We start from the raw sequence: 142,103 nt of genomic DNA on the forward strand, positions 1-142,103 counted from the left end.
CTCGGTCCCCCAAGGTGTTGGCATTACAGGCGTGAGCCACCGCGCCCGGCCTCATAATGAATTATTTAAGACAATATATCAGGATTTCATGATGGTCTGTACCTTTCAGAAGCTCGGCCATTGGAGATCTGGTTCCATCAGATGGAAATAGGGAATATTCCTGAGGAAAACTCCCCTCTCCCCCCCAACATCATATCAAGAAAAAAAAAATTCGGTTCAGCAAACCGAGTTTGTTGAAAAAATTTAGGTAATGAAACGAGTAAATGGGGTGGGAGAAAGCAGGATACATTCAACATGAATGAAGTGCCAAGTAAGTGTGCAGAAGCCGGGGCGGTTCAACCAAGGTGAATAGAATGCGGCACCTATCCCGCGGGAGCTCGGGACAAGTAAACCGTGGTAACAACTCTGGTGGAGGGGCAGGGCTCGGGGCAGGTGCCCGAGCACGAAACTTCAAATTCTAAGAGCCAGTACACCTTCCGTCTTGAAAGTCGCGAAGTATTTTCCCTTATCCCCAAATCATTCGCGCCCAATTCCTAAGAACGGCAACAAAAACAAAAACACAAGAATGTGTCGCCGATCGTGCTCCTTCTCAAACACGGGGATATTTCTAAACTTTCCGCGAAAGATCATAACGAGTACCTTCCTATAGCCAGACACCGCCCCCAGAAACCGCAAGTCCCACTAGGATGCACACGAAGCACACTGGGTGCAGCACTCTCCCCTTTTCAGAACGCCGCTTTATGTCCCAATCCCGATCCGAGCCTGCGAGCTGTGGCCGCACGCCCTGCTGGGACTTGTAGTCCACTCCCGAGTCCCATTCCCGATCCGCGCAGACTCACACGGCCTCTATCTGCCCTTCGGTCTTGCTGAAGCCCAGCCCAGTATTCAATGCTCCCCACCCCCATCTCGCTCCGTCCCCTCGGGGGCCAACCTCCTCCGGTCACGTGGGAAGTCTCACATGCGGCGACTGGTCGTGGGGGCTCGGGGGCGGGGCGAAAGGCCCTGCGAGATTCTGTGCCCCTTGTCGGGCCGCTTGTTTGGCTGCTGCCGTCACCTCATGGCGACGCGGGTAGAGGAGGCAGCGCGGGGAAGAAGCGGCGGCGCCGAAGAGGCGACTGAGGCCGGACGGGGCGGACGGCGACGCAGCCCGCGGCAGAAGGTCAGTCAGGGGGACGCCCTCGTTGTTGTCGGGCCCGGGGGATGTTTGGGCTCCCTTTTTCAGGGTCCACCTCTTCTCTCTCCCTGGTTACCTATAGCCACGGGACGAACATCCGGTCTTCTTCCCTCCCGGGGGTGACGACAGTGGGAGCAGGTGGGGGGGGGGTGGGACCGCGATGGATGGGGTGGGAAGGGACGACGGTTGGGGTTTGGCGGCGCGCGGCGGGGAAGCCGGGAGGGAGGGCAGGGGGCGCACGCGGTTCTAAGGGAGAAGGGGTGCGAGGCGGGGGTGCGCCAGGTGTGACAGCCACGTGCGGCCAGCACCGCGGGGATCCGGGCGCCAGGCGTTCCTTCTCCCAGTCACCGCCGTCACCGTGCTCCCGGCGCTGAGCGCCGCCGTCCGGGGGCTCGCTGGGGTCGTGGGCTCGCCCTCCTGGCGTCGGGCAGGTGCGCAGGGCGCGCTGCGGGGTGCCCCCGGGCTGCTCAGGCTAGGCTGTTGCGCAGTAAGATAACCGCGCGGGAGCCGGGGTGTGCTTGGCCCCCCTTCCCCCGCCCCCCTGCGCTCCCCGCCACTGCGCGGGCGGGCAGGCGAGCGGGTGAGTGTCGCAGGGCCGGTGCGAGCGGGACGCTCGGCCCCCGGGACCTAGACCCCGGGGCTCCGAGGGCTTGGCTGCACGTGGGGCCGGGGATGGATGGGGAGGCGATGCTGGAGGACCTCGGTCCTGCAGAATTGGGATATCGCATGATAGCTGGTCCTCCCAGTCCTATTTACCACCCTCCTCTTTTTTCCCCTCTTTTTTTTCTTTCATTTATTATTTTTTTAATTTGATGAGTGGAAACTTGAATGCCTTCCCGACCCTGGCCTTGGGTCTTTCTTAATCTGGGAAACAGGCCGGACTGTTCCCCTTGCCTTACTTGACTCACGTCAAGGAGTTTCAGTCCCTCCCTAGATACAGGAAAATTGAGACCTCTTTCAGAACGGGACAATTCCACTTGTTCTGGAGCTCAGTGGGTGGAGTTTGAAAAAGATTGCACAACGAACGGGGTACAGGGTTTTCGGGGCCCTGGAATGGATAATTGCGGGGACTGAGACTGGGAAGGTGGGAACCCCATCTCTTTTTTTCCTTGCAGGTGAACGTACTGAAACGTTCGACTTGTTGGATATCTTGCTTGATCACCGAGGGCTATTTAATATTACTTAATTATGTATTTGAACACTCTTAACTCCTGTATGAAATTACGAAATAATATTTTTCTAATGCAATTCACAAACTTCAAATGGGAGAACAAAGGTCCAGTTTACGTCTGAGCAGAGTGTTAAGAATTAGCTTTTTGGGGCCTGTTTCTAAGGTCAGGTATTTTCATGTTTCTGCATGACAGTGTTACTACTTCTCAATTACCTCTCTTGCTTTCTCTCCCTCTCTTTGTATTCTAAAAGAAAGATCCAGTGCTTGCAGGACTGAAAAAGAAGCTGTGGACCAATGTCCTGTAAGGGATTCAACACCATCACTTTGGACACTTCACTTATTCCCTAAGGGTGGAGTGCCAATCTCAGTGTTTGATTTCGTAGGTTCCCCAGGGGAGGAGGACTCTAATAAAAAGCCACTGCAATTGAGGATATAAGTTCCCTTTTATGACACTGGGATAAGGACAAAAAGTCGTTGAATTAGGAACTGAGGTTTAATCAACTAGCTTTTAAAATAACCAAGATAGGAGGTAATGACCCTTTGAGGTGCAGAGCTCTGGTTAACAGCTGGATAGGAATAGTCATGTGTGTGTCTACTCATTTTTGTTTATGTACCTCATACTCCATTCTTCTTTGCTTATGCTCTTCTGAGCATCTTTTTCTTTTTGATTTCTAACTGACAGTGACGGCATTCAAATACATGGTAAAACATTAATCTTTGAATTTTCATTTAACAAATTGGGTGAATTATCTTGTGTTTGCAAAAATCGTTTTTAAGCCAGCTATGGTGGCATGCACCTGTAGTACCACCTAGTCGGGAGACTGAAGCAGGAGGCTAGCCTGGGCCGCAGAGTGACACCCTGTCTCTTAAAAAAACAAACAAACTTGTTGTGTTTTTTTTTTTTTTTTTGAGTCAGAGTCTTGCTCTGTTACCCAGGCTGCAGTGCAGTGATGCGATCTTGGCTCACTGCATCTTCCACCTCCTGGGTTCCAGCGATTCTCGTGCCTCAGCCTCCTGAGTAGCTGGGATTACAGATGTGTGCTACCACGCCCAGCTAATTTTTACATTTTTAGTAGAAACAGGGTTTCGCCATGTTGGCCAGGCTGGTCTTGAACTCCTGGCCTCAGGTAAGCCACCCACCTTGGCCTTCCAAAGTGGCGGGATTACAGGCATGAGCCACTGCAACTGGCCAAAAATTTTTTTAAAAATCATTTTTACATTACTTCATTGTGTCCCTTAATTTTAAAATTTCTTTTGGGTCACTGACTTGAAAAAATATTTCTTAATTCCAGCTTAACTTCTATCCTTTTTTTCAGGAAGCAGAAATGTTTAATGAATTGAGTTTTTTGAAAATATTGAAAGAATTAAAAGAAAAGTGAGTGTTTTGTCATTATCTAGTTACATTATGGGACCTGAAGTGAGGAACAATTGGAGATGGGCTTTTTTGGTTCCTGGTTGCTTTAACCATCTGCCTAGTCACTCGCGACCTGCTCAGTTAATTGTGGCATTGTTTCATAACTACATCCATTTGAATGGTCTCTTGAGGTAACCTTTTGCTTCTAAAGGTAATGTTACAGTACATTACTAGGGGTCTCTTCAGGAATTTTCTAAAACTGTGCTGATAGTAGCCACTAGTGACATGTAGCTAAATTTGTTAACTAAAATTAAAATTAAAAATTTTTTTCTTCAGTTATACTAACCAAGTTTCAGGTATTCAGTAGCCAGTGTGGCTAGTGGCTACTGTATTAGAGCAGATCTAGAATATTTTCATCATTGCATAAAAATTTTATCAGCATTGGTCTAAAAAGATGAGTACACAATATCTAGTATGTCAGGCATTTTTTAGAACATCAGGTTCATTCGTTTTACTTCCTAAATCCCTATGTAGAATTTGCTTTATAAGGTTGATTTAAAAAAAAATTAATAGACTTTTTTTGGGAATGGTTTTTAGTTTTACAGAAAAATTGAGTAGAAAGTACAGTTTCCATATACCCCCTCACACACACCCTTTCCCCCTATTATTATTATTATTTTTGAGATGGGGTTTCGCTCTTGTTGCCCAGGCTAGAGTGCAATGGCATGATCTTGGCTCACCACAACCTCCGCCTCCCGGGTTCAAGCAATTCTCCTGCCTCAGCCTCCCAAGTAGCTGGGATTACAGGCATGTGCCACCACGCCCGGCTAATTTTTTTTGTATTTTTAGTAGAGACGGGGTTTCTCCATGTTGGTCAGGCTAGTCTCAAACTCCTGACCTCAGGTGATCCGCCCGCCTTGGCCTCCCAAAGTGCTGAGGTTACAGGCGTGAGCCACTGCGCCCGACCCTTATCCCCTATTATTTACATCTTGCATTAGTGTGATACTTGTGTTAAAATTCATGAGCCAATATTGCTATATTATTATTGACTAAGTCCATAGTTTACGTTAGGGTTCACTCTGGTGCTATATATTCTATGCATTTTGACAAATGTGTAGTGACATGGATCCACGATTATAGTATCACACAGAAGAGTTTCACAGTCCTATAAATCCCTTGTGCTCTACCTATTCATCCCTCTCTCCCTTCCCCTAGACTACTGACAGCCACTGATTTTATTTTTTTTTAATTTTATTGAGTTGGGGGTCCTGCTATGTTGCCCAGGCTGGTCTTGAACTCCTAGGCTCAGGCGATCGTTCTGCCTTGGCCTCCCAAAGTGCTGGAATTATAAGTATGAGCCACCACACCTGGCCTGATCTTTTTACTGTCTCCATAGTTTTGCCTTTTCCAGTTGTCTAAGGTTGGTATTTTTTTTCTTTACTAGATTTTTGCTTGGGAATGTTAAAAATTATTTAACTACTATTAAACTAATTTTTAGTTCCATAAACCATGTGGAAGGATAATACAAGGTACCTAGGCCCAAATTAACAAAATCTTGCATTTACATAATGCCCTGTAGTTTTTATGGCACATTTGCACATACATTAACTCTTTCAACACCAGTCAGATGCTGTGGAGAAGGCTGGGCAGCTTTCACTGCCCTCATTTGCTGATGACAAGCTGCTCAACGATGTTAACTCACTTGCCTAAGGGGTGAAGCTGAGTCTGGAACCCAATACTCTTTCATCTATACTACAGTAATGAGTAGTGTAGTACTGGGTAAATCTATGGATTTTGGAGTTGGGACTCCTGGCTTTCTGCCGCCCATAGCTCTGCAACCTTGGGCAAGTTTCTCAATCTTTCTAAGCTTCAGTTGCATCATCTGTAAAGAGGGGATAATGCTCATACCTACCACAGGGGATTACTGTGAAGAAGGAGTTGATGGGACACATTTGGCACAGTGTGGGATATGTAGAATTTTACATGGTTTGGAGGGGAGGACATATGGAAGAGATTAATTTCTCTTGCATTTAGGGTGCTAATTTTGTAAATCCATCTTCCAACCTTTATATTCTCTCCTCTTCCCAGAATCTCTCCGTGATAGACATAATGAGGAGAAATCAGGTCAGGGTTGGGCAAGAGTATGGGGGCAGGAAGAAGCCATTTCATTAATCTTGTTTTTCTCCCCATTTGCCAACTTGATGAACTTCCACTCTTCTGGTACAGAGATTAAGTAATGAGAAGTAAAGTGATCTTCTGCTTACACCATTGTTTTCTAATTGTATCACCAAGCTTTGGTAAATTTATTTTTTTCTTTTACTGGGATCAAATAGGACAAGCAGTAATGAGAACAAACCAGATACAGCATATTCTGCTATTCATGCCACATTTTCATATCATATTATGCCATATTTATTATGTTATTGGAATGTGTTTTATTTATTTATTTTTAATTTATTTTGTGTTTTTGAGATGGAGTCTTGTTCTGTAGCCCAGGCAGGAGTGCAATGGCGCAATCTCAGCTCACTGCAACCTCCACTTCCCGGGTTCAAGTGATTCTCCTGCATCAGCCTCCCGAGTAGCTGAGATTACAGGCATGCGCCACCAGGCCTGGCTAATTTTTGTATTTTTAGTAGAGATGGGGTTTCACCATGTTGGCCAGGCTGGTCTTGAACTCCTGACCTCAAGTGATCCACCTGCCTTGGCCTCCCAAAGTGCTGGAATTACAGGCATGAGCCGCCGCGCCCTGCCTGGAAGGTGTTTTATGTTATTTTGTGTGTTATTTATATTGGTCTTGCCTAGAGAAGTTTTGTTTAGGAAGGTATATATCAAATCCAAATGACATAAAACTGCTTTTGTGGGATTCTTCACAAGATTCACTATAATGGGCTTCTATTAAATAGATATGCTGTCACAGTTTTACACTTCTCAGAGTTATGTTTCAAAGGAAAGAAATTTTGAGACCTCAAATTTCATTTGTGTTTCATGCACTGTGTTAGTCACTTAAGGTGTGCATGCATTCTAATATCTCCTTAACTCTGCAAGGTAGGTGGTATCCCCAGGTATATAGATAAGGCATCTGAGTCTTAGTCAGAAACAAACTTGCTTGAATAATAGAGCCCACAGTTGGTGACGTTTGCTAGGGTTAGTGTATAGTTGTGTAATTGATAGTATGACAGATGTCTTCTAATGCCCAGGAAGTTTCTGCTTACCTCGTTAAGTTTTAACTTAATACCTCAAGAAATCTGTTTGCCTGTTCCTCCTCTTCCTGCTGCCCTCCCCCTAATTCCTCTTGTTTGGTTCTAATGTGATTATGAATAACTTTTAGTTAATATAACGGATGTGTCAGTATTTATAAAGTATGGGCCAGGCATGGTGGCTCATGCTTGTAATCCCAGTGCTTTGGGAGGCCGAGACGGGAGGACTGCTTGAGGCCAGGATTTTGAGACCAGCTTGGGCAACACAGGGAGACCCCGTCTCTACGAAGAATAAAAAACTTAGCTAGGCACATTGGTATGTGCCTGTAGTTCCAGCTACTTGGGAGGCTGAGGTGGAAGGATCACTTGAGTCCAGGAGGTCAAGGTTGCAGTGAGCCACGATTGGGCCACTGCTCTAGCCTGGGCAAGAGAGTGAGATCCTGTCTCTAAAAAATAATAATAATAATAAAAATAAAAAGTATAGGCCAGGCACAGTGGCTCATGCCTGTAATCCCAGCACTTTGGAAGGCCGAGGCAGGTGGATCACTTGAGGTCAGGAGTTCAAGACCAGCCTGGTCAACATGGTAAAACCCCATCTCTACTAAAAATACAAAAATTAGCTGGGCATGGTGATGCATGCCTGTAATCCCAGCTACTCGGGAGGCTGAGGCAGGAGAATCACTTGAACTTGGGAGGCGGATGTTGCTGTGAGCCAAGATCGTGCCATTATACTCCAGCCTGGGTGACATAGAGGGAGACTCCGTGTCAAAAAAAAAAAAAAGTATACAATAATATACAAATTTAATATCATATTCATCAACATTGAGATGGGACATTTCTAGAAGAGGGTAGAAATAGGTAAGGTGACCTTTAAGATCCATTAAGACCCTGGGAGTACATTTTTATGTTTGAATCTACCTCCTAGTTGAAATTCTGTTGGCACTTATAAATACTTACATTTTATTACTTGAAGGAAAAGATACATAAAATAACTGGTGTTTTCCTCCTATGCTATCAAAATAATTGTATTAGCATTTATTGCTTAGGGTGTTGATTTGCATTCTGTGTTGCATTTCCAAAACGTCCCTAGAATGACCTCTGTTATCTCCTACTTCCCACCTTATAGTCTGTCCTGAGTAATATTTACTGGCTACTTTTTTTTTTTTTTCATGTTTCTTCTTTCCCTACTCTCAAGGTAGTAGAATGGTTTGGCAAGAAAGATGTGCCAGTAGCTTAGAAACTCATTTCTTTATGGGTCTTTTGGATTGCAAAATGGGCCATATTAAAAGTGAGAATGAATGCGTTTTGTAAAATATCTTTTTTTTTTTTTTTTTTTTTTTTTGAGACAGGATCTCCCTGTGTTGCCCAGGCTGGAGTGTAGTTAACGCTTATTGCAGCCTTGAACTCCTGGTCTCAAGTGATCTTCCTGCCTCAGCCTTCCTAGTAGCTAGGACTATAGGTGTGTGTGCCACCTTGTCTGGCTGTTTTTTTTCTTTTTTTTGAGAGACAGGGTCTTCCTATGTTACGCAGGCTGGTCTTAAACTCTTAGGCTCAAGCATGATTCTCCTGCCTTGGCCTCCCAAACTGCTGGGATTACAGGCGTGAGCCACTGCACGCAGCCTGTAAAATGTCTTCATTCAAATATTATAACAGTTCTGCTATGTGTCAGCAGTTTATATCTATCAGCAATTTATACCTATTATATCTACTTATGGCACTAAGAAGGTAAGTACTGTACATCTCAGTTTACAGATAAGGAAACTGACAGGTTGGCCTCCCTATGGCCACACAGGAGATGCTAAGTGGTATATCCAGAGTTTCGGCTCTTTGGGCTCCAAAGCCATTGTCCATATTTCGTATCTCTCATGTTAACATTTCCTCAGATAGTAAAGGTCACATAAGTGCCCCTAGTTGAAAGTGAGCAAAACATGCTGGTAGATAAAATAGTAATAGTAATAGTTTTTGCTAAACGAAGACAAATTATGAGGGATGGAGTTGGATGATTAGGGGATATCGAAAATTGATTGTAATTTGGGGACCAGAGGAGTTTTGAGCCTCTTAATATCTTTTGCTTCATTCACCTAGGCCCTAGGTTAACCTTGAGATTTATGATTTAGGAGGTATGCCATGCTACAACTTCCTGCAACAGTACCTCCAAGTGTAATTTGAATAAATTGAAAGGTAGAGAGTTTAGAGAGACTCTCTTTAACTTCTTGTAAATAAAGTTCATATAACCTGGTGTTAGCAAAGAGTTGAAGTGGTCTGGGGAAGTAAGACAAATAAAAAGAAGGCTTGATGTTTCAGAGGTGTATCAGGATTGGTCCATATGGAGCTAGGGAAGGATGACTTCATAAAATTGGGACAGGGATGTTCACTTAGGTAACCCATAAAAGTAAAGGACCATTTTACATCTAAGAGTCTGTGGCTTAAAGATGCTAGTTGTGTGACCCAGCCCCTGTCCTGTAAATAGATCAGGTCCAAGTATATTTCAGTGGCTTTGGGCATTAAAATCTTTGAATGTCCTGCTCTTTTGCTGCTGAAATAGGTACTTACACTAATACAAGTATCTTTCAGATTGCAGATATTCACTGAGTTACAGTTTTAGAACTAGAAGTGATTTTGCAAATCATGGAATACAGCATCCTTTATTTTTATAAAAGAATAATTTAGCTGGGCGCGGTGGCTCACACCTGTAATCCCAGCACTTTGGGAGGCAGAGGCAGGCGGATCACGAGGTCAGGAGATCGAGACCATCCTGGCTAAGATGGTGAAACCCCATCTCTACTAAAAATACAAAAAATTAGCCAGGCGTGGTGGCGGGCGCCTGTAGTCCCAGCTACTCGGGAGGCTGAGGCAGGAGAATGATGTGAACCCGGGAGGCGGAGGTTGCAGTGAGCCGAGATTGCGCCACTGCACTCCAGCCTGGGCGACAGAGCGAGACAGTGTCTCAAAAAAAAATAAAAATAATAATTTATTTTTATAAAAGAAATAGCCACAGAAGTTAAATGCAAAATTTAATGCAGTCATTAACATTCACTTATTAAAAGGCAAATGATGTACACAGTCTAATATAGATGTTACCAGTAAATGTACAATATTAGCACTTATACTGCTAGGTTATGAGACTAAAGAAGCTGTGTCCAAAGTAGACCTTTCCCGGATCCTTTTACTCATTCTTGGTTTCTTCCCCAGTGGGGGAGATCAGGTTCCCTCATCCCTTAGTTTAGCACTAGTCTGCCTCTCTTTTCTTGTCATTTACCTACTAATGGTTCTGTGTGTTCTTTGTGCTCTTACATGCTGTGACAGTTACTCTGGATCCTTTAGCTGCCCGCTCCCAGGTAGTAGTTAGGACAACTCCTAGAACTTACCATGCCTCCAATTTATGATCCCTCCTCAGAACTCCATCATTTCTCTGGCTTCATTTATTTAGTAATTTGTTTGGGTAACATGCCATACAGTTTGCCCATTTATAGTGTATAATTCAATTTTTTTTTTTTTTTTGAGTCGGAGTTTCACTCTTGTTGCCCAAGCTGGAGTGCAGTGGTGCGATCTCGGCTCACTGCAACCTCTGCCTGCCGGGTTCAAACAGTTCTCCAGCCTCAGTCTCCCGAGTAGCTGGAATTACAGGCATGCGCCACTGTGCCCGGCTAATTTTTTGTATTTTTAGTAGAAACGGGGTTTCATCATGTTAGCCAAGATGGTCTTGAACTCCTGACCTCAGGTGATCCACCCACCTCAGCCTCCCAAAGTGCTGGCATTACAGGCGTGAGCCACCGTGCCCGGCCTCACTTTTTTTTAGTATGTATTCAGAGTTGTGTGACCGTCACTACACTTGTTCATTTTTATTATTTTTTATTAGAGACCGAGTTTTGCCATGTTGTCCAGGCTGGTCTCAAACTCCTGGGCTCGAGGGATCCTCCAGCCTTGGCTTCTCAAGGTTCTGGGATTACAGGCGTGAGCCACTGTGCCTGGCCGCACTTGTTTATTTTTAACATAACCTGGGAAGAGCATGCTCTTTAGAGAGTATGCTCTTTACAGAGAAAGACAAGGATTCAGTCTCTGCTTTCCTTTCCTAGGTTCCTGACCGTGGACATCGTACTTAAATTACCTTATCACTGAGGCTGCTTGTTTATCATACCTGCCTATAAGATAGTTCTGAGAATTAAATGAGGAAGTAGTCTATTAAATACTGTTACAGAGGCTTCTGAATGAGCCAGAGCAATGAAGGTCAAGGGAAAGTGTTTATACCAGTTGTCCCTCACCACCCATTTGGATTCCACTGATTGGCACATCTGTCACTTAACAAAAAGGGGGAAAGATGCCTATTTGTTAGGTGTAGTTGAATAAGAAGGAAGTGGCACTCTTCTCCCTGTTCTCCTCCCTGGTCCCAGGGCATATTCCCCAGAGGTGGATCTACCTGCTTATTGCTGCCAAGATGTGGACCCCTTTCTGGTCATGGTTTGACAGAGCTGGCCTTCTAGTCTCTCTATTCCTGCTCCCACCACAACCAGGACAGCAGTTCTCAAACTTCGGTTTGAGGATCTTTTTGTACACTTACACATTATTGACAGTCCCAAGGAGCTTTTGTTCTTGTGGGCTTCTTTACCTAATTTACCATATTAGAAATTCAATAAAAATTTTAACATTATTAATTCACTTAAAAAATGAAATGAGGCTGGGCGCGGTGGCTCATGTCTGTAATCCCAGCACTTTGGGAGACCGAGGTGGGTGGATCACCTGAGGTCAGGAGTTTGAGACCAGTGTGGCCAACACAGGGAAACCGTATCTCTACTAAAAATACAAAAATTAGCCAGATGTGGTGGCGCATGCCTGTAATCCCAGCTACTTGGGAGGCTGAGGCAGGAAAATCACTTGAACCCAGGAGTTGGAGGTTGCAGTGAGCCGAGATCATACCATTACACTCCAGCCTGGTCGACAGAGCAAGACTGTCTCAAAAAAAAAAAAAAAGAAGAAGAAATGTTGTACTCTGGTTATCTATTGCTGTGTAACAAATCACCCCAAAACTTACTGACTTGGAACATTTGTGATCTCACAGTTTCGGGGTTTAGGAATCTGAGTGTGGCTTAGCCAGGTCCTTTGCTTTAGGGTTTATCGAGGGCTGTAGTCACCTGAAGGCTTGACTGGGAAAGATCCACTTCCGAGCTCACTCTTGTGGCTGTTGGCAGGATTCAGTTCCTCGTGGGCTGTTGGACTGAGGCCTCAGTTCCTCATGAGCAGTTGGCCGGAGGCCTTCCTTGGTTTCTTGCCACATGGGTCTTTCTGTAAGCATCTCACAACATGGCAGCTGCTTCATCAGAGTGAGTAAGAGAGAGTGCCAGCATGAAAGAGAAGGAAGTTGCAGTCTTTTGTATCGTAATCATAGAAATGACATCTTCTCACTTTTGATAAATTCTCTCTTCATTAGAAGCCAGTCACTAGTTTCAGCCCACACTCAAGGGGAGGGGACCATTGGGAGCCATGGCAGAAGCTGCCATACATGTTAACATAAGTAACATTTAAAAAAAATTAAAAATAGCTGATTTTCCAAAATGTTACTGGAAAGAGTGGCATTCTTTCACATTTTTGCAGATCTCTATAATGAATGGCTTAATAGAAGACATCTGCTTCTGCATTCAATCTGTTGTAATATGCCCTTTCAGCCTAAGTATATGAAGAGAATGTGGCCTCACACATGTATGTAGTTGGAACAGGGAGGAGTATTGTAATAGTCTTTGTGGATAATTGTGGAAATCCTTTGATTCTGTTGGTCTGTCTTACGTGTCAAATGGGTCTCTTTTCCCCATGTATCATTTTGTAATACCATCCATTAGTCATTTCGAAAATATTGGTTAACTGAATTGTTCATCTTCCAAACGTTGGTACGTTTTGGTATACTATATAAAAATTACATTTGTTAATTAATCACCACTGATCTCATCAGAAAAGTCTTTTTAAGTATTGGGAAGCTGTTTAGCTCATGGTGGCAGATAATTTTCAAAAATTCTATTTTTTGCTTGAAAGCTCAAATTTTATCATTGGCAACAAGTACTGTTGTTTGCTTGCCTTGAAGTGGCAGGCTTTCTTCGTATATTTTGGAGAAAATGTCTGCCAAATACCCAGGTCTGAACAAACAACCATAGTTTGTCTATTTAAAACATGTTTCATAGAAAGAGCAGCAAGTTGGGTTCATAATTCAAACAGCTGCACTCGTGCTTTTTTCGAAGACCACCAGCATACTGTGGTGGACAGCAAAAGTTTTTTTTTTTTTTTTCCTTAGAGACAGGGTCTTGCTCTGTCGCCCAGGCTGGAATACAGTGGCATGATCATAGCTCACTGCAGCCTTGAACTCCTAGGCTCAAGCAAGCCTCCTGCTTCAGCCTCCCAAGTAGCTGGGACTACAGGAATGTGCCACCATACAAGGCTAATATTTTTATTTTTTGTGGAGACAGGTTCTCACTATGGCTGGTCTCCAACACCTGGGCTCAAGTGATCCTACTGCCTTGGCCTCCCAGAGTGCTAGGATTACAGGTATGAGCCACTGCGCCCAGCCAGCATTTCCTTTTTTTTTTTTTGAGACGGAGTTTCGCTCGTTTCCCAGGCTGGAGTGCAATGGCGCAATCTCAGCTCACCGCAACCGCTGCCTCCTGGGTTCAAGCGATTCTCCTGCCTCAGCCTCCCGAGTAGCTGGGATTACAGGCATGCGCCACCACGCCCGGCTAATTTTGTATTTTTAGTAGAGATGGGGTTTCTCCATGTTGGTCAGGGTGGTCTTGAACTCCCGACCTCAGGTGATCTGCGCACCTCGGCCTCCCAAAGTGCTGGGATTATAGGCATGAGCCACCACACCCGGCCGCATTTCCTTTTTAAGGTGGAATAATATTCTACCTTATATATTAACCACATTTTGTATATCCATTCATCTGGCGATGGATATTTGGGTATTCATCATGATTCTTAGCTTTAGATGTGGTTCTTTAGGACGTCCCCTTATAGAAGCATCGACCTCCATGCCAGGCTTAATAAATGTAGGTCTGAAATAATGGCTTCCTCCCCTCACTTCCTACTCTGCTCCCTAGTTTCTTTAGCTATACAATGGGGTAATGTTCCTACTGTCTTAGAATTGTAACACTGAACTAAATAATGTATTTAAAATGTCAGGCATTAGGCCGGGCATGGTGGCTCATGCCTGTAATCCCAGCACTTTGGGAGGCCAAGGCGGGCGGATCACGAGGTCAGGAGTTCGAGACCAGCCTGGCCAACATGGTGAAACCCCATCTCCACTAAAAATACAAAAATTAGCCGGGCATGGTGGCGGGCACCTGTAGTCCCAGCTACTCGGGAGGCTGAGGCAGGAGAATTGTTTGAACCCAGGAGGCGGAGGTTGCAGTGAACCGAGATCGCGCCACTGAACTCCAGCCTGGGTGACAGAGCGAGACTCTGTCTCAAAAAAATAAATAAGATGTCAGGCGTTTAGTAATGTTTTATTCCTTTTTTTCACTCAGAACTTAGCCTTGAAGGTATTCTGTTAGCCATCTTGTGTGTTCCATTTATCTCACATAGTAAACTTAGATATTGACCATGTAATTCCACTTGGGAATAATTATCCATCATCAAATCTTTTTTTTTGAGATGGAGTCTCACTCTGTAGCCCAGGCTGGAGTGCAGTGGTATGATCTCGGCTCACTGCAACCACCGCCTCTGGAGTTCAAGCGATTCTCTTGCCTCAGCCTCCCGAGTAGCTGGGATCACAGGCATCCACCACCACGCCCGGCTAATTTGTGTATTTTTAGTAGAGACAGGGTTTTACCATGTTGGCTAGGCTGGTCTGAAACTCCTGACCTCAGGCGATCCACCCACCTTGGTCTCCCAAAGTCCTGGGATTACAGGCGTGAGCCACTATGCCCAGCCACTTTATTATTATTTTTAATTTTTTATTTTTTTGAGACAGGGTCTCACTCTGTCACCCAGGCTGGAGTGCAGTGGCACAGTCTCAGCTCGCTGCAGCCTCCACCTCCCAGGCTCAGGTGATCGTCCTGCCTCTGCCTCCCGATTAGTTGGGACTATACGTGTTCACCACCACACCTGGCAAATTTTTGTTTAGAGGCGGAGTGTTGCTGTATTGCCCAGGCTGGTTTGGAACTGCTGGACTCAAACAATCTGCCCACCTCAGCCTCCCAAAGTGCTGGAATTACAGGCGTAAGCCACCGAGCCAGGCCTGGAGAGGAGGAAACTTTTTTTTTTTTTTTTTGAGATGGAGTCTCACTCTGTCGCCCAGGCTGGAGTGCAATTGCGTTATCTCAGCTCCCTGCAACCTCTGCCTCCCGGGTTTAAGCGATTCTCCTGTCTCAGCCTCCTGGGTAGCTGGGATTACAGGCGTGTGCTAACACATCTGGCCAAGAGGAGATACTTCTGAAAAATGCTTATTTGTTAGTGTATTTCCTGTGGAGCAGTTCTTGGCTTCAGCAACCTCAGACCTCATACGGTTTGGATCTTGTTCCCTCCAAATCTCATGTTATATTGTAATCCCAGTGATGGAGGTGGGGCCTGGTGGGAGGTGGGGCCTGGTGGGAGGTGATTGGATCATAGGGGCCCTCATGGCTTGGTGCCAACCATCCCCCTGATAGTGAGTTCTAGCGAGATCTGGTTTTTAAAAATGTGTGGTGCCCCTGACCCCTTAGCTCTCTTGCGTCTGCTCTCGCTGTGTGGCACGCCTGCTCCTGTTTTGCCTTCCGTCATGAATAAGAGCTCCCTGGGCCTCACCAGAAGCGATGCCAGCGCCATGCTTCCTGTACAGCCAACAGAACCGTGAGCCAGTTAAGCCTCTTTTCTTATAAATTACCCAGTCTCGGGCATTCTTTTTTTGTTTGTTTTTTGAGACGGAGTCTCACTCTGTCTCCCAGGCTGGAGTGCAGTGGTGCGATCTCAGCTGACTGCAACCTCCACCTCCCGGGTTCATGCAGTTCTCCTGCCTCAGCCTCCTGAGTAGCTGAGATTACAGGGACATGCCACCACACCTGGCTAATTTTTGTATTTTTAGTAGAGATGGGGTTTTACCATGTTGGCCAGGCTGGTCTCGAACTTCTGGCCTCAGGTGATCCGCCCGCCTCGGCCTCCCAAAGTGCTGGGATTACAGGCGTGGGTCACCGAGCTCGGCCTCAGGCATTCTTTTATAGCAGTATGAGAATGGCCTAACACACCTCCCTTTCCATTACGCTTACCTGAAGTCTAGTCCCCAAAACATCCAGATAGTCAAGGACTTTCCCCTTTTACTCAGTGGTCAACTGATTTATTTAAAGGCAACCTACCTTTCTCCTAAAGATAGTGATTTCTTTAGCGTTATGATAGATTAATTCTCCAGCTAGTGGGGTTGGAGGGAAAGAGATTGGCTATTTTCTCTGCTTATAAATGAGTCTACAGTCGTTGGTGAGTTCTCCTGAAGCCCATGTCTTGCATGTATTTTATTCTTAATGTTAGTGTTGCCTGTGAACCGTGTGACAGTAATAAAAAGCCCGGGCTTTGAACAAAGCCAGACTCCCTGTGTTCAGATCTTGGCCTAACCGTTGCATAATCTTGGGCAAATAAGGGATACTTTTTATTAGTGATTTTTTTTTTCTTTCTTTCTTTTTTTTTTTTTTTTTTTGAGACGGAGTCTTGTCTGTCACCCAGACTGGAGTGCAGTGGTGCAATCTCGGTTCACCGCAACCTCTGCCTCCTGGGTTCACACGATTCTCCTGCCTCAGCCTCCCAAGTAGCTGGGATTACAGGCGTACACCACCACGCCTGGCTAATTTTTTGTGTGTTTTTAGTAGAGACAGGGTTTCACTCTGTTGGTCAGACTGGTCTCGAACTCCTGACCTCGTGATCTGCCCGCCTTGGCCTCCCAAAGTGCTGGGATTACAGGGGCGAGCCACCGCACCTGGCCTTTTTTTTTTTTTAGACACAGTCTTACTCTGTCACCCAGGCTGGAATGCAGTGGCACAATCTTGGCTCACTGCAGCCTCTGCCGCCCAGGTTCAAGCAATTCTCCTGACTGAGCCTCCCGAGTAGCTGGGATTACAAGCACACACCACCACGCCCAGCTAATTTTTGTATTTTTAGTAGAGGCAGGGTTTCGCCATGTTGGCCAGGCTGGTCTTGAACTCCTGACCTCAGGTGATCCGTCCACCTCAGCCTCCCAAAGTGCACCCGGCCCCTTTTATTAGTGATTCTGACCGCTACTTATGTTAAATTGGCTTGGTCGCATTTCCCACTGGCATAGAGCAAGGCAAAGGGAAAAGATGACATGAAATAAGGTATGACCTCCTGCTGTGTTCAGATTCTGAGCTTGCGTTAGTAATGGAAAAGTGAGTAAGTATGATACTGTGATATCCAACCAAAATCTCAACTTAAAAGGTCTTTTTTAAAAAATAAAAGTAATACATTCATACAATAAAAAACAGTGCTTTCAGTTTTCTGCTCGGAGAAGGCCAAGATGCTTTCTTTTTTTTCTTTTTTTTTTTTTTTTTGAGACAGAGTTTTGCTCTTTTGCCCAGGTTGGAGTGCAGTGGCGCGATCGTGGCTCACTGCAGCCTCCGTCTCCCAGGTTCAAGCAATTCCCTGCCTCAGCCTCCCGAGTAGATGGGATTACAGGTACCTGCCACCATGCCTGGCTGATTTTTGTATTTTTAGTAGAGACGGGGTTTCACCATCTTGGCCAGGCTGGTCTTGAACTCCTGACCTCGTGATCCACCCTCCTCGGCCTCCCAAAGTACCAGGATTACAGGTATGAGCCATGGCGCCCGGCCTGCTACTTTCTTTGGTTGTCCCAAATTGGGGTTTGTTGGACACCCACTGCCTCCACCATGCAGCCTAAGTTTGACCTAACAAACTTTGCCTTACAGATGTGTCACGGATCTTTAAGAACTCTCCGTAACCATTAGAGATCCTGGGGACTGCCCAGTCTGTGGATTGCAATGTTGATGGCTGTCACTCTCATGACATCATAGATGACATCAACAGTGATGCAGTGCAATACCCAGCTATTTTTTTTTTTTTTTTTTTTGAGATGGAGTCTCGCTCTGTCACCCAGGCTGGAGTGCAGTGGCGCAGTCTTGGCTCACTGCAAGCTCCGCCTCCTGGGTTCACGCCATTCTCCTGCCTCAGCCTCCGGAGTAGCTGGGACTACAGGCGCCTGCCACCACGCCCGGCTAATTTTTTTGTATTTTTAGTAGAGTCGGGGTTTCACCGTGGTCTTGATCTCCTGACCTCGTGATCCACCCGCCTCGGCCTCCCAAAGTGCTGGGATTACAGGTGTGAACCACTGCGCCTGGCCAATACCCAGCTATTTAAGAAGCACAAAGGGGCCAGGCGCGGTGGCTCACGCCTGTAATCCCAGCATTTTGGGAGGCCGAGGCGGGCAGATCACGAGGTCAGGAGTTCGAGATCAGCCTGGCCAACATAGTGAACCTCCGTCTTTACTAAAAATACAAAAATTAGCCGGGCATGGTGGCGCACGCCTGTAATCTCAGCTACTCGAAGGTCTGAGGCAGGAGAATCACTTGAACCCGGGAGGCGGAGGTTGTGATGAGCTGAGATCGTGCCACTGCACTCCAGCCTGGGCAACAGAGTGAGACTCTGTCTCAAAAAAAAAAGAAGCACAAAGGAAAATATTCCAATAAAGGATCATTTGACAGCCAAAAAGTAAAATAAATTAAGGCAGAGCCAAGAATTATAAAAAGAAAAAATAATTCTTCATTTCCAACTTCTAGGTCCACAATCCAAACAAAGGTAATTATGGTGAACAATTTTGGGGATATTCTTGTAGGAAAATTGTATCCATATATTGGCTTATACAGTATATGGATATTTTAAATTTATACTGATGTATTCATCCTGTACTGGCCATTTGCCTTTTTTCCTACCTAATTATACTATGTCGGCATACGATCTGTTTTATTCCTTTGAATGGCTGCATGGTTTTACCTTGTATGGTTGGCCGTTATTTAACCAGTTCCCTATTGGTGGACATTTAGGTTGTTTTCTGGTTTGGTGAGTAACCGTTTACACTTGAGTGAGAATATCTGGAATAAACTCAAAGCGGTAGAATTGTTGGGTGAAAATGCATGTGAGTTCAGACGTTGATAGAGCTTGCTAATACCTCTACAAACCCACTCTACCAATTTAGAGCCCCCCACCCCCCGCCAAAAGTATGCTGAGTGACCTGTTTGCCCACACCAAGGTTGTTTTTTTACTCCTTTAAAATGTGGTAAGTTAAAGATGGTACCTTGGTTTGCTTTGCATTTTTATTTGTATATTGGGCATTTTTAGTTCTTTAATTGTGATCTGCCTGTTCACAAACCCTTGAAAACGGTGTCTCTGGCTCATCTGTAAGGGCTTCCTGCAGTCTTTTGGCTAGTCTGAAAGTTTTTAGTTTTTAAAAATTTGTTGTAGATTTAAGGGGTACAAGTTTCGTTACATGGATACATTATGTAGCGGTGAAGTCTGAAGTCTGGGATTTTAGTATAACCATCACTACTAGGAATAGTATAAATTGGGCCCAATAGGTAATTTCTCATACCTCACTGTCCGTTGTCCCTCCACCCCAGGAATTTCAAAGATTTTAATTATTTAGCAAACTAATCTCCAATCACCACCACTGCCCCCCCCCCCCTTTTTTTTTTTTTGAGTGACAGAGCCTGGCTGTGTTGCCCAGGCTAGAGTGCAGTGGTGCAGTCATAGCTTGCTGATCTTCCAAGCTCAAGTGATCCTCCTACCTTAGCCTCCTGAGTAGCTGGGACCGCAGATGTGTGCCGTCACACACGGCTAATTTTTTTATTTTTAGTAGAGACAGGTCTTGCTGTGTTGCACAGGCTAGTCTTGAACTCATGAGCTCAAGCAATCCTCCTACCTTGGCCTTGCATAGTGTTGGGATTACAGGCGTGAGCCACCGCACCCGCCCTCCACCCCCTTTTTAAAAATAGCTTCTGGGCTTTTTGCTTTCCTTTGAAAGGCCTTCTTGGCTACTCTGTGCTACTGAGATAGCCCTGCTCTGTCTATGGAGCAGTCATTCTGCTGTATATAATTTCATAAAAATAAAAAAACCAAAACAACAACAACAAAAGAAAGCCCTTCTTCATGCCAAGGTTATGGAAAAAAATTTGTTGAGGACTTCTTCAAGCTCTTTGTGGTTTTCATTTTTCATGTTTCAATCTTGGTATATCTGGAGGGGGTAAGACAGGATACCCCTTTGTTCCCCCATATGGTTTGGGAGATATCATAAATCATTTATTTCCTTTACCAATTTGAAATGACACCATTTTTAATGTAGTAAATTCCCATGTATGGGTCTGTGTGGTCTGTTTTTAAAGACAGTGCTATATAACTTAGGAAGTCTCAGACAAGTATTTCATACCTAAAATTTACATAAGATCTAACCTTTGGGAGTTTATATTTGGAAACATTGAGAATTTATTATCTTAAAGAATATAGGCATATTGTAGAGACATGTATACCAGAATCTAATTATATAATAGTGCACAGTAATATTTTATCTGTTAAAAATAAATATCCTTTCATTTCATTTCTTTGTTCTAACACAGTAAAACAGACTACTATTTAAGGAGGCATTGAGTTATGTAATACATATTTTAAAGGCTTTGATCCAAAATGGTTAAAACAGGAATTTGAGATAAATGATTGATAAAGCATTAGCTGTGAGGAAAACTGTGCTATCCACAATAGTTCTTTGGAAGATTAAAATAGCCTTAGTGTATACACTGTTTTAAATGACTTATACAAAGCTGAAGTCATTTTTGTAATTTAGCCACATGACAATGTAATTTTTATAATAGGCTTGTTTGTAAAACTTTGTATTTGGAAATGTGAAAGCCCCTCAAAATACTGGAAGGGTTTAGGAGGAAGGTTTATGTTTTATAAAACCAAATAAGACCAATAGCTGATGCCCCGAGAGTATGGGGTATCTTTGATATCTTTCACTATTTCCTCATCCATTTCTGCCTCCACTGCCCCTCCCAGGGCAGAGCGAGCATGGTTGCACATACACTGTTGTCCGTACACTCCTGGTTGAAGTTAACAACTCTTAGGGTAAATTATTAGAAACAAAGGGTTGGAAAGATTTTTAGAGATAATTTGGTTTATCCTAAAACACAAAATTAAGGCCAAGCATGGTGGCTCACGCCTGTAATTCCAGCACTTTGGGAGGCTGAGGCGGGCAGATCATCTGAGGCCAGGAGTTCAAGACCAGCTTGGCCAACATGGCGAAACCCCATCTCTACTAAAAAATACAAAAATTGGCCAGGCGCGGTGGCTCATGCCTGTAATCCCAGCACTTTGGGAGGCCGAGGCCAGTGGATCATGAGGTCAGGAGATCAAGACAATCCTGGTTAACACGGTGAAACCCCATCTCTACTAAAAATACAAAAAAATTAGCTGGATGTGGTGGTGCGCGCCTGTAGTCCCAGCTACTCGGGAGGCTGAGGCAGGAGAATTGCTTGAACTCGGGAGGCGGAGGTTGCAGTGAGCCGAGGTCGTGCCACTGCACTCCATCCTGGGGGACAGAGCGAGACTCTGTCTCAAAAAAAAAAAAAAAAATTAGGCGTGGTGGCACACGCCTGTAGTCCCAACTACTCAGGAGGCCGAGGCAGGAGAATCGCTTGAACCCTGGAGGTGGAGGTTGCAGTGAGCTGAGATAGGGCCACTGCACTCCAGCCTGGGTGATGGAGCGAGACTCTGTCTTAAAACAAACAAAACAAAAACAAACCACAAAATTAAAAAACAACAACAAACTAACTCCAATTCCTTAAATAATCACTTCAAATTATTTGAAGCTGTCCCTACCCCCAAATTAGACATGTCTTACCTCCCTAAATCCCAGAGTTAATCCCTGCTAAAAATTCTGCGTATCTTTCATGATGTTTTCTGAATGCATATTGGTATTTCTAGTGTGCTGTGTATTTTTAGACATTTAATTTAGATTTATTTTGTAACTGCGTCAGAGATCTGTTTGACTTTGAACTTGCATTTTCCAAAGCTGATTTATAAAGTGAGGGAAACAGTGTAATAGAGAGAACATTGACTCTTGAGTTTGGTGGACCTGGTTTTGAATTTTCCCAGCCCCTTTTACTGATTTTAATATGATTTTGAGCGAGTTACTTAATCTCGTCAAGTCTCATTTTCTGTACCTGGGAACAATAAGGCCTGTATCTCAGTGAGGCAGGGAAGGTTAAATGGGGTCACTTTGAGAACACCTCACACAGTGTCAGCCTGAGGTGCTAAAGGTTCCCTTTACTTATTTGATAAGTTCCTCCTAGACTGGGAATCTGAGGCAAGCTAAGGATGTCTGTCTAGGAAAATGCAGAAATACACACAACTTTTCCCAACTGCTCCCTCTGAAGGTCCACTCTAGCTCTTGCTGGCAAGGACTGGGTAATTTGTGTCCTCTGCATATGCCTGGCCCTGGTCAAAGGTGTTTGAGCTCATGTGAGCAAGCAGTAGTTGAAATAATTAGGAAGTGAATGTGGGTGTTGGTGGAAGGGAAAGAAACCTAAAAATTTTTTTTTCCTTTTGGTTTTAATTTCCATGTTCTTAGTTTTGAATGTTTTGATCCAAAAAGCTATTACAAGTAGTTGATGAATGCAGAGTACTTCCTCATGTTCATTTGCAAAAATTTCTATGATAGTTGTTCTTTGCTCCTGTCATTTATTATTGATAAACTGGTGACCTCCCATTTTGAAGGCATCTCTTGGTCAGTTAGTGAGTCCTCTTAGCTCCAAGTATTGAGACAGTGGAAGGAAGATTGCAAAATATATCCTTTGACCGGAGGGGAGTGGCTAGGGTGGGGGATTATTCGTGTTTAAGGCTCTTGTAAACAAACACTTGTAGCACAGTGTTGTGCTTCTCTAAAAGGTACACATGCTGCTCACAAGATGCAGATGTCATAGCTTTTGTGTCTTGATTTTCTGCAGGGAAGGGTTCTAATAGAAATCCATCTGGAAACTACTCAGTGTTGGTTTCATTTTCATTTGAGATTGGAATTTAAATAAATATTTCCTCCCCTTTTGTTTTTCCAAATAAGGCACTATATTAGAGCTCTTCATTTTGCTGTTAAAAAACATGTTAAAGCTCTTGTAAAGGTAACTCATGGCACCTAACTTAAAAGGTGAAAACACGCCTGCTGTGAAAGTCTTGTCCCCACTCACCCAGTTTGTCTCCAGTAATGTTCCTTTGTGTCCGGCCAGAGATTGGATATACTACTCTGCTCATACATTTATACCTCCTCAAGCCTCATATCATGGCATATGGTATGTGCTACAGGGTATTTTGCTTTTTCCCTTATTAACGTGTCCTTACCAGTAATTATATAACCACCTTATTCTTTTTTTTAACAGTATGGTACTCAATTGGATGGATGTACGGCAGTTTATTCATGCGGTCTATTATTTATTGATATTTAGGATATTTCTGAATTTTTGCTACCATAAATAATGCTGCATAAATAACCTTATGTATTATGTCATTCACAAATGCACTGGTATATCTGTAGGAAAAACTGGTAAGAAATGAATTTGCTGGATCAAAGCATATGTGACTTGATGTTTTCTCCCTCCAACATCTTACGAAAAATTTCAAAGCTACTGCAAAGTTTATACTAAACATCAATTTTGCCACCACCTAGATTTTACCTTTGACATTTTACTCCGGTTGCTTTTTCAGTTATCCATTTATCTGTCCCTTCACCCATGAAGCCATCAGAAGTACATTATGTGCTAAGTTTTAGCAAATGCATGCAGCTCTGTAACTGAAATCCCCATCAAGATACAGAGCATTACCAACACCCTAGAGGTTCCCTTGTGCTGGTTCCCAGTCAGTCCCTTCCCCGACTGGACTCCTTGGTGGTTAAGTCAATTTATCCTCCCACCAGGAATGCTTGAGAATGCCCCACACCCCCTCCCACAGTGTTGTCGAAGTTTTTGATGTGTAAAATGATATCTTATAGTTGTTTTTTTTTTTTTTTTTTTTTTTTTTTTGAGATGAAGTTTCGCTCTGTTGCCCAGGTTGGAGTGCAGTGGCGTGATCTCGGCTCTCTGCAACCTCCGCCTCCCGGGTTCAAGCCATTCTCCTGCCTCAGCCTCCCGAGTAGCTGGGATTACAGGCATGCGCCACTATGCCTGGCTAATTTTGTATTTTTAATAGAGATGGGGTTTCTCCATGTTGGTCAGGCTGGTCTCAAACTCCTGACCTCAGTTTATCTGCCCGCCTCAGCCTCCCAAAGTTCTAGGATTACAGGTGTGAGCCACCGCACCAGGCCAAGATATTTTCTTCCAGCACTTCTCTGTGTGTGTATGTACATACACACAGATGGTTCCTGGCTTACTGTGGTTCAACTTGCATTGTTGACTTTAGGATGGATTTATCACTGTGTAACCCTAATGTATGTTGAGCAGCATCTGTATACATATATATAGTGCGTATACAAAATATACAGTACATTCTGTTTTGTAATTCATTTTTGTGCATCGTATTTTGGGAGCATCTCTTCCCATTATTAAATAGGCTTCTGTAAGATGGCTGGGCCAGGAGAAGGATGTTTGAACAGTAGTAGACAGAAGGTAGTTATGAAGCAGTATATTTTTGTGGTTAAGAGCATGGACTCAGACTGCTAGAGTTCAAATCTTTGCCCTGCAGTTTACTAACTGTGACCTTAGGCAGGATACTTAACTTTACATGCCATAGTTTGCTCATCTCTAAAATGGAGAAAATAATAGTGCCTACCTAGTGGCATTGTTGTGAGGATTAAGCTAATTAATATAGGAAAGTTCTTACAGTAGTGCCTGGATGTACTATTTACTGTATAAGTATTAGCTGCTACTACTATTATTTATATAAGAGATTGATCCAAGAAAAGGCATCCAGAATGGGCATCAGAGAGAGAAGACAGAGTAGGAAATTGTACTGGGCATATGATATAGAATTCTCTGGTTGAAGAGATGAGGTCTGAGAAATCATTTACAATTTAATAAAGTTATTGGCCTAAGAATTTGCTTAATATTCAATAGCCCAGGTACAGAGCCTCAAGTAGGTTGTTAATTGAATAGTCCTTGTGGTAGAAAAATTGGGGCCTGCTATTTCAAGAGTATTTGTAGACTGTGGTTTGAATCAAGTCCTGTTGGAACTGGGCTTATTAATAAACAAAAAGATTTTGTAGAGCCAAAGTATATCTTTCATTAGCAAATGTAAAAAATACCCCAATACCACATCAAAATTAGTTGTACAAGAGAGAAGGGAAATGTAATACTGTCTTGCTTCTAATGATAAAATAAAAATAGTGGTATTTTCATTTTTTGTTTGTTTGAGACAGAGTCTTGCTCTATTGCCCAGGCTGGAGTACAGTGGTGTGATCTCAGCTCACTGCAACCTCCACCTCCTGGGTTCAAACAATTCTCGTGCCTCAGCCTCCCGAGTAAACCGGGATTCCAGGCACGTACCACCATGCCCAGCTAATTTTTGTATTTTTACCAGAGATGGTGATTTGCCATGTTGGCCAGGCTGGTCTTGAACTCCTGACCTCAAGTGTTCTACCCACCTCAGCCCCCCAAATTGCTGGGTTTCCAGCATGAGCTACCGTGCCTGGCCAATAGTGGTATTTTCTATAACTTGTGTATTAATGCCTAGGTTCTTTTCGTGGATTGTTTTCAACAGCCATTTTTGCCTCTGTATGCTCCCCATCAGTTGGCGTTTGAGTACCATTTGTGCATAATAAGCTATTGCTACTTAGGAGGCTGTATGTATCAAATACGTGATATTGTAATATGTGATAAGAGTTCAGAGGCAGGAGTGTCTGGAAAGACAAAAAAATCGGAAGTATTAACTACAAATAGGAAGTGATGACATACAATTAAAAGGAAAATAGGTGATGTGGTGTTTGTGCACTATACAGATTAATTTAATATTCTTCTTTATGCCATATGACACCACCTATTATTCTGCATTACACAATAGTTTTTTGGCCTTCCTTGAGTCTATTTTTTTTTTGAGATGGAGTTTTCCCTCTTGTCGCCCAGGCTGGAGTGTAATGGCGCGATCTCAGCTTGCTGCAACTTCCGCCTCCCAGGTTCAAGCAATTCTCTGGCCTCAGCCTCCCGAGTAGCAGGCATGCACCACCACGCCCAGCTAATTTTTGTGGTTTTAGTAGAGACGAGGTTTCACCATGTTGGCCAGGCTGTTCTTGAACTCTTGACCTTGGGTGATCTGCTTGCCTCGGACTCCCAAAGTGCTGAGATTACAGGTGTGAGCCACCGTGGCCGGCTTTTTTTTTTTTTTTGAGACGGAGTCTCGCTGCCAGGCTGGAGTGCAGTGACCCGATCTCGGCTCAGTGCAACCTCTGCTTCCCGGGTTCAAGTGATTCTCCTGCCTCAGCATCCCGAGTAGCTGGGACTCTACAGGCACGCACCACCACACCCAGCTAATTTTTATGTGTTTAGTAGAGACGGGGTTTCACCATGTTGGCCAGGATGGTCTTGATCATCTCTTGACCTCGTCATCTGCCTGCCTCAGCCTCCCAAACTGCTGGAATTACAGACGTGAGTCACCGCACCCGACCCTGAGTCTTTATATTGTCTTTTTGCTGTATAGTGGTAATAGTAAATGACCTGTATACTTTTTTTTCTTTTTTTTTTTTTTTTTTTTGAGATGTAGTCTTGCTCTGTCGCCCAGGCTGGAGTGCAGTGGCACGATCTTGGCTCACTGTAACCTTTGTCTCCTGAGTTCAAGCAATTCTCCTACCTCAGCCTCCTGAGCAGCTGGGATTACAGGCGCCCGCCACCACGCCCAGCTAATTTTTGCTTTTTTTTTTAGTAGAGACGAGATTTCATCACATTGGCCAGGCTGGTCTTGAACTCCTGACCTCAAGTGATCCACCCGCCTCGGCCTCCCAAAGTGCTGGGATTACAGGTATGAGCCACCGTGCCTGGCCAATGACCTGTATACTTTTAATCTGAAAACAAGAGTAACTTTTAATTAAATCTCCTTATGATGTTTTGAAATAAGTGAATATTTATTCCTTTTTTTTTTTTTTTTGTGAGACAGAGTCTCACTCTGTCCCAGGCTGGAATGCAGTGGCGCGATCTCGGCTCACTGCAACCTCCGCCTCCCAGGTTCAAGTGATTCTCCTGCCTCAGCCTCCCGAGTAGCTGGGATTACAGGTGTGTGCCATCACGCCCGGCTAATGTTTGTATTTTTAGCAGAGACAGGGTTTCACCATGTTGGCTAGGCTGGTCTCGAACTCCTGATCTCATGATCCACTGGCCTTGGCCTCCCAAAGTTCTGGGATTACAGGCATGAGCCACTGCGGCCAGCCTTTTTTTTTGAGGTGGAGTTTCGCTCTTCTGCCCAGGCTGGAGTACAATGGTGTGATCTCGGCTCACCACAACCTCTGCCTCGCAGGTTCTAGTGATTCTCCTGCCTCAGCCTCCCTAGTAGCTAGGATTACAGGCTTGCACCACCACGCCTGGCTAATTTTGTATTTTTAGTAGAGACAAGGTTTTTCCATGTTGGTCAGGGTAGTCTCGAACTCCTGACCTCAGGTGATCTGCCCGCCTCAACCTCCCAAAGTGCTGGGATTACAGGTATGAGCTACTGCGCCAGTCCTATTCCTTTCTTCCAAGTTGAGGTAACCATGAAGTCATCTGAAAAATATATCTGGTAAGGGACTTGTAGCTAGTTACATAAAGAACTCTTACAGTCCAACGATAAAATAACAACCCAATTAAACATGGGCAAAAGATCTGAAAAACATTCTTCAAAGAAGGTATACAAATGGCCAATAGGCACATGAAAAGATGTTCAATATTGTTAGTCATTAGGGAAATGCAAATCAAAAACACAGTGAGGTACCATCACACTCAGTAGGATGGCTATAAAAAATAATAATAACAAGTGTTGCTGAGGATGTGGAGAAATTGGAACCCTCATACACTTCTAGTGGGAATTTTAAATGGTACCAATGAGCTGCGCGTGGTGGCTCACGCCTGTAATCCTAGTGCCCTGGGAGACTGAAGCAAGAGGATTGCTTGAGCCCAGAAGTTTTGAGACCAGCCTGGGCAACATAGCGAGACTCTCCCTCTACAAAATTAAAAAAAAAAAAATGAGCCTGGCGTAGTGGCACATACCTGTAATCTCAGCACTTTGGGAGGCTGAGGCGAGAAGATCCTTTGAGCCCAGGAGGTTGAGGCTGCAGTAAGCTTGCATTGTGCAGTCTGGGCAACAAAGCGAGACCTCGTCTCCAAAAAAAAAAAAAAAAGTACAGTTGCTTGGGAAAATAGTCTTACAGTTCCTCAAAAGGTTCAACATAGAGTGGCCATATAGCAATTCCACTCCTAGGACTGTACCCTGGAGAAATGTCCACACAAAAATGAATGCATTAATGTTCATAGCAGAAATAGTCATAATTGGCCGGGCGCCATGGCTCACGCCTGTAATCCCAGCACTTTGGGAGGCCGAGGCAGGCGGATCATAAGGTCAGGAGATCGAGACCATCCTGGCTAACACGGTGAAACCCCGTCTCTACTAAAAACACAAAAAATTAGCTGGGCGTGGTGGCGGGCACCTGTAGTCCCAGCTACTCGGGAGGCTGAGGCAGGAGAATGGCGTGAACCCGGGAGATGGAGATTGCAGTGAGCCAAGATCACACCACTGCACTCCAGCCTGGGCGACAGAGCGAGACTCCATCTCAAAAAAAATAAAAAGAAATAGTCATAATAGCCAAAAATTGGAAATAACCCACATGTCCATCTGATGAATGGATAAATACAGTGTAGCCAAAAATTGGAAATAACCCACATGTCCATCTGATGAATGGATAAATACAATGTAGTCTCTCTGTATAAGGGATATTATTCAGCTACATGCATGGAATACTCATACATGCTATAACATGGAGGAATCTTGAAAATTTGCCACATGCAAATAGGCAGACTCAGCCCGGCGTGGTGGTTCACACCTGTAAACCCAGCACTTTGGGAGGCCAAGGTAGGTGGATCACCTAAGGTCAGGAGTTCGTGACCAGCCTGGCCAACATGGTGAAACCCTCTCTCTACTAAAAATACAAAAAATTAGCCGGGCATGGTTGCGGGTGCCCGTAATCCCAGCTACTTGGGAGGCTGAGGCAGGAGAATCGCTTGAACCCGGGAGGCGGAGGTTGCAGTGAGCGGAGACCGTGCCATTGCACTCCAGCCTGGGTGACAGAGTGAGACTCCATCTCAAAAGAAAAAATAGGCAGACTCAAAAGGCCACATATTGTATAGCTCCATTTATATGAAGTGTATCTAGAATAGCCAAATCCATAGAGGCAGCAACTAGATTAGTGGCCTGGTGCTGAAGGTTATAGAAGCATTAAGGGTTGATAGCTAAGGAGAACTGGGTTTCATTTTCAGGTTATGAAAGTGTTGCAAAGTTGACTGTGGTAATGTTTGCACAACTTCGTGAATGCAGTAAAATTAGTGAACTGTACACTTTAAGTTGGGGAATTGTATGGTATGTGAATTATATCACAATAAAGGTGTTACAAAATAAATCGCTAATGGAACTGAAAAACTACAAATGAACCAATCTCATTCCTCAAGTAGCCTCAGGGTTAGGACAGGCCTCAGGGTTTTCTTGGTGAAAATTATTTATGCTTCCCCTTTTTTCTACGAATTTCATGCTCACTGTATTTTTGATACGGCTTGACACCATATTTTCTGGGATTGTGTGGGTTTTATTATCATTAAGTGTCTGAGAAATTCTGTGTTAGAGATAAGCAGTCTTCTATTCTCGTTTGTTTGTTTTTGTTGTTGTTGAGATGGAGTCTTGCTCTGTCGCCCAGGCTGGAGTGCAATGGCGTGATCTAGGCTCACTGCAACCTCCGCCTCCCAGGTTCAAGCAATTCTCCTGCCTCAGCCTCCCGAGTAGCTGGGATTACAGGAATGCACCACCACGCCCAGTTAAATTTGTATTTTTAGTAGAGACGGGACTTCACCATGTTGATCAGGCTGGTCTCAAACTCCTGACCTCAGGTGATCCGCCTGCCTCAGCCTCCCAAAGTGCTGGGATTACAGGCGTGAGCCACTGCACCCAGCCCTTCTATTACCTCTTTATACACTTTTCATCAATATTTAAGGCCAACATTATAATTTTGTAGTGCCATTCTTTCTTTCTTTTTTTTTTTTTTTTTTTTTTTGAGACTGAGTCTCACTCTGTCGCCCAGGCTAGAGTGCAGTGGCGCGATCTCGGCTCACTGCAACCTCTGCCTCCTGGGTTCCAGCGATTCTCCCTGACTCACCCTCCCAAGTAGCTGGGATTACAGGCGCCCACCACCATGCCCAGCTAATTTTTGTATTTTTAGTAGAGATGGGGTTTCACCATGTTGGCCAGGCTGGTCTCAAACTCCTGACCTCAAGTGATCTGCCTGCCTCGGCCTCCCAAAGTGCTGGGATTACAGGCGTGAGCCACCGCGACCGGCCTATAGTGCCATTCTTATACCTAATGGTTTTCAGGGAATAGATTTGAAACTATTATTATTTTTTTTGAGACGGAGTCTCGCTCTGTCACCCAGGCTGGAGTACAGTGGTGCGATCTCAGCTCACTGCAACCTCCGCTTCCCGGGTTCAAGCGATTCTCCTGCCTCAGCCTCCCGAGTAGCTGGGATTACAGGCATGCTCCACCACGCCTGGCTAATTTTCGTATTTTTAGTAGAGGTGGGGTTTCACCATGTTGGTCAGGCTCGTCTTGAACTCCTAACCTTGTGATCTGCCCGTCTCGGTCTCCCAAAGTGCTGGGATTACAGGCGTGAGCCACTGCGCCTGTCCGAAATTTTTTTTTTTAAATTGGGGAAAATGGTATTGATAGTACTCACTTTTTCCCTTTCTATTGCTTTTGTGTAAAGGGTCTCTTTATATATCTATGCGCCCAATTAGTACATGACATTTCAATATTTGATTAGAGGCGAAACTAGTAGTTACATGTGAAATGTAGCATTGAATTATCACTTTGCATCTGTTCTGTTAATAATAATACTACTATAGTATGTTATTTGGGTATATTAATGATTTTTTTTTCTTTTTTTTTTGAGATGGAGTCTCACTTTGTCACCCAGGCTGGAGTGCAGTGGCGCGATCTCGGCTCACTACAACCTCTGCCCAGCTAATTTTTGTATTTTTAGTAGAGACGGGGTTTCACCATGTTGGCCAGGCTGGTCTTGAACTCCTGACCTCAAGTGATTTGCCCACCTCAGCCTCCCAAAGTGCTGGGATTACAGGCATGAGCCACCTCGCCCGGCCTATTAACAATTTTAAGAAGTTTCTACAGTAGTGAAATCTTACAAATGATTTTTCCTAAAACTTGATTGTGAATCCTCTCCCACCCCAAGAGATGAAGTCTCACTATATTGCCCAGGCTGTCCTCAAACTTGCCTTAGCCCCCAAATAGCTAGGACTACAAGCATGCCCCACGATGCGTGCCATTGTGAATTTTTGAAAAACTTTATGGGTTACGCTTGAGAAACATTGCTCTATAGAATATGATACATATGGAAGTGAATTTTTAAAATCTTTTCAAATAACTTAAGAGTTTCAGTATTTGTAAGTTTTTTCTATCTGAATTAGGCTTAGAGTGTGGCATCAAACCATAACTCTGAAATAGATAACCCATTTCCCTTTAATGTGTTAATTTTTTTTAAGATGTCAAAGTATTACATGCACATTATTTTAAAAGTGTCATGAAAAGCAGCATATCTTTAATCTCTCTTCTTAGAGGAAAATATTTGTTTTGGTTCCTCTTACTTCTTGAATAATGTATAAATTGCAACTTTTAAAATAAACTTTACTGAAATACATAAATTGAGAAAAGTATACAAATCATAAATGTTAGGCTTAATGAATTTTCACAAAGTGAATGTGTCACCTCATCTAGACCAAGAAATAGAACACTACAAGCACCCCAGGAGGCCCCATCCCCAATGGTAACCGCTATCCTGATTTCTAGCACCATTTATTAGCTTGCCTTGTTTTTGAACTTTATACATAAATGATTTCCTATAGTAGATACTCTTCTAGCACCTTTTTCACAACATAGGTCTGTGAAACTCATCTATGTGGTTGCATCCAACAGTAGTTCATTCTCACTGCTTTGATACTATAGTTTATCCATTCTGCTACTGATAGAAATTTGGGTTGATTCCATTTTGGAGCTATTAGGAATAGTGCTCCTTTATTCTTGGCCTTTGGATACACATATGTACACACTTGGGCAAAATCCCAGGAGTAGACTTAACTGGGTTAGAAGGTATCCATATATTGCCAAAGAGTTTTTCAAAGTGTCCTTGCCAATTTGTTCTTATGAAAGCACAGTACTGGATTTATCAACATTAGACTATAAAATATAAGATTTTATTTTCCTTAACCTCTCTATCCCTTCCTACTTTGATATTTTGAGTTCTTCAGTTGCACAAAATGATTATAACCTAAAATCTCAAATATCTGCTCTCCCATAAATTTTGAAAGTAGCTTTTGTCCATTTGTGATAAGAGAAGGATACTAAACACCTCCTCACCTCAACAGTATTATTCAGAAAAGGAAGAGGCCCTCTTTCATACAGAGAGTAAATGCACAGAATTTAAATTTGTGCCACATCATGACCAGGAAGTGTTCACAAGGGGAAAAAACTCAAATAGGGTTAACAATGTGATAGAAGACAGTTACTGACATAAGAATAACATACTGGAATAAAGGCATCTTTACCATGTGTATTAGGGCAGGGATAGCTGCTTAAAATATCAGTCTCAAAATTTCCATGGCTTAGCATGAGAGAAGTTTATTTCTTGTTCACCTATAGTCCAGTGTAGGTTTTCTTTGTAAGTAGGGTGGCTTTCCTGTATGTACGTAGGATATGGAGTCCCAGGCTGCATTAATCCTGTGGCTCTGCCATCCCTTAGGGTCTTGGAGATGTCTGCATTTTGCCAGAGTCGGGGAGAGATGGTTGAGAAAGAACTTGTGCTTCTAAGAATAAAAGTCTTGGACAGTCGTGTCCTATGCCCACATTCAGTTGGTGGGAACTTCACGTGGAAGTCGCCCCTTGGTGTAAGGGGGCTGGGGAATAGTCCCTGGCTGGGCACTTGTCTCATAGTGCCAACTCCACAGGAACTTGGGGGAGCATGGGGTTTTGATGGATAGCTAGCTAGCCATCCCTGCTGTACTGTCTCCTTAAGGATAAGATTAGAATAATTAATATTCATTAACTGGGGACGGTTTCACTTCTGTTAAGGTGCTAATTATGTTAAGTGGTGAATTTTTATGTGGAAATCAATTTAGATTTATAACTAAATGGGTTTCTTGCCTCCTTTGGTACTGAATAGTTGTGTGATTCATTTTAACTGATTTCCTTATACTTTATAGTTAGGTCACCTCTCAGTGAAACCTAGAAAGTACCATATTTACATCAATTTTGCAAACCACTAAGGAAGAAAAAACTATCAGGCTATGATGTTCCATTGCTTGTAAACATTGATTACATTAGATTTAACCCCTTCTCCATCTTTTTTCTCCTTCTCCTTTCTTCTAGTTTGAAATTGGCACAATGGAAGAAGCTGGAATTTGTGGGCTAGGGGTGAAAGCAGATATGTTGTGTAACTCTCAATCAAATGATATTCTTCAACATCAAGGCTCAAATTGTGGTGGCACAAGTAACAAGCATTCATTGGAAGAGGAGGAAGGCAGTGACTTTATAACAGAGAACAGGAATTTGGTGAGCCCAGCATACTGCACGCAAGAGTCAAGAGAGGAAATCCCTGGGGGAGAAGCTCGAACAGATCCCCCTGATGGTCAGCAAGATTCAGAGTGCAACAGGAACAAAGAAAAAACTTTAGGTAATAATCCGTTCAGTGGTTGGACGTTTCACATGCTAATCATTTTACTTGTGTTTTCTGCAGCCCAGATAATTTTGAACACAGCCACTTTAGAGGTGCTTAGCCAACACACCTAGTGTCTTTGGTGAGGTCAGTCCATGTGTCTGCTGCAGTTATGTGCAGGAGGCGAAAACAGCAGAGAGGACGCTTAGTTTTTTTTTTTCCAAATAATCAAGAATTGGCTAATTAAAAATTTTTTTTTGTAGAGACAGGGTCTCACTGTGTTGCCCAGGCTGGTCTCAAACTCCTAAGCTCAAGCAGTCCTCTCCTGCCTCGGCCTCCCAAAGTGCTGAGATTTCAGGTGTGAGCCACTGTGCCCGGCCACATTGCAGTTATTTCTGATCATTTTCAGTAATTGTGTTCAATCGTCTCTTAAAGGTCTTATTGGCCTTGGGTTAAATGAGAGAAGATTTCATTAATACAATTTTATGTGAGTAGAAAAGCATTCTTTTTTGAAGTCACCCTTTTTCCCCCATAGCAGTCTGTATGTCAGAGTTATTTTGAGATATATATTTTGATGCAGTATCTTACATATAAGAATGAACATTAAAAAAATAAAAATGGTACCTATCACCTAGCTTAAGAAATAAAAGGTTACCCCTTACTTCGAAATGCCATTAGTCCCCTCCTAATCTCAGCCACCTGCCTCTCTCTGCCAAAGTCCTTACAGTATTGCTAAGGTCTTTCCCCACGGGAAGAGCTATCTTGTCATCCTTTGGTTAGTTAACCTTAGTTAACACACAGAATATACTTAGTAAATCATAAGAAAAGCACACGTTTTTAAATTGTTCGTAGGAAAAGGTATGTTCTCCTGTGATTATGTGTGTCTTTGGCAAAGTGTAGTACCAACTGAAACTCCCTTTGAACTTGCTTCTATATTCGAACTTGGTTAGGAGGAAGCTTTAAAAAAAATTCCATGCCCTTTGTAACTTGCCCTTTGTCTTAACTTGGACATCAGTGATTAGGCAAGGAAATTTATAAGCTTTTAACAAGAGTTCTTATAAATAGCTCGCAGTGTTAGTGAATGAGTTAAGAAATTTGGGGTGGGTATGGGGAGGGGAGCGAGGCCTGCTAATCCAGAATTTAAAAATTGCCTTTTTCATTGAGCTGGTAAATCTCTTATTTATAATCATAGGTGTAAATTAGTTTACTCTGGATGTCAGAGCACGGGAATTGTTAGTAGAATTTACAGGTTAGATTTGATCTCATTCTTCTGGGACTTATTTCTTTTCTTGTTAATCATCAGGAAAAGAAGTTTTATTACTGATGCAAGCCCTAAACACCCTTTCAACCCCAGAGGAGAAGCTGGCAGCTCTCTGTAAGAAATATGCTGATCTTGTGAGTATTAAGCCAAGGATGTGAGAGCCATATAAAATATAGCAAAATGTGTGTGTGCTTGATAAGTTTCTTAAAGTACAAATTTAATATGGCCTTAAATGTAAAATTATATTTTATTCTGAAATTGAAGAAGAGAATCTGTTTTGTTGGGGCTTTTTATTGGTTGTATAGTTTCATTTTATGAGGTAATATATAGGGAACATTGTAATACTAAGATGTGGCATAGATTTTCTAAAACTCAGTTTTAGAGTCTAAGTCAGCCTTTCCATTGCTATGTTGTGATGCCTTAGGTGCCACTCAGTTGGGGTGTAGTGGTTCCTGTCTTAAACTTTTCCTAAGGGAATTCTAGAGATTGAGGACTGTTTTGATTGAGATTGTGAGTTACATGAAATCATCTGCTAAAACAATACTTTGTCTCAGAAATACTTCTTTAGCATCTACTATGTGTCAAGCATCCTTTTTTCCATTTTCTAGAAACATTGACCTTATCAAAGAGTTTGTTCTCAGCTATATTATTTTATTTTATTTTTTTGAGACGGAGTCTCACCTGTGGTCCAGGCTAGAGTGCAGTGGCGTGATCTCAGCTCACTGCAAGCTCCACCTCCCGGGTTCACGCCATTCTCCTGCCTCAACCTCCTGAGTAGCTGGGACTACACGCGCTCGCCACCACGCCTGGCTAGTTTTTTAAATTTTTTAGTAGAGATGGGGTTTCACCATGTTAGCCAGGATGGTCTTGATCTCCTGACCTCGTGATCTGCCCGCCTCGGCCTCCCAAAGTGCTGGGATTACAGGCATGAGCCACCGCGCCCGTCCATTCTCAGCTATATTACAGGTATTACAGGTAGCATTAATTCTCTTTTTGGAGTTTCTTTCTTTCTTTCTTTCTTTTTTTTTTTTTTTTTTTTTGAGACGGAGTCTCGCTCCGTCACCCAGGCTGCTGGATTTCAGTGGTGCGATCTTGGGTCACTGCATCCTCCGCCTCCCGGGTTCAAGCTATTCTCCTGCCTCAGCCTCCTGAGTAGTTGGGACTACAGGCGCGTGCCACCACGCCTGGCTAATTTTTTGTATTTTTAGTAGAGATGGGTTTCACCGTGTTAGCCAGGATGGTCTCCATCTCCTGAACTTGTGATCCGCCCGCCTTGGCCTCCCAAAGTTCTGGGATTACAGGCATGAGCCACTGTGCCTGGCCCGTGAAGGCAGTTTCAACTTGGAAACCCTGCCATCCTATTTGAATTGAAGAATGGGAAAATCATAGAACCCTTTAAAGGAATGGTTGTGGGAAACTTTTAGAATGAGTGGTTCTAATGTAAATGCTAAAATTATTGCCTTTTGTGACATACTTAGGTGAATTATCATGTACAATTTATATGCATCTTCATCTGTTAAAACAGTTAATTCCATATCATAAGCCATTACTTTTTTTTAAATCAATGATCGGCTCTAAAAAAATGAATTCTGAGGCCGGGCGCGGTGGCTCACGCCTGTAATCCCAGCACTTTGGGAGGCCAAGGTGGGCGGATCACGAGGTCAGGAGATCGAGACTATCCTGGCTAACACGGTGAAACCCTGTCTCTACTAAAAATACAAAAAAAAAATTAGCCTGGCATGGTGGCAGGCGCCTGTAGTCCCAGCTACTCGGGAGGCTGAGGCAGGAGAATGGCCTGAACCCGGGAGGCAGAGCTTGCAGTGAGCCGAGATCGTGCCACTGCACTCCAGCCTGGGCAACAGAGCGAGACTCCATCTCAAAAAAATAAAAAATAAAAAAACTGAATTCTGTTAGTTTATTGCCTCAAGAATGACAGTTACAGGCCAGGCATAGTGGCGCACGCCTGTAATCCCAGCACTTTGGGAGGCCGAGGTGGGTGGATCACGAGGTCAGGAGATCAAGACCATCCTGGCTAACACGGTGAAACCCCGTCTTTACTAAAAATACAAAAAAAATTAGCCGGGTGTGGTGGCGGGTGCATGTAGTCCCAGCTACTCGGGAGGCTGAGGCAGGAGAATGGCGTGAACCCGGGAGGCGGAGCTTGCAGTGAACTGAGATTGCGCCACTGCACTCCAGCCTGGACGACAGAGTGAGACTCTGACTCAAAAAAAAAAAAAAAAAAAAAAGACAGTTACTTTCCCTTAGTTTATGAAGTGGTCCAGGTATACTTCAGTTAGCTGGCATTCAGCAGCTTGGCACCTTTCACTATTTGTAGCAACAGGACGCCCTGTGCATCAGTGAAAATGTCCCAGAGCAGTCACAAATGCAAAGATGGCCGAAAACACAGCGTGGTTGGATTGATGGCTTCAGGAAAGGAATGCTTCCATTGGCTGTGGAAGCCAGTCCCCCTTGGTGCCTTTCACATGGGGAGAATCATGCAAGAAATGGCGGAAAAAGAAGAAAGACAAGAACAGAGAAGGGAAAAGAAAAAATGGAGAAAAGAGTAAAAACCAGAAAAAGCAGTGTCGAAGGTTAGCTACCCCATCCAGTGATGTGACAATGACAGACAGCCATGAATTGGTTAGAAGAGAGAACAAACAGTGATCTGGGGTGGTTGTTCTCAGACTCACACCGATCATTGAACTTGTGGTTAAAATGCACATTCTGATTCACTAGGCCTTGGTTGGGGCCTGAGGATCTGCATTTTAACAAATGCCCGGGCAACAGTGATGATGCTGCCAGACCTTGGATCACACTTGAAGTAGCAGGGGTCTAGGGTGTTTTTGTTTGTGGCTTTTGGTTTTATTGTTTTGATTGTGGATAAGGTTATTGCTAAGCACCAGCAGTAATGACTGTGTTCATTTCAGGATGTGACACATTGAAGACTTGCCTAGTGAGTAATCTCTCTTTTATACAGATTTGTGCCAAAAATTTGAAAGACAAAATGTGTATTGTTTCCAGAAAATGTTCTAAAGCTTGATTTCTTGAAGCAACACATATTTCACTTAAAAGGTAGATATAGGCCGGGCGTATAATCCCAGCACTTTGGGAGGCCGAGGCAGGCGGATCACCTGAGGTCGGGAGTTCGAGACCAGCCTTACCAACATGGAGAAACCCCGTCTCTACTAAAAATACAAAATTTGCTGGGCGTGGTGGCGCATACCTGTAATCCCAGCTACTCAGGAGGCTGAGGCAGGAGAATCACTTGAACCTGGGAAGCAGAGGTTGTGGTGAGCCGAGATCCTGCCATTACACTCCAGACTAGGCAACAAGAGTGAAACTCTGTCTCAAAAAAAAAAAAAAAAAAAAAAAAAAAAGTGGAGTATATATATGTGAGGTCACCAAGGGAGTCACAGCCTTTTCCCAAGGATTATTCTGAAAAGTTCCCTTCCCTTTTGCCATCAGTGTCTTCTGCCCGTTTATGACATATATCATCTGATGTCATTGTGCTTGTTGCACTGACATGCATAACTGTTTTGTGGAGCAGTTGGAATGGATTTCTGTGCACTGTAACTGGGATTGTCCATTGGAGAGACCCGGTGGCCAACATGTTCACCAGATCACATGGATTCATGAAATTGTAGCATTTTGCTTTTAGCTGTGGATACCATTAACATGATCCTTAAGTACTTTATAATGCTATTCTTTCCCATCCTGTAGTCAGTTTGTATAGATTATTATAGCATAATAATCTTAATATATGCTTGGGTAGGTTCCATTCTCCTTACTCTTTTCTTCTGAAGTATCTTGGCTATTCTTGGCCCTTTACTCTCTATAGATTTTAGATTCAATTTAGTAGTTCCGTGTGTTGGGGGGCACTATTTGGGATTTCAAAGAGCATTTCACAGAATCTGTAGATACATTTGGGGGAGAATTGCCATCCTCATGATATTAATGTAACTTAAAAAGTGGTTGTCCTGGCCAGGTATGGTAGCTCAGCCCTGTAGCATCTGCACTTCAGGAGGCTGAAGCAGGATTGCTTACAATCAGGAGTTCAAGACCAGCCTGGGCAACGTCGCAAGACCCTGTACACACACACACACGCACACACGCCTGTAGTCTCAGCTACTTGGGAGGCTGAAGTGGTAGGATCGCTTGAGCCCAGGAATTGGAGGCTGCAGTGAGTTCGTGCCACATGGCAACCCAGCCTGGGCGACAGTGCAAGATGCTATCTCCAAAAAAAAAAAAAAGTTATCCTTTTGAGGAAAAAGTAAAATTAGATCCTTACACACCAGAGGCAACAATCAATTCCAAATAGATTAAAGGCTTAAATGTCAAAAATTAAGCTTTGAAATTTGTAGATATTATTTTGATTTATCAATAGATAAATATTTTTCCAACCTTGAGTTTAGGAAATATTTCTTGTAGCACAAAAGCACTGAAAGATTGTACAAATTTGCTTTATTGAAATTAAGAACTTTGTTTTCGTCAAAAGATGCCCTGAAAAAAAGTGAGAAGATGGCCAAGCGCGGTGGCTCACACCTGTAATCCCAGCACTTTGGGAGCCTGAGGCAGGCGGATCACGAGGTCAGGAATTCAAGACCAGCCTGGCCAATATGGTGAAAGTCCGTCTCTACTAAAAAAAAAAAAAAAAAAAAATTAGCCAGGCATGGTGGTTGCGCGCCTGTAGTTCCAGCTACTCAGGAGGTTGAGGCAGGAGAATCGCTTGAACTGGGGAGGCGGAAGTTGCAGTGAGCCAAGATCGCACCACTGCATTCCAGCCTGGGCAACAGAGTGAGACTTCATCTCAGAAAAAAAAAAAAAAGTGAGACGACATTACAAACTGGTGAGAACATATTTCCAACAAATATAACCAGCAGGCGATTTAGTATCAAGAATATCTAAAGAACACTAATGTGAAAAGGACAAATAGCCCTATGGAAAGCTGGATGAGAGACATGAAAGGGACATTTCATAGAAGTGGAAAAACAAAGATACCTTAACATAAAGGTCCATAAACATTCAAAGAGATGTTCCACCTGATAAGTGATTAGGGAAATGCAAATCAGGACCACAGTGAGATGCCATTTTACGTCTATTGTAGTGGCATAAATGAAGAAATCTGATCATTTTGGAGAGGATGTGGATCTACGTGGTCTCTTATATATTGCTGTTGGGAATATCAATTCACCATTGTCATGTGAAATCAAACATTTAGAAATCATTGCCCAGCAACCTCATTTCTGATGTTTGCACAGAGGAGAAATTCCTGACACGTGTATACCAGGAAACACATGAGAATGTTCATACCACTGTGAGTAATAACAAAACCTAGAGACAGCCCAGATGCCTGTTGATGCAAGAAGATGGATTAATAAAGAGTTTTGTGTGTATGTGTGGTGTGTTTTTATTTTTTATCTACTTGTTTGTTTATTTTTCAGACAGAGTCTCACTCTACCACCCAGGGTGGAGTGCAGTGGCGCAATCATGGCTCACTGTTTATTTTTTAGAGACAGGTTCTCACTTTGTGTGGTATGTTTGTGTGTGTGCTGTGTTTTTAAAAAGTGGAATATTATACAGCCTGTGGGCCAAATGCATCCGAAGTCTGTTTTTACACTGCCCACAAGAATGGTTTTAATTTTTAAGATGTTTAAAAATAAAGAAGAACACGTGACAGAGACCATATGTGGCCTGCAGTGCCTAAAATATTTACTTGCTGGCCCTTTACAGAAAAAATCTGCTAAGTCCTGATCTGCAGCTACACGCCAACAATGTGGATGAGTCCTAGCAATGTAATCGAGTTGTGCTGTCCAAGACAGTAGCCATCAGCCACATGTGGCTTATTAAATTAGTGTAAATTAAATGAAAATTTCAATTCCTCATTTGCACTAGCTACAATAAAGTCAAAACAGCTAAAACCAAAAGGATTTTTTTTTAGAGAAGTACACACAGATGAAATGAAATTATATAGAAAGGAAAGCGAAGGAATAATGAACACCGGATTCAGGATTGCGCTAACCCTGGGTCAGGAAAGGCAGGAGCTCTGCACCCTGGTGAAATTACAGCTAGTATGTGCCGGACCTGCAGCCTCTTAAACTGGGCAGCCGTGTACAGTTCGCAGTAATTTTGCTTTACAAAATTATGCAAAAACAATGATTTTTTTTTCCTGCAAGAATTTCAGTAAAGGTGTTTTTAATATCTGTAAATGTGGCTGTAAGGATGCGTGATATGTTTTGGTAGGCCACAAGATGTCACTCTTGCTCTTCAAATTGTGACTCAGCATCATTTTCTTTTTCAGTAAAAGCTTTATTGAAAGGTCAGTAAGGCTGCCATCTTATCTGTTCATGTTGATTTAACCTTGAAACAGACTGATTTGTTCCATACCCAAAACTGCAGCAGTTCTTCTTACAAAGAACCCTGAGTGCTGTTTACTGAGTTTTAGATTCTGATGACTGTTTCAGTATAGTAGCCTGTGGGTGTAAAACTTGATGGTATTGACTCCTAAAGCATCATTTAAAAAAACAAAAACCTGCCGGGCACGGTGGCTCATGCCTGTATTCTCAGCACTTTGGGAGGCCGAGGTGGGCGGATCACCTGAGTTCGGGAGTTCGAGACCAGCCTGACCAACATGGAGAAACCCCATTTCTACTAAAAATACAAAATTAGCTGGGTGTGGTGGCGCATGCCTGTAATCCCAGCTACTTGGGAGGCTGAGGCAGGAGAATCGCTTTAACTCTTGTTGCCTAGGCTGGAGTGCAATGGCGCGATCCATTGCACTCCAGCCTGGGCAACTAGAGTGAAACTCCATCTCAAAAAAGCAAAACCCGGCCGGGCATGGTGGGTTATGCTTGTAATCCCAGCACTTTGGGAGGCCAAGGCAGGTGGATCAATTGAGGTCATGAGTTTGAGACCAGTCTGGCCAACATAGGGAAACCCTGTCTCTACTAAAAATACAAAAATTAGCTGGGCGTGGTGGCAGGTGCCTGTAGTCCTAGCTACTCGGGAGGCTGAGGCAGGAGAATCGCTTGAACCCGGGAGGTGGAGGCTGCAGTGAGCCGAGATTGTGCCACTGCACTCCAGCCTGGGCAACAGAATAATAGTCCATCTAAAAAAATGATAATGAAAATAAAAAAATCAAAACCCCAAAGCACAATAAATTGATTGTTAAAATATTTGGATTTCAGCAGGTTTTTTGCCAGGTAGGAAATGATCTAGACAGACATTCACCCAGCAAACAGCAATTCGGGACATGCCTGGCTTTAGCACTGAGTCACTCCTGGCCTTCAACATTGGAGTAGGTTTCAGCTAGAACTGGAGCTGGTTTATTTTCCAAAGGGTTAAGGCTGGAATACTTGGGCAGTGTTCCCAGTGGGCCCAGGAAAATTCAGGGGCAGGAGGTATCCAGTTGAAGGGCATCATCCTTCAAAAAGCACAAGATCATAGCTGGAAGTTGAGGAGCCCATGTTGCTTGTGAGTTGTTGGGTTGAAAGCAGGGAGAAGATCTGTGATCAGTGTCTGAAGTCAGAAAGCTGGCAAAATTCAGGACCCCAGGGGATAGCAGGCCAATACGGAAGTCAAGAAAGCCAGAGATTCAGGCTGCTGGGTTCAAATCCCACCTCACGGAGCCCTTACTGATTATCTGTACTAATTAAAGAATGTTAGGCAACTTATTAATGTCTCCAGGCTTATACATTTCTTCTATAAAATCTGGATAATAAAGGGTTGTGAAAATTAAATCTGTCTAAAGGATTTTTTTTTAAAAAAGAAAAAGATTGATTATTTTCTGCTGCCCTAAATTTGCTTACTTTTTTGTCACAACTGGAAGAGAAGAGAAGAGAAGGGTGGCAGTGTAGCATGGCATGAAACAATTTAAATAATATATTAAACCATAGTATTTGACTTTTTGAAAATGTGTTCCATAGCTCTCATTATAATTCTAGCCATAACTGTAAGATTTTTACTGTACTTCCTAAATACAAAGTGCTTATGAATTTTAGCTGGAGGAGAGCAGGAGTGTTCAGAAGCAAATGAAGATCCTGCAGAAGAAGCAAGCCCAGATTGTGAAAGAGAAAGTTCACTTGCAGAGTGAACATAGCAAGGCTATCTTGGCAAGAAGCAAGCTAGAGTCTCTTTGCAGAGAACTTCAGCGTCACAATAAGACGTTAAAGGTTAGTTGCTTCATTTGTCTGTTTTTTTCAGGAGGGACTTATCTGATTTCATAATCAACCTTGTGCCTATCTCAAATAAATCCTTGTCTCTACTTGGAGACAGATACTGCCTTGCTTTTTATTTTGCTTGGCCTGATGCCTTGTGTGAGGTCATTGTAAATGTAAGACCAATTCTTTCTACGTAAGTTTTGGTTTCCTGTTGAAGGAAGAGCACCTTAGTTGCCTCATACTTGGCTCCCGGGAATCTACGCTCAAGGCCCTCCTGCTTAGAGCCATGGCTTAGGAAGCTCAGAATTGCCAGTTTTCTGCTGAGCACTGATACAGCTGATCACCAAGTAGGAAAAGCTGCAGTGAAATGAGAAACTAGTAACAGACAGTCTGGGAAGGGAGAACTGCTGAGCTCCTGGGTGGAGCATTGCCCAGTTCCACTGGCCCACCCCCAGCCATTCAGTTGCTAAGTACTTTTAGGAAACCACTTATACCTTGGCTGATTGTAAAGGAAGAGGGAATAGGTATCCAAAGATTCATTGATATCAACAGGGGAAGAAGGAAAGGAGCAGAGCCGTGGGAAGGAATCTGCCTCTTAGAATGGGACAGACTCCCTTTATGCCCTTTATGCCCCAATAAACTCCCTTTATGCCCCAACAAACTCCCAAGGCCCTAGACTATAAGTGCACTCTTGAAATGGATCTTCACCTGGTATGGGAGCCATTATTACCTTCTTTGCTTTTGAGCCCTTGGATTTAGATGTCAAAGTAAGTGGTATTTTTTTTTTTCCCCATAGGAAATCAATATTTTGAGTAGGCTGGTAACAGTTCAGACATGTAAAGGTCTTTTGACACTCATATCCTAGCAAGAATTGAAAGTAAGCTTTGAATTTTTTTGTTTTTTCTTTTTAATCATCAGAAAGTAGTTACAGAAAGGAAGCTTTTTGAGATGAGGATTCCATTTGTCCTTTGCCCTTTAGGGAGTAGGTGTGACCCAGAAAGTAAGCTGCAAGGGGGCAGGATCTCTTCCGACCCATCTAAGATGATGGCCTGTGTAACCGGCGAGTATTGCAGTAGAGTGAATTGTAGACAGCCATAACATTTATTTTGTAGCAGGACAGTTTGCATCTCTCTGGTTATCTGTCTACTTAGGAAAAACTGCTTGCTTTTCAGTGATAGCCTTCTGGTCATAAATAAGGGGGAGGAATTGTAGTTCAGAAGCAACACGTCAGGGCAGCAACAAATGAACCCACATTGCAGCAGCTTCTCTTGTGAGCATCTTCTCTATAGGTCTGTATTATTAACAAATATTATTTTGGGTAATAAGGAGGAAAATATGCAGCAGGCACGAGAGGAAGAAGAACGACGTAAAGAAGCAACTGCACATTTCCAGATTACCTTAAATGAAATTCAAGCCCAGCTGGAGCAGCATGACATCCACAACGCCAAACTCCGACAGGAAAACATTGAGCTGGGGGAGAAGCTAAAGAAGCTCATCGAACAGTACGCACTGAGGGAAGAGGTAATGGCATTTGGTTTATTTAAACGGCTTCTCAAGATTAGCAAAAGTGTCACCATTCACACCTAAAGTAAAACTGCTGTCACGGGTGTTTCAGAACTTTGCATATGCATAGTGGCAGTCGGTTATTTATTAGGAAACGATCAGGCACCACAAATGAGATCATCACTTGATGTCCCAGGAGTCACTGGGTTTGGGACTTATTTGAGGTTATTTCTAGGAGACCCGTTTAAGTACTGCTTGTCTTCCATGAAATACTGGAAGATTGCAATTTTCGCATGTAGATTGTTTTCCCTTATCCAGACTAATAGTGAATAAATATTTGGGCCCCAAATACCCTGTATCTCAGACATCTATGATAATCTCTACAGTATCCACTACCATTGCATTATACTTGTACAGTTAATGTTTCAGATTTTTTTTTTTTTTAAATGAGGGCTTTGTATTATTTGGGAGGAAAAACCTACTTCTAACTCCTAACACATAAGCCCATTGAGGGTAAAAAGTTTACTGGGAAGATCCATGGCTAATGAACTTGGCCATTGGCCTTCAATGAAGACTTTTGGAATTATTTTATAAGCTAATCTGGAAGTTCAGAGGTAGTGTCCTCTGAACAAAGTGAGGAACTTGAAAAACCAGGTTAGTACCTATTTGCTAGAAGGTACCACCTGGTTTTTCAAGTTCCTCACTTTTAGAGGTCCGATGGACAGGGTTAGAGGCTTTAGGTTTTTTTAAATGGTGCATCTCTGCCTTTAACATTTAGTAAAATGTTGGGCTTGTTATGTTATGTTCCTTACAGAAATGGATTCAAAAAGCTGATTCAAATTAAAAAAAAAAAAGATCAGGCATCTGTGTGTTACTTTATCTTGTTTTCAACTCAAACTTTATAGTTTTACATACAGCCCTTCAAAAACTTTTTTTTTTAAGATTTTATTTTTCTTACTGCCTTTTGTTTTTTTTAAAAAAAAATTATGGAAAATTTCAAGCTTAACAAAAAGTAGAGAGATAATATAGCACCTGGCTTCAGCAGATGAAACCGTAATTCCGTGTGTGTGTGTGTGTGTGTGTGTGTGAGTGTGTGTGTGTGTGTGTGTGTGTGTGTGTATAGAGACAGTTTCTTGCTAAATTGCCCAGGCTGGTCTTCAACTCCTGGGCTCAGGTGATCCCCCTGTCTTGGCTTCCCAAAGTGCTGGGATTGTAGATGTGAGCCACTGTACATGGCTGATAATTTCATCTCTGTTCCCCTAGATTATTTTGAAGCAAATCCAAGATGTCAAATATTCCATTGATATTTGAATGTATAGCTCAAAAAAGTAAGGATTTAAGTATAACCACAATACCAGTTTCATACCTAAAAAATTAACAAATAGGCCAGGTGCAATGGCTCACGCCTGTAATCCCAGCACTTTGGGAGGCCAAGGCAGGAGGACTGCTTGAGCCCATATTTCGCCAAAATATGGCGAAAGCCTGTCTCTACAAAAAATACAAAGACTAGCCGGGTGAGGTGGTACTCACCTGTAGTCCCAGCTGCTCGGAAGAGTGAGGCAGGAGGATCACCACCACTGTACTCATGGCTGGGTGATGGGAGTGAGACTGTCTCAAATAATTAACAATTACTGAATATTAAGTATCTAGTCACTATTCAAATTTTTTGGATCAGCTTCTTTTTAAAAGAGAAATTGTTTGAAACAAGATCCAAAGAAAATCCATTTCACTGGTTTATATAACGCCAGTCTCTAAAATATAGGTTCCCCCCCTTTATTCTTACACTGTATTTATTGAAGAAACGTCTTTTTTGTCATAGAGGTTAAATTTTCTTTTTATTAGATTATAAAGCCTTTAATTGTCTTAAAATGATTCTTTTAGTTTTGTTGTTTGTTTTGACAGTCTATGTACCTCATAACTGATGTAGCAGATTTGAAAATCAGATTTGTTTAAATCATATTGTATGTGTCTTATGTTATGTTCTTTGGTCAGAATATAATGATCAAATTACTTGCAGGCGCTCTCTTGAGAGCAGTCTGTGGTGCTCTCAATACATAGTTAGACCACCTTACTTCACCAACCAGCATTTTCCCCTCTCATATAGGGTATTGTAACTGGAAGAGTTCCGTTTCTCCAGCTGGGAAGGGATTGTTCTGTTGACTTTATTATACATCAGTAACCACTTAACAGTTTTGTTTGGAAATACTAATGAACTTTTACCAAATGTCTAAAGTGTGCCAGGCACCAAGCACCTTACCTAGTGCCACCATCGCACTTACTGTTACAGCTCTGCAAGGTAGGTGGAGGTATCCCCCTGTACAGAGGAGGGCATTGCGCTCCAGCGTGGAGAGGAATTAGCCCAGGGCCACACACTGGCCAGGATTTGACCTGGGCCATTCCTACCATCATACCATGCTGCCTCCAGCTAAGGAATTTGGGAAAATATGGGGAGGGAAAAAAGGAACTGTGTGCATGATGTATGGTTTAGTACTTTGCTCTTCTTATCCTTCTTTGTCTTGGTGCACTCTGAGCCTTATTTTCAGTGTGGGGCAGAAATAGGAAATACCAAGCTGGTGAGGGGGACAGCCCATGTCTGACAGGGTGGGGGAACAGGCAACAGTCAAAGGGCCATGCTTCTGCCCATGTGGGATGGTTTGCAAGGTGGTGTCAAATCGCCGCTTCTCTAAGCGGAGTATACAGGGACAGAGAGAGAGCTGGTGTTCTTAGCTGCAGTGGTAGCAGCAGAACAGCAGGGTGAGCAGGGTGCTGTAACTGCTGTGATGTTTCCTCCCCACTGTGTTCCTTTCTTTGGTGAGTGATGGAAGAAACTCTCCTTTTCCCATAGCACATTGATAAGGTGTTCAAACATAAGGAACTGCAACAGCAGCTCGTGGATGCCAAACTGCAGCAAACGACACAACTGATAAAAGAAGCTGATGAAAAACATCAGAGAGAGAGAGAGTTTGTAAGTTCTACTTCTTAAAAACAAAGACAATATTGCCAATATTTGAAACATCAAATTGTAACCAAGGCCGTCTGAAACATTTATCTATTCTACCTTTAATGTAGCACCTGGGGGCATGCCAGCTGGTGTTTTGCTGTAGATTGAGAAGAGAGTATGTGGTGTGTGTGTGTTAGAAAGCATTTGGCTGTTTATTTCTATTTAACCTTTTATACAGAAAATATACTGGAAAGATTATACCAAATCAGTGGGAAGACCTGCACTTGTTGTTTTTCTGTGCTTAGAATATTTAGTTCCCATCTTAGATAATGGTCATCAGGTTCAAGAGTTGTGTGCTCACATTTAGCATGTTAAATTTGGTGATTCAGTTTAACAACAAGCTTACCAAGCCACAGGTCTCCTATATATGATTACATTTTGTTTTCAAACAAGTAACTTGAAACTGGGGAAGTCATTTATTTACTTACTCTGGTATAATTTTCTGATAAAATTTAAACAGAATTCTCTACCCTAATCACTCAGCATTGTTGCCAGTGTATGCTCAGATTCTATTGCCTGTCAGTAATTGTGAATACAGTGGAATCTCATTGGGTATGTATATTACCATGTGCAAATTCAGCTAAGTGCTTATCCACAAGGGAGAAATGATTGCAATAATGCAGACTGTTGCATCCACAGCCCTGACATGAGCACAGTGTGAAGATTCAGTTCCTGAGTGGCCCTCGTCATGTGGGCATGTCACACTGAGTGCATCTAGGGTTTAGAGAGACATGTTTTTCACAGTGTCATCCTTCCATATGAACTGACAATAGTATCCAGTGTTCAGCTGAGAAATGGTTATCATTTCCAAAGTTGGAATATAAATTTTATACACACACACACTCATATTCATTACATGTGTGTACTTTCTGGTTGCTTCAGCAGGACTTTTCTAGGCTTCTTTGGACTATGTGTGATATTTTACTTCAGGGACTGAATTTCACAACTGCCTACTATGCAACTTTGTGATTTTCTTGAAAGCACAAGTACTATATATAAATGAAAATGTCCACCCCCTCCCCGCTTTCTAAAAAAGTGCTCAGAAACCAGGTCTCAAGATTGATTGCGTTGCTTTCCCCATACGCTTTCACTCTGCCTCGTCTTGCCTCAGGGAATAGCGGGGCTTTTCTAAGTCACCCAGATAATATCAAGATTATCAGCCGTGTTCTCTGCTAATACTGTACATATAATTATTTTCACCTAAAACACAACAATTTAACTCTGAGTTTTAGAAACCATATTAGGCCCCCAGGGTACTTTTTCTGCTTCAGCAATAAAAATATTGTTCCTGCATTCCTAAGTGTTAACCAGCGGGACAGATAGAAGATACAGGTAAATGGCAATTTGTGGAACAGACTGTTTCATCTGTAGACCTGTGGTTCTTGCTAAAATAGAAGGATGAAGCCTAACTCTGATCATTTGATATTTAGTCCTGCTTGTAATTACCATTAGCATTTTGCCAGAATGTTTCTGTTTTCTAGTTATTAAAAGAAGCGACAGAATCGAGGCACAAATACGAACAAATGAAACAGCAAGAAGTACAACTAAAACAGCAGGTAACTTCACAGCAGGGGATAGTACAATTTGTAAGAAAAATCTGTGGTTCCTTTGATTCTGCATATCTTCAATCTCCTCTAAGATGGTTTTGCTTTTTGCTTTTTCCCAGCCAGAGCTGACCAGGACTGAGGCAGAAATCTCATGGCCCTCTTGGTATTTTCCACTTTATTTAGGTTAACTACCTCATCCCAGTTTGCCCAGCACTTTCCTGGTTTTGGTACTGAAAGTCTCGTGTCCCAGGAAATGCCCCGTCTCAGGCAGCCTGGGACGGTTAGTCAACCTGTCTTCAGTGACCCTTTCTAAGAGCCCAGATAATTCCTCCCTTTTTCAGTCGGTTAAACTAAATTTCCCACTAAAGGAAAACTGATACATCTGCATATTTTATTTATTTTGTATCAAGTTGAACCACATGAAATTGCTAAACAAGACAAGAATATGTCCTTGGCCTAAAAAAATGGCAATTTCATATAGTGAACTCTAATATCTTTAGAGTTTTGTGCTATAAGCACGTAAGTTGTTTTAAAAACTACATATAGCTGGGTGTGGTGGCACGCCTGTAGTCGCAGCTACTCAGGAGTCCGAGGCGGCAGGATCGCTTGTGCTGGTGTTTTTCATCAGGGCCCTCCCTCTTGTTCATTCCAGACCCTGTAAGTGTGTCCTACTGTGATCTCTCTCTGTGGTTGCCTTGTGTGGAATGAGTGTAGGAGGAGTTAGCTCCTTAAAAAAAAAAAAAGGTACAGGAAAGACTTGCCGTGGCTTTACAGATGGGTAAAATTAGGCATTTCTACCTATACATTCATCCTTTTTTTCAGTTAACTAGATTACATTTGGCTGAAAGAAGTGTTACTTAAAAGTTTATCATATAAGTTTTTGTGAAGACTCTAGATTAGCTGTAAAATAACACTGATACCTTGAGACTGGCATGATCTTCATGAGCACCTCTTTGGAGTGCTGCTTTTCTTTGGGAACATCTTACAATGTGATGAATTTAAGGTCCTATAAAGCTAGCCTAACTTAGAGTGAATATTCAAGAGGTGTCAGATATGAGGAATCTTTGGAACCGAAGATCATGCCAGAAAGCTTCTAGGAGATTTGAATCTCTTACTTATCAGCCCTATACAGTCAGTTGTCCATGTAAATAGAGATGAGAATTGATGTGGAGAAGGTACGAAGTCTCCAGATGGCTTTGGAAGATGTTCCTGAACGTGGGTGTCATTGACAATGCTGCGGAAGTCACCAGAGGGCCCTTTTACCAAGCCCCCAGGCCAGCTCCAATTCTATCGTACTGTCACCACCGTAGCTTCTGTTGTCTGTGATCTGTACCACTCAGAGTCCTCTTATCCAGTCACTATTTGTTTCCTTTGCTGTCACCTCTTGTTTTCCTCTACCTAAATGTGGCTGTCCTTCCCAAGCATGTCTCACCTTCTCTGCCCTCACCATGTCATTTCCCAGAATCTGCTGGTGTAACTCAAAGTCTTTGTGCTGTCTTCACCTGCTGTTTTGTAATCTAGCCATGGAGGTCCATGTGTGATAACAGTGGCCACTTATTGGCTACCCACTGGGCCAGCACTGAACTCTCACATGGGACAGTCTTTATTTGGATGTTCCATTTTCAATAAAAGTGGACCATGCCTGCGAGGCGCAGTGGCTCATGCCTGTAATCCTAGCCAAGGCGGGCGGATCGCTTGAGCTTAGGAGTTTGAGACCAGCCTGAGCAACATGGTGAAACCCCATCTCTATAAAAGATACAAAAATTAGCCAGGCGTGGTGGTGTGTGCCTATAGTCCCCTCTATTCAGGAGGCTGAGATGGGAGGATTGCTTGAGCCCAAGAGGGAGGTCGAGGCTGCAATGAGCCGTGATTGCGCCACTGCACTCCAGCCTGAGCGACAGAGTGAGACCCTAAAGGACCACATCAAAACTGCTGTAACTTCTAATGTCCCTCAGGCACTAATACTGCTCCCTCCCTCTGCGTGAGCACCACTCTTGCCCCAACTCCAGGCCTGTCATGTCAGAGGCCCCGTCAGTGTCTGCTAACAAATCCTGTGTGTTCTCCAGGTCACCCTGCATTTCTCTTCCTGCTTTGTCCTCATCCCAGGCCAGGCCCTTGTGCCGATGTGGCTTGGCCATCTCACAGGGACCTCGTCTAGCCTAACAAGCACGAGGTCACTGTGAGAGATGACTAACTTTCAGTTGGCTTCTGCGTCCACCACACCACAGTGCGTGCTGCTTAAGTGCTTCCGGGATGGCCCGTCCCCCTGCTGGCTGTGGCTGGGCGGGCACCATCATATTCCACCCTGCCCTGCATCCTGTGCGCTAGGTGGTGCTGGTGAATATTCTGCATCCAGCACTGCTTATGCTGTTTCTTGGCCTCTGAAGATCCTTTATTCTTCTCTGCTTTTCTTATATCTATCGTGTGATCTTGCCCAAAATACTTTATTCCTCTGGGTCTCTCTCTGTTCCCCTATCCTGAAAATAATGTGATTATGTTGGATAGTCTCTGAAGGGTTCCCTCCTGGTCTAAGATGAACTCATTCAGCTCACCTATGAGGGCCAGCTCAGGCCTCCCACATGAAGCTTCCCCTAAGTATCCTGAGCCTCACTGTGCCCTTCCCCGTATACTTCTCTGGACTCCTTTCTAAGGGGGAGAAGATGGTGACTCCATTTTATATTTTGCTTGCCTTGTTGGTTAGCATTTTTTCCCTCATCCTTAAATAAAAATTCCTTCAGGGTAGGACTATGTTAAGAGTAGATCTCTTTACGTTTTCTTTTAATTTTACTCTCACCGAATTCTTCCCCAACCAAACCAATTCTTTGGCTTCTGTTGCATTTTCCTCCCTTCGTTAAGGAAAGAGATACCATTGCTATCAAACTAAGAACTCTGCAGGTGGTATTCTAAAGGAATGATCTTTTCCCAAGGACAGTTTTCACGTGGCAGGAGAGGGGTAGTTGGGCGAGCACTCCACATGCATGACGTTTATAGTCACCACTTCAGGCTGTGTTATGACCAATGGGTGGAGATCTAATATTAAAGTCAACAGAATGTCCTCATTTTTAATGCATTTCTGTGGGTTGTCAGAACTTTAGCCATCTATGTCTGGTGTCCAAGGATTGGATGTGCATTTGTTCGTATTTCTATCACTTGTAATAAGTAACCATACTACGTTCTTTTGAAAGTTTGGGAACTGGAATTGTTTGCGTGGAACTCAGAATGTTTCATACTTTTTTTCCTATAGCTTTCTCTTTATATGGATAAGTTTGAAGAATTCCAGACTACCATGGCAAAAAGCAATGAACTGTTTACAACCTTCAGACAGGAAATGGAAAAGGTATTTACATATTTTTAGTAGAATAGTATATCAAATGGAATTTGTATAAGCTCTTTTAAGTGTGATTACTATTTTGCTGAGTTTCCTTTGTTATGATACTGTCTTCATTTTCTCTTTAGTGATCCTCCAGTGGCATTTTTGGTCATTTTGCCCTCAATGTACCCCAAGTAGCTAATGTTCTCTATGCTCTTAGAATTCTACCTTTATTATAGTGAAATCCTATATTAAATGCAACTTGTTAGAAATAAAGTGGTGGTTTTTTGGGTGTGTTGCTGTTTTTTGTTTGTTTTAACCACTTTAGAGGATCATCCTCAGCCCTCTCATAAAACTCTGTGTCCTTGGAGATTAACTATTGAAAGACATCCAAGCCCAGAATAATCATCATATATTTTGGTTGGTTGATATATCAGTGTTTCTACCTTTTTTAGCTTCTCTGTTTTTCTTATCTTTACTCCCACTGAATTCTTTCTCCCCTGACCAAACCAATTCTTTCGCTTCTGTTGCATTTTCCTGCCTATGTTAAGGAAAGAGATATCCTTGAGATCAAGCTAAGGACCAAAGTATATAATTCTATGCATATCCAGCCAGCCAGCCAGCCTTATTTTACTTGGCATCCTTCCCTTAAAAATGGGGGATTTAAAAACATAGCGTTGGGTTGGGGAGAAGTACAGTAGTGCCTGGCACTTTGTTAGCATTCAGTAGATGTTAGTCATGACTATTATTAGATCTCACATAGTGGTGGAGACCGTGCGCCCTGGGTTAATGTCCCAGTTGCATCATAGAACGTGTGACTATGGACAAGTTGTTAAACCTTTCTGTTCCTTCACTGTTAAAAATGGTAACAAAAACCTGCCCTTCATGAAATAGAGTATTTCAGACAGTGCTTGGCACATTAACATGTACTCAGTTACCATGTGGCTGATTGGTGCTCAAATTACCACCTCCAGGTATTTTTAGACCTGGTAATCTGGAGAATTCCATGAGCAGCAGATTCGTTCTGCCTGCCAGTCCTTTCAGTTGAGGCTGCAATTGAGGGGGCGCTGTTAGGCACAGTGTAGGTGATAGCTGGACGCCAGCACAGACTCACTGTTGAGGTGGAACAGAGAGTTCCCGCCTCCTGGATCTGCCATCCTTCTGGTCTTCTGGGACTGGAACACATTCCTCTCTGTCCGTGGCTGCAGAGATCACCATGGGTCAGCAGTCAACCTAGGTCTTCCACCAGCTCTTCCCATGGCCTTTGTCCCGGTTTGCCTTGTGTTACAGTTTTGTGGGTAATTACCCAAGGCACAGGGCACTGGCTCTGTCTTATCCTTGTTTCCCTTAACACCACCTGGCTCAATGCCCCGACCTGGATCAGAGCTGGTGTGCAGTCAACAGTAGATGAAGGCATATTGAGAAAGTAGCTAGCTACAGGCATGGATAAATGTATCCTGAATTTCTGAAAATTGTGTTCTGGTAGCATAGGTTTAACACTTCCCTGATTTGGGGACCCACTTTATCTTTAGCAAAATCTGAAGTAAATCAGCCTCACGAATTGTGAGGATGACCAAAGCTGAGGTATTAACTACTTTTATCTTCTTGGTCACTGGAGTCTTACCTGAATCATGCTGCCTTGAGTTCTGAAACTGATGTGTTCTTGGAGGTTGTGGTGGAGTGTCAGTTCTTAATGTCTTGTGGGGCTGAAGGTCGCTGTCCTCCCAAGAATCTGAGGAATTCGTTTAATGGACAGAAAACTCAGTCATGGGCATTTTTTCATACAACTTAGGGAGAAGGAGGGCTTGTCTCTCGCTACCCGGAGCTGGGATGAAAGCTGCACTTCAGCCTTAACTGAGTTCAGAGTGTGGTGGCTGACAGCTTCCTCCATGTGCTGCTGCCTCTGAAATTGAGGAGATTAAATTTGTTTTTCTCATAATACAAACCCCCTTCTTTGGTTCCACCCTAGGAGCTTCTGAGATAAGCTCTGCTACCGACAGGCAGGCACAGCTACTTCTATAAAGACACACACAGCTGTCAGCCGGGTGAGGGAGGTGCAGGGATGGGGGAGGGGAGGGGCACAGAAACATTTTTGTGTACTGGGACAGGGAGTAGAGATAAGTAAGGGAACTTAGAATTTAAATGTGCAATTGTATTCACAGATGACAAAGAAAATTAAAAAACTGGAAAAAGAAACAATAATTTGGCGTACCAAATGGGAAAACAATAATAAAGCACTTCTGCAAATGGCTGAAGAGGTGAGATGGTTTCCTGCGACTAAGGTGTAGTCTTAGTCATGGGGACTCCTTGAGTTCAGGTACCTATTGGGGCCGGGGACGTGTGCTGTAACACTACTGCCATAGTTGAGGACTCCAGCCCGCGTTGGGGCGGGGGTGGGGATGAGTTGCTGGGTAGAATCTGTGACTTCTTTCCTGGCAGTTAGGTTAGGGACAGGGCCCTGAGTGAGGGGCTGAGCTTCCTACCACCCAGTTAATCAGCCCAGGCTTGTGTTGGAGATAGCATAAAACATCTAGATTTTGCTTTCTTCTACAGCAGTGATTTCTCAAACTTGAGCTTGCATCAGACGCCTGCTTGTTAAGACCAGGATTGCTGGGCTTCTCCCAGAGGCTGAGTCACTAGTTCTTGGGGGCGGAGGCAGATAATCCGCCTCTCTAACAAGCATGCAGGTGATGCTGATGCAGCATGTAGGGCCTTTCTAGCTTGACTTATTAGGCTTTCAAAAAAAGCAACAAAGTACGTTTTGCCTGTTTTATATAACACTTCAGGAAAGAAATAAAACGCTGGGGCACATGTGTACAAGAACCTTGTTCTCGGCTGGGCGCAGTGGCTCACGCCTGTAATCCCAGCACTTTGGGAGGCCGACGCAGGCGGATCATGAGGTCAAGAGATCAAGACCAGCCTGGCCAACATCGTGAAACCCCGTCTCTACTAAAAATACAAAAATTAGCTGGGCGTAGTGGCACGTGCCTGTAGTCCCAGCTACCCAGGAGGCTGAGGCAGGAGAATTGCTTGAACCTGGGAGGCGGAGGTTGCAGTGAGCCGAGATTGCACCACTGCACTCCAGCCCGGGCGACAGAGCGAGACTGTCTCAAAAAAAACAACAAACTTCTCATCTAAAAATTGGTAGAGGAGAAATCTATGTAGAAGTGAGTCATTTTCTGTATGTAGGCCTTTGTGTCTGCTACTCTTTGTCATATCTTGAATTTCCTTAATAGTTCAATAGGAAATGTCTTAAAAAGTTTATCTTTGGCTCACGTCTGTAATCCCAGCGCTTCCGGAGGCCAAGGCGGGCAGATCACGAGGTCAGGAAATCAAGACCATCCTGGCCAACATGGTGAAACCCCATCTCTACTAAAAATACAAAAATTAGCTGGGCGTGGTTGTGCGCGCCTGTAGTCCCAGTTACTCGGGATGCTGAGGCAGGAGAATCACCTCAACCCAGGAGGCAGAGGTTGCAGTGAGCCGAGATCACGCCATTGCACTCCAGCCTGGCAACAGAGCAAGACTCTGTCTCAAAAAAAAAAAAAAAAGTGACAAAAGGAATTTAATTTTGTCCCCCTGAAACAATATGCTAAATCTCATTCGGTATAGTTTTGGGTGCAGTCATGCTAGCTAGCTAGAATGTTAGGAGGCTGAAGAGACGGAACATGTTACATAGGTGAGAGGTGTCCAATATGGCTGAGCTGGCTTAATTTTTTTGTAACCTGATTGATATTTAACAGGGTTACAGAAATCCTCTTTTTTCTTACAGAAAACAGTCCGTGATAAAGAGTACAAGGCCCTTCAAATAAAACTGGAACGGTTAGAGAAGCTGTGCAGGGCTCTTCAAACAGAAAGGAATGAGCTCAATGAGAAGGTGGAAGTCCTGAAAGAGCAGATAGCCATCAAAGCGGCCATCAAAGCGGCCAACAGGGAGTTAGCAACATCTGTGATGCGGCCCCGTACTGCCCTGGATTCTCACAAGGAGCTGAACACTTCCTCGAAAAGAGCCCTGGGAGCGCACCTGGAGGCTGAGCCCAAGAGCCAGAGAAGCGCTGTGCAAAAGCCCCCGTCCACAGGCTCTGCTCCGGCCATTGAGTCGGTTGACTAAGATGAGGTGTGATCACTGTATTGAGAGATATATTTTGTGTATAACTTTCTCTGTTAGTAGTTAACTATTGGTTTTGTGGTGAAAATTTTCTTACTTTTTCTACCATATCTGTATTTTCTTAGAACTACTGGACTTATGTGGTACAGGAGGCTGCTTAGCAGTTTTGAATAGTTTAATCTATAAATTTTCCTCAGCTGTGTTGCACATCGGCCTCGTTCTCCCTCCACTGGAATGCATGTGTTCATTGCCTTGTCCTTTCTCTCCCTGCTCCTTGCACATTATCATCCTAATGAAAATTTCACTGACAGGGCCGACCATTACAAGGGAACTTTGTTCTGACGATGGTTCCTTGATGTGAAAACAATATTAATTTAAACGTCTCAGCCCCCCCCCCAATAATATTATTCAGAAAAAGAAAATACCAAGGCGATTAGTTTTGTCTAATAACCCATTTAAATGCCAAGTAAAAATAAAACTCCTAGTGTTGGGTCAGAAGCATATTTGATTGAAATTAGCTTTTTGAAAACATTTATATCTTGGGACAAATTGAGATGGCCACATGCCTAGAATCCTAAGTTTCGGCAGAATATGTATATAAAGATGTCACTTGTGGACAAAATAGTACATAGAGGCAAATCACTAGACAAATAAGCTTAGTGTTTACGTGACTGAACAGTCATCCTGCTTTGGGTTTCAGGTGTGGGATTTGGACCATGAGGGGCTCCCGTAGAGGATGGCGGTTTGTGTTTGATTCTGATTTGGGATTTCAGTACATATTCTCCACTTCCCATAGAAGGCCACTTATTCTTTGAAAACTGGTGTTCATGTTTGCCGTTCAATGAAGTCCCTTGTCAAAGACAAGGACGGTCAATTCACGTGTCACTTTCACTAGGCAGAAGTTTCTCCAATACCTTCTGGCTACTTGAAAGTTGTTACAAAAATTCTACCAGCAAAGTACTCCAGGTTTTTCAAAAGGGAATTTTCATTATGGATCAGTACCAACCGAAATTGATTTTCATTTCCAAAACAAACACTGGCACCAACATTTTTACTTTGGGAAGACTTGGCAGAGTGTTAGTCATGATCTGTTACTTATGTGTTCAGTCTGTTTCTCACCCCCTTCTTAGTTACCATCTCTTTTTTAAGAAGAAAAAAGAAAAGCCACAGTATTATCAAGGTCTCTACACTTGGACTGGGGGAAAATTTGAAATTAAGCACATAACTTTTGAATTAGTTCTTTGTTTCAATGTTGAATGTGGCGCAGTTATGCAGATGATTAATCAGGCTGCACTGATGGAAATTTTGACTTTGTCCCTGGTATAATTTGCATTGAAATGCTTTATGAAATAAAAGGTTCTACTAGAACTGATGTTAGCACATTCCACTGAGCAAAACTATCAGACTGACACTTGTTAAATTGCTTACTGGACTGAATAAACTCTGTTTTGTCCAGTTAAAAGGGTTTTCTCTTTGTTACAAGTGTTATTTGTAAAGTCCTGTCACATTCATGGTCTAAACTGGGTTGAAAGAATTGAAAATTGTCCAACAGATAGATAGGAAACCGCCTGGAGTGGAGGAGGGTTGTATCTAAGCCTCCACCATCAGTCATGTTAATTCAAGGGGCCACAGTGGAGGAAAATAAATCCACAAAGTAGATTATCTAATTACCATCAAAATGAGTCAGAAGCAAAAAACAACACCCTCCAACAGCCTCTTACGAGTACACCCTGTTCTGCTACTAAAATACTAGACTCATTTCCCTGGTGGTGGGGGGGAATGCAGGTATAGATCAGAAATATAATCATCTACCTTAAAATTAGTACTAATGATCACATTTCACAAGAACTCTGCTGGATGTACAGCTCTTAACATTTTATTAAGCCATTTGTGTAGCCCACCACGTTTCTTTGTGGTGCTTGTCCTGTGTGGAAGATTGTAAATCTTGGGCCTGTTGCATACTTCCAAGGGCTTTAAAGCAATGTGATTAACAGTACTTGGCCTGCTGCTTTTGGCTTACTTTGTATTTTTAGCTAGATGCTATTATAGTGTTGAAAGGATATGGATTCTGTCTGGGATGCATTTGTTGTCCTTTCAGAACCCTTCCTCCCATTACCCTGTGAATAAAAACAAATGGGACCCCCTGAGAAGGACATCTTCCTACAGTGATCACCTCACCAGCCCAGTGTTGTGGCTTTGTAGCACACCCCATATCTACCATATTCTAGAACACTGTAATGCTACTAGGCTGGCCCAGAAAAGGTTTAAATGTTGAATTCACTTAAATTGCAATTGTTGCACCATCATGGAATCGTGATGTGTATTATTTATATTGGCGGTAGACTCCAAGGTGTAGAGAAAACTTGGGTCTTGGGTAATATGGACCATTTCATCCTCAGACTTGTTAGGAGTACATTTCTTGGTCTTGAGACCAGTATTTTTCAGTTATGTATGCAACTGCCTTTATTACACCTGGTTATCACAATTCAATTCTCAGGTGTTGCAGAAAAATCTACCTCTTTCAGACTGTAGATGGAAATAACTGTGAAAAAAATGATGCAGATATCTTCTAGTTTGTGCTAAACACACTGCTTTATTTTTACAGCCCACGTCTTTCATGAGGATACGAATTGTTAAGAGGCAGTCTCGTTTTGCTTTTCAAAGACATTTTGTAGAGATTTTTCACTAATGTGAATCTGATTTTATCTACTTGATTCTGTATAGATTAAGTAAATATGTATGATAAACTTAACAGCTTCTGTGTATTCTTTCATTATCCATGTGACCTTAACTGTAGGAGTCCAAAGGTACCATTTTACCCATTTCTACTCAAAAAGTAGACTCCCCGCCCCCCACTAAGCTTTTAAAAAAACACAAGTTTTATTTTAAAACTTTATTTCTGCAAAGCCAATCAAGAAGTGTTGGAAGGAAAAAGTGTAAAAGTTATTCTTGCATATTTGGGAACAGCAAGCACTTAGTTTGAGAAAATGAGGACTTAAAACAGTTGAATCAAAGGCAATACCCTGCTACTTGTATTTAAAATCAATGGTGATGTTCTTTCTTAAGCAACATTCTTCTCTTCCCTAATAGCTACAATATGATACAGTACGCAACAGCTCACTTGAAAGTGCTAGAATCAGAGGATAAAGAAGCCATAAGCCACCCCACTTACATTTCCTACTATACAATGCCTTTTTGGCGCTTGATAAATCAAGCGTTCATGTAGCATTACATTCAACAGAAACATCTCTCGTACTTTGGGTTTAAGATCCTTGTCCCTCCAGTTCGGATGTCGTGACATCTGACTCTTCATCATTGTAAATATTTTCAGCCTGGAGATAACCAAATAAATTCACAGGTAAAAACTCCCTATGGTTTTCACATGGTCATGTAAAAACAATTTAATCTATTTAGAACTTACTAGTTTCATTTTTACATTTCTCTCTTAAAAACTTCAATAAGGAAATGGTAGGCTAGCCAGTATTTTGAAAAATTCTTTGCCAGTGTGTAATTCCGTATGTATACTTAGCCACCCATCCATGCACTACTTATTTCAATCACTGTTCATAAGAGATGTTTCCCAAAGGCACTTCAAGCATCGTTTAGAGGAAGTGGTAGCCCAGATGTTATGGAAGTCTCGGTTAACAACACCTTAGAAATGTCAGCTACTTAGTGCTCATCCTCAGAGAACTTGGTGTCATTTGAATGCCTTGACCTCTCCTTCCTGTATCCCTCATGCCTACCACACAGAACAGACACTGGAGACAGAGTAGCGACGCCAAGACTCCAGTGTATGAAGAGCACAACAACAATGAAAATCAGTGCAGATGCAGAGATTTCTCCTGACCTGACAGGTGCTACAAATAGCAAACAGTGGACGAAGCACCATATGGGACTAAAGATTGTATTGTTGAAATGGAAAAAGTTCTTTTAAACGGTTTCTGTAAATGTTTGGCATAATATGCACCTACATATTCGAAATAACTTTATTACATTATGTAAGTAGTAAATCTCTCCTTTACAAGACAGTCATTCAAGAAAAACATTTTAACTCACCATTTGCCATATCTGCATGATGTTATCCTCAGACACTGAGCAAATGACCCAAGGCTCATTGGGGTTCCAGCTAAAATCTGAAATCTTAGCAGTGTGTCCTCCATGAATAAACTGTTACAAGAACAAAAAAAGCTTTGGTTTCATATACTCTCCTGTTAATCCTAACAAAGATTTTACTACGTTTTCAGAGCTATCGGTATTTCAACTGGGGGTGGGTGCTGTCTGGTTTTAGAAGGTGGTACAGGCTCAGTAATCTATTTATACTTATTTTGCAAATTTCCAAACCTCCAGAAAAGGTGACAGAATATAGTACAATGGATACCTGTATACCCTTTACCTAGATTCACCAAGTAATACTAGCATAACTGATGCTTTATCCATGAGCCTATACAATGAAATGGCTGAAGACTTCAGCCTGCATCCCTTAAGAATGAGGACATTTTCCTAGTCAAAATGCCATTTCCATACTGATTATGATGAACATTAATCCAGCATCATTTGCTCATACACAGTTAGGTGCAAACATCTAAGGTAATCAATCCGTTATATGCCATGTAACATACTCTTCTATTATACAAGCGGCCTGAGGAGTCTTCTGGTTCTTCCCCTCTCCACTTTACTGAGAGAGGCATACTTCTTGCCCATCTTTCCAACGTACACAGACAGCACCAGGGTGAAAGAAAATCCCTGGCTCCAAAAGCATAGCTCCAGATAGTCCCTCATAAGGTATGCCTAAGGTGAGAGCTTTGCTAAACAATTCTGAAGAGAGCAGTTGTTCCCTGCAAGAGACAACCTCGTCGGAACGCACTATGCCTTATTTATCTTAGAATTAAGATTTAAACGAAACACTTCTTCACAAGGACAGTACTAAATACATTGTTTGGAACTGGGACATCACACTTTCTGACAAAGTCTGATTTGACTCTAGTTTGACAATGAGGTCTCTGCCTGCCAACTAGGTATTATGCAATGTATCTATTTTACCGAATAATCTTATCGGGTTAAAAATATGAGGTGGGGCTGGGTAAAACTCACGCCTGTAATCCCAGCACTTTGGGAGGCCAAAGCAGGTGGATGGCTCGAGCTCAGGAGTTCAAGACCAGCCTGGGCAACATGACAAAACCCCGTCTCTACAAAAAATACGAAAATTAGCCGGGCGTGGTGGGGTGTGCCCGTAGTCCCAGCTACTCAGGAGGCTGAGATGGGAAGACAGCTTGAACCTGGGAGGTGGAGGTTGCAGTGAACTAAGACTGCGCCACTGCACTCCAGCCTGGGTGATAGAACCAGACCTTGACTTAAAAAAAAAAGAGGTAAATAGCTTTTTAAAGTACTCTTAAGGGGTACACAAGTGAATATACTGGCCGGGTGCGGTGGCTCACGCCTGTAATCCCACCACTTTGGGAGGCTGAGGCGGGCGGATCACGAGGTCAAGAGATCAAGACCATCCTGGCCAACATGGTGAAACCCTGGCTCTACTAAAAGTACAAAAATTAGCTGGACATGGTGTTGCGCACCTGTAGTCCCAGCTACTCGGGAGGCTGAGGCAGGAGAATCACTTGAACCCGGGAGGCAGAGGTTGCAGTGAGCTGAGATTGCACCACTGCACTCCAGCCTGGGCGACAGAGAGAGTACTCTTAAGGGGTACACAGGTGAATATATTTTAAGATCACTGGGGCTTAGAATACATACAGGAGTTATCAAAGCATACTGGTGGAATAGTTTACTACTTTGTTTTTGGGACAGGGTCTCACTCCCATTGCCCAGGCTGGAGTGCAGTGGTGTGATCATGGCTCACTGCAGCCTCAACTTCCCGGGCTCAGGTGATTCTCCTACCTCAGTCTCCCAAGTAGCTGGGACTACAGGCACGCGCCACCACACCTGGCTAATTTATGTATTTTTTTTTTTTGTAGAGACAGGACAGGGTTTTGCCATGTTTCCCAGCCTGGTCTTGAACTTGTGGGCTCACGTGATCCACCTGCCTTGGCCTCCCAAAGTGCTGGGATTCCAGGCAGGAGCCACCATGCCCAGGCCCAGTTTACTACTCTCAAATGTCCCTTGATTTCAAGCTCTCTTGTGAAAAGCAAAATCCTAGTGTATTTTCTCAAGGACCTTGGAATTGTTGCAGAGGCATAATATACAAAGTAATACGCTTTCCTTTCTCCCTAAAAAAAAATAGCTGGAGACCTTGAAAACATTGTACTATGTGAAAGAATCAGTCCCAAAAGACAAAAGACAAAAGTCATATTTATATGAAATATCTAGAATAGCCCAATCTTATAGTGCCAGAAAGTAGCACAGTAGTTGCCAAGGGCTGGAGGAAGAAGAGAATTGGGAGGTGATAGCTATAGTTTCTTTCGGAGGGGATGAATAATGTTCTAGAATTGATTTGTGGTGATGGTTTTACAACTCTATGAATATACTAAAAACCACTGACTTCAAGAACAAAAAAAGAAAAAAGCCCCCCAAAACCCAAGAACACTCCCTCCCCACTGAACTGTACACTTTAAAGAAGTGAACTGTGTGGTATGTAAATTATATCTCAGTAAAGCCGTCATCAAAATAAAAGGGACTGGGGCATTCTTACAAGGTGGGCTTAGTGAACATCTTCTGTGTGCAGGGCTTGCTCTCAAGGACCTTCTTTACCTTTGAAAACTTGTGGACATTCAATATACTCCATAGGTTCACAGAAAAAATGAATAAATAAAACTCATGGACAAAGTACAAGTGTGCCAAAAATGAGTACTGGCATTAGAACTAAAATCGTAAATGACAGAGTGATGAGTGACTATCTGCCAAATAATGGGAGGAGACAAATGTTGGATTCAGAGCAAGGACAGGGAACCATTGCTAAATCCGGCAATGCTTCATAGAAAAATGACGAAGTGAGCACTGAAGGACTCAGACGGGAAGAATGAGGATGGGCAGATACCACCACATAAGCTTTCAAAGGGCCAAGGAGATGCGTGATGCTTCAATCAGGCATGGGAGGGAGATAGTGGGCTCTGCTAACATCAAGATTGAGAAAGCACTCCTTTTCTGGGCAGGAAACTTAAAAAGCATTTAAAATTTTTTCTATACTGTTAGGAAATGTTAAGTACTGCCAACTGAATAGCAATTATACTCACTCCCCATCCCCAAACCATCACAAATACCAGAGTTGAAATCAGTGAGAAATTACTATATACTATTTTCCAGGACCTCAAACCATTCTCAGTGAAACATTCATAAAAACTTACTGGGCTCCATTTACTATTTTTGATAAATGTCAAAGCCCAGTTGCAATAACCTTCAGGGCCTCCATTTTGAAACCATCTGCAAGAGCTAGAATTCGAAGTTCTGACCCATTCTCGAAATAAAGAGATCAATGACAATCCAATCTGCATATGACACTTCATCTTCTATAAGCCAATGCGTACCAGGAGTTCTGGAGGCCCATCTTCTGCATCTTCTGCTGATTGTTCTTCCCCAATTTTACTGTAAGAATAAAGAATATAACGCTTTCATCAGTGAAATTCTTGTAGCACGAACATCTGCTAAACCAGTATCAGCCCAGAAAGTAATCTTAAAACACAAACACACTCACAAAAACAACTTATTTCTATACTACAATCAATTAGGTTTTTTTTTTCCTTAGAGACATGGCCTCGCTATGTTTCCCAGGCTGCAGTCAGTGGCTATTCATTCACAGGCACGATCACTGTGCACTACAGCCTTGAACTCCTGGGCTCAAAAGCGATCCTCTCGCCTCAGCCTCACCACATCTGGCTACTGTTTATATTTGGTGTAAGGATGGGATGTTTACTTTCTGGAAATAAGTTAGAGTTGTTCATAATTGAAGTTGCAGAATGAGAAATTATTGTCAATAATAAACATTAACTCAAAATCCCTTCATTAACTGTTTATTGCCTTAGAATTAAAAGGTGAAATGTATAGTTAAAAAAATCTACACATGAACTGATGTGCAATCCCTATACTTCACTCAAAGCCTTTTGCATCCCAGGAGTAAAATATAATTACAAATCAGTACTATACATCTGTCTAAAGATATGGCAATAAAACTTTGAGAAATGTGTAAGCCAAGGAAATGTTTTTATGGTTTTTCTCTTAAAAACTTCAATTTGTAGAATTTGCCAGTGCTAAACAGTGAAATCACTCTTTATGTATCAATATCAGCCCTGTCCTTATACCTAGCCCAAAGACTTTAGTAGTAACAACTACTAAAAAACAAAACCCAGCCCTCCAAGTGAGACATTTTTTTCCTTCCCATAAAACTAACCAAACAATCTCAAACCTGTGGGATTGCTAGACAATACTTATCTTCCACCTGTCAGTATAGTTGCTAAAACTCACCATTTTAATCCCAAATTTTATCTAATGTAATTTTACAATTTTTTGTAGAGACAGGGTCTATGTTGCCCAGGTTGGTCTCGAACTCCTGGGTTCAAGCGATCCTCCTGCTTCAGCCTCACAAAGTACTGGGATTACAGACATGAGCCGCCATGCCTGGCCCCCTATCTAATGTAATTTTAATATTAAACAAGCTAAGAAATAATTCTAAGAAGAAATTACACACAATGCTCACAAATTATTGGCACCTTCAGGGGCAATTCAGTTGCCAGGGCATCAGACTTCCAAACCTTGCTGTACGCTTCATACAACCTCTTTATAGTTTTGATTTAGGTTTTATTTTACTACTAAAATTGTTTTTAAATCAAATACAATGCCCCCAACTGTCTGCTTTAAAGGTTTTCTACATCTTCAAGTATTTATCACGGCAAGAGTTTGCTCCATCAGAACCCTGAACATTAGCTATTTTAAGTTTTACATACAAGCATTTTATTCTCCAGCGTCTCTTCTATATACTGAGGATTACTGCCTCTATAATTAAGGCAGCCTTGGTTTTAATATATAGGTTGAGCATCCCAAATCCAAAATGTTCCAAAATCCAAAACTTTAAGCACCACGTGACACTCAGAATTTGGACTTTCACACCGAGTGCAATGGCTCATGCCTGTAATCCCAGCACTTTGGGAGGCCAAGTCGGGAGAATCACGTGGGGTCAGGAGTCTGAGACCAGCCTGGCCAATATGGCAAAGCTCTGCCTTTATTTATTTATTTTTTTAGTAAAAAATACAAAACCGGGCATGGTGGCTGTGGCAGTGCTTGTAGACCTGTAGACCCACCTCCTTGGGAAGCTGAGGCATGAGAACTGCTTGAACCTGGGAGGCAGAGGTTACAGTGAGCCAAGATTGCGCCACTGCACTCCAGCCTGCGTGACAGAGCAAGATTCAGTCTCCAAAAAAAAAAAAAAAAAGAAAAGAAAAGAAAAAGAAGAAGAATTTGGACTTTCAGTTCAGATTTGAGATGCTCAACCAATAAAGTATAATGCAAATATTCCAAAATCCTAAAAATTCCAAAACCCCAAACACTTCTTATTCCAAGTATTTTGGATAAGGGATACTCAACCTGTACTAAATTCAGTCCACTTCAAAGCAATATATTTAATACAAGCAGGAAATAAGTTTTATGATTTAAACTTAAGATGACATCTTACGGAGGAGTATGTAACTGAGCAACTTTATTAAGTTCTAAAGGCTCAGATGAACAAGTAAAGGAGTCTAAAATTCTTAGAACAGCAAGTCTGAAGTAAAGGAACTTTAAAAATTGGCAGAAACTCTTTATACAATGAGGCCCCAGAGAACATGAGCTCTCTGACAGCTTGGGCTGTCCTTGTCCCCTTCACAAAGGTCTCCCCAGCACTTACACAACCCACAGCAGGAGTGCACATCTGCAGAATGAATCACTGAAAGCAAAGTAAATGGTACAAAAACCCAGAAAAACCAGTCCTGCCTACACGTACTATGAGATCCAATGAGATATAAAACAGCTAACATCTTGATTTCTCTATATCAAGTGTGTTTTAAATACAGTCATTTGAATGCAAAAACAAAAACAGACACATACACCTTCATGCCTGAATATTAAGAGACAAAACTCACACCAGAGAAATTTATTTTATGGTCCATTTGCTGCTTCACTTCTATTTTACAGAACAAAGGCTCTTTAGGAAGATGCTTAGAAGTTTAATACTAGGTTTCTTGAAGGGGGGATTACCAAATTGCTTTTCTAGTTTATGAATTACTATGTAACTTGCCAGATAAGCACATTTATGCAGTATCTTGTCACAGGACTGTAAGTTACCTTAAATCCCACACATTCAGGCGGCGGTCAGTACCACTTGAAGCCAGAATAGTTTCATTATGTGGAGACCAGTGGACCTAGTAATAGATAATTTTGAAAATGTATTTAAAGAATCATCCGCTGCTAGGTTTGTGGCTGTTGTTCTAATCTGATATTTTCCCATCTTGCACTCTATTATCTTATCCTTGGCCTGATGGCCTCACTCTCTTGTCCCCGACTTTCAAGTGCTCTGCAAGGGCTCAGCTCCATCCTGTCCTCAGGAAGGCTGCACTCCCCAGCACTGAGGAACTCAGCCTGGGATCTCAATAAATTTATTCGACCCCATAACCATCCCAGAAGCTTTTTAATTCTTCAACAAGGTGTACCTTACCCTATGAGCATCTCCATGTAACACCACGTACAAGACATTTTTTTCAATAGTGGACCCACGAGTCTGGTATAGCTTAACTGATGAATCCCTGGATTTCATTTCCTGACATACAGACACCAGAAAACTGTCACATACCTGGAAAATTTCATCTTTATGAGATTCGAAGGTATGGAGTTTTAATTTTAAGTTACGCAGATCCCATAAAGCTACGGTCTAAAGAAAAATAACAAGTGAAAATGATTTCTATGCTTTACCTAAGAATTTTCAAATATCTGATTAAGGCACAAGAGAACTGGGTTTTATAAACACCAAATAATGCAAAAACTTCGAAACCTTATCCGCAGAGCCGGTGGCTAGAATAAATTCGCTGTAGGGATTGAATGAGAGGCAGTTGACTTCGGCAGTGTGCGCATCCACCAAGTGGCTCGGCTTGGAGGTGGTATTGGACCTGGTGTCCCATCTAAAACACAAAGGTAAAGGCACACAGCACCCAGGGATGACACACTCACATTCGGCCTCACATCACTGTCACTGCACTCCACAACTAGCTCCACTATGTGCTCCCCTTCATGAAGAAACCAACCACACAGCTGGTGATTCAGACCTCGACCACTAAATGATACATTCGAAACCTACAGAGAACAAGCTAGGGCTGTTAGTCCTGATTTTTGAATTAGATTCCTATTTTAATTACCAACTATTTCAAGTGTACACAAAATACAGACTATGTAGAGAATAATGTCACAATCTGATACCTAAAACTAGTTTTGACAAATGCCCAGTATTTTGTCACATTTGCCTCAGGTATTTCTTTGTAAGATTATAAGTGAATGAAGCCCTGTGGCCACACCTTGATGAAATCATTTTCCTCCCCAACCTCCAACTGGCATCACTCTGGATCTCAATTTTGATATTTACCACCACACCAAGTATGTTCCTTCACATGTCCATACCTAGTTTTCTTTTTTTCTAAATAATAAGTGATCCTCCCACTTCAGCCTCCTGAGTAGCTAGGACTACAGGTGCACACCACCATACCCAACTAATTTTTTGTTTTTAAATTTTGTGTAGAGTCTCACACTCCTGGTCTCAAGCAATCCTCCTGCCTCAGCTTCCCAAGGTATTGAGATTACAGGAGTAAGCTACCTAAAGCTGTTTTTTAAAGCCATAACTTAAAAAAAAAAAAATCAAACTACAGCCTGCAGCAATCACTGATGGTCATTCAGGTCACCCATTTAACAAGATCCCACTGAATTTTCCACCTTACATCATAAGTTTCTGATCATCAGCAACAGATCCAAACAATGACTCGTGCAGCAGGTGCCAGGCCACATCCTCTACAACAGCTGAGTGGCCAGTAAAGATGGCTTTAGCATCCACAATTTTGCCTTCTTTTGGTCCTGCGTTTATATCCCACAGACAAACAGTCTAAGACAGAAGGAGAGAAAAAAAAAAAGAACAAGGGCCATAAGAGACTGATTTTTTTTTTTCCCTCGAGACAGTGTCTCAGTCTGTCACCCAGGCTGGTGCGATCTCGGCTCACTGCAGCCTCCGCCTCCAGGGCTCAAGCGATTCTCCTGCCTCAGCCTCCTGAGCTGGGATTACAGGTGCAAGCCACCATGCCTGGCTCATTTTTTTTTGTATTTTTAGTAGAGACGGGGGTCTCACCATATTGGCCAGGCTGGTCTTGAACTCCTGGCCTCAAGTGATCCGCCTGCCTTGGCCTCCCAAAGTGCTGGGACTACAGGTGTGAGCCACTGTGCCCGGTCAAGAGATTGAATTTAAATGCTAACATCTTATTTAAAATAATTTCATTACAAACAAAACTATTCAACTATATAAGTTTGAGGTAAACACAAGAGAGAAAATATAAGCAAACAGAAGAGTATGTGGGTGCAGCCTCCATGTGAGGTGCAGAGGAAAAGGACACTCCACTGTAATGAGGGGGAGGGGAGACTGAGTACAGTGGCAGGCAAGGACACTGATGCTGGAATTTCTACCTACATACATTCAGACATTCAAGTACCCCAAATTCACTTAGACAACACAACAAATCACCAAGAGCCCGGCGCTCAGCATCTACTGAACACAAATGCACATCCTAAAAGTTTACACTGGGATGGGAAGACTGGGAATTAAAATTAAACTGCCTCTCACATAGCAAAAGCCTCATGGACAAGTTTTTCACTTCATGGCAGAAACCACCACAGACATCAGGAGATGGGACAGGTAAACGACACTGGGCCAGAAACCTCTACTAGTCTACTCTGAGAGGTCAAGGCCTGGCGCCCACAGACAGATCCCCAATGATGTGCTCCTTGAAACGTCAGCAGAGCCCAAGCAGAGGCCATGGGGCCTCTGCTTGGGCCTCAAAGGTCACAGCAGCCCACAAATAAGGAGGCCTCATGATGTGGGCCTTGACATCCTATCACAGAAAGAGTTAAGAGGAAAGTTTTAATGAAAAAATATTGCAAGGTATAGGGCAACGATTCTCATTCAATAGTTAATAAGAAATAATCCCATGAAGGTATATTAGCACTAATTATAGTTCCACCGACACTGGTATGGGTTTTTTTTTTTTTTTTAATTCATAGCACGTGATCATGAAAGGGCTTCTTTTTTTTTTTTTGGAGACGGAGTCTCACTCTCTTGCCTAGGCTGGAATGCAAGGGCACAAGTTTGGCACACTACAACCTCCGCCTCCCGGGTTCAAGCAATTCTCCTGTCTCAGCCTCCCGAGTAGATGGGATTACAGGTGTGTGCCACCAAGCCCAGCTAATTTTTTTGTATTTTTAGTAGAGACGGAGTTTCACCATGTTGGCCAGGCTGGTCTTGTACTCCTGACTTCAGGTGACCCACCCACCTTGGCCTCCCAAAGTGCTGGGATTCCAGGCGTGAGCCACTGTGCCCAGCCACATGAAGGACTTTCTGTAACAAAGCTATTTCCCAGTAATGGCTATTTTCCCAGTAACAAAATTTTTTTTTACACAATACATATGCCCTCAGTCTCTGTTGTTACTTACACATGAAGACACTCAATGTATGTGAACTGAAGAGAAAGGAACATGTGGTGCTCCTGCCATTCACACCGACTCAGAAGGACCTGGCAAGATTAGCATGATGCTTGGCATGTGGGTAGCCCCTGGTAAATGTCAGCTATTATTATTACTACCAATTCCCAGCCTGGTCTCTTCAAAAGGTACTAGTAATTGGGTTACTGAGTACAATCCACTTATCCACTTTCCCTACTTGGGAAACCGTCTCATACACACTTTGAGGGAAGCATCCTTTCAGAGAGCCTATAATCCCAGCTCTTTGGGAGGCCAAGGAAGGTGGATCACTTGAGCCCGGGAGTTCAAGACCAGTTTGGGCAATATGGCAAAACTCCATCTCTACAAAGAATACAAAAATTTGCTGGGTGTGGTGGTGGGCGCCTGTAGTCCCAGCTACTTGACAGGCTGAGGTAGAGAACCACTAGAGCTGGAAAGGTGGAGGGTGCAGTGAGCCGAGACTGAGCCACTGCACTTCAGCCTGGGTGACAGAGCAAGACCTTGTCTCAAAAAAAAAAAAAAAAAAAAAAAAGTGAAAAGACAACCAACAGAATGGGAGAAAATTTTTGAAAATCATAGGGACTTATACCTAGAATACATAAGAAACTCTTATAACTTGACAATAAAAAGACAAAATTAAAATATGGACAAAGAATTTGAATACCTATTTCTCTAAAGGAGATATGCAAATGGCCAGTAAGTACAAGAAAAGATGCTCATCATCATTAGTCATCAGGGAAATGCAAATTAAAACCACAATGAGCTGGGCGTAGTGACTCATGCCTGTAATCCCAGCACTTTGGGAGGCCAAGGCAGGAGGATTGCTTGAGCCCAGGAGTTCAAGACCAGCATGGCCAACATGGTGAAACCCTGTCTCTACTAAAAGTACGAAAATTAGCTGGGTTTCATGGTGCATGGCTGTAATCTCAGCTACTTGGGAGGCTAAGGCAGGAGAATCGCTTGGACCTGGGAGGTGGAGGTTGCAGTGAGCTGAGATCGTGCCACTATACTCCAGCCTGGGTGACAGAGACAGACTCCGTCTCAAAAAACAAACAAAACAACAACAACAACAACAACAACAACAAAAACCAACTCCCCACCCCCAAGCCAAAAACAAACAAACAAAAAAACCCAGGAAATACCACTTTATGCACACTAGGATAGCTATAATAAAAAAGACAAGCATTAGTGAGGATGTAGAGAAACTGGAACATTTGTACATTGCTTGTGGAAATGTAAAATGGAAAGCCACTTTGGAAAACAGTTTGGTAATTCTTCAAAAAATTAAACAGAGATACCATATGATCCAATAATTCCACTCCTAGGTATATATCCAAGAGAAATAAAAACATACATCTACACAAAAACTTGTAAACAAATGCTTGTAACATAATTCAAAATAGCCCAAAAGTAGAAAGAACTCAAATGGTTCATCGACTGACAAATAAGCTAACTGTGGTATATCCATACAGTGGAATATTGTTCATCCATAAAAAGGAATGGAACGTAAGTAATGTTACTTGAAAACATTATGCTAAGTGAAAGAAGCCAAACAGAAAAGGCCATATATGAGATTCCATTTACATGAAATACCAAGAACAGATAACTCTATAGAGACAGAAAATAAATTAGTGCTTACCAGGAGCTGGGGGAAGGCAGGGAATGAGTGGGGAGTCACTGCTTAATGGGTATGGAATTTCTCTTTCAGAGAGCGAATGAAAACATTCTAGAATTAGTGGCAATAGTTGTGTACCTTTGTGAATATACTAAAACCCACTGAATTGTACACTTAAAAAATACTTTATATTAATCAGGTCCCACAAACACTCTACAGTTTCCATTTTAAGGGCCTGGAGGGTCCTCTTTTAAATAATGGGAGGCCTTTTGCCTATGCTCCCTCCATTCTAAGGCTACTTCAAAAGAGCTTTGTGGAATCCGAAGACTCATACAGGGCAGTATGAAAACCATCTCTCTAAAGTCCTGGGGGAATGTTACCACAATAATCAGCAGTATTATCTTAGAAAACCTTTCATCTATATAGTACTCCTTCAGCACAGCTGTGACACGTCAGCTCTCACTATATGAACAAATTACAAAGAATACGTTTCTCACATGGTCATCAGATGCACTTAGGAGATGTCCACTCAAATTTGAATTCCAGGAGAGACCATAGCCTTCCTTCTGGTGACCTCTTAATCTGAGATCAGGATTACATTCTCCACTTGGGTCTAAGAAAAGATGAAAAACATTAAGTTATTCTCTGTTTATCAGAACTGGTGAGAATAAATTCTCACTCCTTCATTGAGTGAACCATTACAGCAATTGCACACGAACAAGATCTGGTCTTTAATACCCAATGCAAATTGAGCCTCATGACCATTAGATGATTGGTTTCTTTGGAAAACCTAATACTATCCCCAACACAAAAATATTAAAAACTATAGCTATCCTACAAATTTGGGCAGTGGTGACCCTATCCCCGCAACCCCCCAATTTTTTAGAAATATTTCTAACACAACAGGTCTGGTTGCTCAGTCCTTGCATGCCTCTAGGGTAGCCTGCAACCATAAATGACCCTTGGCCAACCCCTGGGAATGTGACCCTCAGAAAGTTCTTCACGTCACTGACTGATAAAGTTTTGTAAGCCCAGAGCAGTGGGGTATGCCATAGGGACCTGTCAAGACTTGTAGGATTGTTTAGCAAGATTCACAATGTATTTGGCTTCACTACTGGGGTCCTCAATTTTGTTACCATGGCTGGTCATAGAACAGGATGTGCCCACGCCAACAGACCTCCACAAAAATCCCAGATTCTGAAACTCAAATGGGCTGCCCTGGGTAGAGACATTTAGCACATGTTCCTATGGTTTGCTGCTAGAGACAAAACGTGTCCCACGTGGCCCTGGATGGGAAGGACTCAGACGCCTGTAGCTAACCCCTCTGGACTTCCCCTGATGTGTATCTTTTTCTTCCTACTCTTGCTCTGGATTCTTTGCTGTAATAAACTTTAGCTGTTAGTATAAGCTGCTTTTAGGTAGTTCTGACAAATCCCTGAACTTGAGGATGGTTATGGGACCCCCAAAGCAATTTTTAAACCTTTAAATATTATAAAGTATGCTACTTTGACCTTAAAAACATTACCAGTTTGAATCAAGAAAACTGCTCAAGTAATGACCTAACTCTATTATTACATACCTGGTTTAGCAGGGTGTTTTGTATAGTCAAAAACCAACACATCAGAAGATGGTGTTTTTGTAGCAATGATGTGAGGATTCTGCGGCATGTAACGAGCACGGTTTACTTCTCCTTCGTGATTGATTTTAATTTCACATTCAATTTTTCCTGTTACAGAACCAAAGCCACCAAATTCTAATGTGAGGAGAAAGAAACACACACACACACACTCAGGATTAAAATTCACAAATCACTTAGTTCAATCAACCTAACAGATTTTGACCTGGCAGAATACAACACAAACTGACAAGACAAAGACAGAAACATGCATAGAGAAAACCCAAAAATGTGGGTTCATTTGCCACATCAATTTATTCTTAAAGCCCATTTGCACTGGAAAATATTGGTAGCTGCCTTATGCAACTTAATTCAGTCCCACCTTGGATCTAAAACAACTGTCCTCTTTCAGTTATGAAGATGATATAGTTATTCACTGAAATTTCAAGTAACCATATAATAAGCAGACCAATAGCTTTTTAGTTCAAATACAACTCATTGGAAGTACTGCACTGAATTAGCATCTTATTTTAGGATTCATCAAAACAGGAAAGGTTTTAACCCTCCACAGTATGAACACCCTTTGAGTCTGAAGTCAGAAGCATCCTCAAATCAATCAGAAACCCACGCTAACCCCTACCTGTCCCTAAACACACATACATTGGCCCTGCCAGCATACTTGGTTTAACTGCTAGTGCAGTGCCAAGGTTAACCTCTCCGCCCATCTGGTGTGTGAATAAGACTATAGTATTAAATAATCATGAAAAAGGCCTTGTAAAGTAACAAAGTCATATAACAAAGTACGGTAACTTCCAAGAAGTAGCAACATGTTAGCAGAAAGAATACAAGTAGAGAACATCTAAGCAAATACAGCAAACAAGAACATTCTTTTTTGTGCTCATAGATAAAAAACCTGAATTAGTTGCTGACGCTTAAAAAGATAGGAGGGTTCACATTACAATTGTGTTATTCTTCCTGACCTATATTGCCTTTTCTTTGCACATTCCATTTTAGCTCACCCTGTGTCTCAGGTCAGGGACAACTAACACAAATGCCTACTGGAGCCAGAGAGGTAAGAAGTAAAATAGACCGGGGCCTGGAACAACCACCAAAAGGAGCAAACCATTTCTCAGTTCCAAGCAGCTCCTTCTATGTGGAATGCTTAATGAACATTCGCTTCCATGTCTTAATATCAGTATCTAGCCGTTCCTCTCTGAAGCAAACATAGCTTACTATTTCAGTGTGGTTGAAAAAACCATATCTCAAATCCACGATTACTCCAAAGCTCCTCTACCCACTACTCTCATGTGACCACATGCAAAAGGATCCTTTTTCCTCGTAGCACCTTCTGTTCCATGGTGTCAATGGAAGAAATGTGCCTCGGCATGCTAAGACCCCTCCTGATCCAATCGTCTCCTCCCTCCTGAGACTGCTCCAAATCTGCTCCACTTTGACCTTCAACATCCCATTCCATGGACTCCAGTGGCTCTAACCCTTCTGCTACAAAGATACTCAAGTTTCCTGATTCCTTTAGCTAAAACAACCTGAAGAGCTCTCCTTTAAAAAAAAAGGGGGGGGGGCGGGGCTTCCAAGTAGGATTTACTTTGAACACAGAGCTTTGTTTTCTCAAACTTAAAATTTTGAAAAGTCATTGTCTTAATGATAATATCCATTAAAAAATGTAACTCAATATTGGCCGGGCGTGGTGGCTCATGCCTGTAATCCCGGCACTTTGGGAGGCCAAGGCGTGCGGATCACGAGGTCAGGAAAGCAAGACCATCCTGGCTAACAAGGTGAAACCCCGTCTCTACTAAAAATACAAAAAATTAGCTAGGTGTGGTGGCGGGCGCCTGTAGTCCCAGCTACTCGGGAAATCGCTTGAACCCAGGAGGCAGAGGTTGCAGTGAGCTGAGGTCACACCACTGCACTCCAGCCTGGGTGACAGAGCGAAACTTCGTCTCGAAAAAAAAAAAAGAAACATCATTATGCAGAGACTGTTAAACTGCAAGCCCGGTAAATACATACTTCAGGGCTAAAAGCCATTTAAAAATTTCTGATTACAATATATTCAGGCCGGGAGTGGTGGCTCATGCCTGTAATTCCAGCACTTTGGGAAGTTTAGGCAGGCGAATCACTTGAGGCCAGGAGTTCGAGACCTGCCTGGCCAACATGACAAAACCCAGTCTCTACTAAAAATACAAAAATTAGCCGGGCATGGTGGTGGACGCCTGTAATCCAAGCTACTCTTGAGGCTGAGGTACGAGAATCACTTGAACCCAGGAGGCGGAGGTTGCAATGAGCCGAGATCGCACCACTGCACTCCAGCCTGGGCGACTGAGCGAGACCCTGCCTCACAACAAACAAAAACAAAACACAAAAAACCCCCAATATTTAAAGAAATAATGCATACAGTTGTCGGGGAATGAACAGTAAATTGTGGGAGTAGTAAACTGGGTAAATCACGTTGGAAAATAGTTTTCTATGAAGTTGACAATGAATACACCATACAACCTAGCAGTTTCACTACACTAGAGAATGTAGTATTTTTGAGACAGGATCTTGCTCTGTTGCTCAGGGTGGAGTGCAGTGGTGTGATCCTAGTTCACTACAGCTTCGAACTCCTGGGCTCAAGCGATCCTCAGCCTCCCAAGTAGCTAGGACTACAGGCATGCGCCACCACACATGGCTGATTTTTAATTTTATTTTTTGATAGAGACAATGTCTCACTGTGTGCCCTGAGTGGTCTTAAACTCCCAGGCTCAAGCGTTCCTCCTTGCCTTGGCCTCCCGAAGTGTTGGGACTATGGGTATAGCCACTGCACCTGGCCAGTATTTTATTTTCAATAAGAAAAAAACCCTAAGGCACATATTAAAAAGTGCTAATAGCGTTAAGCCATTTGGGACTGTGAAGAAAGAGTTAATACAGCAGTCTGGGTGCTTAGCCCTGGAGTCTCTGAGGAACACTGGGACCCTATTACTGACCCTTGGCTAACTCCTGGGAACATGCACCTCAGAATGTTCTTTCTGTCACTGATGAACTGATGATTTTGTGGTGTGCACCTGGAGCAATGGACCGCGTTGTACCAGTTTGTCAGGGTTACTTTGCAGATATCAAGATTGATGACACGTACCTTCTTCTATTACTGGGTCCTCAAGTTACAGTTGCTGTGGCTGGTTGTCAGCAGGATGTGCCTATGCAACTAGTCCCCCAAGAAAGCCTCAGACCCCAAGACCCAAACAGGCTTCCCTGAGCAGAGATATTTCACACATGTCCCTGCAGTTTGCTGCCAGAAGGCACATCCTGTGTGGCCTTGGACAAGACTTGTGCCAGACCTCCCTGAACTTGCCGATGTACATCTTTTCCCTGCTGCTTTTGTGTTCTTTACTGTAACAAACTTTAGCCACAAGTATAATTTGCTCTTGGGAGTCCTAGCGAAATCACCAAACTTGGGGTGGTCATGGGAATACCAAAACAGGAGAGTATATGTTTGACAAATTAAAAAAAGAAAAAAGCAGCCAACAGATTCCTGAGTTAACCCTACCACTACTGCCTCTCTCCTCAAACAAAAAATACCCATTGCACACACCAACACATATTACTTTTACCAAAGTGGAATATTGTAATTACACATAGCAGTTAGTCACTTAATTTATCTTGGATACCTTCCCTATACCAGTGCCTACAGATTTTTCTCATTAAAAAAAAATTTTTTTTTTTAATTTTTGGTAGAAATGAGGTCTGTGTTTTTCAGACTGGGCTTGAACTCCTGAGTTCAAGCAATCCTCCCACCTTGGCCTCCCAAAGTGCTCGGATTATAGGCGTGAGCCATGGCACCTGGCCTTTCTTATTAATTGCTGAGTAGTATTTCAAACATACCATGTGCTTAACCAACTTTCTATGAACCAACATCTGGGTTACAAGGTTGATCCTAATTTTTCAATTCTGCAATTACGACTAAAATCCTTGTGCACATGTGGGTGGGAAGTTCTGTAGAATAAAGTCCTAGAAGTTAAATTACTGGGCCAAAAGCTAATAGTATAGTTTTAATAGCATATGCTTTGAAAGAGACATTTTCCCTTTGACACCAATATTGGAATATATGATATACCTACCACCCTTGTCACTGTCACAATGGGAAGCATCAAACTGTGCATCATCATTGGGAATATGTACTCGAGCAACCACCAGATGATTCTGCTCATCAGACGTATGAGTCCCCAGCACTAGCCAATGAAGGGCATAATCTTTTCCTTCAGGTCTGTTTAAGAAAGAAAATAAGTCACACTAATCCTACAAGAAATCTCCAATTGCTAACAAATTCAGTCTAGTTCCCTCAAAATACATTCATATATCTTTAGCAAATATATACTTAGCATCAACTGTGTATCTTCTCCCCCTCTGGTTACCAACTTTACAATCCCCACATATGCAAATATAAGAAAATATTCTAGCTACAACATGCAGAGGGCTTGCTTCTTTCCCAAAGAGCCATCCTCCTGTGCCTCAATTATCAGCGTGAACACTACCTTTTATAGAGCAGCACTCCGGGGAAGGTAGGCCCAACTCAGTAAACACAGACAAACATCTACACAGGAATCCACCAACAATCCCCACACTCATAAATCACAACTTCCCACCTAAAGAAATCTTCTTCCCACCTAAAAATATCTTATACACTAGATGTTTCCTATTTCCCAATAAGAAATTCTACAAGGTAGTATGGACAGAAAGTGTTGAATCAAAAAAACTTAGCTTAAATCCTGGATCAAACTAAAATGCAGTTGCTTAAAACACAACCTCCCTGGGGCCTCAGTTTCTTCACTGAATAAAATAGGCTGTAAGTGCAAATGGCATGATGTGAAACTCACTGACGTTTATGATACCTAAGTTTATGAAACGAACATTCTCAATTTTACTGAGGTATCTTTGTTACCTTGTTCTGTGGAAACACCTTGAGGCTGAAGAACTTGCCCAAACCTCTTGGCACCTTGGTCCGAGCAGTGATTTTTGCATCAGTATCTATTAAAAAGGCTTTCCCATTTGTATTATCTAGAATACAATTTTCAACTGTGCTCCATGGTCCCACTTCAATGAAGAGGACTGAGAAGTAGGGGTCTAGGCCCTAACACAAGACAAGTTAGGCCATTTATCTGTTTCTAAATTTCAGCTGCACAAAGGATTCAATTTTTTTTTTTCCTAAAAAGATTGAAGATTACTTCTAGGCAAGTAATTTAGTAATAAGAAAATACAAGATGCAATTTTACCAAAATTTGGCTTACGGTAAAAAAGTGTGTGCACATGGAGAAGAGACACACACACACACAGACACACTCCCCCCAAAACAGAGTAAGGCAGCCGTGACTAAGCAATAGCAACGTGTTTGAAAAAAAGACAACTGGGCGCCGTGGCTCACGCCTGTAATCCCAGCACTTTAGGAGGCCAAGGCAGGCGGATCACCTGAGGTCAGGAGTTCGAGACCAGCCTAGCCAACGTGGAGAAACCCCATCTCTATTAAAAATACAAAATTAGCCGGGCATGGTGGCGCATGCCTGTAATCCCAGCTACTCAGGAGGCAGAGGCAGGAGAATCACTTGAACCTGGGAGGTGGAGGTTGTGGTGAGTCAAGATCTCAAGATCACACCATTGCACTCCAGCCTGGGCAACCAGTGAAACTCCGTCTCCAAAAAAAAAAAAAAAGAAAGAAAACATGGGTCTTGGTTGATACATGCACAGTGGGCCAACAATATGATGTGGCTATCAAAAAATTAATTAATTCCATCTTAGGTGGTCTTTATATGTGTGTAGGGGGCAATGCACATGAGCACATGTGCCCCCCACCCCCGACCTTTTCTTTTTTTAAGAGACAAGGTCTCACTATGTTGCCCAGGCTGGTCTCCAACTCCTGGACTCAAGTTGATCCTCCTGCATCAACCTCTTCAGCAGCTGGGACTACAGATGTGTGCCACCATATCTGGCTTGCCCACTTATTTTTAACCAGTAAAACCATTAAAATTAGGCTCTAAGCAACATACTTTATGAGGACTTGGACAAAAATCAAACCTTTACAGGGAATAGTGGCTTAAAATGAAAGGGTAAGCCAGGTGCAGTGCTGTGCACCCGTAGTACCAGCTACTAGGGCTACTACGGAAGACTGCTTGAGCCTAGGAGTTCATGTCCAGCCTGGGCAACACAGCAAGACCCTGTCTCCAAAAAAAAAAAAAAAGAAAGAATAAATATTTGGCCGGATGTGGTGGCTCACGCCTCTAATCCCAGCACTTTGGGAAGCCAAGGCAAGCGGATTGCTTGAACCCAGGACTTCGAGACCAGCCTGGGCAACGTGGCAAAATCCCATCTCCATAAAAAACAAAAAACAAAAAACACAAAAACAAAAAACAAAAATTTAAATAAATATTTAAAAAGAGAAATAATAATGCTTGAGAGAAAGAAGGCACCACAGAGCAATGCTGGTACTGTCATCAAAGGAAAAAAGTCACTTGTTTTTTGTGGAGTTAAGCAGGAAAACTAAGACCAACAAGTAAAAAATAACAGGTAGGTCAGTTTATCACAGGCCCTTTCTAAGAACACTGTCCCAAGACAGACTGGAGGAGCTTAAAAATCCCTCTGGACTCAAATTTAATTATTCCAGTTTTCCCCAACTTGATCATCATATGAGGACTTTTCTTTTTACTAGAAATCCCTTCACCTCCATCATTAAAACACAGCCTGTTTTCCTAAACTAATCAATATGACACTATTTTCCTCCAATACTGGATGTACCTAAAGGCTGCAGAAGGACTAATGGTTAAGAAAGCCTATTCATTTTCAGTGCAGAATCCTTTGACCCCAGTAACTACCACTAGGAAATTTTGCCAAGCATCACATAAATCTGGCCTATTGCAAGATTATTCTCAGCAGTATTGTTTATAGAAGGAAAAAGACTGAAAATAACTAAGTATCCATCAGCAAGGAACTGGTATCATACATTACACAGTGTATCCATAAACAAAATTCTATGGCACTCTTGAAAAGAACAAGCATATCCAAGCATGCTGACAGGAAAATCTCCAATACATACTCTTACTGACAAACTCAAGTGAAGAACTTGCTACCATAAAAAATGAAGATACAGGTATGCACTTCTACACGCTGGCAAGGATGGGTTAGGAAATTGAAAACAATGACTGGGGAAAGGAAGTAGGACAGTAAGGGATGTGGAAAGGGGACTTATTCTTCACTCTATGTCCTTTTGTACTTCCTGAATTTGAAAAATTACAAAGCTTTTTAGGTAGACAATAAGTTAGTCTCAATATATTTAAGACATTATTCAACAAGAGATATGAAATAACTATCTAATTAAAACAAATTTCTTAGAGATACTTAAATAAAACCTTTTAAAAGCCAACTCAACACCTGTAATCCCAGCACTCTGGGAGGCCGAGGCGGGCGGATCACGAGGTCAGGAGTTTGAGACCAGCCTGACCAACATAGTGAAACCCTGTCTTTACCAAAAATACAACAATTAGCTGGGTGTGGTGGCACAAACCTGTAATCCCAGCTACTCAGGAGGCTGAGGCAGGAGAATCGCTTGAACCCGGGAGGTGGAGGCTGCAGTGAGCCAAGATGGCGCCACTGCACTCCAGCCTGGGAGACAGAGCGAGACTGTCTCAAAAAAAAAAAAAAAAAAAAAGAAAGAAAGAAAGAAAGAAAGAAAGAAAGCCAAATCAATTATTTGGACAATTACCTAACTCAATTGAAGGACAATAGCTAAGAAAGTCCAAGTAATCGTTATGAAGCATGTTGTAAGTCAGCAGAAGAAAGGCCTATGAGGTGGAGTAGGATCTTGTTCCTCAGAGTCAGGCATTGAGAATAGTCAACATTTTTACTGTTCTGTATGGTGATAAAACACAGTCCCTTTATACCCCAAACTGAACCCTGCAAAGCACCACACAGCAATCCTCAACATCCAAGAATGCAGGCTGCTTGGCATTTTCTTACATTCTCTAAGCCACTGCACATCCCACAACCCAATCCCACAACAGCTTTGTATACAAAGAACACCATGATACACATTAAATAATTTAATTAAAGCATTTTGTTACATTCCTAAGTATTACATATTATAGGTAACATTTTTTTTAAAAAAACTTCAGCAAGTAGCTTTCATTGAAATCCAAATGAAGAAACAGAGCTATTTCAATCCTGACAAATTATTTCTGAACAGGAAGGGGTGGGAGAATCAGCATCAGTCACCACTTACCGTGTACTTATGCTGCACCAGGCACTTTAACATGCATGATCTTATTTCATTCCCTCAAATGTAGGTAGTCAGTATGACCAACATCTCCATTTACAGCCCAGACAACACGGCCCCAGTTCATGAAGCTAAGAAGTAGGGGCATGATTCTAACCCAGGTCTCTAAGTTTAAAGCCCCTGCTGTTTTGTATTATGTTACAGTGGGTCAAAAAGATCCCCCAAAAGGTAAATTTAGTTAATACATTTTAAATCTGCTTAACAGACCAAAGAGGCAAATGCACGCGATGCTCCAAACCAGAACTTGAATACCCGAGTATATGATGCTTAATCTATTTTTCAATCTGTTGTGGCTGTAAACGTCAATGCTTCCAAGTCTCCATCTTTTAGTTCTTCTCTACTCTTCCCACATCTGTACATTTACATTTAGATTTTTGGGAAGCCTAGTGGAAATTCCTATCTGTATGGAAATCAATGTTTGCATATGGAGAACCCGGCCACTGTAAGAGCAGTTTTATATACATTAGATTATTATTATAATAATTATTTTTATTTTTAAGAGATGGAGTCTCGCTCTCGCCCAGGCTGAAGTGCAGTGGTGCGATCTTGGCTCACTGCAACCTCCGCCTCCCAGGTTCAAGCAATTCTCCTGCCTCTGCCTCCCTGTAGCCTGTAGCTAGGACTACAGGTACACGCTGCCACGCCCGGTTTTTTTTTTTTTTTTTTTGGTATTTTAGTAGAGACGGGATTTCACCTTGTTGCCTGGGCTGGTTTTGAACTCCTGAGCTCAGGCAATCCGCCTGCCTCGGCCTCCCGAAGTGCTAGGATTACAGGCGTGAGCCACCGCACCCGGCCAAAATTAGCTTATTATTTTTATAACTTGTTGCAAAATCCTCTTTTTAGGTTAGAGTTTCATTTAATCCTCTTTAAATTATATGCCCGCAACACCCAAATTTAAGATGCTTGTTTTTTGTTTCTTTGGGAGACACGGTCTCACTCTGATGGCTAAGCTAGAATGCAGTGGCGCAATCATGGCTCACTGCAGCCTTGAACTCCTGAGCTCAAGCTAACCTTCCAAAGCACTAGGATTACAGGAGTATAAACCACTGTGCCTGACCCCATATTTAATACACTTTAAAAGTACATGGTCAAGTTCCTACTAGAAAAGGTGCAAGTGAATGAGAAAGGCAGTCTAATGCAGGGACCAGCTGTGTGATCTTGGGATGGCACTTAAACTCTCACTCCCAGTTTCCTTATCAGTAAAACAAGGATGATGAAAAGTACCTACAGCATAGTACTATTATGAGGATTACAACAAACAACAGGACGTAGATTCTTCAGATGTGCCAGGCCCTGTTCTGAGTGCTCAATAAATGCCAGCAATTATTACCAGAGAAACTGCAGATGTAACAGAAAAGAATACTCTTATGAAGACTAACAGCAATCTCAAAGTGTATTCCATAAGCCGATAACATCTTTTCTTTGGTCAATTGTTGACAAGGTCTTTTTCCCTTTACCAATTAAAATGTATTTATCTTGGGTGACTGTTACGTGTGTTCACTTTGTAAAAATTTATCAAGCCATACAACACTTAAGATGTGTGAACTTTTCCGTAAATATTCTATTTTTCAATAAAGTTTTAAAGAAACACATTAGTTTGGGCCCAGAAAGATGCTGCTGTACATTCAAGCCCAGGAAATGTCAAATATATTCAGTGCTTCCTCCAAACACGATTAATCTCACAACAGCTTCTTTCTCCCCTTTTACCACCACACTATACACCAGAAATCATCCCACAAATCACGTAAGTTTTGAAAATAAAAACCACCTGCCACCTCATGCAAGGGCTGATTACATACTTATGTTCTATGCATAAAACGCCAAAACTAGGAAATTCAGAACGACAGTTAAATTTAAAAAAAATAAAAGTTGCCAGAAACCCTTACTTAGTCACTTCAGGAAGCCACTGAACGGTAAGACTGGGCCACTGAAGAGCATGGGTCATAACCAGGTCATATAGAAACGGTGTATTCTTCTTCCAGATTTTATATTCTTCATTGATGACACGCTCCTCCACAGTATCTTCAAACACTGAAATTCGGAGAAAGCCCACACGATTAAGTGGCTGAGATAGATCAAAGTCAGAAATTGGAGGTCACCTCAAGATGGCCACACCTCATGTACTCTTTCCTTTTACCTCTAATTTGGACACGGACAACTAACTGCTCTTCCAGAAGGTGGAGAAAATACTAACAATCAGGAAGCCTATTTTTTCCATTGAGATCAATACCCCCTGCGTACACCATGTTGGGTAGTCAATTACACGGACATGGAAATTGTTTACCCTGTTACAGCTGTTCGCACCTGTTCTAAGATGACGACCTGTACGTACAGGGGCTGCGCGACCCAGTCGGGAAGACAAATGCACGTGTAGCAGAAGCCCACAGGCCTGGTCTCTCCAATCCCCATCAGGGGAGGCCCCAGCTCCCACGACGCCCGCCTCGGCAGCCATAGGCCTGAGGGCTCCGGCAACCCCCGGACAAGGGCCGCGACCCCGAGGCGGTCAACGCGCGCGCGCGCGTAGAAGGAGCCGCGGCGCTCGCTTCCCAGCGGCGGGGGCCGCCTCCGCCCCGGGGCCGAGGGCGCCGGAGGGAGCGCAGCCGCTGGAGGAGAGAAGGGAAGAGGGGGGCCCAGCCCTCGGCCCCGCGCCCGGCTCCGGAAGTGCTCGGAGCCCTCGGCGCGGCGGTCCCGTCCCGCGCAGGCCCCTCGAGGCGCGCGCCCAGTCTCGCGCCCGGCCCCGCCCCCTGCTCCGCACGCCAATTCGCGCCTTTCGCCGGCGCGTGCCGCGGCCTCGCGCGCCCGCCGCCCCCCGCGGCCCCGGCGCGCGCCGCCCCGCAGGGCCTCTTACTCTCTTTACTCGCCATCTTGCGTCGGGTCGTTCGCCCCTCGCCGCCGCCTCGGACTCCCCTCGTTAGCCAAGAGCAGCCCGACCGCTGGCGCTCCTGCCTTTCCCAAGCGCGTCACACTCCCCACTGTCGAAAGCCCGGGCCCCGTCTTGCTGCCTGGGTGCTCCCCAGACGCCGCGTCCTTCTTTCCTGCCTCCTCCCCGCTCGCGGGTACCGAGGTCTGAGGCGCTCTTCTCTCTCTCTCCAAACTTGGAACGAGACTTTTCAACCCGCGCCTCCCAGCCCGCCCAGGCAGCTGAGCGCAGGCGCATCCGCCCTGGGAAAAGTGAGAGGAGGCGGAGAGGCGGGTCTGGGAGCCAACGGCTCCGGCGCCGAGACCAATGACGCGCGGCGGGCGGGTTTCACGCGGCGTTCGGAGGCGGGCTTCTGGGGGTGGGCGGAGCGTGCCGCGGCAGGAAGTTGGCGATGCGCAGGCGCGAGGGCTCGCCCGGCGCTCCCAGGGCCGGCCGCGGAGGCGGATGGGGCGCGCGGGGGCGGGGCGGATGAGGGCCCGAGGGGGCGGGGCGGATGGAGGCGCGGTTGGCCGGCTGAGCGGGGGCCGCGAGCCCCGGGGCGGCGAGCCTTGGGGCCCGCGGGGCGTGGTTGCTTGTAGCGGCAGCGGTGGTGGGGGTGAGAGGGGGGCAGGGAGGCTGCCGCCGCTTAGCCAAGCAAAATCTCAGAGCAAGAGGGGAAAATGGTTCCTGTTCTCGAGAGATTACTGTGCCTTCAAAGTCTCCCTGATAATCACGGACATGCAATTCTCTGCACCCCTGAAATGTTCTCCTCCAGCCGACTGGCCTTTCCTGGGGCCCGGTCGGGCCGAGGTGGGGCTGGTCTCAGACGGAGGAGATCTTTTGGAGAGGCCGCGGGCGTTTTCTGCCTGCAAAAGCCGCCGGGCCGCCCTGTTAGGCTAAATGTGCAGCCTGTGGCGGCACAGGCCGCCGGCGGGCCGAAGCCGATTTACACTGTTACATTTTAATTTGTTCGATGTTTGGGTCCTTAAGATGATGGTTTGCGGCCTCTTCGCGCTTCAGGGGATTTTGTCCCTGCACTGGCGTTCCTTTCTCATCCCAGCCCCGGCCCCTGCTGAGTCATTTTTGTCACCTGCAGGGGTCCCAGCGCGACCCCACCCCAAGCTGGCGGAGCTGGAGAGAGCAGGGCTGAACTACCCTGGGCCTGCTTACCTGAGCCCTTCTCTGCTCAGGAACTTCACAGCCCTTGAGGAGTGTGTCGGGGGAGGAGAAAGCTGGCTGCAAGGCCAAAAGGGAAATAGAAGAAAATGAGGGCCAGGAGCAGAGGGGACGGAGTTGGGGGAGGCGACCAAGGTGCCTGCGTGCAAAGGGAACCGAAGTGTACGTCCAGCTCCGGGAGAGGCTCCTCTTGCAAAAGCACCCCCGGAACATTTGCTGCCTTGATACCTTTCCAAGTGCCTTCATGCTCAGATGCTATCTTGCAGATGCCGCTGTCATGCCCACTTTTCTGACCGGGACGCAAACCCAGACGTTAGTCAGTGGCAGAACCAGTCACATTCCCTTCTGTAGATATTTACTGTCTTGTTTCCGATACAATACCGTTCATTATTATAACGCCCTCCCCCCATTCTGGGTCAGGGAATCTTGTTAGTGCCTAAGGCTGAGGGGGTGGCTAGAGAGGGAAGAGAGTTGGAAGGGTGTTTAAGCAATACAGCCCTCATATTCTAGGACATTAGTTGGCAAGACTTTTTCTAAAAGGACCGAGATAGTAAATATTTTAGGCTTTGGGGGCAACTGCTCGACTCTGTCGCTTTGCAGCGCAAAGCAGCCATGGAAAATATGGATGCATTTGGCTGCGTTCCGATAAAACTACAGACACTAAAATCGTTTTCACGGGTCACAAAATCTTTTGATTTTTTTTTCTACCACTTGAAAACGGAAAAACCATTCTCAGCTCGAGGGTCATACAAAAACATGTGGTGGGTTAGATTTAGTCGGAGGACTGTAGTTTGCCCACCTTGTTCTAGAATAATTGTACCTTATGGCTCTGCTTCAAAGAGAACCTCGTGTGCAAAGCAAGAGGCGGCTTGGGAGATGATTTGTATCCCTTTAATACAGTGTACTCATTTCTGACAAGTAGACATGATTTCCAAAACCTATTAAAAGAAATGTTTAAAGGACTGAAAGAAAAGAAATCTTCCCAGACGACTTGGCTTTAAAATCTTGATACTGTTTACCTCAGTGAGGGTCAGAGAAAGAAATATGGAACAAATATTTTGGGAATTTCTGAGAATATTCACACACTATCATGCATTTAATCCGAAAGTGTCATGTACAGCATATTTCATTAGTTTTGCATTTTTGTTGTTGTTAAATTGAATCTGTCAATTCTATTTAATTTTTTGGCCTTTTTTCCATACTACTTTTTTTGCATTAAAAAAAGTGATATGTTTTCTCTCTTGGATTGCTTAACTGTTGGGTTTGTTTTGCCTTTCTCCCCAGCCTCTTAGCTCTGGTCCTAATCTTTTCTGGCACTTTTCTGGGGTTGTTCTTTTTGTCTCTCCTGTGCTCAGCTAATAGAGTAAGGCACAAACAGGTGCACACACACAAGGAAGGGATGAATTTTATTTCATTTTTTCGAAAATGCAAATTCTAAATGCACTTCATGATTGCACTTAGTCACAACTTGAAGTTTGAAAAACACTACACTATGATTTTTAAATTTCTATTTCTTTCTTTTTTTCTTTTCTTTTCTTTTTTTTTTTTTTTTGAGAGAGGCTCTCATTCTGTCACCCAGACTGGAGTGCAGTGGCACGATCACAGCTCACTGCAGCCTCAACCTCCTGGGCTCCGGCAAACCTCACACCTCAGCCTCCCAAGTAGCTGGGACCACAGACACAGGCCACCATTCCCAGATTTTGTTTTGTTTTGTTTTTAGTAGAGACACCGTGTTGCCCAGGCTGGTCTCGAACTCTTGAGTTCAAGGATCTGCCCACCTTGGCCTCTCAAAGTGCTGGGATTACAGGCATGAGCCACCGTGCTGGGCCTAGTTTTTAAACCTTTAGCTGTTGCCGACTACCCTTTATAAAATAGCAACACGCCCTCATCCACCCCCACAGGTAATCACCTCCTATCCCCTTTACTCTATTTTCTGTTTTTTCACAGCGCTTATCGCTTATCGCCATCTGACAGATGTTTGTCCACAGGCTTTTTCTTGCACACGAGAATGTAAATTAGAGGGTAGGATTCTTGTTTTGTTGTGCCCTCAGCACCTGGACCGGTGCTCACCAGATGAGGAAGCTGAGCCAAAGTGGTGAGGTTTCTTGCCAAGGTGACATAGCTAGTGAGTGTTGGAGTTGGAATTTGAATTTAATCAGTCTTATATTAAGACAGCGAAAGTGATCCTATGGATAGAACAAACTATTTACTAAAAGGAATCAGAGACATAGTACCCAGACATACCTGCAGAGTGATTCCATGTTCATTAGCAGCTGTGGTTCACTAGGTTGGGGGCAAAAAAGTTTTAGCCATTCAGAAAAATTTTTGAAGTACCTACTGTGAGCCAAGCAGTGTTCTGGAAACTGCAGCTAGCTGGATGAACAAGGCATACAGAGACCCTGCTCTTTTATACTCTCCTTTATTGTTTGTTTTTCTTATTACAAAAACAAAGCTTGTTACAGAAAGATCAGAAAATTATACAAGCAAAAGAGGAGCATAAGGAATACCAATTTTGTTTCTGGCCAAATTGTTTTCATCCAGTCATTATTAGGAGCAGAAGAAAATACGCTAACATATTAATAGCCATTGTCTCTTGATACTAGTATATTGTTGTTTTATTCTTCATATATTGCCCTATTTTAAAATTTTTTCCATTGGATGCATACTGCTCATATAAATAGAAAAAACGCATGCATTTTAGAAAAAAAATGTCAGAGGAGTAATACAAATGAAGAGTTGTCTTAATGTGATAAAATTCTAAGAAATTTCTTTTAAAATATTGTTTAATGCAATTGTGTGAGAGGGAGTTGAAGGAAAATTCTTTTAATAGAAAATACACTGTTCTTTGAACTCGTACTTTGTTTGCATTGACTATTCTGATATTTTATTAGGAAAAGTGAAGTAACTGTTTTATACTTACAAATGTGTTAATAACCTTTGTGGGGTGTCCCTCTGGATTTCTAAAAGACCAACCTACCCTGTTGCTAGCTGTTGAGGCTAAGCCACTTGAGCTCTGCACTGGGGACAGTGAATAAAGGAAATGACCTAGACCAGAATCACTGAGGCTTAGACTTAGAATCACTGGGGCGTGGTAAATAAATATTTGTCAAACGAAAAATAATGAACAAGAAACTTCTCTTAGGCTTGTCCCAATCCATAAGCAGCAATGAGAAAGCTTTGCATGTAAACCTTCTTTTTTAAATTTTATTTTTAATGGACATCACAATCGTATAAATTTATGGGGTACAATGTGATGTTTTGATTTATATTTACATTGTGAGATGATTAAATCAAGCTGATTAACAAATTCGTCACCTCTCGTACTTAACATTTTTTGTAGTGAAAACTCTTAAAATATGCACTCAGCAATTTTGAAATATATAACATATTACTATTTATTATAGTCACCATTCTGTAGAATAGATCACTAAAGCTTATTTCTCCTAACTGTAGAATCTTCTTGTAGACACATAGCCCTGAGTGTTTCACTCCAAGCACAATGTTCTTTTATTCAAAGTTTTCATATACAATGCATTCTTATTTACCACTGAAGACCTCTTCTGAAATTTATTAAAGTGTACGTTTGTTGTAATTTCTGGCCACCATCCATTTTTCCTTCTCCAGGAAACAGCATGCTAGATTTCTTTTGAGTGAACTACTCTTCCTTAATCAGTTACAGTTTGGGAGGACTGTGCATCAGGATGTCCCACTCTCTACCAGCTAAAAGGTAGGGCGCCTGACCCCAGTGGGCAACACCCTTCTTGGAATATGAGTTCTATAGATTCATGCTGGTGAAACACCTGGAGGTGCAAGTCCATTGATTCCTGCTTCCTGGATCTCTGGAATGGCTCTGGTTCCTACCCTTTCCAAGTTGGCTCCTTTGATTCTGTGAGCTCTTACTTAGCTTTTCAATTAGCAATAATCACGCCTCGGATAAACCTCATTGGCTACGATACTGCCACTGTGCAAAGCTCCTACGTAGCTTTTATAGATTTCCTTTTTCCTTAAGTTAGCCTGTGTCCATTTGTTGCCTACCATCAAAGAAATCTGATATTTGCATAAACCTACCTCCTTCTCTCTCCAAGTCCTGAATTTAACCACAGATTATCCTGAATAAGGAACATGACATTTGTAGCTGGAGAGGACACTGACACAGTACTAAAAAATTCGCTTGCACAATACTAAAAAATTGTGCTTGCAATTGTATAAGAAAGATACAACACTCTGGAAAGCAAAAGCTATGCTAAGTATTTCCCATAAAGCTGATTCAATACAGAGAATTGGGTACATACCAGCTACCTCACCTGCTGGCTGGCACTCCCCACAGTCATTGCTCCAACAACTGAGAAGAGTAGTACTCGGCTGAGACTCAGATCACCAAGGAAGGTGTGGCTGGTTGGTGCTGGCAGCTGTGTGGTATGGTGGTGCTGGGAAGGCTGAAAGAAAGTGCAGGCCAGAGCCATGTGTGTTGGGCGGCTGTTGATAGGAGTTGGCAGCAAGAAGACCCTTCTCACCCCTTCCAATCTCCCATCAGAACCTTCCATTGACAGAACCTAACAGGAAGGCAACCAGCAAGGGAGTTTGGGAAAAGCAGTTTGCAGTGCCAACCCTAGCATCACAAACAAAGTGAAAGGGGGTTAGCTTAGCACTAAGGGAAGGCAGGCAAATAACCACAACAAAACCGTGCCTCACTTTTAAGAGGATCAGTAATGGTTTTTGAAAATAGAATTCCCTAGTAAATTGGAAATTTGCAATATAACTGTGGCTGAATGTAAATTACTTCATTATTGTACTATACTGAAAGACCTAAGGGCACAAATTTCAAATCTGTAACATGTTCTCTGGCCCTCAGTGACGGCATATGGATATATCAGTCGGAAAATTTGCCTTCCAATACATATTTATGAGGTACAGGAGGTACAGCAAGATTGTTTAGTTTGATTATTACAAAGAGGAAACTGGCACTGATGTAAAGCTATTATAGCCATCAAAAGGTCTATAATTGTAAGGTCACTTACAAATTGAGAATTGCTTTTCAAAATAGGTTAGAAGAGAAATCAGAGACATTAATTATATTGCTGAAAAAATACTTCACAATCTCTAAAGGGAAATTATACATGCTTCAGATGTACAGATCTATTAAGCCAACAGATTTTATTCAGAAAGTTTGCAAACTTACTCCTCATCTGAGATTAATCGATAGAGGAGAAAATTATTATACTAGTAGAAAACAAAATGTTAGATGAAAATGCATCTGTGAATGTTCACAACAGCTTTATTTGTAATAGCTAAAAACTGAAATCAGCCCAGATGTCCTTCAACTAGTGAATGGTTAAACAAACCGTGGTACATACATATCATCAATGTACCAATAAAAAGGAAGAAACTATTGATACAAACAATAACTTGGATGAAGCTCCAGGGAATTAGGCTGAGTGAAAAAAGCCTATCTCAGAAGGTTACATACTATATAATTCCATTCATATTACATTTTTGAAATAAAAATCAGGACAGATTAGTTGTGCCAGGGGATAGGGATGGGGGGTGGTGTATAGGAAGGTAAGTATGGTTATAAAAGGGCAAAATGAAGAATCCTTGTGCTTGTGTAGTATTGGAACTGTTCAGTATCTTGACTTTGGTGGTAGATAAACGAACCTACAATTTTGGGTGATAAAATTATATAGTACTTTACACACACACACACACACACACACACACAAGGAGAAGTAAAACTTGGGGAATCTAAATCAGATGAGTGGATTGACTATCCTGGTTGAGATCTTATACTATTCTTTTGCAAGATGTTACCTTTGTGGGAAACTGGGCAAAGTGTACAGGGGATCTCTCTATACTATTTCTTACAACTGTGTGTGAATCTACAATTATCTCAAAAATTGTAATTAAAAAGTATAAATGGTGTGCAGACCGCATGTTCTCACTCATAGGTGGGAATCGAACAATGAGAACACATGGACGTAGGGAGGGGAACATCATACACCAGGGCCTGTTGGGGGGTAGTGGGCTGGGGGAGGGATAGTGTTAGGAGAAATACCTAATGTAAATGACGAGTTGATGGGTGCAGCAAACCAACATGGCACATGTATACATATGTAACAAACCTGCATGTTGTGCACATATACCCTAGAACTTAAAGTATAATAAAAAAATAAAATAAATAAAAAATAAATGGTGTGTAGAAAAAAATAAAAAAACCTTAATGATGCTTTCAGTACTGTTCCATTTATCAACTGAAATAAAGGCAACAGTTCCTGTATGTGTGGAGTGGTTCTTTAAAAAGCTTTAAAATTATAGACAATTTTAAACACACAAAACAAAACAGAATAGTGGAATGAACTATCTATGTACATACCATCCAGCTGCAATAGTTATCAGCTCATAGTCGAATGTGTTTCATCTCTCTCCCCAATCCACCCTTCCGATCTCTTATTATTTTGATGCAAATATTACACATCACACTATTTCATCTGCAAGTATTTCTCTATGCATCTCTAAAAGATAAGGACTTTTCAAAAAATTCAAAATAACTACAATACATTCTCATATGTAAAAAACTAACAATAATTCCTTGATGTCAATATCCAGATAGTATTTACATTTCCTGCTTGTGTGTGTCTTAGCTTTATGGAGGTATAATGTATGTACAATACACTGCACCCATATAAAGTATACAATTCAACGGGTTTTGACAGATGTAAACGCCCATGAAACCACAACTACAATTAAAAAAAAAACAAAAAACAGAACATTTCAATCACACCCAGAAGTTTCCTTGTGCCCCTTCCTCCATCAATGACTACTGAGCAACTACGGATCTGGCTGCTGCCACCACAGATGAGTTTGCAGAGAACGTGATTTTGGAAAAAAACCTACTTAAATGGTACATAATTTTATAAAAATTAGAAGGGTGTTTAGAGAATGAAGAAAGATGTGCATATATTTTTGTCTGGTATATTTCAATAGTGAGCCCCAAGGCAGAAAGCAAGTTAAATTTGGAATACTCCAATAGTAGCAGCCCTTACTCAACACTTTTTGGGGGTATACTATGTGCCAGATATTTTACCTATATTATCTAATCTGTCTCCTGATAACCTTACAATTATTATTAATCATGTTATTATCATCAAACCCATTGTACAGTTGAGTATACTGAGGCCAAGAGAGGTTAAGTAACTTGCCCATGATCTCACAGATTGCAGCTGAAAATGTTTAGATAAAAAAACAGATTGTCTGACTCCAGAGACAATTCCCTTAAACACTGAGCTGTAGTCAGTTTATCAGCAAAAAGAACTGATAAGAAAATAACACCTCAAGGTGTTGCTAAAAAGTCTTACCTCTCTTTGACAAAGGAGCAAAGGCAATTAATGGACAAAGGATAATCCTTTTAACAAATGGTGCTGGAATAACTGGACATCCACATGAAAAAAAAAATCGAAGCCAGATATAGGCCTTACACCTCTCACAAAAATTAACTCAAATGGATCAGAGACCTAAATGTAAAACGCAAAACTACAAAACTCCTAAAAGATAGTATAAGAGAAAATCTAGATGACTTTGGGATTGGTGATCACTGCTTAGACACAACACCCAAAGTATGATCTACCAAAAAGAAAAGTTGATAAATTAAACTCTATGAAAACTTAAAACTGCTCTGCAAAAGACATTCTTAAGAGTACAAAAAGATAAGCCATAGAGAAAATATTTGCAAAACATTTATCTGATAACGACTGGTATCCAAAACATATAAGCAATTCTTAAACACAACCTTAAGAAAACAAACAGCTCAATTTAAAAACAGACACCTGAACAGACAATCTGAACAGACACCTCACCAAAGAAGATCTACAGATGGCAAATAAGCATATGAAAAGATGCTCCACATCATATGCCATTACTGAATTGCAAATTAAAACAAGAAGATTCCATTACACATATATTAAAATGGCTAAAATCTATGGAACGGTAAAAAGATCGGTGCTTGCCAGAGATTCAGGAGCGGGGAGGGAGGGATGAATAGATGGGATTTTTAGGACAGTAGAACTATTCTGTATGGTACTGTAATGGTGGATACATGTCATTATATCTTTGTCAAAAGCCATATAATGTACAACACAAAGACTGAACCCTAATGTAAGCTATGGACTTTGGTTAATAATAATGCATCTATATTGGCAGATCAATTATAACAAATGTGCCATATTAATGCAAGATTAACGTGTGAAATTAAAGTAATAGAGATTAACATGGGTGAATTAACATGGGAAACTGTATTAATGGGAACTGTACTTTCAGCTCAATTATTCTATAAACCTAAAACTGCTCACAAAAATAGCCTATTAATTTAAAAAGCCTTATCTTCTCTAAGACTCATTTTCCTCATCTCTGAAGTGAGGAGTTGGACTAGATCTCAGAATGAAATCCTGTATTTATAAGTAGAGATAAATTGTTTTTTTATCCCCTTACATTTCCAAAAGGGTTCACTTTATTATTTTTCCCTTTCTCTGCCATGTGGCTTTCAATGATTGCATTGATAGATCAGCCAAGCTGGCATCACTTGGCTGTGGGTGTTCCGGCAAAGAATAGGCTCACACAGAGGATTCAAAAGTTTTCTTTATCAAGTCTTTTTGGTGATCTTTTAAATAAAACTTTGGGGGAAAACGTGTTTCTCAGGTCTAGCAAATGTTTTCTCTTCCTTAGTTTGAAGGTCATTTTGTGTATTCATCTATAATTTAGCTTCAGCGACCTTGAAAATATGATCATTTCAAGTTAGAGTAAATATTCAAATTTTTTGGGGAAATCCTTTATTTTTTTTTCTTTTATTTATTTATTTTTTTGATATAAAGTCTCGCTCTGTCACCCACGCTGGAATGCAATGATGTGACCACAGCTCATTGTAGACTTGACCTCTGGGACACAAGCAATTCTCTCTGGACTATAGGTAAATGCCACCATGGCTGGCTAATTTTTGCATGTTCTGTAAAGACATGGTCTCTCTATATTCCAGGCTGGTCTCAAACTCCTGGGTTTAAGCCATCCTCCTACCTGGGATCCTCCCATGTGGGGATCACAGGAGTGAGCCACTGCACCCGGCCAGGAAATCTTAATTATCCTATGATTTTAGTGAAATCCTTTGTTAACCATGCCATGTAACCAAATATCACAGTAATTTAGTCTTAAATGAACATAAAGATTTATATAGTAGTGTAAATTGGTCACATGGACTTTATGGTTTCATCCTGGCATTAAATTAAAAGACATTCAAGAGCATCATGGCCATATGAACTCTGCCATTCTAACTTCTCCTTGCTGAAGGGAGGTACAACATTTATATAAGCCACCATGTCCCATTCTCCCTACTGGCAGTCATAAGTGTTTGGTCATGTTTAATGAGTCAAACTGAGTGAAGAATGAGGTATTAGAGAACTAGATTTAAAAAAATCAGCAACCATCATAATGTATATCATAATGTTATTTAAGTTGTAAATGTATAAATGCGCTGTGGATGATTCCTATTGAATCGTTTATTTTTTTGTGAGACGGAGTCTCATTCTGTTGCCCAGGCTTCCCAGGTTCAAGTGATTCTCCTGCCTCAGCCTCCCAAGTAGCTGGAACTATAGGCGCCTGCCACCACACCTGGTGTTTTTTTTTTTGTTTTTTTTGTTTTTTTTGTTTTTTTGAGACTGAGTCTCACTCTGTAGCCCAGGCTGGAGTGCAGTGGCACGCTCTCAGCTCACTGCAACCTCCGCCTCCCGGGTTCAGGCGATTCTCCTGCCTCAGCCTCCCGAGTAGCTGAGACTACAGGTGCGTACCACCACACCCTGCTAATTTTTTTGTATTGTTAGTAGAGACAGAGTTTCACCGTGTTAGCCAGGATGGTCTCGATCTCCTGACCTCATGATCCGCCCGACTCAGCCTCCCAAAGTGCTGGGATTACAGGCGTGAGCCATTGCACCAGCCCATTTGTTATCATTTAATTCCTAAGGAGTCAGGGTAATTTGAGTTGATGGACCTTAAATTTACATTAAATAGTATTTTGTTTTTCTGGGGGTAACTTAAATTTACATTAAATAGGTGTTGTTTTTCTGGGGGTAACTGTTAACACTAAGTATTTTTGCTTATGTTATATTAATTATTCTTTTCTAGTCAAGAAAGAAGAGACTTGCCCCATCCACCACTTTACTACCATTATAGAAAGGACTGTTAAATATGTATATTTAGATTGCTTACGGCAGTGGCTTTTACATTTTTCTTGGCTGCAACCTATAGTTATGCATACATTTTTCATCTATATGTCTATCTCATCTATCTATCTGATACTGAAACATTTTTTTCAAAAAATAGTACTTATTTTTGTTATGTATAATATACTCTGATATGATCTGTTTTGTTCTATTTCATTTTTTAAAGTGCTGCTCATGACCCTCTAATTTGATTCCACGAATGGGCCAAGACCAGCAGCTCGAAAAATGTGGCTTGGAGAGCTCCAGATAAAATGTGCAGTGAATAGACAAAATTATCACATGTAATGATAAAAATGCACTAAAAGAAGGTTTTTACCACTTCACTTCTGAATAAATGTAAAAATTTAAAACTAACATACCATACACTATTTCTGGGGAGTAGGATTGAGAGATAAATCCTTTTAATTTTAGCTTCAAGATTGTTTGAAAAATAATTTTCACGTAGAACTTTTATAGTAAAAAAAAAAATCTAACATGATATAGTTATTTACCCCAACGAGCTGATGTTGTACTTTCTAAAAGTAATGTTTTATAAAAAATAGTAAAAAATTGGGCGTAACAGGAACATGGAATTATAGGGTATTAGTTGCATAAATTGTAGATTATTCATGGGATGCACTATGGAATCATCATAAATGATTATGTAAGGTCTAGCTCGGTGGTTCTCAACCAGGGGTAATTTTGCCTCCCAGGGGACATTTGCCAATGTCTGGACACATTTTTGGTTGTCATAACTGGGAGAGGGGGATGCTTCTGGCATCTAGTGGGTAGAGGCCAGGAATGCTGCTAAACATCTTCCAATGTACAAGACAGCCCCCCACAACAAAGAATAATCCCCAAATATCAATAATGCTGAGACCAAGAAACCCTAGTCTAGCTAAAAGGCTATATCTATATTTACCTCATTTTGCAAAGCTGTAAGTAATCTTTCTGGTACATGTACACCCAGAAAAAAAGAAGCTTTCTACCTAGGAAACCAGACCACTTTGTGTCTTGTAATTGTTTAATAAATATTTGTTAAATTATTACATAAGAAAGAAGATGAACTCTGTAATTACTGAAATGGAAAGATGTCCACAATATATTTGACTGAAAAGCAAGCAGGTTATAAAACAGTATAAGTGATCTACAGATTTAACGCAATCCCTAACTCAGTTAAATTCTTTGCAGAAATTGATAAGCTGATCCTCAAATTCATATGAAAAGTCAAGGCATCTGGAAAAGCCAAAACAATCTTGAACAAAGCTGGAGGACTCACACTTCCCTAGATCAAGACTTACTACATGCTACAGTGATCAAGACAGTGTGGTACTGGTGTAAGGATACACATATATATTAATGGGATTCCACCAACTGACAAATGGGTAAATAAAATGCATTGTGTCTATACAATGAAATATTACTTGGCAATAAAAAGAAATGAAGTCCTGATACATGCTACAACATGGATAAACCTTGAAAACATCATACTAAATGAAAGAAGCCAGACACAAAAAAAAACCATATTGTATGGTTCCTTTATTTATTTATTTATTTATTTATTTATGAGATGGAGTCTCACTCTGTCACCCAGGCTGGAGTGCAGTGGCGCGATCTCGGCTCACTGCAACCTCCGCCTCCCGGGTTTAAGCAATACTCCTGCCTCAGCCTCCCATGTAGCTGGTTTTACAGACGTGTGCCACCATGCCCAGCTAATTTTTTGTGTGTGTGTATTTTTAGTAGAGTTTCACCATGTTGGTCAGGATGGTCTTGAACTCCTGACCTCAGGTGATCCGCCCACCTTGGCCTCCCAAAGTACTGGGATTACAGGCCACCTCGCCTGTATGGTTCCATTTATATGAAATGGCCAGAATAGACAAACCCATAAGTACACAAAATAGATTAGTGATTACCTAACGTTGGAAGGTTTGGGGGAAAATGAGGAGTGATTGCTAATTTGTCCACTTTCTTTTAGGAGGTATGAAACTGTTCTATAATTAGACTGTGAATGTACTAAAAGCTAGTCACTTGTATGCTTTAATTGGGTGAATTGTATAGTATGTGATTACATCTCAATAAAGCTAATTTTTTAAAAAAGAAGAGCCAACACGATGTGTCTCTGTGCCCCAGAATGTAGTGGGCTCAGATAAATGTGGAACGTTAGCGGGTCAGCGTGTACCTGGTTTCCAAAAACATTCTTTGTGAAACTCTTGATTGATGAGTTGCAGCTGCACGAGAAGGGATGTGACTTGGCACTTGCTCCCAGACAGGGACAATGCACCGAACACAGTGTACACACGTAGGTGCCCATTTGAAGGGGTAGCTGTTCTGAGTTGAAGAACTGCACCAGGTTCAACCCAATTCTTGTACTGTGCATGTCCTGCGTGGGGGAGGGACCCGGAAGCTGTGCCAGACCTCAGGAGGCAGCTGCTGTTTGGCCACGTGCATTGCTCACTGAATATCTCTTAAAGCTAAGTAAACCAGTGTAGGGGGAAATGCCATTATGTGTAGTACAACCGTATATTTAGCTGTATTAGTGATTTTATCTGGGTGACAGGATTTTGAGTGATCTTTATTTTCTTTGTATTTCTCTGTGTTTACTGATTGTGTGTGTGTGGAAATATTAATATATTAATGTCTTCAGAAAAAAATCTGTACAAAGAGGTTTAGCTCTCCCCCCGCCCCGCCCCTCCCCAGCACCAGGGGTGTTACTGGTGAGGCTGAAATCCCAGGCAGAAGAGTCAGCGGCCGCCCAGGTCCCTCACGTTTTGTGCATCCTGTGGCGAGGGTGCTTGGGGACCCGCAGAACTCAGGCGGGGACTGCTTCGCGGGAAGCCCCACCCCGCCTCCACGGTTCTTCATTTCTAATGCGCAAGCGTGAGAACAGCCTTGCATGGGTGGTAGGTCGGGCATAAACTCTTGGGCTCAGGCTCCAGGCAGGCTAAGCTCTGGTGCCAGCTGTGTGGGGGAGTGCCCGGAAGGGCCAGGTGCCCGGCACCCAGAAACAGGAGTCCCCTTCATCCAGTGGGAAGTGGAGTCTCAGTCTAGTCCTCCCAGTCCCCACAGGGGGAGCCACAGGTTCCAGCTTGTTTGTTGCCAGGTGCCACTGAGAGAGCGCCTGGGATCATTCATCCAATAATCCTGCCCGTCTCTCCGCACTTTTAAACAGCCATATAGTACCATCCTTTGTTTAAACAGAGAACGTCTTTATCCCACAAGGGTAGGTAGTCCAGGAAATACCGAGATATAGAAACAATAGGATTACGTGATCAAACCTTCTCAAACAGATTTTCCTTAGTAGTCTCTAGAGCATTCAAAATGCATATTCTATTTTATGTCACTTTTCTTTCTAGTAGTCAGATTACTGAAGATTTCTAAGCTATTCCTTTTATAAATGTGCTGCTTCGTCAGCTAAACGCAGACCAGTTTCCACCTCTAGCCACGGGAGGGCGCACAAATCAAGTGACGTTTGGTATAACATGTTTTAGGACCTCCTGGCTTGGGTTGAGGAAAAAAACAGGGGCATTATGGTCCTCTCATGAATGTAGAGCAGCACTATCCAATGGAACTTTCTGCAATGATGGAAATTTCCAATATCTGTGTTGTCCAGCACGTCAGCCACTAGCCACAAGTGGATATGTGGCTAAAATGACTGAAGAAATGAAATTTTAATTTTAGTTCATTTAACTATACATTTATTTTTATTTTTACTTTATTTTATTTTTTGAGACAGGGTCTTGCTCTGTCACCCAGGCTGGAGTGCAGTGGCGAAAGCACGGCTCACTACAACCTCAACCTCCTGGGCTCAAGTAATTATCCCACCTCAGCCTCCCAAGTAGCTGGGACTACAGGCCTGAGCTGCCGTGCATGGCTAATTTTAAATTTTTTTTATAGAGACAGGGTCTCTGTATGTTTCTCAGGCTGATCTCGCACAACCATCTCGGCCTCCCAAAGCACTGGGATTACAAGCGTGAGCCACCGCACCTGGCTAATTAAAAATTTAAATAGCCACACATGGCTACTGGTTACTATATTGGAGAAGAGCATTAGACTGTATAGGAATTTTGATTTTTCTGAATGGCTTTACAAAGTTGGCATTTAAACGACTTTGAATCTAACAACAATACCTTAAGGGTAAAGGAAACTAACATTGATGTTCCCACCATTGGCCAGCTTCTGTGCCAGGCAGACTTACATTCCCATCTCATTTAACCTTTGCTATGCCCCTCAGTGAAGGATATTAGTATGCTCATTTCATGAAGATGCAGCAGACCCAGAGAGATGAAGTAACTGGTTCAAAGTCATCAAGAAAGTCACTGAGCTAGATAAATGCATCTAACATTCATTGAGAACCTACAATATGCCAATAAATATTTCAGCAAGGCACTATTACAGACACTGGAAATCTATAATAGAAACCAATGCTAGGCTGGGTACGGTGGCTCATGCCTGTAATCCCAGCACTCTGGGAGGCCGAGGTGGGCGGATCACCTGAGGCCAGGAGTTCAAGACCAGCCTGGCCAACAAGGTGAAACCCTGTGTCTACTAAAAAAAAAAAAAAAAAAAAAACCAACCCAGAAATCAGCCGGGCATGGTGGCGGGTGCCTGTAATCCCAGCTTCTGGGGAGGCTGAGGCAGGAGAATCACTTGAACCCGGGAGGCGGAGGTTGCAGTGAGCTGAGATCACACCATTGCACTCCAGCCTGGAAGGCAGAGTGAGACTCCATCTCAAAAAAAAAAAAGAAACCAATGCTAGATATGGGGACCTTTTTAGCAGATGCTGTCATTTTGTCCTATATAGCATTTTCTAATTTATCAGAGGACAATCCGTACATTTTAGCACATTGTATTCTCAGAGGTAAAAGGTACTTCCACATTAGCCCCTTATTGCTCTCTGATGTATGAAATTCTCTAATCACTGTGAGCTCTGATCAAGGCAGGGAGATAATTGCATTTCATTTCCAACTCTGTCACTAACTAGGCCTATCCCCTTAAGTAGATGGTTTGCTCTTCCGGATCTATAATTTCCTCATTTCTCAAACAATGTTTTTAGCCCAGGAGAGATCCAAAGGTTATTTCGTATTTCACTGATTATGAGACTCATTCTCTTTTTCCCCCACATTTTAACATCTCTGAATTAACGTTCATCTGAAATATGTCATAGTATAGTTGGCAATATTTTTTTTCTTAGTTTTATATATAAAATAATGGTGTATCTTATAATCATGGCACCTTGAACTAGACGAAATATGATCTGTGTAATTTAATAACGTCATTGAAAATATGTATCTTCATATTTATTTTAATATATCTGAATATATTAAAACAGAAACAAAGACAATGACCTTTTATTGTGATTCTAAATCCAATTTAGAATATTAAATTACATATGTTATAATCAGAGCTTGCCCAAGTAACCATGCAACACACAAACTCAAAAATCTCCACTGCAGGCTGGGTGTGGTGGCTCACACCTGTAATCCCAGCACTTTGGGAGGCCAAGGTGGGCAGATCATTTGAGGCCAGGAGTTCCAGACCAGGTGGGCCAACATGGAGAAACCCCATCTCTACTAAAAATACAGAGATTTGCCGGGTGTGCTGACATGCACCTGTGATCCCAGCTTTTCGGGAGGCTGAGACAGGAGAATCGCCTGAACCTGGGAAGCAGAGGTTGTAGTGAGCCAAGATCGCGCCACTGCTCTCCAGCCTGGGTGACAGAGCAAGACTCTGTCTCAAAAAAACAAAACAAAACAAACAAACAAAACTTCACTGCAGTGTGCTCCCATGTAGAATGGAAGATCAGCAAGATTCATCTTAGACAAAGTTGGGGGATGGGTACAATTTTGTTTCTCTTGAGTTTCACATCCTTTTTCTTTATTTCTCTCCTTCAGGTACTTAAAGCTTTTAAGCAACTTCTCCTCTGTGATGCCTTCTACCCTTTCTTCCCTCCCTAACCCCCAACTCTATCAGCTACACTTGAGGGTCAATTCATTCCAGGGATATTTTCTCATGAAGATTTATGACCAAGGGAATCACCTGGTATTATACCAGTGATGTGTTGGTATATGTTTAATAACCGGCTCTCTGGTGGTGGGGGAAGTCCTGATTTGCAGCACTTGCCAATTTCTGTGGTATAAATACTCCTGCAGTGGCTGATTTCAAGCTACCGATCTGACGTCAGTCACCTCATAAAATTCCTGAAAACTTCACAATGAGCTCTCATGAACCAGTATGACCCTTCTCCAACACATCACTGCTTGGTACAGACCTGATTATTCCATTCTTCTGCCAGAATCCTGTGATGATTTCTGATTGGCTCCAGAGTGGATTCCAGTTTCTCCAGCTTGATATTTAAGAGCAGAATATGATCTCATGGGTGCTGAAGCTTATGCAGTTTGGGGGCCCTCTTTAAGAACAATAATACGAACTTCATAGTGCAACATTAGATACAAAAGTGAATAAGTATTTGGAATGAGAAATCACGACACATTACAAATGTTAAAAAGCTGACAAATACCAGAAACATCACAAAATCTGGAAAAATCACATAATATGCTTGGAAGAACTTTCCCTAGGCTTGCTTCTGGCTTTGTGCATTTTAAGCCTTTTTTTTTTTTTTGAGACAGAGTCTCACTCTGTCGCTCAGACTGGAGTGCAGTGGCGTGATCTCAGCTCACTGCAACCTCCGCCTCCCAGGTTCAAGCAATTCTCCTGCCTCAGCCTCTTGAATAGCTGGGATTACAGGCACACACCACCAAGCCTGGCTAAGTTTTGTAGTTTTAGTAGAAACGGGGTTTCACCATGTTGGCCAGGCTGGTTTCAAACTCCTGACCTCAGGTGATCTGCCCACCTTGGCCTCCCAAAGTGCTGGGATTACAGGCATGAGCCACTGCACCTGACCATAAGCCTCGTTTTTTGTCCACTACCCACATCTGGTGCCAGGTGCCCTCGGACATGATCATATTGTGATATGTCCTCTGGCAGTGGGGTGTAGGAGTATTCCTGAGAGCTATTCCTTATTTGGATGGCTAATCAATGACTTAATCATTCATGGAAATGACCGTCAAACATGTATGTTTCTCTAAACCCTAGCCAAATATATCTCCAACTCAACTTCCCATAGCTAGATCCCCAAAATGCCTGTAGCCACTCTAATGTCACTGAGCATAGCGGGAAGTGTATCAGTCAGGGGTCGATCTGATAAGCAGAACTGCCATGAGAGATCTAGAATAAGGGATTTGTTATAGGGATTCGATCCTATGCGACTGGGGGAAGAGTATGTGTAAGCTGTCACCTCCATGTTTATTGTTGAGCCTGAAGTTGCTACAGGTCAGCCAGACCAGCATTTGGAAGAACTGCATGTGGATAACAATTGGAATGCTTACGGACAAACTGGAACACGTGTCCAACCTCTCACCACCTCTTGTCATGGTGTCGTGTGTGGCCTGCACGAGAAGCTGGTACTCTTTGCCACGGAACTACACATGCATTTGACCCAGGCTTTGGAGTCGCTGAAGGAGCTGTCCAGTGTCGCCTAAGTGAGGGATCAGATCAGTGACACTGCCTGCAAGCTGCCACAGTGCCTACCCCCACACCCCCAGACTAACCTTCAGAGCTTCAAAAATATGCCCGCTGGTGTACATCTACCCTCCACATCGCCTGCAGAATGTCTCTAGTGGCCAGTGCTAACCTGGAACCACATAGAGCTGAGAACTCTGGGAAAAAGCTCCAGCTTAGCACTATGCTCTGTGCATATATTGAGATGGAGGGGAAGTTGGAATGGAGACAGTGTTTCTAACTGATTGCAGCTTAAGCATTTTACTTTTGCAAATTTATTTTATTTTATTTTATTTTATTTTTGAGACAGGGTCTCACTCTGTCGCCCAGGCTGGAATGCAGTGGTGCAATCTTGCCTCACTGCAGCCTCAATCTCCTGAGCTCAAGCGATGCTCCCACTTCAGCCTCCCAAGTAGGTGGGACTACAGGTGCATGTCACCATGCCCAGCTAATTTTTGTATTTTTTATAGTGATGGAGTTTCACTATGTTGCTCAGGCTGGTTTCGAACACCTAGGCTCAAGTGAGCCTCCAGCCTTGGCCTCCCATAGTGCTGGGATTACAGGCGTGAGCTACCGAACCTAGCCTACTTTTGCAAATTTAAACACATGGCCATGTGCACATTGCTAGGACCTATCCTTAAGCTTCATTATCTTCATGGTAAATCCATCGTGTCAGACAACCAATAAAATCTGGTTCCAACCTACCTCTCAACCTTATCTGATCTCCCTTCCCTTCGTTTTCTCTCTCTATCTCTCTCTGTCTCAGTCTCTCTCTCTCTCTCTGACACACACACACACACACACACACACACACAGACACACACATTTACTGAGCTCTTATGCACCAGGCATGTTCTAGGCTCTGGGAATCCAGAAGTGAACAAGACACAAAACTTCCTCGCCTCATGGAGTTTACATTCTAATGGGATGTCGAAGACGAAGCAAAGAACCCCATTTGTCTGTTGGCTTCTTATAAGTGCTCTGGAGAAAAGTAAAGCAAAGAAGGGAGGTAGGGAGGTAGCAGGGAGGATTTTGCGGGGGTTGGTCAGAGAAGGTCTTGCTGAGAAGGTTGAGCAGAAATCTGAAGGAGGAGAGGGAGGGAGCCACATGGCTATCTGGGGACACAATGTCTCAGGCCCAGGGATATAGCGCAAAGTCCCCGAGGCAGGGGAGGCAAGGCGAGGTGGATGGGCTTGTTCTGTTTTTGCAGGACTGGAGCAGAGCAGCTCTGCACTGCAAGGTCACTGAGCTATGGCAATCAGTGGGTGAAGAGGTCAGCAAGGTGGGTGTGGGTGGCTCAGGCAGGGCCCTGTGAGCCATTAGCCTTTCCTTCCAAGTGCCACTTTGAGTTTTAAAGGATCACTTGGCTTTCTATGCTGAGACAGACTGTAGGGGGACAAGGATGGACTTAGGGGCCCCAGTTAGGAGGCCTTCACAGTCATCCCAACCACTACGCTCTGCTCCGAGTTTGCCCAGCAGACCCTGCTCTGTCCTGCTTGCTTTGCTTTTGTTATTTGATCCCCACCTGCCTAGATTACTCTTCCTGCTTTCTCTTTTCTTCTCAATTATGCCAAATTTGATGTCTTGATTTGATTTAAATTTCCTGTTAAAATTTTGATAGCATGATTTTATTTTTGCAAGACTTCCTCCTGAACCTGATAAGAGAAGGTAGGTGAACTGATTACGTGACAAGGTGTCTTTAAAAAGGGAGACTAGGATCTCCCCAACAGGGCCTGGAGTACTGCTTACATCCCTAAGCCTCACTCACCTCAGCCTAGTCTGGACCCTGCAGGTAGATCCCCACAGATGACATCACAAAGGGAAATTAGTAACATTATCATGATAACCTGACAGACACTAGACAGCATCTTACCCAAGTGATCAAAGCAAACATCACCAGCGATCGGGCAAGTTGACATCATGAACCTTCTGATGTGGTTCCCCGAGAAGAACACATCATCTCTTATGTGGTATCCCCATCCAAAAATGTATAACTCGGTTGGGCGCGGTGGCTCACGCCTGTAATCCCAGCACTTTGGGAGGCCGAGGCGGGCAGATCACTTGAGGTCAGGAGTTCCAGACCAGGCTGACCAACATGATGAAACCGTGTCTCTTCTAAAAATACAAAAAATTAGCCAGGCGTGGGTGTGGGTGCCTGTAATCCCAGCTACTGGAGAGGCTGAGGCATGGGAATCACTTGAGCCCAGGAGGCAGAGGTTGTACTCAGCCGTTATTGTGCCACTGCACTCCAGCCTGGGCGACAGAGGGAGGCAAGACTCTGCCAAAAAAAAAAAAATGTGCCAGCCTGGCCAACATGGCGAAACCCCATCTCTACTAAAAATGCAAACATTAGCCGGGCATGGTGGCAGGTGCCTGTAATCCCAGTTACTCAGGAGGCTGAGGCAGGAGAATCGCTTGAACCTGGGAGGTGGAGGTTGCAGTGAGCTGAGATCGTGCCACTGCACTCCAGCCTAAGTGACAGAGCGAGACTCTGTCTCAAAAAAAAAAAAAGTGTAGCTCAATCTACTCTTGAGAAAACATCACACAAACCCAGACTGAAGGATTTTCTGCAGCATATTAACAGAACCATTTCAGATGAAAGGAGATCGAAGAGCCATGACATGATATATGCCATGTGTACTTGTGGATTAGATCCTGGACTGGGAGAAAGTGCTGGAAAGGACATTATTGATACAATTAAAAATTTTGAATATGAGCTGTAGATTGGATAATAGTGTTATAGCACTTTTAAATTTCCAAATTCTTGTGATTGAACTGTGATTTTGTAAGAGAATGTTCTTGTTTTTGGGACGTACACTCTGAAGTATTTAGGGGGTAAAGGGACATGATAAACTTACTCTCTTATAAATCAAAACTATTTATAGTTATCTACATTCATCTATCATCTGTCTATCTATCTATCTAGAGATGGTAAAATGTTAACAATTGATAAGTTTGGGTGAAGGGGGTATATGGAAATTCTTTGCACTATTCTTGCAACTTTTCTGCAAGTTTGAAATTATTTCACAATAAAAACTTTTTACAAAAAGTGACTACAATTTTAAAATTCTAGATGAAGGGACTGGAGATTAGAATCTTTCTTTATAACAGGCATCTCCTTTGGTTCTGAAATAACCATGAGTGTTATCAAATAATCATCTCTCTGCAACAACAGAGCGGTTCAATCATTAATTTTTTGATAGCTTTGAACTTGCAGTTTTCATTTGCATCTTAAGTCCACTAGCTCTGTTGAAGTGGGCAATTAATAAGGTTCAAACAGTTATAAGTTTAAATGTCTGACCAACCTGCTTATCTTTAATTGTTTGAGAAGACCAGAATGCTCAAGGAAAAATTGCTTTATGTAAAAATAGCATGTTATTGATAGGTGAAGTAACTCCGTATACAGGCATACAGTTTTTTCTTTTTAAAAATATATTATGTATTTATTTATTTATTTTAGGTATCTCCTACCAAAAGGAATATTTACTTTTAAAACTAGAGATGGCAGTCTCACTATGTTGTCCAGGTTGGTCTCGAACTCCTGGGCTCAAGTGATCTTTGTGCCTTGGCCTCCAAAAGTGCTGGGATTACAGTGGTGAGCCACCATGCCCAGCTGAGGCACACATTGCATGCTTTATTTATTTATTTATTTATTTATTTATTTTAACACCACTAGAATTTAGAATAGGACTTGGAATACAATGATAGTCTGTCAATTGTTAACCTTGGCTACACATTGGAATCACCTGAGGAATTTTTAAAAATGCTGATGCTTGGGTCTTCCCCCCAAATTTTGACATAATTAGTCTGCTGTGCATTGTGAGATATTTAAAAGCACCCCGGATGAGCACACTGCAGTGGAGATTTCTTTCTTTCTTTTTTTTTTTTTTTTTGAGACAGAGTCTCGATCTGTCACCCAGGCTGGAGTGCAGTGGTGAGATCTCGGCTCACTGCAACCTCTGCCTCCCAGACTCAAGTGATCTTCCTGCCTCAGCCTCCTGAGTAGCTGGGACTACAGGTGCATGTCACCACACCAAGCTAATTTTTGTATCTTTAGTAGATATGAGGTTTCACTCTGTTGGCCAGGCTGGTCTGAAACTCCTGACTTCAAGCGATCTGCCCATCTCGGGCTCCCAAAGTGCTGGGATTACAGGCGTGAGCCACTGTGCCCAGCTTAGTACATGACTTTTGCACATGCTCTTCCCTTGTCTCTTTGCCTGAATAGCTATTTATGTGTCCTTCAAATATCTGTCCAAGTGTCACTTCTTCAGGGAAGCCTTCTCTGACCTTTGACCTTCCTGACCATGTCACATACCCTATTAAAAGCTCTCATGGATTAGCTGGGTGTGGTGGCATGTGCCTGTAGTCCTAGCTGCTTGGGAGGCTGAGGTGGGAGGATCACTTGAGCCCGGGAGTTGGAGGCTGCAGTAGAGCCATGATCACATTACTGCACTCTAGCCTGGGTGATAGAGCAAGACGCTGTCTAAAAATATATATATATAAAATTGCTGGGCCTGGTGGCTCATGCCTGTAATCCCAGCACTTGGGAGGCCAAGGCGGGCGGATCACCTGAGGTCAGGAGTTCAAGACCAGCCTGGCTAACATGGTGAAACCCCGTCTCTACTAAAAATACAAAAATTAGCCAGGCGTGGTGGCTGGTGTTTGTAATCCCAGCTCCTCGGGAGGCTGAGGCAGGAGAATCACTTGAACCCGGGAGGCAGAGGTTGCAGTGAGCCGAGATTGTGCCACTGCACTCGAGCCTGGGTGACAAAGGGAGACTCTACCTCAAAAATATATATATGTATATATATTAAATAAATAAATAAAAAGCTCTCACAGAGCATGTGTTTGTGTGACTATTCAAGAAATATCTGGCTTCGCTGAAGCTCCGTGAAGGACAGGACTTTGATTTTGGTCATAATTGTCTCCCCTGTTCCTGATTGTGTCTTGCATAATAATATGTTAAATTTCATTAATTTAACATATTAAATTAGACCTGCTTCACCAGGATGATCCATGTCATGAGCCTTAACTGTTTTGCTGCTGAATTTACTAAAATTACATTTAGGATTTAGCGTCTATATTCATAAGTGACACTGGCTGGGAATTTTCATTTTTTAGGCCTGTATCTGCCATGGGTCAGTCAGGAGACAGAAACCACATCAGTCACTTAAGCAGAAATTAATGTAAAGGATCTTGACCTAGGAAAGACTCAAAAGAGAACTCTAAGGTGAGCAAAGGAAGGCTGAGTGAACAAAGGAAGAGGTTGGAATTACTAAAACTTAGAAACGTCGAGGAAGGGACTGGGACCCAGACCTCAGGGGAGAGGGCGCCATCCCCTGCTGCAAGGAACTGCTGCAGTCAAGATGTAGAAAGCAGATGGGGAGGAGCAAGACTATTTTCCCTTTTCCCGATTTACAGTCTCTATCTAGCTCCCCCTACTGGCAGAGCCTAGCAGAGAGCAGCTGACAAAGCAGAAATGTTTGCAGAGTCCCAGCCCTGGCAAGGACCAGTTTGGAACTGGGAGACAATAACGTACTATCGGGCACAAGGTCTTCGAAAAATAATCTTTTCCTACATGTACCATAGATTGTTACAATTTATATAATCCCAATTTCTCCCCTTATTAGATGTGTATTTTTTGGATGAGTTTTTAAATTTTCCACTCTGTTTACTCATCTACAATAAGAGAGCAATAATCCTGTACCTATCTCATAGTGTTATTATTTGCAAGTTTCAAATACATTCTCTGAGAAACACAGCAGTTTTGGGTGCTTTTACTCTTGGAAGGTCTTTTACAGATTGTTCTCCACTGTTATTAGTGCTTAATTTGTTGTTGTCACATTTATTTTTATAAAGAACCATCGTGTGTTTACCTTATCCAGAGTCAAGAAGACTAAGCCCACCTCAAACTTAACATGTCTAGAGTTGAACTCTTAATCCCTGTGCACAACCTTTACCTTATTTCCCTGCCCAGTTGTCCTTATCTCAGTAAAGGGCAATGCCAACCAACTCATTATTCAACCAGAAACCTTGGAGTCATCCTCAATTTTAAAAAAAGTTTATTTATTTATTTATATTTATATTTATTTTATTATTTTTTTGAGACGAAGTCTCACTCTTGTCACCCAAGCAGGAGTGCAATGGTGGGATCTCCACTCATGGCAACCTCCATCTCCCGAGTTCAAGCGATTCTCCTGCCTCAGCCTCCCGAGTAGCTGGGATTACAGGCGCCTGCCACTACACCCGGCTAATTTTTGTATTTTTTTTAGTAGAGACGGGGTTTCTCCATGTTGGCCAGGCTGGTCTCGAACTCCTGACCTCAGGCCATCCACCCGGCTCAGCCTCCCAAGTGCTGGGATTACAGGCGTGAGCCACCATGCCCAGCCAAAAAGTTTATTTTTTAATGATTATGCATGTTGTGAGTCATCAGCCATCCAATTATAAGTGCCTGTTTCATCGAAGTCCTTCAGAATGATTTCTTAAAATTTAAATCACAAATGGCAGTATAACTTTTCTTTCTTTTTCTTCTTTTTTTTTTTTTTTTTGAGACAGAATCTTGCACTGTCGCCCGGGCTGGAGTGCAGTGATGTGATCTCAGCTCACTGCAACCTCCACCTCCCAGGTTCAAGCGATTCTCCTTGCCTCAGCCTGCCAAGTAGCTGGGATTACAGGTGCCCGCCACCATGCCAGCTAATTTTTTTGTATTTTTAGTAGAGACTGGGTTTCACTATGCTGGCCACGCTGGTCTCGAACTCCTGACCTTGTGATCTGCCCGCCTCAGCTTCCCAAAGTGCTGGGATTACAGGCATGAGCCACTGCGCCCGGCCAACATTTCTTTCTAGAACAGTCTTTACATTTCTTTTTTTTCTTTTTTTTTTTGCCATTTTGATCTAGTGGTGTTTAGTGATTTTTTAATTGCTAAAGACACAAACGAATCTATTAGTATTTGGTGAATGTGGATTTTCCTTTTCAGCAATTTCTTTTGATTCTACCTCTAAAATGTATCTTGAGAGCCCTCCAATTCTTTCCATCTTCATGGCCACCAGCCCAGTCCCAGCCACCATTAACTTTCACCTGATCAGAGCCACAGGCTCCCACCTGGTCTTCCCAACACCACTCATGAACATTCCAATCCATTTCTCATAAAACATCAAGGGATAGTTGATTAATTTTCTTCCCTTCATTAACTCTTCTTATGCCTTTCCATTGTACCTTGAATGAAGTCCAAACTCCTTATCATAGTCTCTAAGGCCTTACGTGATTGGACTCCTGCTTACATCTCAGGGACGTTTCGTATCAAACTTCCCTTTGCTCACTGTGCACCAAGAACATTCTGATCTTTCAGATCACTGAGTTTGCCCATTTTTATTCCACCTTAGGGTCTTTGAACTTACTGTTCTCTTTCAGCCTCTCCACAACCCCAACCCCACTCCTCCTTCTCTTCCTTTGAGTCTCAGCTTAAATGTCATTTTCCCAGGGAGACCTTTGTCAACCACCCGATATAAGTCAGTTGACTGCCCTCCCTATTACTTTCTAGGCTAATTTCATACTGCACTTTCTTCCTAGTGCTTATCACACTGCGTGAATTTTCTTTGTTTATTTACTTTTGTCAGTATTCCTTGCTAGAAAGTAAGTGCCAAAATTCTAGAATCATTTGTGTCTTGTTCACTGTCTTGTACCTATTATCTGACATGGTGTCTGTTCCATAGCAGGTACTCAAGACACCCCTCCATCTGGCAGGCTGGAAATTGAGCAGGGAGAATGAGGGAGACTGTTTCGGGTGGCCGAGATGATGGTCTGGCTGCTCTTTCTACCCAGGCATGGGCAAAGCCCAAGTCCTACAGGTGGGGAATGAGTCAGCTTGGGCTCATGTACTTATGGTTCTTTTTTTCCACTGGGGGTGGGGAGGACCTACAAGATGTCAGAGGAAGCTGACCAGAGTCACCTATGCAAGTTCCCTTCACTGCCAAATGAATAAAAGGAAAAAGAAGATTGCAGTCAGGCACGGTGGTTTATGCCTGTAATCTCAGCACTTTGGGAGGCCAAGGTGGGTGGATCACCTGAAGTCAGGAATTCGAGACCAGCCTGGCTGGCCAACATGGTGAAACCCCGTCTCTACCAAAAATACAAAAAAAAAAAAAAAAATGAGCCAGGCTTGGTGGCATGAGCCTGAGTCCTAGCTACTCAGAAGGCTGAGGCGGAAGAATCGCTTGGGCCCAGGAGGCAGAGGTTGCAGTGAGCCGAGATTGCACCACCGCACTCCAGCCTAGGCCAGAGCGAGACTCCATCTCAAAAACAAAAACAAAAACAAAAACAAAAAAGAAGATTGCTAACATCTTTAGGAGACATGTAGAAGGTAAGCTGTAGAGGATTATGGATGGACTTGGAAACTAGTTTGCAGACTACTGTGGTAATCCAGCAGAGACAGAGAGGATGTGCTTTGGATGGGGTAGTAGCAGTAGAGATATAGGAAGTGATTGTATTTGAGATGTACCAGAAAGATCTTGTAACGATGTTATGTCATTCTTGCTACTTAATTTGATTTTTGTTCTATGAACTGAGGACCCCCATCCACTCTGCTCTGATCGTCTATTTACATTCTCTGAGGTTTATATATCTACAGGACTCTTGAGAAAGTTTCTTTTTTCTTTTTTTCTTCTTCCTCATTCTGTTGCCCAGGCTGGAGTGCACTGGTGTGATCATGGCTCACTGCAGCCTTGACCTCCTAGGCTCAGGGGACGGTCCTGCCTCAGCCTCCCTAGTTAGTAGCTGGGACTACAGGTGCATGCGCCACATCTGGCTCATTTATGTATTTTTTGTAGAGATGGAGTTTCATCATGTTGCCCAGGTTGGTCTTGAACCCTTGGACTCAAGTGATCCTCCCACCTCTGCCTCCCAAAGTGCTGGGATTACAATCGTGAGCCACCACACCCAGCCAGGCAAGTTTCTTAAAACCTCCAAGGCTTAGGGTACTCATGTATAAATTGCAGCAATATTGTGGTGTGGATTTCCTGGCAATACCAATGGGTAGCTTGGGAGTTTAGGTCTCCCCCGAATAATCTTCACTGGATAGGCTTATTCTTAGTTATAGACAACTGACATCTTCTCAATATTTTGAAATTGCTGTGCAAATACAGATTCAAACAGATAGCTATTTCTAGACACTATATGGAAATTTGGAAGCAGCTATTGTGTGGATATGAAGAAAGTTATTTTAACACAACTTAAATCAACTAGCCTAGTGCTCTGATAGGCACTGGAAAATGTGACTTTCTAACACTTCCACCTTATTAATTATTGAAGAAATAATTAAAATGAAAACCAGAATTAATTTCTCACCCAAATTAAAAAAGATAGAAAACAAAACAAAATGAACAACTACAGAAACCCATGGGGCCTTTGAGGCTTTGGTGAAATGACCACTCAGACAATGTTGATGGGTGTGTAAACTAGTATGAAATCCTTCATGTGAGTTGGTGATGTGTATTGGCCCTCAATGATATTCACACCTTTTGATCCAATTGCTCTGCTTCATGAGAATGTTATATGGAATAATCCTAAAGTTGAAGAAACTTTTATGCTTATGAGGGATTTTTTGTTCCATTTCTCTGGACCGTGAACCATGTATTTCCAAAGTATAAATAAATTTGCTGTCTGAGAAAAGATGCTGCCCAGGTGATGAGGGCCCCAGCCTCTCCAGATCCCCTTCCCAGTTGCTCTGCAGTCCAAATCCAGTCCCCTTAGAAAGCTGCTAAGCCTCAGAAATGAGACTTGGCTGTCAGAGTCTGGGAAATAGTTGAGGAGAACCAGCCCACTCCCATCTCCTGCTGTGATTCTAGCACAGCTTGGGCCCAGCTCTGGCCAGGTCCCAAGCTGGCCTGGTGCTCACCCTCTCTGTTTGACCATGCTCCAAAGGGAGGGGCAGGAGCCACAAGTCCCTGACCTGGCCACACCACATGGTCATGCCCGGGTGACTCCCGGCCCACTGCTCCCAGCTGCCATGAAGAGCCAGCCACCCAGGTCCCCTGAGCTACTGCCAAGTGTTAGTGGGGAGTGGCCTGCTTTCAAGCTGCTCCCCTTGGCTGGTCACTGCTGCCTCTGGGCCATAAAGTACTCCTCCTCCCCATTGTCATCTTCCTCCTGCTGGCCGCTTCAGGGCAGTGGCTCCAGGTGGGAACTGGAGCCCAGCCCCTTCAAGGGTTCAGAGCTGTCATCACCTCTGGAGTGCAGGGCTTTGAGGATATTCCTGAGAGGCAGAGAAGGAAGCCCAGCCAGTTCAGGTGGCTGATCTGATCACCCAGCAGATGAGCTGCCAACAGCAAAGTGCACACTTCCTTCCAAACGCCAGCAATGGAGAGAGTGAGGCTGGAGGGTCTGGAGACCAGGATGAACTCAGAGAAGTCCAAACCAAAGGTGAGATGCCCACCAAGGAAGAGGCTCCCAAGTACCCCAGGAGCAGCCCTGTATCCTGGAAATGAAATATTTCCCCACACATGGACAAATGGCGACTTTCACATACAGCAAAGAGAGGGAAAAGCCCCAGAAACGTGAGTGGCTGCAGGTGGAACATGCTGTCGATGGAATCCTGGAAGCCAAGATCAGCCTTCTGCAGGAATGTCCGGGTGAGGGTTCAGCGAATGCCACCAATGAGCAAGGTCCCCAGCACCAAGGCAAAGCCCTCCACATTGGGCTGTGTGGACTTGAAGGTGAACATGAAGAGACCCCCGGCGATGAGGAGGATCACAAGGACCAGTGTCATTGCAGCTCCTCCAGCTTGGAGATCAGAGAGAAGATTGATGATGAAGAGGACAGCTAAAGATTTGGTTATTGTGAAGCTCCATTTGGACAACCCTATGTCAAGTGCTGTTGCCAGTGCTGTGGGAGCCACTCTTCTGAGGTAGTAGGTCCAGCTCAGCACCACAAGGGTCTTGTGGCTGGATCATTCAACCAGCGCCCTTCATTGTGGAAGGCGATGCCTGCCAGTGCAGAAGCATAGTCAACATTGCCTTCCACCCAAAGGTCACAAGAGGGCCCACCTCCCTATCCATGGAAGCTGCTACGCCCTAGCTCCTGGATCAGCGGGGGCAGGCACCTCTCTTAAAGACAGTTTGCAGGAAGAGCCGATTGAGGTAGACTGTGGCTTTCAACAAGAACGTCACCTGGCTATAGAAGTCCTCTTCACCTCCATGATTCAGAACCATCAGCGGAGCCCCAGGCAGAGTTCTCACCAAAGGGGCCGGTAGCCTGAGCCAACCCCTTCAGCGGTTAACTGGGTGCAGGGCTCACAGGTCCCCAGGTCTGCTCTGACTAGGGTGCCTACTCTTAAAGCTTTTAAAGGTTTATTACATCATATACCTAATTTTTCAACAACAGCGAAGGAATTATAGTTCATTTGCCAGATCAGATGGACTATTACCCAGCCATTAAACATGGTATATTTAAAGTGTAACATATACAAAAATATACTTTTTTTTTTTTTTTTTTTTGTGGAGACAGAGTCTTGATCTGTCGTCTAGGCTAGAGTACAGTGGCACGATCTCGGCTCACTGCAACTTCCTTCTCCTGGATTCAAGTGATTCTCCTGCCTCAGCCTCCCGTGTAGCTGAGATTACAGCCACCTGCCACAACACCTGGCTAGTTTTTGTATTTTTAGTACAGACGGTGTTTCACCATGTTGGACAGGCTGGTCTTGAACTCCTGACCTCAAGTGATCTGCCTGCCTCAGCCTCTCAAAATGCTGGGATTATAGGTGTGAGCCACTGTGCCTGGCAGGAGATATACTTGTTTAATACAAATTAAAAAGCGGGCTGCAAAACTGTCCATATATATTGATTATAACCATATAGAGAAATCTGGGCAGATAAGATTGGAAATAGGCCAGGCGCGGTGGCTAACACTTGTAATCCCAGCACTTTGGGAGGCTGAGGAAGGCAGATCACTTGAGGTCAGGAGTTCGAGACCAGCCTGGCCAACATGGTGAAACCCTGTCTCTACTAAAAATACAAAAAATTAGCCGGGTGTGGTGGCGGGCACTTGTAATCCTGGCTACTTGGGAGGCTGAGGTAGGAGAATGGCTTGAACCCAGGAGGCAGAGGTTGCAGTGAGCTGAGATTGCACCATTGCACTCCAACCTGAGCAACAAGAGTGAAACTCCGTCTCAAAAAACTTTAAAAAAAATTGGAAATAAAAATACTAAAAAAGCTTATAGTAGTTATATTTAGGTAGTATAATTATGAGTGACACGTCTCCTTCTCTCTAGCATTCTGAGTTTCCCTAACGATTATGCATTAATACAAATGATTGATGTAGTATGCATTACTCACATATCTGGAGTGGGTGCTGGCTGTTGGCTACAGTGATGAAGGTGACTGGATTACATGTCTCTGGAAGGGCATCCTGGCCTTGTCCACAAGGTGATGACTGCATGGGTCCCAGGAAAAACCCCAAAGTGCAAGGACTTTCTTTTTTTTAAATTATAGTTTTTAGCCGGGTGCAGTGGCTCACTCTTGTAATCCCAGCACTTTGGGAGGCTGAGGCGGCTGGATCACTTGAGGTCAGGAGTTTGAGACCAGTCTGGACAACATGGCAAAACCCTGTCTCTACTAAAAATACAAAAATTAGCCAGGCGTGGTGGCACACGCCTGTAATCTCAGCTACTGGGGAGGCTGAAGCAGGGGAATCGCTAGAACCCGGGGGGCGGAGGTTGCAGTAAACTAGGATTGCACCACTGCACTCCAGTGTGGGCGACAGTGAGACTTTGTCTCAAATAAATAAATAATAAATAAATAAATTATAGTTTTAGTGCTTAAGTCTTTCTTTATATATGTGTAATAATTTTTTTTTTTGAGACAGAGTTTTTTGCTCTTGTTGCCCAGGCTGGAGTGCAATGGTGCGATCTTGGCTCACTGCAACCTCCGCCTTCCAGGTTCAAGCAATTCTCCTGCCTTAAGCCTCCCGAGTAGCTGGGATTACAGGTATGCGCCACCATGCCTGGCTAATTTTGTATTTTTAGTAGAGACAGGGTTTCTCTATGTTGGTCAGGCTGGTCTCAAACTCCCGACCTCAGGTGATCTGCCTGCCTCGGCCTCCCAAAGTGTTGGGATTAAAGGCACGAGCCACTGTGCCCGGCCTATATGTATAATAAATTATATCTTATTCAGAAAAATGCATAAAATGTTCTGTTTTACATTTAGATAAACATCATATAAAGTTCTTTAGACTGGAGGCTCACAGTAATGAACAGACATTGGGCATTTCATAGTCTCCCTGTGGTGCTCTACCCTGACTTCATTTGCCTTCTGTCATCAGAGGTGACCACTATCTATCATTCTGTGGATATTTTTTATGGCTTTACTATCCACTATTTATCACCAAGCAGTGTTTTATTTAATGTTGCCTCATTTGCACTTTCCACGAAAGGAAGTAAATGGATTGGCATCCCTTTGTTTTTTCCCCCTAGGATATTTCACACCTGCTGGTGTCTGAGTCTTGGACAACCCAATTTGCTCATCCATTCCATTTATTATAGTATTTGGCTTTCTATGATTTTATGTTCTTCTCTTATGAAAAATGTTCGAACCATACTTAAGTTTGTAAGTGCCTATACATAACAAATATTCTACATTAGAGAAAATTTGCTGGGTTGTAGGTTCTGGGAAACTTCAAGATTACCAGTAATTTCTAATACAGTGTATGAGTTGACCCTTCCACCATTCTTGCACGTGTGTCTATTTATTCCATATAATTGGCAACATTGGAACGATCTAATGTTTTAATGAATTATTTTTGTCTATCTAGTGTATGTGAAATGGGATCATCTTGTGTTTTTATATTGGTTTTTACTAATTAACTATGAAGTTAATAAATTTTCATGTATAGTCTTTGAACTTCTGTGAAACAGTTTCCAGTCAATGTCTTACATTTAGTTCATTTGTTTGTTAGTTTCTCCCAATTTCCTTATGTACTCTTATTATTTCTGTGCAGGTTTGCTGTGGACCTGCTTTCAACTCATCAAATACAAAGGAGTCCTATTGCTGGATCATAGTGTATAGTGTCTTTATTACTGCAGTGCAAGCACTTTCCAAGTGTCATGTTTGTTATTTCCCCACTGTCCAAAGCAAGTCACGTGGCCAAGCTCAAGAGTCAGAGTGAAGAGAACTACCCAAGGCAGGGATATAGGGAGGGGGATGATGGTACCCATTTTGAAGAGATCTACCCAAGGCAGGGATATAGGGAGGGGAATGATGGTACCCATTTTGAAAACAATCTATTGCAGTAATCATAGACCATAGTAGCTGCTCAGAATCAGGACGATTTAGGCTAGGAAATAAATAAAAATGGCCAGCCCATGGCTTCTGCGTCCCTCTAAGATAAATTTCAAAGTCCTTAGCTGTGATACATGACTACCTGCTATATGTTATCTCACTATAATGCCTTCTCCCCACCTCAAAACTTTAGAGAATGGGCACACAGAGCTTTTTTAATGGGGAATGCACCTTGCTATTTCACACACTGTATCATTGCTCCACACCCTGTATCATTGCTCCTGCTGGTTCAACTGGCATATAATCCCCCACCCTGAGTCCCACAGACTAACCCACCATTGATCTTTGAACATCTTTAGAGACACAACAGGATTTACCTCCTCAAAGAAGCCTACCCTCTGCTCTGGATAGAATTGAACATTCATTTCTTTGGAAGTCATAGAGCCACATGCAGTTTTTTTGTTTTTGTTTTTTGAGACGGGGTCTTGCTCTGTCACCCAGGCTGGAGTGCAGTGGCATGATCACAGCTCACTGCAGTCTCGACCTCCTAGGCTCAAGGGATCCTCCCTCCACAGCCTCCTGAGTAGCTGGGACCACAGGCACGCACCACCATGCCTGGCTAAATTTTTATTTTTAACATCTTGCTATGTTGCCCAGGCTGGTCTCGAACTCCTGGGCTCAAGCAATCCTCCCGCCTCGACCTCCCAAGGTTCTAGGATTACAGGTGTGAGCCACGGTGCTGGCCCAGATTTTTAATTTTGCACCTAAATAACTTTAGTGCTCATTTGTTAACATGCCCGTCTCCCTTTTGGTAGACTCTAAGATCCTCAAAGGTAGGGACTATATCTTTCTTATATTCATATTTTCCTTCCTTCCTTTTTTCCTTCCTTCCTTCCTTCCTTCTTTCGTAGATGGAATCTTGCTCTGTCATCCAGGCTAGAGTGCAGTAGCGTGATCTCGGGTCACTGCAACCTCCGCCTCCCGGGTTCAAGCAATTCTCCTGCCTCGGCCTCCTGAGTAGCTGGGATTATAGGCGCCCACCACCATTCCTAGTTAATTTTTGTAGAGACGGGGTTTCACCATGTTGGTCAGGCTGGTCTCGAACTCCGGACCTCAGGTGATCCGCCCACCTCGACCTCCCAAAGTGCTGGGATTACAGGCGTGAGCCACTACGCCCGGCCAGTATTTTCATGCATGGATAGTTGTTCAAATTGATGCTTTGGCAGAGGTGGTGGTGGGGCAGTCATTGGAGAGTCCTATTCCACCATCTTGCTCCAACTTCCCCCATTTTATTTGCTTTGTGAAACAACAAGCTTGAAATACTGAAAACTTCATAGCAAACTTTGTGAGAAAGAAACCTACTACTACTTAACACTGAAAACAGTCATATATAGCTTTGGGCCAGGCACAGTGGCTCACGCCTGTAATCCTAGCGGTTTGGGAGGCTGAGGTGGGTGGATCACCTGAGGTCAGGAGTTCAAAACCAGCCTGGCCAATATGGTGAAACCCTGTCTCTACTAAAAATACAACAATTAGCTGGGCCGTAGTGGTAAGTGCCTGTAATCCCAGCTACTCGGGAGGCTGAGTCAGGAGAATCGCTTGAGCCTGGGAGGCGGAGGTTGCAGTGAGCCGAGATCGCACCACTGCACTCTAGCCTGGGCAACAGAGTGAGACTGTCTCAGAAAAAAAAAAAAATTTTGCAGCCCTAACAGAAACAAAACTCAGCTTGACATATTAAATGTAGAAATCATTACCTAGGTAGAAAATTTTAAACTTTGTCAAGTTTCTTTAGAATGGACACCCATTAAGAGTTATAACAACATTTAAATTCAGAAAATCAATCATCTCAAAAAATTTTAACAGCTCAAATATTTTTCATAATTATGTTTGTGAAAGAAATGAAAACGAAAAGCCCAGGAAGCAGGGTGATACTATTGCTAGTTATAATTTCTATTTTTAACACCCTAAATTTCTTAGTTCTCATTTCTTCTTGCATTTCAGCTTGTGGTTGGCTTTGCAAAGCTAACATTTTCTTTGGTGACAGTTTTTAAAACATAAGCCAGAAGACTTTGGTCAGGAGCTTCCCCATTCCATAGAACATCTGAGAACTTAAAAAAAATGGTATTTAAATTGGACTAAGAAGATAAAGTAATGTGATATTTTGATAGCTGCTTATTTTTGTTTTGTTTGTTTTTAACTTCTGGACCTATCCCAATGTTTTCCAGGATCCTCAGAACATATGGGTGGTCTTTTCTTTTAAAAATATATATAAACCCGGCCGAGTGTGGTGGCCCATGCCTGTAATCAGGCTGAGGTGGGAGGATCACTTGAGCCCAGGAATTTGAGACCATTCTGGGCAGCATAGTGGGACCTTGTCTCTACAAAAAATAAAAAATTAGCCCAACATGGTGGCACATGCCTGTGGTCCCAGCTACTTGGGAGGCTGAGGCAGGAGGATCACTTGAGCCTGGGAGTTTGAGGCTGCACTGAGCTATGATCATGCTACTGCACTCCAGCCTGAGTGACGGAGCAAGATACTGTCTCTAAGAGAAAAAAAGTGGGGGGAGGGCGGTGTTTTTTTTATTATAGTCTCTTTCAGCAAGAAAATAAAAGCTTTCCCAGAAGCATCCTAGGAGAATTCTTCCCTTCATTTTGTTGGCCAGTGTTGGGTAACGTGGCCATTATTAGATGCAGGGGGTCTGGGAAAGTGGATAAGAGGAGCATAATAGCTAATGTCAGATTGTTCCCTAAATAAAATGGGAGTTGTATCAATAAACAGGTTTGTGGAGGAGGTTGGGATGAGATGGCAGTTAGGCAGGCAAAGTACATCACCTGCCATGATGCAATATTTGTGTAGCTAAAACCTTGTAATGCAGTTAGATAGAATGAATATGTTCTAGTGTTCCATAGCACAGCAGGGTGACTGTAGTTAATGATATAGTGTGGATACTTGTTCCCACACAAATCTCATGTGGAATTGTAATCCCCAATGCTGGAAGTGGGGCCAGTGGGAGGTGATTGGATCATGGGGGCAGATCCCTCATGAATGGCTTAGGCCATCCCTTCGTGATACGTGAGCTCTTGCTCTGAGTTCACATGAGATGCTTTGTTTAAAAGCATGTGGCTGGCTGGGTGTGGTGGCTCACGCCTGTAATCCCAGCACTTTGGGAGGCTGAGGTGGGTGGATTGCCTGAGCTCAGGAGTTCGAGACTAGCCTGGGTAACATGGTGAAACCCTGTCTCTACTAAAATACAAAAAATTAGCCAGGTATAGTGGCATGTGCCTGTAGTCTCAGCCACTTGGGAGGCTGAGGCAGGAGAATTGTTTGAACCCGGGAGACGGCGGTTGCAGTGAGCCCAAATTGCACCACTGCACTCCAGCCTCGGTGACAGGGGGAGACTCCTTCTCCAAAGAAAGAAAAAAGCATGTGGCAACTCTCTCCCAACTCTCTCTTGCTTGCTCCTGCTTTTGCCATGTGACATGCTTGTTCCCCCTTCACCGTCTGCCATGATTGAAAGCTCCCTGAGGTTTCACTGGAAGCCAAGCAGATGTCAGCACCATGCTTCCTGCAGAACCATGAGCCAATTAAACCTCTTTTCCTAGTCTCAGGTATTTCTTTATAGCAATGCAAGAACAGCCTAATACAGTTAACAGTAATTTATTTTATACTTCAAAATAGCTAGAAGAGATTTGAAGTGTTCCCAATACAAAGAAATGACAAATATTTGAGGTGATAGATACCCTGATTTGATCATTACACGTTGTATGTATGTATCAAATACCTAAATGCCCTGATTTGATCATTACATGTTGTATGCATGTATCAAATACCTAAATAGCCTGATTTGATCATTACACATTGTATGCATGTATCAGAATATCACATGGACCCATCCCATAAATAAGTGCAATTATTGTGTATCAATAAAAATGTTTTGGTTGGGTGTGGTGGCTCACGCCTGTAATTTCAGCACTTTGGGAGGCCGAGGCTGGTGATTCACTTGAGCACAGGAATTTAGGACCAGCTTGAGTAACATGGCGTAACAGTCCCTACAAAAATTACAAAAATTAGCTGAGTGTGATAGCATGCACCCAGCTACTCAGGAGGCTGAGGTGGGAGGATCACTTGAGCCCAGGAGGTGGAGATTGCAGTGAGCAAAAATCTCACCACCGCACTCTAGCCTGGGTGACAGAGCAAGACCCTGTCTGAAAAAAGTTTTAATGGTAAATTACCTTTGAATATCAGTCAAAATGGTGACAGCAATTATTCTATAGTCCCTTACTACTAAAGTGGGATCCCTGGTGAGCAGAATGGGTGTACCCTGAAAGTGTTAGAAATGCAGAATCAGGGTCCACCCTCGACCTACTGAATTAGAATTTGCAGTTTAACAAGAACTGCACGTGATTCCTATGCACACTAAGATTTGAGATGCTCTAGCCAAGGTGACTCAGTACAATATGCCTAAAATACTCTAGATCAAGCAATTTGCTACTGTGAAATAGGGACAAATTGGCATCAGTACTCAAAAGCACAGAAAATAAAAGTCCAAATATAAGAACAGTGAGCAAAAATCAGAAAACTTTGAAATGTTGTAATGTGAGCATAATACGATAGATACAGGAGAAGAAAAGGGATTATTTTTTCGGTCAAGTGGAATGAGACTTACCTGATGGCCATTGTATCACACCCTAATGTCATATTTATGATTACATTCAGTAATATTAAGTTCCTTACAGCATATAAAAGTGCCATTTAATAAGTCTTCACCAGCAAAGATGGAATAATCAAGCATTCAAACTGATTAATCCTTAAGTACAAAGATGAAGCTGGTGTCACCAGTGATAGCCAACATGAAAGTTAGATGAACTGCTGTAAACCTACCTCATAAGACCACGACTTCCTCTCTGTAGGATTTTAATTCTTTATTGAAACACTTTGTAGTGGGTGAAAATGAAGTTTTCTCATTATCTTTTAATGAGCTCTTACAGTATATTTTATGCCAATCATTCTAAAGTATTTTAAGACTCACTGATTATTAATTATTGATTATGCTTGTTGCCTCAGCCTCATTTTTTGAGAATAGAAATACTAATGATTTTCAATGTTGCCCCAGGCTAGAGTTCATTTAAAAGCAAATACATTGGTTTTTTTGAAACATTATTTATAATAGACCATAGTCCATAGTGGTCACGCTTGTGGTGAAAGTGCTTATAGTACATACATACCCCAAAGTTGGAAGTAAAATGCTAGAGTCAGCATTTTACTTTGGGAAGGTTATACCAATTTATGTGAGCAAGCATATTTGCTTTTTAATGGTGAAACTGGACCAGCATAGAAAACTATTTTTGCTAAATGTATTGCTTGAATTGATCTGTTTCATCACAGAACTCTTCCAGGCAGCAGACTTGGAGAACTGCTTCTTTAAGGGAAATTAATGCAGGCTGTAAAAAAAAAAGGCAGATAGAAGGCATTAAAAACAGACACTTCATGAAAGAAGACATAGGAATGTCCAAAAAGTACACGTAACAGTGCTCATCATCGTTAGTTATCGCGGAAATGGAATTAAAACCCAGTTGAGATACCACTATGTGGCTAAAATTTTGAAAAGCTGACAATGTCAAGTAATGGCAACAATGTGGAGCAACTGGAATTTTCTTGAACTGCTGGTAGGAACTTAAAATGGTACAACATGGATCACCTGAGGTCAGGAGTTTGAGACCAGCCTGGCCAACATGGCAAAACCCTGTCTCTACTAAAAATACAAAAATTAGCCAGGCGTGGTGGTGGGCACCTGTAATCCCAGCTACTTGGGAGGCTGAGGCAGGAGAATCACTTGAACCCAGGAGGTGGAGGTTGCAGTGAGCTGAGTTCTATAGTGCCACTGCACTCCAGCCTGGGCGACAGAGCAAGACTCTGTCACCAAAAAAAAAAAAAAAAAAGTACAACAATTTTTGTCAGTTTCTTATAAAGTTATACATACATCTACCCTAGGACCCATGAATTCCTTGCCTAGGTATTTTCTCATGAGTCATGAAACCATTTGTCAAAAACAAACAAACAAACAAAAAACCCCGCACAAAAATGTTCATTAGCAACTTTCTTCCTAAGAGCCCCAAACTGAAAACAACTCAAATATCCATCAGCGGGAGAATTAATAATCAAATAGCAGTATATTGATACAATGGAATACTACTGAGTAATAAAAAGGAAATAAATAGGACATATGCAACAACATGAATGAGTCTCAGAAACATCATGTTGAATGAAAAAAGCCATTCTGTCAGAGTCCATGTAAGTGAAATTCTAGAACAAGCAAAACTAACCTATAGTGATAAAATCCAGAAAGTAATTGGAGGGACTTGCAGGGGTGGGGAGGGTAGGTACATGGGGATTGAATGGAAAGAGGCAAAAGAGACCTCTAAGATGGAAGAAATAGTCTATGTCAGCCTGGCCCAGTGGTTCAAACCTATAATCCCAGCACTTTGGGAGGCCAAGGCAGGTGGAACGCTTGAGCCCAGGAGTTTGAGACCAGTCTGAGCAACATGGTGAAACTCGTCTCTACAAAAAATACAAAAAATTAGCCAGGCATGGTGGTATGCACGTAGTCCCAGCTACTCTGGAGGCTGAGGTGGGAGGATCACTTGAGCCCAGGAGGCAGAGGTTGCAGTGAGCTATGATGGTGCTGCTGCACTCCAGCTTGGGTGACAGAGCAAGACCCTGTCTCAGAAAACAAAAAATGAAATATTCTATGTCTTGATTTTGGTATCGGTTACACAAGTACATAATTGTCAAGACCCATAGAACTGTATACTTAAGATCTATGTAGGCCAGGTGCGGTGGCTCACGCCTGTAATGCTCGCACTTTAGGAGGCCGAGGTGGGCAGATCACTTGAGGTCAAGAGTTTGAGACCAGCCTGGGCAACATGGGGAAACCCCGTCTCTACAAAAAATACAAAAATTATCTGGGCATGGTGGCATGCACCTGTGGTCCCAGCTACTCGGGAGGCTGAGGTGGGAGGATCAATTGAGCCTGGGAGGTCAAGGCTGCATGAGCCGTGTTCATAACACTGCACTCAAGCCTGGGTGACAGAGCGAAACGCTGTTTCCAAACAAACAAACAAACCAAAACAAAAACTATATGTTTTATATCAATTATACTTCAATTTAAAAAGTAAGACCCCCCTTTCGTCCCCACGCTGCCAAAGATGATGTCTGCCCAGACAACCTAACTAGTGCAAAAAATTCTGTTTCAGCCAAGTCCCTCTAGGTAAGACATAAGTTCTGTTGGACTTGAACTCCAGGTAGGAATTAACCAACATGCACTATGGCTCTATCCTATCTGAACCTGAGGATCCTGTGGTTTAACTAAATTACTCTGGTGTTTTAGTAAAAGCTGCCTTTCCTACCTCAATTTTTATTTTCCTTTTCTGTCTTAGCTTTTCTGGTCTTTTGACTACAAACATTTGTTGATAAGGCATGATATATATGAAAAAAATGTGTTGTCTTTTTTGAGACTTATTCCATCTCTCTTTTAAAAAGAAAAGCACAATGGTGTGTTTGACTTTTCTTTTCTTTCTTTCTTTCTTTCTTTTTTTTTTGAGATGGAGTTTCACTCTTGTTGCTCAGGCTGGAGTGCAATGGCGCGATCTTGGCTCACCGCAACCTCCACCTCCCGGGTTCAAGCGATTCTTCTGCCTCAGCCTCCCGAGTAGCTGTGATTATGGGCATGCGCCACCACACCCAGCTAATTTTGTATTTTTAGTAGAGACAGAGTTTCTCCACGTTGGTCAGGCTGGTCTTGAACTCCCGACCTCAGGTGATCCACCCGCCTTGGCCTCCCAAAGTGCTGGGATTACAGGCGTGAGCCACCGCGCCCAGCCCTTTTCTTTCCTTTTTTTTTTTAGAGACTGTGCCTCACTCTTTGCCCTGGCTGGAGTGCATTGGTGCCATCATAGCTCACTGCAGCCTCGACCTCCCAGAGCTCAAGTGATCCTCCCACCTCAGCCTCCTGAGTAGCTGGGACCACAGGTATGCGCCACCAAGCCCAGCTAACTTTTTTTGTTTGTTTGTTTTAGTAAAGACGAGGTCTCCCTGTGTTGCCCAGACTGGTCTCAAACTGCTAGGCTCAAGCAATCCTCCCTCCTTGGCCTCTCAAAGTGCTGGGATTACAGGCATGAGCCATTGTGCTTGGCCGTGTTTTACTTTTCCAACTGCCAAATTTGATCCAGTGCAGTTACTTAATTAGATTAGATTACTGTTTATATTAAACTCAAATAATGATTAAATTGAAAAATTTCGTGACAAGAGCTCACAAATGAAATCAGCCGAAATCAGCTAGTGCTTGTCTTAACCTATCCTTGGCTGTGTATGCTGCCTTATCCTCAGAGGGCATACAAGGTTGAGCTGACAGATGAATGACCCCTGTTAAAGGAGTACAGATAGTTCACAGAAGCCATATGTGATCAGCAGCACTTGCAAATGTCTCGCTTTCAATGCTGCCGCATGGCAAGAACACACAGGTGGTGTCCTCAAGAGGTCTCCCTCTATGCTGTTTGACCTCCACAGCACACTCTTCACCTGCAGCTTCAGAATCCAAGGTCTATCCAGAAGACAGGATATTTTTTAAAAAAACTTTAAAAATAGAGATATAACATACATACAGTTGTGGCAGCTAGTCAGCAAAGATGGCTCCAATCTTCATGCTGTGGCAATCCCCTGCCACACTGAGTCAGGCTGGCCCATGACTTGAGTTAAACAAGAGAATGTGGCAGAAGTGACCGTGGGCCAGTTCTGGGCCGGGCTTTTAGAAGCATTGGTAGGTTCTGGTTCCTTTCTCCTGGAACACTTGTTTTTGGGAGCCCTGTCAGTTTGGATCATCCAAGAAGCAAACACCAAGACTGAATTATATGTGCAGGAGATTTATTAGGGGAAATGCTACTGAAGGATAAAGGGCCCCCGGCCAAATGCACCAATCTTATGTGCAAAATTAATTGAGGTTTTTGCCATTACTTTCAACGGCAAGAGCCACAATTACTTTTGCATCAACCTAATACATACAGCTCAATGAATGTTTACATATACAAATCCATATATAAAGATCACTCGGGGCCAAGGGTGGTGGCTCACACCTGTAATCCCAGCACTTTGGGAGGCCAAGGCAGGTGGATCACCTGAGGTCAGGTGTTCGAGACCAGCCTGGCCAACGTAGTGAAACCCCGTCTCTATTAAAAATACAAAAATTAGCCAGGTGGATGGTGCATGCCTGTAGTCCCAGCTACTCAGGAGGCTGAGGCAGGAGAATCGCTTGAATCCGGGAGATGGAGGTTGCAGTGAGCCGAGATCGTGCCACTGCACTCCAGTCGGGGGGACAGAGTGAGACTCCATCTCAAAAAAAAAAAAAAATCAATCTGATCAACATATAGAACATTTACAACAACCTAGAATGTTCCCTTATGGCTCCCTCCCCAGTCAATGCCACTCTCCGACATAGAGGTAGCCACTCTCCTGAGTTCTATTGCCATATATTAGTTTTACACATTCTTGAACTTCACTTAAATGGAATGATAGAGTACATACTTTTTAGTGTCTGTCTTCTTTCACTTATTGTTGTGTCCGTGACTCATCCACATGGTTGGGTGCAACAGGAATTTGTTCCTTTTTTTTTTTTTGAGACAGAGTCTCACTCTGTCACTGGGCTAGAGTGCAGTGGTGAAATCTCGGCTCACTGCAACCTCTGCCTCTTGGGTTCAAGTGATTTTCCTGCTTCAGCCTCCTGAGTAGCTGGGACTACAGGCGTGCGCCACCATGCCCAGCTAATTTTTGTATTTTTAGTAGAGACGGAATTTCACTATGTTGGTCAGGATGGTCTCGATCTCTTGACCTCGTGATCTGCCCGCCTCTGCCTCCAAAAGTGCTGGGATTACAGGTGTGAGCCACTGCGCCCGGCCGAATTTGTTCTTTTTTATTGCTGTATAGTTTTCTATTTGTATGAATATGCCATACTGCGTTTACCTATTGCCCTGTTGTAGATGTTTCTGGGTTTTGGCTCTTATAAATACAGCTGCTTTAAACATTCTTATATAAGTCTCTGGACAGACATGTGCACCATTTTCCTCGGGTCTATATCTAGCAGTTGGATTTTTGGGTCGTGGGATGGCACATGTTTAGCTTCAGTAGATAATGCCAAACTGATTATTTTGTAAACAGATTTCTATTTAGTTTAATAAATGATAATGACAACTCAGGGGCATTTAAGTAAGAGCCCCCCTGCTTACTTGTCTTTCTCACCCACTTGACTTAAAGCTCCATGGTGGCATGAATCGTATCTATTATCTTTAAAAAATTTTTTATTTTTATTTATTTTTAATTTTTTTCCAGCTAGTCAAAATGAAGCAGTGGGAGTGGAGAAAGAACAAAGACATCCATAACTGATTGTGATCACGTCGTTGTAAACACCACTGCACTCGGACCAGCCTATCTTCTTCATGTAGTGCAGTGTATGTGGTGCCTATTTGTTGAAAAAAAAAAGAGTATAGGCCGGGTATGGTGGCTCATGACTATAATCCCAGCACTTTGGGAGGCCAAGGTGGGAGGATCGCTTGAGCCTTGGAGTTTGAGACCAGCCTGGGCAGCAAGTGAGATCTTGTCTCTACAAAAATATTTTAAAATAAGCAAGATGTGGTGGTGTGTGCTTATAGTCTCTGTAAGCACTATAAGCTACTAGGGAGGCTGAGGTGGGGGGCTTGCTTAAGCCTGGGAGGTCGAGGCTACAGTGAGCCGTGATTGTGCCACTGCCCTCCGCCTAAGCAACAGAGTGAGACCATGTCTCAAAAAAAAAAAAAAAAGTATAAATAAGGTGTCATTGTTTAACACTGAGAAATATATACTTCCGACTGGATTTTAGGTACTATGGTGAGCAAATGGAGGAAAAAAGACTAATTTTTTTCCTGGACCTTCCAAAGGTATTATTTATAATCATTTTTTCCCAGAAGTGACAGTATTTATAACCATTTGACTATACGTGTATGAATAGGGATTTTCTAAACTTTCTACTAGTTTTCAGTATTGTGGAGACACGTCCAGAGTAAAATAATTAAGTCCTTAGAGTAGGGCTGTTTAATAATTAAGTCTTTAGAGTAGGGCTGTTTAATCTGAAGTTTGTGGATGGGTTTTGTGAGGGCCTGAAATTGCATGCAAGATTTTATGTGCAAATAGATATGTCACTCAGGATCCTTGATTGCAAGTGGCAGAAGCTCAGCTAGGATTCACGTATGTAACAAAGGGGTTTCATGGCAGGGTCTTGGTTTGGCTCATGTAGTTCAAGGAAGACAGGCACAGCCATGCCTAGGCCAAAATCTCGGGGTTAAGCCCAGAACTTGGACTAAAAACAAAAACCAAAAAACAAAAAACAAAGTCAAAGACAAAAACAAAACAAAATAAAATCTGGGGGTGCCTCATGCCCTGCTGGTTTGGGGACATCTGGTTGGCAGAATCCAAAGCACATCTGAAACCCAAGTTTCAAGAGAACCTAGAAAATGTAGTTTTTAGCTTTCCAATTTCTGCAGGACAGGAAACACCCTAAAATAATGTTGTAATAGATCATGGGATTCTTTCTTTCTCTCTTTCTCTCTCCTTCCTTCCTTCTTTCCTTCCTTCCTTCCTTCCTTCCTTCCTTCCTTCCTCCCTCCCTCCCTCCCTCCCTCCCTCCCTCTTTCTTTCTTTCCTTTTTGACGGAGTTTCGCTCTTGTTGCCCAGGCTGGAGTGCAATGGCACGATCTTGGCTCACTGCAACTTCTGCCTCCTGGGTTCAAGCGATTCTCCTGCTTCAGCCTCTCAAGGAGCTGGGATTACAGGCACGCACCACCATGCCCTGCTAATTTTTTGTATTTTTAGTAAAGACAGGGTTTCACCAAGTTGGCCAGGCTGGTCTCGAACTCCTGACCTCAGATGATTTGCCTGCCTTGGCCTCCCAAACTGCTGAGATTACAGGTGTGAGCCACCACACCCGGCCATGGGATTCTTTCTTTAAGACCCCAAAAAGGTCTTCAAAAATCCTTCTCAACTTAACACTGTGCCATCAATGGTGCAAAGTTGGATCTATTGGTGAAATCTATTTGTCATCCCTGTGCTATTTCATGTTGCTCCCAGATCTCTTACTTTTGTTAAGAAAAATATATGCAAAACTTAGGAATAGGCAAAATGCCGGCCACATGTCCTTTCAATGTCATATTAGAGCACCGTTTATAGCATACTTTTCTATAGTGGATAACATAATGATCTGTTCTAGAAAGGCAGGCGGTAAACTTACAACAAAAACTGCTTCAGCCCAAATTGTTTTAGTACCAACCCATCCAAGCCATGTGTTCCAAGATTCAGCAACTTGTGTGGTTTACAAAATCTGACATATGTTCCTTCTCTACCCAGCCCAGCCTTAGAACCGTCTGAGCCCAGCCATCTAACTTCCTTCTTTTGAGTCGCTACTGAGATGTTGTAAACTCAGGGCTCTCCCTTACTCAGCAAGTTTAATAAATTTAGCTTTGTGTCATCAAAGGGTGGCTCTGGTGGTCTTTGTGAGGTGCTTTGCAAAAGTCAATGGGTGCATTGCTGTATAGAAAATGAAGAGTGAGGTCGGGCATTGGTGGCTTATGCCTGTAATCCCAATACTTTGGGCGGCCAAGGCAGGAGGACTGCTGGAGTTGAGGAGTTGGAGACCAGCCTGGGCAATATAGTGAGACCTCATCGCTACAAAAAGTTAAAAAATTAGCTGAGCATGGTGGTGTGTACCTGTAGTCCTAGCTACTTGGGAGGCTGAGGTGGGAGGATTGCTTGAGCCCAGGAGACAGAGGCCGCAGTGAGCTGAGATTGCATCATTGCACCCCAGCCTGGGCAACAGAGCAAGGTCCTGTCTAAGAAAGAAAGAAAGAAAGAAAAGTGAAGAGTGGGCAAAAAAGACAAAACAGGAGCAACCATAAATACAACTTGAAGCAAGGTTTCATTAGGTATAAACTTCTTGGAATTAGCAATCAACCAATAAAATTAGCCATTGTCCTTGATTTGAGGAGAGCAGGCCTCTGCATTTGCAGACAGTGACAAACCATGATTGAAAGGTGAAAAACTACTGTAGAAGAACATTAGGGAAGTGTTGAATACCAAGTGGCTACAATCTCTTTTCAAACAAATGACCCCCTACCTGCCAAAAACTATGGGATGATTTTTGGTCCTTACCTCTCTACAGTATTTGATGATGTTGATCACTTCTTTCTCAAAATTCTTCTGTAGACTTTCATGACATTGTGCTTTCCAGATTATCTTTCATCCTCTCTGATAACTCCTTCTCAATTCTAAATGGGCAGAGAGAGATCAAGCAGGATAAAAAATAAGAAATGACGATTGAGTTAGTGGTTATGATGCCATCCATGCTGTTAGCAAAAATCATGGAGCAGAGCAGACAGTAGACAGATTGTAAGGGATAGAAGGAAGGGTAGCAACAGCGCCTGTGAGCCTCTGTTTCTAAAATTTGGAGATTGTTGTTGCTTTTGTTTACTTTGGGTTTTTCTTTCTTTGATTTTTGCTCTTCCCTGTCTGCTTTATTAGTGCCAGTTTTCAAGCAGTTAGTGTGCATCTGCCATGCATAGGAGCTGTTCCTGGAGCTACTGGGATGCAGAGATGGCAAGGCCCCTCCCCGTCCTCCAGAAACAGATATCTGAGGATAAAGAAAAAGAGAAGCCAAGCACAATGGGCATCACTGAAGATGATGAATGCCCTATGAGCCCTGCTATATACTGAATATATGTATCCCTCCCAAATTCCTATCTTGAAATCCTAACTCTCAAGGTGATGGTATTAGGCGGTGGGGCCTTTGGGAGGTGATGAGATCATGACGGTGGAGCCCTCATGAACAGGATTAGTGTCTTTATAAAAGGGACCCCAGAGAGCTCACTTGCCTCTCTCATTATGTGAGGACACAGCGAGAAGGCATCATCTATGAATCAGGAAGGAGGCCCTCACCAGACACAAAATCTGCCTGTGTCTTGATCTCAGACTTCCAGCCTCCAGAACTGTAAGAAATAAAAGTTGTATGTAAGCCACCCAGTCTACACTATTTTATAATAGTCACTGGAATGGACTAAGACAAGCCCCCAGGTTACCTGGAGAGATTTGTTTTTAAAAGTTGAAAAGATTTGACCATATTTAGGTAGGAAGATAAAATCTAGAGGATTGTTAATGTGAGTTCATGTTGGTACTTTCTAAAAGTGAACTTTGCCACATTAAGCCAGAGGCATTCATTGTCTTGAAGATTTTTTTAAAGGCTATTACAGCAGGAATGCAAAAACAAAGTAAATAACTTTTAATCACCAAAATAGGCTCTGGAACCCATTTCAGGGGCTGTGGTTGACAGTGAAAACAATTTCCACACAGCTTACTACTTGTATCAACATGCCTTTGCTATCCTAATTCGTGATTAGAAAGAGCCTAAATCAATCCCTTATTGTGGTGGGAATTGTACGATTTGAAATTCAGGAGCTCTGTCTCTCAGTAGCCAAGTTCCCTGCAACAAAAAGGGCTTATTAGTTGTGATTGTGTTCAGCTGCAAGCTAAAAAAAAAAAAAAAAAGCTAAGTAAGAACGGCTTTTCTTTTTATTATTATTATTATTATTATTATACTTTAAGTTTTAGGGTACATGTGCACAATGTGCAGGTTAGTTACATATGTATACATGTGCCATGCTGGTGCGATGCACCCACTAACTCGTCATCTAGCATTAGGTATATCTCCCAATGCTATCCCTCCCCCTCCCCCCCCAACAGCAGTCCCCAGAGTGTGATGTTCCCCTTCCTGTGTCCATGTAAGAACGGCTTTTCAAAGAGATGTTTATTTCTCTTATCAAGAAAAAATAATGTGAAACATATAACAAGGCAAGAGGGTGACTGAAAGTCTTCCAAATGTCATATGACAGCACTATCCAACAGGCCTGCCCAAGGTTTATTTCATTCTTTAGGAGAATGTATCTTTGTTTGATCCTTTTTTTTTTTTTTTTTTGAGACAGAGTCTCGCTCTCTGGCCCAGGCTGGAGTGCAGTGGTGCGATCTCGGCTCACTGCAAGCTCTGCCTCCTGGGTTCACGCCATTCTCCTGCCTCAGCCTCCCGAGTAGCTGGGACTACAGGAGCCCACCACCACGCCTGGCTAATTTTTTGTATTTTTTTAGTAGAGACGGGATTTCACCGTGTTAGCCAGGATGGTCTCGATCTCCCGACCTCATGATCCGCCCGCCTCGGCCTCCCAAAGTGCTAGGATTACAGGCGTGAGCCACCACGCCTGGACCTGTTTGACACTTTTAATTAGGGTTCATACTCTGTAAACTTACAAGTAAACGTGTAGATTTTTGACCAAGAGTAGTAGAAAGGATAACCCCAAAGTTATGGCTTTATTGCCCTGTAGGGTATTAAGGGTTTTGATGCTAACGTGCTTATATCAGCACTTTTTCTTGTTTGAATATATAAATTTCTGTTTCTCAAATGATCTTTGAAACAGCTTTCCTATGCTGCAGGTTTCTTCATGAATAAGTAAAGTAAATTTTTTACACACATTCATCTATATTTAGGACTATGTAGGGGTGGGACGAAGATCTGAGGTCTAGCTGTTCCTTTAAAGAATGTTCACCAGTTCTGTTTTTGGCTCTACCTTGCAACCCACCTTCAGCAGGCTCTCTCCTTCTAATTCCTAAGCTTTTCTGGGGTTCTGTGACACGAATCACCTTGCTTCTTCTTGGCTTCCCACCTTGCAGGCACTTAGCTTTTTCTGCTTTATTGTGTTATTTGCCACTTGGCCATCTACTTTTCAGCTTTCAAAATTTTGTTGTCATATCTCATCTGCTGTCATTTTGATGGGTGTTTTGATTCCTTGTGAGTTTATGCCTTAAAAAATTTCCTTTCAGTCTTTCTAGTGGGGTTTGAAGAGGGGCCTAAGATGTATACATATATGAGATCAATCTGCCTTGCTTAACTGGAACCGAATGTGATTTCAAAATGTAGCCCCAAAATACAGCAATGGTTTCTTTCTCCACAAATGAAGACATTCATAAAAGGTTGAAAGAGAGCCGAATTCCTTGTGATTGAGCTGTTTGGACCTTGGTGTGATTTCCTTAAAAATATTTTTAAAAATATTTATGCCCAATATTTTATGCTGAACATTATAAATCACAGTATTTTGGATCTCAAGTGATAAATTCAGACTATTCAATGTATTAAACACAATACCACTATTGGGTATTTTTCCAAAGGAAAAGAAATCAGGCTGGGTGCAGTAACTCACACCTGTAATCCCAGCACTTTAGGAGGCCGAGGCAGGAGGATCGCTTGAGGCCAGAATTTCAAGACCAACCTGGGCAACATAGTGAAGTCCTGTCTCTGCAAAAATATTTAAAAATTGGCCGAGTGTGGTGGCACGTGCCTGTAGTCCCAGCTATTCAGGAGGCTGATATGGGAAGATTGCTTGAGGCCAGGAGTTGGAGACTGCAACTGCTATGATCTTGCCTCTGCACTCCAGCCTGGGCAACAGAGTGAAACCCTTTCTCTAAAAAATAAATAAATAAGAAAATAAATAAAATAAGAAATCAATATATTAAAGGGATAGCTGCACCCCCATGTTTATTGATGCACTATTCACAATAGCCAAGATATGAAATCAACCTAACTGTCCATCAACAGACATATGGATGAAAAAAATGTGATATATAGAAAAATGGGATACTATTCAGTTATGAAAAAGAATGAAATCCTGTCATTTGCAGCAACATGCATGGAACTGGAGGTCCTTATGTTGAGTGAAATAGGCATAGAAAGACAAATACCGTATGTTGTCACTCATGTGGGAGCTGAAAAAGTTGATCTCATGGAGATAGAGAGTGGAATGATAGAAACCAGAAGGTAGGAAGGGTGTTTGGGGCAGGAGGTGATGAAGAAAGATTAGTTAATAGGTACAACCATACAGTTAGATAGAAGGAATAAATTCTAATGCTGGATAACAGAGTAGGGTGACTGTGGTTAACAACAATGTATTGGATAGTTCAAGATAACCTGAAGAGAAGACTTGAAATGTACCCAACACACAGAAATAATAAATACTCAGGTGATGGATACCCTAAATGTCCTGACTTGATCATTATACATTCTATGGATGTAACAAAATATCACATGTGCTTCAGAAATATGTGCATATATAGTGTATCAAATACATAAATAAATGCACCACTGAATTGCACTTTGGAAAGTAGCAAGCACTGGGACATGCAGAAATGGTCCTTGCTGGCATTATCACTGTCACACTTGTATGCAGTGTCAGCATCTTTTGCTTGAAAGTTAATGCACTCTGGTGTGGAAAAGCCATCTTATGCATGCTCCTATGACTTTTCACAGTATGTTGAAGAAACATGCTCTGAGTAGTGGCAATTTAGTCAGATTACTTCCATACTGATTCAAGAAGCATATTGGTAACATCCAGCTGTCCTAAGTGAATAAAGGAGTGTGAAAAAATTGTCATTTTACTAAGACACTAGAGTTGACATCTATTATTGGCCCATCTCCATCATCCATTCAAACTTTTCTTGGTATAATTATTTGATTTTTCTTTGGGATACCAGCCCTCCTTGCATGTCAGACTCTGTGCTTTGGGGAGAGTTGAATTAATCCCCTTCTCCTGGGGTGGATGGTGACTTAGGTGTGACCAGTCAAAGCACTGCCTTCCCTTGGCCATAGAAACTGGTTCATGGATGGGCATGTGACCCAGTTGGACTTAGCCAATAAATTCTCATAAATTTTAGTTGGGGCTATTGGAAGAGTGGCATGTTGGACTTCAACATGAGAGCATATGTGACTGGAATAGCGGTAAGACACTCTGCAGAGCCTGAAATTGAAGCTAACATGGCAGAAGGCAGAGAGGAAAGATGGAGACAAAACCAGTGTGATGATATTGCTTGAGTATCTGAATTCAATTGTGTGAGCGAATAAACACTCGATGGCTTAAGGCAGTTGCAATTATTTTTCTATCACTTGCCATCAATCTGACTCACCTAGCAAAGCTTGGCATTGCTGCTTGCATAGGGGGTGCTACCTCAGTACTGGCGCCCATAATAATTTTTACCTAAATAAAAAATCACTTTTGTAACCTGGGTATTCAGAGATCAACAGAAGAAAACACTGAGCACATCTTACTCACGTATGCTCATTACATATGCCAAAAGCAAACATATTTTAGCTGTAATGTAAAATATCTGCTCACATAAGCACCATAATAAGTACTTGTTTTTGCAGAATGCCATTGATATTAGATGATGTACAACACCATCATTTGATAAGAGAATTTTGCCAACAGACCATTCAATTTTCCTTCTTGCACAACATTTTTATTAACTTTGTGAGTGGTTTTACAAAGTTCTTGGCAGCAGTACAACTTGAACCTTTAGCATCCTGGAAAGCACAATTTTTAGCTTATTCTGGAAAATCTCAGTGGGTTCACCAGAGAGGTCATTGTGCATTGTTTTTGAAAAGCATAAAAAGGCTGTGGTGGCTTCCTGCCACTATTTGACAGTTTCATAATAGGTGAAGCACAGGCATCTATAGATAGCATCTAATTCTCATATAATTATTGTATTTCTCATTCCTATTCATTTTTTTCTGCCACCACTATTACATATTCTTTTGCCCCACTAATACAGAGTCATACTTTATATTCACACTGACTTCTTATGTATTATTTATATTTATGAATTATCCTGTACTGCAGTATTTAGATAACTTTTTCTTAACCCCTTTTATACTACAATGAACTGTTGATCCATTTTTAAAAACTGGGAATATAATGGGGCACTATGGTTACAACAAAAATTTCAAATTGGACAAATGTAAGTAATAATATGTAAATGACAAAAATATATTAGCTGACATCAAACGTACTCTAGAAACTGAATATTAGCAAAAGGAACTGACTAATAGAGTCTTTATAGTGAATGCATAAACTTTAGGATTGTGATGATAATTGAAAACATAATGAAGTTTCTGTGAAAATCATAATTTAGGCCAGATGTGGTGCCTTATGCCTGTAATCCCAGCACTCTAAGAGGCTATGGTAGGCGGATCACTTGACATCAGGAGTTCAAGACCAGCCTGGCCAACATAGTGAAACCCTGTCTCTAGTAAAAATACAAAAACTAGTCAGGCATGGTGGCATGTGCCCGTGGACCCAGCTATTCAGGAGGCGGAGGCAGGAGAATCATTTGAACCCAGGAGGCAGAGGTTGCAGTGAACTGAGATCATGCAACTGCACTCCAGCCTGGACGACAGAGCAAGACTCTGTCTCAAAAAGACAACAAACAAACAAACAAACAAAAAAACACAGTAAGGCATCCCATGCTCATGGATTGGAAGAATTAATATTGTTAAAATGCCCATACTACTTTAAGCAATCTATAGATTCAATGTAATCTCTATCAAAATACCAATGACATTCTTTACAGAAATAGAAACAAAAATTCTAAAATTTGTATAGAACCACAAAAGACCCCAAATAGCCAAAGCAATTCTGAGCAAAAAGAACAAAATTGGAGTCATCACACTACCTGACTTCAAAGTATTCTACAAAGTTATAGTAATCAAAATAGCATGGTAGGGGCATAAAAACAGACACATAGACCAAAGGAACCGAATAAAAAAGTCCAGAAATAAATCCACACATTTACAGCCAACTGATTCTTGACAAGCCATCAAGAACATACAGTGGGGAAAGGACAGTCTCTTCAATAAATGGTGCTGGGAAAATTGAATATCCATATGCAGAAGAAAAAAACTAGACCCCCCTCTCTCACCATATACAAAAATCAACTCAAAATGGATTAATCATCAGGAAAATGCAAATCAAAACCACAAAGAGATATTGTCTTACCCAAGTTAAAATGGCTATTATCAAAAAGACAAAAAATAACAAATGCTGGCAAGAATGTGGAAAAAAGAAAACACTCATACTGTTGGTGGGAATGTAAATTAGTATACCCATTATGGAAAACCGTGTGGTGGTTCCTCAAAAAACTAAAAATAGAAATATCCTACAATCCAGCAATCCCACTGCCAGGTATATATTTAAAAGAAAGGAGATCAGTATGTCACAGAGATATCTGCACTCCCATATTTATTGCAGCAGTATTCACAATAGCCAAGATACAAAATCAACGTTAGTGTCCATCAATGGATAGATGGATAAACAAAATATGGTACATATACTACAATGCTATTCAGCCTTACAAAAGAATGAAATCCTGTCATTGCAGCAACATGGATGAGCCTGGAGGTCATTATGTTAAGTGAAATAATCCAGGCACAGAAAGATAAACATCGCATGTTCTCATTCATATGTGGGAGCTAAAAAAAAGATGGTTGCATGGAGGTAGAGAGTAGAATGGTGGTTACCAGAGGCTGGGAAGGGAAGAGGGGAGTGGGGGATGAAGAGACTTTGGTTAATGGGTACAAAACATACAGTTACATAGAAGGAATAAGTTCTAGTGTTTGATGGCACAGTAGGGTGACTCTAGTTAACAATAATATGTTGTATATTTCAAAATAGCTGGAAGAGAAGAATTGCAATATTCCTAACAAAGAAATGATAACTGTTTGAGGTGATGGATATCCTAAATACTCTGATTTGATCATTACACATTGTATACAGGTGTCAAAATATTATGTGTCCCATAAATGTGTACAACTATTATGTATCAATTTTAAAAAGTGATTGGGGACAGGAAAGCCTTGACAATAGGAGGAAGAACCATTGGCATCAACATTATGATTTGCCAGAATATCAGCAGCCCACAAGTTGGGTGGGAAGTATGTTTTTGAAAAGATTTTATTAAGTAAGAATTGGTATGTTTCGAGACATTTATTTTTTAATTAAAAATTTTTAAATTGTGGTAAAATATACGTAACATAAAATTTACTATCTTAACTATTTTTAAGTGTAGTTCAGTAGTGTTAAGTATATTCACATTGTTGTGCAACCAATCTCCAGAACTTTTTCATTTTGCAAAATTAAAGCTGTACCCATTAAACAGTAACTCCCCATTTCCTCCCAGCCCCTGGCAACCATCATTCTACTCTCTGTGTCTATGAATTTGACTACTCTAGGTACTTCATAAGTGGAATCATACAGTATTTGTCTTTTTGTGATGGGCTTCTTTCACTTAGCAGAATGTTCTCAAGGCTCATCCATGTTGCAGCATGTGTTGGAATTTTCTTTTTTTTCTAGGCTGAATATTCTTCCACTGTATGTGTATATCACATTTGTTTATCCATCTCTGTTGATGGTATTTCTGCAACACATTTATTATTTTTTTAAATTGTTATTATTTACATGTATATATACCCTACTTAATTCTTACATAAGCTGATACGAGACACAAGTTTCATTCAGTTAAAAAATATAAATAAATAAATAAATAAATAAATAAATAAATAAATAAAACCTACCTACCTAGAGTTAGCCGTACTAAGTTTCGGATGTGTGGCTTCGAAACTTGTTAAAAAGAAAGCTTTACATTAACTTCACTATTTAAGATCTAAACCTAACTATTTTCTGGGCTCAGGAAGCTTTTCTCTAATGAATTATATATATATAATTATACATATATACACACATATATATAATATATAAATATATTATACATATTAACTAATATATATTATATAGTTATATATAACTATATAATATATATTTATATATGGACACACACTCATTTATGTATCTGTAATATAGAATGTTTATATGTCTCCTGTTCTTTAAGTAAACCAGATAAATGACCCAACAAAGAAATAGAGGTGATTAGTCATTTACTAAAATGATTCATAATAAGATTTATTTTAAATCTTGTCCTGAATTTGTTTAAATTTCACCTATTTTTATAAAAATCAGGTTTATACAGAAAGTTTCATAGATGTATCTGAAACATATCCCATCATAGGGGTTATCAAGTGAAACACAACTCCCAACACAGGGTGGGAAAGAGAAATGGCTGTCAGGAAGCCTGGGAAAAGGTTGGAGAACTGCCCTCCCCAACTGGATATTCAGATGAAGATGCCTCATGTGGTTCTACTCTCTGGAGACAAGGAATTCTTTTGGGGGCCCTGATCCAGGCTAAGAGAGAGGCAGGGAAAGACAAGATTTAGAAAGGGCACCATTTGAAAAGGTTTACTCCTACTGCTCTCACTGCAGAGTCTTTATGTTTGCTTTTCATTGACGTAGTCCAGTATGATCACGGCATTTTCACAATGCAATGAAGTGGTGAAAGGATGGCAACACCTCGTGTGAAGTGTTACCTCTTTGGATCAGTGTAGACTGATATGTCTGGAGAGTTAAATTCCAAGCATGACTTAGGCAAAAGAGAGGAACTAGATTGTTCTCTTACCCACTACACAGTGCTCTTCATTTGCTTCTACAAGGAAATAAATAGGGATGTGGTAGTGGCATGCTACGTATTTAAAAACACTTTTTTTTTAATTGAGACGTAATTCACATCCCATAAAATTCACCATTGTAAAGTGTAAAATTCAGTAGTTTTTAGTATATTTACAAAATTGTGCAGCCATCACTAATAATTCTAGAACACTTTCATCACCTCAAAAAGAAGCCCCCATTTTTCCTCAACCTACCCCCACCCAGCCCCAGGCAATCACTCTGTCTCTCTAGATTGGCCAGTTCTGGACATTTCATAAACAAGTCTATTTATATTAATATAGATTCATGCAATATGTGTCCTTTGTGTCTGGCTTCTTTTGCTTGGTATGTTTTCAACATTTATCTGTGTTGTAGCATGTGTCAGAACTTCACTGAATAACATTCCATTATGTGCCTATATCACATTTTGTTTATCCATTCATCAGTTGTTGAACATTTGGGTTTTTCTACTTTATGGTTATTATGAGTCATGCTGCTATGAACATCTGTGGACAAGTTTTATGCGGATGCATGTTTTCATTTCTCTTGGGTATATACCTAGGAGTGGAACTGCTGGGTGATACAGTAACTCTATGTTTAAGTTTTTGAGGAACTGCCAGACTGTTTTTCAAAGTGGTTTCGCCATTTTATATTCCCACCAGGAGTGTATGAGAGCTCCAGTTTCCCTGCATCATCACCAACACTTGTTATTGTCCCTCTTTTTGATTATAACTGTCCCAGTGAATCATGTTATATATTTGATGAACTCTCATATACTTGGCTAAATATGCAGTTTAAGCCAATTCTTTAAAACAATCCCTGGAGACATAACATGCTTGTAAAAAGTTTCTAATAGTGATTTTCTAAAGGATCAGAAGTCTGTTGAGGCATTGCTATGTGGGATCTGGCTCCAGAAACCATAGTTTTTTGTTTTTTTTTTAATCTCTGTTGGCTTAAATGAAACAGCTGGTTTCAGTCAAAATTGAGGATGAGTTTTATGAACTACAAAATGTTTCCAAGTTTTCTGTTGCACAGGCCTTGGATTAAAGCCTCATTGTGCATTAAAGCCCTTTTCTGTCAATGCAAGTACAGTACTCTAGTTCTAAAATGGAAATAATTACAGAGGTGATCAACTTTTTAGTGTTTTAATCCAGTGTTATTATTTTCATAGTTACCTGATTGGCATGTATAATAATACGGAAACTGTTTACAAACACATATTCTTCCAAGAGGTTCTGAAGCTTAAAAAAATCCAGTTTATTTGCAGTGCTCCTGTTCTTAACTCCCATTTTAGTTAAAGGGTGGAGTCTCACAAAGATAATACATCACATGTGAAATAAACATCCTCTTCGAAATGAACATACACTTCTATTTCTTCCTGTGTGAAAGGAAAGCAGTCATTGTCATCCAGATGTGCTGAACTTTCTCATGAAGTCTCATTCTAAAACAGCAAAAAAATTGGACTAGTTGCCAGGTATTTCACTATTTTTAAAGAGAAAGGCATGCCTTAATATTGTTATTTTGTTTCAAATTTCTGTTTAATGTTAACATTCAAAAGCACTTAGATACCAGAGTTGCACTGAGGGCTTACACATAGGAATGAACAAATGGGGCT

At 42.4% G+C, this 142,103-nt stretch overlaps 2 protein-coding genes, 1 long non-coding RNA gene and 2 pseudogenes across 8 annotated transcripts; 1 reads left to right on the forward strand and 4 right to left on the reverse strand.

Moving 5' to 3' along the window:
* Positions 1 to 943: 943 nt before the first annotated feature.
* On the forward strand, positions 944 to 59,409 carry TXLNG (taxilin gamma). 4 transcript variants are annotated; one of them, XM_054676209.2, is made up of 10 exons: positions 944 to 1,159; positions 33,486 to 33,789; positions 35,075 to 35,166; positions 43,030 to 43,200; positions 44,515 to 44,709; positions 47,537 to 47,656; positions 49,174 to 49,248; positions 52,484 to 52,576; positions 54,712 to 54,807; positions 56,322 to 59,409. In XM_054676209.2, the coding sequence occupies exons 1-10, from the start codon at positions 959 to 961 to the stop codon at positions 56,658 to 56,660; spliced, it is 1,686 nt and encodes a 561-aa protein (XP_054532184.1). In that variant the 5' UTR covers positions 944 to 958; the 3' UTR covers positions 56,661 to 59,409. The 4 variants fall into 4 exon arrangements, with proteins under 4 accessions (XP_054532184.1, XP_063659901.1, XP_054532185.1 ...); XM_063803831.1 differs by having other exon boundaries at positions 948 to 1,159; positions 54,712 to 54,866; XM_054676210.2 differs by lacking the exon at positions 49,174 to 49,248 and having other exon boundaries at positions 992 to 1,159.
* Positions 52,684 to 54,281, reverse strand: LOC129138793 (uncharacterized). The gene is made up of 2 exons (XR_008542041.2): positions 54,174 to 54,281; positions 52,684 to 53,751 (listed from the first exon to the last, which is right to left on the reverse strand). It is a non-coding gene; the product is annotated as an uncharacterized LOC129138793 (long non-coding RNA).
* A 126-nt stretch (positions 59,410 to 59,535) lies between the features above and the next one.
* Positions 59,536 to 85,178, reverse strand: RBBP7 (RB binding protein 7, chromatin remodeling factor). 3 transcript variants are annotated; one of them, XM_054676724.2, is made up of 12 exons: positions 84,724 to 85,178; positions 83,762 to 83,906; positions 77,677 to 77,822; positions 73,529 to 73,702; positions 72,447 to 72,562; positions 68,552 to 68,712; positions 67,618 to 67,744; positions 67,420 to 67,497; positions 66,915 to 66,991; positions 64,130 to 64,187; positions 60,714 to 60,824; positions 59,536 to 59,989 (listed from the first exon to the last, which is right to left on the reverse strand). In XM_054676724.2, the coding sequence occupies exons 1-12, from the start codon at positions 84,737 to 84,739 to the stop codon at positions 59,921 to 59,923; spliced, it is 1,278 nt and encodes a 425-aa protein (XP_054532699.1). In that variant the 5' UTR covers positions 84,740 to 85,178; the 3' UTR covers positions 59,536 to 59,920. The 3 variants fall into 3 exon arrangements, with proteins under 3 accessions (XP_054532699.1, XP_063661016.1, XP_054532698.1); XM_063804946.1 differs by having other exon boundaries at positions 67,285 to 67,497; positions 84,724 to 85,164; XM_054676723.2 differs by lacking the exon at positions 84,724 to 85,178 and adding an exon at positions 84,180 to 84,604.
* Positions 85,179 to 89,850: 4,672 nt separating this feature from the next.
* Positions 89,851 to 89,923, reverse strand: LOC112207278 (U4 spliceosomal RNA; annotated as a pseudogene).
* A 23,911-nt stretch (positions 89,924 to 113,834) lies between these two features.
* LOC738186 (solute carrier family 35 member C2-like) lies at positions 113,835 to 118,452 on the reverse strand (annotated as a pseudogene).
* Positions 118,453 to 142,103: the final 23,651 nt, after the last annotated feature.

This window comes from Pan troglodytes, chromosome X (assembly GCF_028858775.2).
Source record: "Pan troglodytes isolate AG18354 chromosome X, NHGRI_mPanTro3-v2.0_pri, whole genome shotgun sequence".
NCBI classification, from domain to species: domain Eukaryota; kingdom Metazoa; phylum Chordata; class Mammalia; order Primates; family Hominidae; genus Pan; species Pan troglodytes.

Bases quoted from the DNA above. Each gene is read 5' to 3' on its own strand.
- TXLNG (XM_054676209.2), top strand. From the start codon at position 959: ATGCGGCGACTGGTCGTGGGGGCTCGGGGGCGGGGCGAAAGGCCCTGC. The intron at 33,790-35,074 runs GTAATAATCCGT...GTTAATCATCAG, and splicing joins GAACAAAGAAAAAACTTTAG to GAAAAGAAGTTTTATTACTG. The intron at 44,710-47,536 runs GTAATGGCATTT...CTTTTCCCATAG, and splicing joins AGTACGCACTGAGGGAAGAG to CACATTGATAAGGTGTTCAA.
- RBBP7 (XM_063804946.1), bottom strand. The intron at 66,992-67,284 runs GTAAGGTACACC...ATCTATTACTAG, and splicing joins TACATGGAGATGCTCATAGG to GTCCACTGGTCTCCACATAA. The intron at 59,990-60,713 runs GTGAGTTAAAAT...GGTTATCTCCAG, and splicing joins TCATGCAGATATGGCAAATG to GCTGAAAATATTTACAATGA.